The sequence below is a fragment of the Perognathus longimembris genome, chromosome 5, assembly GCF_023159225.1.
Source record: "Perognathus longimembris pacificus isolate PPM17 chromosome 5, ASM2315922v1, whole genome shotgun sequence".
Lineage (NCBI taxonomy): Eukaryota > Metazoa > Chordata > Mammalia > Rodentia > Heteromyidae > Perognathus > Perognathus longimembris.
In genome coordinates this window covers 3,789,497-3,933,309 of record NC_063165.1, presented here as the reverse complement: position 1 = coordinate 3,933,309, position 143,813 = coordinate 3,789,497, and the positions used below count along the sequence as shown (strand labels likewise).

General features: G+C 46.7%; 2 protein-coding genes and 1 long non-coding RNA gene across 6 annotated transcripts; 1 reads left to right on the top strand and 2 right to left on the bottom strand.

Moving 5' to 3' along the window:
- Positions 1 to 24,406: 24,406 nt before the first annotated feature.
- Positions 24,407 to 34,405, bottom strand: Psmg1 (proteasome assembly chaperone 1). 2 transcript variants are annotated; one of them, XM_048346224.1, is made up of 7 exons: positions 34,264 to 34,405; positions 33,658 to 33,764; positions 32,637 to 32,788; positions 32,019 to 32,081; positions 27,710 to 27,908; positions 26,394 to 26,476; positions 24,407 to 24,573 (listed from the first exon to the last, which is right to left on the bottom strand). In XM_048346224.1, exons 1-7 carry the CDS (start codon positions 34,398 to 34,400, stop codon positions 24,502 to 24,504), a joined length of 813 nt encoding a protein of 270 aa, XP_048202181.1. In that variant the 5' UTR covers positions 34,401 to 34,405; the 3' UTR covers positions 24,407 to 24,501. The 2 variants fall into 2 exon arrangements, with proteins under 2 accessions (XP_048202181.1, XP_048202180.1); XM_048346223.1 differs by having other exon boundaries at positions 24,408 to 24,573; positions 26,340 to 26,476.
- A 2,882-nt stretch (positions 34,406 to 37,287) lies between these two features.
- Brwd1 (bromodomain and WD repeat domain containing 1) lies at positions 37,288 to 132,458 on the bottom strand. 3 transcript variants are annotated; one of them, XM_048346220.1, is made up of 42 exons: positions 132,319 to 132,458; positions 132,150 to 132,208; positions 131,943 to 131,972; positions 131,745 to 131,804; positions 124,634 to 124,784; positions 122,453 to 122,551; positions 121,977 to 122,137; positions 121,218 to 121,439; positions 117,527 to 117,627; positions 115,751 to 115,821; positions 114,714 to 114,814; positions 112,853 to 112,893; positions 111,764 to 111,862; positions 107,067 to 107,217; positions 106,528 to 106,662; positions 104,502 to 104,630; positions 104,128 to 104,353; positions 99,681 to 99,866; positions 98,799 to 98,982; positions 95,084 to 95,177; positions 89,549 to 89,683; positions 86,364 to 86,458; positions 83,948 to 84,137; positions 82,530 to 82,655; positions 82,333 to 82,440; positions 72,029 to 72,153; positions 71,381 to 71,463; positions 69,628 to 69,739; positions 69,024 to 69,085; positions 63,883 to 64,038; positions 63,449 to 63,569; positions 62,420 to 62,545; positions 60,591 to 60,663; positions 59,085 to 59,126; positions 57,126 to 57,272; positions 56,252 to 56,404; positions 52,842 to 53,008; positions 51,536 to 51,765; positions 50,397 to 50,561; positions 48,992 to 49,873; positions 47,160 to 48,077; positions 37,288 to 37,764 (listed from the first exon to the last, which is right to left on the bottom strand). In XM_048346220.1, exons 1-42 carry the CDS (start codon positions 132,365 to 132,367, stop codon positions 37,370 to 37,372), a joined length of 6,960 nt encoding a protein of 2,319 aa, XP_048202177.1. In that variant the 5' UTR covers positions 132,368 to 132,458; the 3' UTR covers positions 37,288 to 37,369. The 3 variants fall into 3 exon arrangements, with proteins under 3 accessions (XP_048202177.1, XP_048202179.1, XP_048202178.1); XM_048346221.1 differs by lacking the exon at positions 37,288 to 37,764 and having other exon boundaries at positions 44,187 to 48,077; XM_048346222.1 differs by lacking the exons at positions 111,764 to 111,862; positions 112,853 to 112,893; positions 114,714 to 114,814; ... (8 more) ...; positions 132,150 to 132,208; positions 132,319 to 132,458 and having other exon boundaries at positions 106,528 to 106,595; positions 107,067 to 107,190.
- On the top strand, positions 121,674 to 135,001 carry LOC125351450. The gene is made up of 3 exons (XR_007210945.1): positions 121,674 to 121,721; positions 126,024 to 126,028; positions 134,148 to 135,001. It is a non-coding gene; the product is annotated as an uncharacterized LOC125351450 (long non-coding RNA).
- The last annotated feature ends 8,812 nt before the right edge of the window (positions 135,002 to 143,813 follow it).

Below are 143,813 nucleotides of genomic sequence, written 5' to 3'. Positions count from 1 at the left end.
CCGAGGCGCGCCCCGGCTCAACGGAACACCGGTGCAGACATTCGCAGCTCCCCAGCTGGGGCGCCCTCACTCAGAACCACCCCCACACACACCCCGACACAGGGGCGCCGGAATCTCAGGCTCGGGGGGTTGAGAGCTAGCCCGGCTGGCTTCTTTCCCGAAGACCTGTCCTGTGACAGACCCGAACGTGAGGGTCGCCGTGAAACCTCTTCACGTGATCCACGCATCCCTTCTAGAAAGAGAACAGCCGGTGGCGGCGGCTCACGCCCGCCCATCACCCCAGCTCCTCAGCCGGCTGAGATCGGAGGACTGCGGTCTGGAGCCAGCCTGAGTGGAGAAGTCCGTGAGACTCTCATCATCTCCAAATAAACAGCGCACGCACGCACGCACGCACACGCACGCACGCACGCACGCACGCACACACACACACACACACACCAGAAGTGGCGCTGTGGCTCAAGTGGCAGAGTGCTAGACTTGAGCAAAAAAAAAAAAAAAAAAGCTTCTCAGAGACAGTGAGGCCCTGAGTTCAAGCCCCAGGATGGTGGGGGCGGGCGGGGGGGGGGGGTGGAGAATCTCTGGAATGTAAAACAAGGCCTGGAGGCAGGGGTGGGCTCCGGGAAGAAGGGGGGTGACCAGACCGGGGTGCCAGTGGGTGAAGAGGGCCCACTTCACAAACCTGCTGAAGGCGTGAGCGAGAGCCAGCTCCAGCACAAACCGGATCGGGGAGCGTGCTGTAGATAGGGACCCCCCCCCCCCCCCGCCACCCCGTACCACGGATACATGCGAACAATACAAGGTGAAGCAAAGGAAGGCACAGGACGGGTCCCCGGGTCCGCAGCAGCCCCGGTGCTCGGCAGAGAGGCAGATGCTCAGGCCTCCGACGCTGCTGAGTCAGGAATTCGGGGGGTGGAGCCCCCACCCTTCAGGCGAGAGTTGGGGCCCTGGCCTGGCCTGGCCATCCCCGAACCTGAACTCGCCTGGAGTGTGGGGGTGCCGGGCACAGAGTGGGCCCCGAGCTCTCTCTGGCTCCCCGCTGGAGACCCCCCCTGTCTACGAGCTCACCGCCGCTCCCTAGCTTTCGGGGGGCCGGGGGGCCCGTGTGCCCGGGAGGCCGTGGGAAGGGCAGGGTGCGGGCTCTGGTGCCAGCCTCCGGGAGCAGGGGCAGCCTGGCTCTCGGCACGCCCCCCCCTCCCCCCCAGCCCGGGGCCTGCACCCCAGGAGAGCCGAGCCGGGGAGCCTGGGCCTTCCCCGGCCGACCGAGGATGCTCAAACCGCATCTCCCCACTTTCCCAGACCGCAGAAGCAGCACACGCTCAGCAGAAACCGTGCTTTGCCCCCGCAGCTGGGCAGGGCACCGCCGAGACTCGAACCCACAGTCCTAGCAGGGCCTGTCCTGTCTGCCGTCCTCATCCTGCCTTCAAGCCGCGTGGACCCCCCCGCCAGCCCACGTGCCCGGGGCTCTACCCAGGCTTCCAGCCCTGCCTCAGAATCCACCATGACCCAGAACCGCGGCCTGCGGAACCCAGCCCAATCGCCCTCCAGTCAAGAGCCTGAGTTCCCGGGGACCCGGCCCCAGGACAAGCAGCGGGGGTCTTGCGGTCGATGGGACCAGCAGCCCCAACTGGTCTACTCCCCACAAGAATGCCCCAGGAGGGGCTGACGGAAACCAGACCGGGCCTCCCCAGGCCCTGGGGCCTGCCGTCAGGAGGGTCTGTAATTAATTAAGACTGAGGGGGAGCTGAATAAGCCTTTTGTGGACCAGAGCTCCCTCCCAGCGCCTTAGGAGAAAACCCTCTAATCCACAGGCGGCTGGGAGGATGGAGAGGCCCTGCTTTGTCTCAAACCTCCAGCCAGCACCAGACGCTCAAGTTACAGGCAGGGCCCCGCGGAGGCCAGGGCTTCCAGGTGTGGAAAAGCCAGAAACAGCACCCTGGGGTGGAGCCAGGGCACCCAGGGCCAGGCTGCACCTTACAGCCTTGCTTTACTCAACCAAGACCCACCCACCCAGGGGCACCGGACCAGCCTAGGGAGTCCGCCCCAAGCCACGGAGAGAACCACGGAGCCTTCTCAGCAACGGAGAGGGGCAGGGACAGCGGCCACGTCTCGCGTTCAAGCCTTAGGAGGAGAAGGAGAGAAATGGAAGGAAGGAGACGAAGATGGAGATGAGGGAAGAGAAGATGACGAGGCTGACGATGACGAGGGCCCAACGTTAGCCTGAGCTCCCGTGAGGCCCTGGTTCCTGACCCAGCACCACCCAAACAAGACAAAACGAAGCAAGGCACGTTTGCTTTCACAGGGGAGTGGGTGGGCTGGGAATGTGGCCTCGTGGCAAGAGCGCTCGCCTCGCATGCATGAAGCCCTGGGTTCGATTCCCCAGCACCACACATACAGAAAATGGCCAGAAGTGGCGCTGTGGCTCAAGTTGGCAGAGTGCTAGCCTTGAGCAAGAAGAAGCCAGGGACAGTGCTCAGGCCCTGAGTCCAAGCCCAGGACTGGCCATAAAGGGGGGGGAGAGGGAATTGGGTTTTCTCTTCCTTTCATATCAGTATCTTCTCATTTCGTTGCACATTAGCGATTTTGAAGCATTTTTACCATTACCAAATGGAACAAATTATACACTGGTAATAAAGGAGGTGTTAAAAAACAAAAAACAAAAAAACTCCAGCTCAGAAAAGGCTCCACCATCCGCCTCACCGGTCACCTGTAAGGCAGGCGACACCTCCCTGTCCCTGGCTTTGGGACACAAAACGAAGTCCCTGAACGCCCAAGGATGCTAAGGCTATACCCAAGTTCTCGGCACGAAGGAGCCCCGCACCCTAGAACGTTCTGCACTGGGCACAGCACCCCACCTTTCTGAGGAAGTTGACTCATGAACCCCTTCTGGCTGGGTCCTGGGGCACAGATGGGGTTGGTACGTGTGGGCTGAATTAGGTCGCAAACGCTGCTACTCGGGCTGATCGCTCTGAGAGTCAACGCTTGACTCGAACGTCCGTGGGACGACGGGGCTAGCAGTTCCAGGAAGAGACGAAGGCCTGCTTTATAGATCGTCACGCAAACCCATCAACCTCCCCCGGGGGGGGGGGGCAACTACTGCCTCCCCCTACCCAGAAGAGCCTCCGCCTCCACAGCGGAAGGCCGCGCAGACGCGGCGGATGGACGTGTCTCCGGCCACAGGGCCGGGCTGAGGACTGTGTTGCGTTGACCCTTGCCGGTTCAAGCAGAAGATGGAGGCTGCTCTCCGTCGGGGCTGCTGAGCGGTCCCAGCCAGGCCGCGGGGTGGCTTTCCGCTATTTGCTTTTCCTGATAGACGCGCTTTGCCGCTTTCACGACGAAATTACTTCCTTTAAAGGAAATTAAAAAGAAAAGAAAAATCCTCCACCGCTCATCAGAGCACCCGCCCAGGGAGGGCTCTGCCTCTGAGGCTCCACCCTTGAGCCACAAGACACCCCAGCCTCACCCGACCGTACCCCGCTCCGAAGGAGAAGAAGGCGGTTCCCTAGGCGCCAGCTTCCATGTTCAGCCACTCCGGGTGTGCTCAGGCTGCTTCGCGGGGTGCTGGGGTAAGCTGGGGGGGCGGGGGACTTGCAGGCCAGGGTCATGGCGTCTTGATCTGGTGAGACGGTGAGGCCTGGGACGTCCTGACAGGTAGCAGGTGGTGAGACTTCGAGGGGGAACCGGGTGGGTGAGCATCTCCCTGCGCCCGCCCTCCCCCTTCCCCCCCCATGGAGGCGTGCCCCACGGCACCCAGCTTTGGGGCTCTGAAGAGGGGAGGCTGGTGGAGGTTAGGGCAGAGGGACATGCCTGGAACACAGTGTGGGGACCCCAGCCTGTCCCCCTCTCTATGATGCCAGCGCACGCCCCCCAATAATAGCCTTAATCCGTTCTAACGCAGAACATCCCAAGTCGGGGTACCATACAGTCACTGGCACCTCCACGTTCATCGCCACACTATTCACAATAGCCAAGGTAACGGAAGCGGCCCAGGTGCCCCACAATGGATGAGCAGGCCAACGGCTCGTGGTACCCACCCACCAGGGAGTTCTACTCATCCATTAGAAGGAATCACGTGAAGCCATTCGCGGGGGAATGGGTGAAGCCAGGACGGAATCATGTTGCGAGGACAGCCGAGCTCCGAGAGACGAGCGGCGCGTGTGTGCGCTCAGACGTGGACGCCAGATCTGAAGCAGAAGGAAACACGATCAGCCGTGCAGGGCTGCGCGCGTTTGCACACCGACAGGATGACCCGAGGAGGAGGAGGATTCAAAGGCACCGCCCCTCTAACATACCACGGACCAGAATAAATTCCAAGAAAGGGAAACACTTTTTTTTGTTGTTTGTTTGCTTCTCCTTTTGGGAGCGGGCAGGGGGATACGGATATGGAGGGAGGAAGGGTGAACAAATGCAGCCGTCGTGTTCGATGGCACGCTGTGTAAGAATGAATGCTGTGGCTCGTGGGTAGGACGAGGGGGGGGATGGGGGAAGGAGGAGGGAGGGGGGCATTGCACAGGAAGCGTTGCACTCACAACCCGACTTACAAAATCTTAACACCTTTGTACAACTCCTTAAAAGCCATCAAAAGTAAACCTAAAAGAAAATTTCATCAAGAACACACATGGGAAGCAAAACCAGGTCTGGGTTTCTTCCGTTTTCTTTTTAATTTAGGATTTTGCAACGGGCTCTGAGTTGTGTACACACTCGTTCACGCTGCCTGCAAATCTCTTCTCCGAGTCCAGAGACCGCTCCATCATTCTGCCGTGAGACACTGCAGCCTGGGCTCGCGCGCGTGGGATAAGCCCAGAGCGCCCGGTCCCCCCCAGACGGCTGGGAGAGCAGTCGCAGGGCTGGGAGGCTTTCCAGGGGACAGACGATTACAGGCAGCAGGGGGAAGTCACCGGCACAGCAAAGCAACTGGCTGCCGACGAAGCACCAGACCCTCCCACAAACGTCCAGTGGATTTCCAACGCTGAGTTAATGAGCCACACTTAACCACCCACGAGGCCTGTGCACTTTGTGTGGCGCTCTGGAAAACACCCTTCAATGTTATCGAGCCATTAGGACAATAAAGCCTTCCCGGGCCAGGCCTGCCCCTCGCCCTCCCGAGAGGCCCCCTGGGTACCCAGGTCCTGCAAGTCACCATGCCTCCTTTGCATCTGTTTTTCATCAGAGGCGGAAGTGCAGCCCTCTCCTACCGTGGCCAGCCGGTCATTCCGCGCGGGCACCGTGCCCTCCGGGACACCCGGAAATCACTCCCCCTACCTAATTAGGGTGTTTGTCCTAACGAAGGGCTCGGGGGCTGTCACTGGAGGAAACCTAAAAGCCACCGCGGGCGTCTGGAGCTCTTCCCCGTCACCCGAGCGGGGGCTGGGGCCTGGCGTGCCTCGGACACGTCTGTCTGTCTGTCCGTCCCGTCCACCCAGGCCCCCGCTTGCTGATTTGCGAAGTGATGATGATGGATCCCCAGCCCAAGGCCCCGTCTGCATCTGCGGCGGGGGGGGGGGGGGGGGAGATCAAAGGGACAGCAGAGGGTCTGGTCCCCCCCCCCCCCCCGCCGCCCAGGAAAGGGGCTTCCGGGGCCTTCGGGCTGGGGCGTTGTCCCCACAAAGCCACACTCCGGATCCGAGGTGACATGTCCGTGCACACACTTAGTAAGTCAGCCCTCAGACACCTGTGAGGCACCCAGCAGCCCGTCGCCCGTGGCCTCCCCCGGGGTCGGCACGGGGATCACCCCGGGAGCCGGCGAGGTCAAGGGTCATCCCCAGAGGAAGCCCGGCCTCCGCCCTGGGCCTCCGGTGGCTGCGTCTCCGGGAAGCTCCCAGCTCACGCCCCGTGACCCCGGCTCCGCGAACGCTCTGCTCCTCGTCAGCAACACCGGCGAGCAGGCGGAGCCGCTCGGCCCGGGCTCCGGGCTCCCTCCGGCCTCCGCCGGCATCTGACAAGCCGTTTCCCCTTCCTGATGACATCTTTACAGCTTGCCCCAAGAGACTGCCGTGAGAGGGGCAGCCGCCCCCCCCCCCCAGCTGCCCTTGACACTCTTTTTTAACTCTCTTTTAAGCTTTATCCCGGTTATCGTAGGGGACAGGGTCTCCGTGGCGCTCACCTGATCTTCTAGGACAGATTCATTGGCTGTCACAAAGGTTTCTAAATTAGACTAGAGGTTTCCGAAGCCCGCGACCCAGCAGAGTAAAGGAGGTGGGTCTGTCCCGCCTGCCGCCCCCCGCCCCCCCACCCAGGCCTCAGCCCTGGACACACTCGGTACACCAAGTGCCGTCGCTTCAATGGAAGAAGGAGCGGGGCTCCACTCTGTCCCCCCCTTCCCTGGGGGCTCGCCGGGCCAGGGCCTGTGCTGCGTGCCCACCCAGCAGCGGCCAGAGACAAAGCCCGGCCCTCACGTCTCAGCCACCCGTGACATCAGGCCTGAGAGCAGAGGGGAGTCGTGCCATCAGAAGAGGCAGAGAGAACGGGGCGGGGGGGGGGGGTGCCGAGGGTTCTTAGGGTGCCCAGAGAGAAACTCTGTGAGGTGACCAAGGAGCAGGGACTCCAGTGTCTGGGAAGAATATTTTACAAAAGGGAACTGCGGTCGTGCTCCGGAAGCCAGTCTGCTGTGTTCAAGACGCACCCTAGCAAGGGCCCCCCCCCTCCGGCGGCCTGGGGGTGCCTCCTGCCTGTGAACCCGGCCCTCAAGACACTGAGGTAGAAGGATCACCATTCAAGGCCAGCCTGGGCTACATGGGGGGGGGGGGCCCTTGCCTCAAAATAGGCGGGGAGAGGAGAGAGATGGAATTGTGAAGCAGACCCAGTGGGTCTCTGTCGGGGGTCATTGGGAATCGGGGTTTGATTTTTTTTGGTTTGTCTTTGGTGGTGCCCTGACTGATGTTTTACCTTCCAACTTTTTTGTTTTCCTGTGCGTTCTAGTTCTCTGCCAAGATTCTCAACTTCTACTCACCTTTTTATTATTATTATTATGTTCAGCATAAAATCTGTCATTTAGGGCTGGGAATGTGGCCTAGTGGTAGAGTGTCCACCTCGCATCCATGAAGCCCTGGGTTCGGTTCCTCAGCACCACATAGATAGAAAAAGCCAGAAGTGGCGCTGTGGCTCAAGTGGCAGGGTGCTAGCCTTGAGCAAAAAGAAGCCAGGGACAGTGCTCAGGCCCTGAGTTCAAGGCCCAGGACTGGAAAGAAAGGAAGGGAAAGGAAGGAAGGAAGGAAGGAAGGAAGGAAGGAAGGAAGGAAGGAAGGAAGGAAGGAAGGAAGGAAGGAAGGAAGGAAGATCTGTCATTTAGATTCCCTATTGACACACTTCTGTCTCTCTGTGTCTCTGTCTCTGCCTCTCGCACTCTCTCAGCTTTGTCTTTTCTCCTCGGATTCTGTTATTCTGATTGAGCGGCAGGCACTGTGTATGAAGCGCAGAGAAATCAGGACAGGTGTTCTGGCTCACCCCCGCCATCCCGCTGCTTGCAAGGTGATAAGTGGGAGGATAGAGGTTCAAAGCTGGCGGGGGGGGGGGAAGGGGGGGTTATCCGAAAATAATAACTCCAAACAAGAGGAGCGGGGCTGCATTGCCTAAGGAGTCTGAGCTCTGCATCTCGTCCCTGGAAGGCAGCACCCCGGGCTCTGCAGATACAGTGCGTGTCAGCGCCCCCCGGAGGGTGCAGAACCAAAGTCCCCCCCCCACCCGGGGGGGGGCCGGAGCCCCTGGATTGTGAAGGCAAGGACGTGAAGACCCGGTGATTCCAGGCGGCTGCCATCGAGCTGCCGGCCAAACGTAGGGGGGAGGAGACGGCGGCGGCGAGTCCGTGGGTCCCGAGCCCCTCGGGTCCCCGTCCACCCATCGGCGCTGGGCGCGCGAGGGCGGGCGCAGGGAAGGGGAGGCGGCCGCTGGGGGCGGCCCGGCCCGCGCCAGCCGCCAAGCCGTCGTGTGGGTTGAAATCTATTTTCTCCGGGTTTGCTGGATTAGTATAGCACCCGGCGCCTTCCAAGAAACGTCAGGCGAGTTTACCGCAGCAATTAAGCTGTCTGCCATCTGCGGGGGGCTGAGCCGAAGGTTCACGCGAGTCAAATGTGTTTCGGAAAGGGGGAGGAAAGTGAAAAACGATCGAGGCTCTCAGTGTTCTGCCTGTCCGTCAATCACAGCCACACGCGCCTGGGAGACCACGCGGAAATTCCAGAGCCCTCGGACCCCTCCAAGAATGAATTACTCAGCCAGGGTCTCCGTCCTCTCGATCGCACTGCGCATGTGTCTGGGAATGTTTGGGCCATCTTAATAACACGGTGGGTTTTCATTTTTCTTAAGGAAAAATATATGCATCTATATATGTGTGTGTGTGTATGTGTGTGTGAGTGTTTATGTGTGTGCGTGTATTTATGCGTGTGCATACACACTTTCTCCCCACCCCCACTCAGGAGCCACAAAGTCATCGCCGAGCGAGGGGAGAGAGACCAGGACGCTGCCCGGAGGAAGAGCCATCTTAACCTGTGCCATTTGCCGCTTCCTACGGCGCACCTGTCCCCACCAGGGCCAATCTCGAGCTGTCAGCACCTGAATAAGCAGGTGGTGAGATCCCTGAAGAGTCCCCGGGCATTTCCAGAAGCCGCAGGAGCCGGGCGGGGACCGTCACCAAGGCCGCCGCACGCCGCCCTCGTCCCCAGTGCGGGTGCCCGCGGGCACTGACGCCCACTCCACGGAAAGACAGAGCCCGCGGGTGAGGGCTCCTCCACCGGGCATCCTGGAACGGAATGACGGCCTCTGGCCCCGGCTGCTCACGAATCCAGCTGTGCTGTCAGTCTGGAATATTCTCCGCCCTTCTGGGCACGGGCTTTGAAGAAAGCATGGAAGGCAGGGTGACCGGGGGACGGGACAGACACGGGGACAGGAAAACGCTATGAGGCGCGAGGATCGCCGTTGGAAGATCTCCTCCTCCTCCTCCTCCTCCTCCTCCTCCTCCTCCTCCTCCTCCTCCTCCTCCTCCTCCTCCTCGGCCTGGGCGGCCCAGGGCCCAGGAAGCTGAATTCTGTTCAGCATAAGGGAATGGTTTCTAAAGCTAAGTTCTCAGAGAGAAAGATGTCACAACAACAGCTGCTGAAGGTCGTGCAGAGGTCAGCGGTCCCTCCGAGCTGGCCTGAACCCCGGCCATTTCCCACCCACCACTCGCACGCGTGCCCAAGTGCAGCCCCCCCCCCCCCGATCCCCCCCCCCGCAGCCGGGGGGAGCTGCCGCTCCCAATCTCAAGCCACGCGCCCGGGGGGGGGGGGACGACCCTCCATCTTGTGTCCACGGGCGAGCCCACCCGGAGGCCCCCACGGCGAAGTCACCACTTCGCTCGCTCTCCCTGCCCCCACCCCGCCCCGCCAGTCAGCAGCTCCGGGGGAGCTTGGTTTTGCCGTCCTCGTCCAGACGCGGTGTGCGTTGGTGCAGCTCACCCCGGAGCCTCCCTCCCTCCCCCCGCAACCCCATCAACAGGCCTGACTGTACACACGCTGTGTGCACCGGGCGTGCTACATACGGATGTGCCTTCCAGAGGGAGCACCTGCTCATCTGGTCCCCGTCAAGACTTGCTCCTCCATGTTTGTGTGTATGTAGTGTGTGTGTGTGTGTGTGTGTGTGTGTGTGATGTGTGTTCAATGCCTGTGTATTACCATTCCTTGGCACCCTGAAGTCTCCTTAACCCTTTCCTAGCCATCCTATAATGCACACGCACATAACTGTGTAAAGTGTGACAGGATCTGAGCGTTCGTATTCCTCACTGATACTATGTCGCCAGGGGCTCCAGGCGATCCAGTGAAATCGGCCGCACTTGGAAAACTGAAGGGGACGAATGGACGTCACTCGGGACATCACCGTGGCGAGGAGCACGGGTGGACCGGTGCTTCTGGGACGGCTGGCTCACACCTGCAGCTGGGGGTGGGGGGGTGGGGGAGGAACTCCCCGGGGAACCATGACTGCCTGTCCCCTACACACTGTGCTAGCACCACAGACACACGTGGGAATCCTCACACAGACAGGCGGGAGTCAGGGGCTACCGAGTGGGGGCGGATGAAAACTCCGCCCGTCGGGACGAGCCTTCACAGGTTGGCTGCCGTGCCCGCCCCCGTCGGTCCTGGGTCCTCGGGCCGGCGGGTCGTCACCGGCGGCCCAGGGGTTGGGATGCGGGAGACGGTGCTCGGTCCCCGGGTTGGATCCTCAGCCCGAGACAGCAAACGAAAACCAGACTCGAGCGGTCGAGCGCCAACCGCGAGCAAAACGGCTCTGGGACAGCAGCGCCCGGGCCCTGAGTTCAAGACCCAGGACTGGAAAAAAAAAAATGGGGCAGGGGCAGACATCAGAGAAATGGAAGGCTCCCAGAGCCAATCAATCAATCAATCATCAATCAAGAGGTCCCACCTCCGGGGCGGCCCGCTGGCTCGGGAACGACCTCCAGCCTCGGGCCGCAGCGCCCTCTGCAGGCCTCCTGCGGCACTGCGGCTGTGCGCGGTGGCCACGCCAGAGGACCGACTGACACCCAGAAGCCTGGCTGCACTCAGCTGTGTGAAGGATTCCCCCCTTCAGATACGAGGCCCTGCGCTCAAGGTTTGGAACGCGTGATTCTGTGAAGGGAGGCCGGCCCACCGACGCGATCGCGCAAGGGCCGCCGTGCTACGTGGGGAGTGGTAAAGAAGAGGCCACAGACCCTCCGGCCGCCCCTTCCCCGGCCACGGTGACCCCCGTGCCTTTGCAACGCAACAAGTAAAACCCAGGGCCTCACGCCCGCCGGGCAGGCGCTCTGCCACGGGGCTCCGCCCCAGCCCCCCCCCCCACACCCCCAAATCCACTGGATTCACACAGCGCCATTCAAAGAGGTAGAAAGTGCGTTCCCAGCCGGGCACCGGTGACCCACGCCTGTACCCTCGGCCTCTCCGGAGGCTGAGGTCGGAGGATCACAGTTTGGAGCCGGCGGGGGACAGAAGTCTGTGAGAGTCTCAGAAAGCACGCAGAAAAAGCTGGAAGGCAGTGAGCCCCGAGTGGCCGCGTGCTAGCCTTGAGCCAAAGCCGCTGGGGACAGAGCAAGGCCCCGAGCTCCAGCTCCACGACCGGCACGGTATTGTTTTAAATCCTATTTCTTCTCTTTTTTATCTTAAAGACAATGTCTTTTTTATTGTCCCCGCAAGCTGCTGAGGCGATCTTGTTCTTTCAACTGCAATTCATGACTGAACGGTGAACGCAGTTGAGAAGAACCGGCCGAGACGGACAGCGCGGGACCTCTGTGGACGCTGGCGGTGGAGCCGGGCGGTGCCCAGCACGGTTTTACTTCCCACTGCTTCATCACCGGAGGAAGTTCAAGGACGCCCCGGAACCACAGGACAAGCAGAAGACGCGGCGACAAGATCAGATTTTTCTTTTTGCCAAATACTTTGTAGATTGTTACTCTCTTTGTTGTTTTAGAAACACTGAAGGCTCTTATACCGTTTTATATATTAAATCAAGACATTCAAGCGTAACCCAACTAGAATTTAATTTTTCATTTTGGCTGTTTTGCTTTTGAAGAATTAAAATATTGCAACAGAGTATAAGTAATTGCAAGTCAGGCGCCGGGGGCTTATGCCTGCAATCCCAGCACTCAGAAGACTTGAGACCGCAGGGCAAAGCCAGCCCGGGCTGCAAAATCCATGATACTCTTCTCTCCAATAAACTACTCCGAAAAAAAAAGAAGCCAGAAGTGGCACTGTGGCTCAAGTGGTAGAATGAGAGCCTTGAACAGAGAAGCTCAGGGAGAGTACCCAGACCCTGAGTTCAAGCCCCAGGACACACACACACACACACACACACACACACACACACACACACTGACTGGCAGTGGGGGTCATGACTTGCAAGTGAAATCAAGAGTACCTGGTCAGTCACCGCCAATGACACCCGTGGCTAGGGGTCTGTTGCTGCTCGGGAAGTTCCCACAGTCCGGAGAAACCAACACAGGAAAGAATCGTCACCAAGGAATCAAACCCCGCAGGCCAAGCCAACCTAAGCGAAGGGCACCGGCGATTTAGAGAACCTGAAGGAGGAATGCAATCAACAGCTCACTAAACACATACATGCATGCATGCATGCATACGTGCATACGTGCACACGTGCATGCGTGCATACGTGCATACGTGCACACGTGCATACGTGCACACGTGCATACGTGCATACGTGCACACGTGCATACATGCATGCATAGTAAGACCCACCCGTCACAAAGCCAAACGCCCGCAGTGCTCTGGGGTCTGGGAAGCAGAGAGCAGAGCTGCCCACGGTGGACCGCCGCCTCTGCACGCTTTGCACACGACGGGCAGGCGTGTTCTCGTCGCTGTCCTCGCGCCGCCGACACACCGCAAGTCGCCTCCGTCGTCCCTTCCACGTCTTCGTGGTGGTAAGCTAGCTCTGACATGAAATTCACCATCGGGGCCATCTCCAGTGGGCAACGCCATCACATCGGCCCGGGGCTGCCTTCCTGCGGGGCGGACACGCCGCGCCATCGGCGGGGACCCCGGCACCCCGCCCGCCCTCCCTCCGTCACGCCGCCCGCCTCCACCAGTCTCTCCACCCTAGGTAGAACCCCGCGCTCTTTGTCTTTCGGCGACTGGCGTGCTCGCTCGGCCCCGCGTCCTTCCGTGGCGTCCACGCTGTGCTGCGCGCGTGGCAGGATTTCCTTCCCTTGCGTGGCTATTCCCCGGCGTGAGAACGCGTGCTGTGCGTGCCGTCCCCGGTGGACGCGCGGCTGGCTCCCGTCCTGCGCTGGAGTGAGCGGGGCTGTGCCCTCCGGTGCGCGGACGCCCCCCCCCCCCCGGCTTGGGAGCCGTTGGGTCACACGGTGAGTCTCTCTGTCCACTGTGTGGAGGAACAGCGGGATAGGTGTCTTCATTTTACACGCCCACCCACAACGCACAAGCTGTACCCACGCTTGTCCCCTCTTTCTCGTGTTTAACCTGGGGCGCCTACCTAATGGGCGTGAGGAACGCTTGCTCTCATCCCGGTCTTCATTTCCCTTAATAACTAACGGGATGCAGCCTCGCCTCACGCGCTCACTGCGCACGTCCTTCGGCAAAATGTCTGACACCTTCGCCTTTCCTTCCCCTTTAGTTTCACACTACTTTTCAGATAAGGGAACTCTTCCTCCCTCCCGCACTCCCTCCCCGCCCCTCCCCCAGGCTGGACTCAAACTCCAGTCCTCCCCACCTACACACACACACACACACACACACACACACACACACGCACACGCACACGCACACGCACACGCGAGCTGGAATTAGCGATGAGTCACCACGCCTGGCCCCTTTCCATACTTTGGAACTACTGTTTGGTTGTTTCTGAGTTTGGGAGTTGTCTATATATTCTGGATATTAATCCCTCAGAAGAGTGGAAGGTTTAGGCTCTGTTGATAGTGTCTTTTTTTTTTTTTTTTTTTGTCAGTCCTGGGGCTTGAACTCAGGGCCTGAGCACTGTCCCTGGCTTCTTTTTGCTCAAGGCTAGCACTCTGCCACTTGAGCTACAGCGCCACTTGTGGCCGTTTCCTATATATGTGGTGCTGGGGAATTGAACCCTGGGCTTCATGTATACGAGGCAAGCACTCTTGCCACTAGGCCATATCCCCAGCCCCTCTGTCTCTCTGTCTCTGTGTCTCTGTGTCTCTGTGTCTCTGTCTCTCTCTCTCTCTCTCTCTCTCTCTCCCTCTCTCTCTCTCTCTCTCCAGTCATAGGGCTTGAACTCAGGGCCTGGGTGCTGCCCCTGAGCTATTTTCAGCTCAAGACTAGCACGCTACTCCTTCGGGCCACAGCTTCTCCCTTCGGGTTTTCCGGCGAATACCTGGAAATGAGAGTCTCTTCGATCTGTGACCCTCGACCTCCGCCTCCTGAGGAGGTGGGGCTCCAGGCGGCGGTGGCGCCCAGCCCGTCGTCCTTCCTTGCTCCGGGTTCCCTTCCTGAGTGATGTCTTCCCTCTGACGGGCATCGGCTAAGCCAGCCGCTGTCACTCACGAGCAGCCTCCGCCGCCGCCGCGCGTCTTGAAGGGAGGGTCGCGCGTGTTCTGGGCTCGCACGCTGCGCGGGGGTGGCAGGTGCGCCTGGCCGCGCGCGCGGTCAGCTTCCACTCTGCGCAGACCCAACGGTGTGCTTCCTACACAGACTCGGCGCTGCAAATGGCTCCCTGATCCTCGGGCTGTGTTCACAGCACGGAAACGACACCAACTCCATCACCTCCCCCTGGTCGGCCAGAAGCACTGGCAGTGGGCAGGGGTATTTGGAACTGCGCCCGGTAGGTCATACCTGTCATCGCAGGTCGAGCTTAGGAGGATCTCGGTTCAAAGCCAGATTGGGCTCATGAGACCCCCCCGTCTAACAAATCAAGGCTGGGAACCGGGGCCTGCACCTGTCAGCAAGAAAGGCTGAATGCCCCACCAAGTGGAAAATAACAGAGGCTCCTCGAAAGCGAGGAGCAACACAAGGCAGGGCCCTGCACACTCTCAATACAGGAGAGAAACAAAGCCAGAAAACACAGGAGGGCTTCAAAAAGCAAAGAAGCCAAAACATGATTCTACACCTACACAGCCTTCAAGAGTTAGCCAAAACAAAAACAAAAACACGCTCCTAGATCTGATAAACATCTTCAGAAACTCAGCAGAATATCAAACTAACACTTCAAAATCAATTGTTTTTCTATCTAGCAATAATAAATATACTGAGAAAGATGTCAGGAAAACAATTCTATTTACAGTGAGCTTGAAAAAATAAAATCCCTGGGTATACATTTAACCAAGGATATGAAAGGCCACTATAATACAAACCACACAATCTTAAAAGAAAAAAAGTGGAAGAAGGTACTAGAAGATGGAAAAACATCCAATGCTCATGGAATACAAAACAAATATAATGAAAATGGCCTTGCTATCAAAAGCAACCTAGAGGTTCAAAGCAATACCCATCAAAGTCCCGATCTCATTCTTCACACAATGGAAGGCATACAAGACCCTAAATGGCAAGAAGACTCTAAGTTGTAAAAAGATCAATGTGGGAGGGGTCACAATACTAAACTTCAAATTATACTACATAGCCACAGTAACAAAAACCGAAAAAAATCAGCTTCGAGTAGGTCAAGATGTAAATGTAACACTTGAAACTCTGTAACGACCACAGAAAAACACAGAGGGAACTCCGGAAGATACAGGCACAGGTCATTTACCTTCCAAATAGAACTCCAATTGCCCAGAAAATAGGAGCAAGAATTGACAAATGGGACCACATCAAATCAAAAAGTGTCTGCACAGCGAAAGAAACAGTTATCAGAATAACAGACAATCTGTGCAGGGAGAGAACCAATTCTTCACCAGCTATTGAGTATACAATGGGTTCATATCCAGAACATACGAAATCCAAAAAAGTAGAAAAAGGACAGGGACTGGGAAGGTGGCTTATCAGAAGAGCGCTGGCCTAGCGCGCATGAAGCCCTGGGTTCAATTCCTCAGCACCACATAAAAAGAAAAAACCGGAAGTGGCGCTGTGGTTCAAGTGGCAGAGTGCTAGCCTTGAGCAAGAAGAAGCCAGGGACAGTGCTCAGGCCCTGAGTTCAAGCCCCAGGACTGGCCAAAAAAAAAAAAAAAAGTAAGTGAGTAAATGGGCAAGTGAGAAATGCAAGTAGCTAGAAAACACCAACACTTAGCCATGAAGGACATGCAAATCTAAACTACAGCAAAGGGGGAGGAGGAGAGGAAGTGGACTGGGGTAGGAAGAGCAGTTAAAGGCAGTGTAAATGTGTGGAGATGAGACAGTTAAATCCCCCTGTATGATTAATAAGCGAATTTTAAAAATCAATTGATTTTTTTTAAATAACAATAACTCACACTAAGATTCCTTCTCACCTCGGTCAGAATGATGGGGTGCATTGCAGTATGTACACAGAGGGGTCCCAGCTGATACACACTAATATAAAATCTCAATTACAAAACAAGGGCTGGAGGCGTGGCTCAGGAGGTGAAGCACCTGTGAGCTTGGGGCCCCGGGTTCGAACCACGGGACTGACAAGTCGACAGCAAACCCAAACCATCCCACTGTCCGCCTCTGTCCAGCCTCGCAGAACAGTAATGCTGTGGAAATGACCAACAGGGCAGGAGCTGGAGCCTTCGGGAAGAGCAGCTCGATGCAAGATCACTATCACCGTGTGTGTGTGTGTGTGTGTGTGTGTGTGCGCGTGCGCATATGCACATGCGTGAGAAGTGTGCACAGAGTCAAGCAGAGCTTGCTGGTTGGCTGGCCACGAGGGGCATGTCCCGCCCACAGTCGGGGGAGGGGACTGCAGTTCACCACGGTGGATTCTCAGGACCGGGGAGCCGTCGGCCTCCACCGCGGTACACGTTGCGACATACTTTTCTTGGCCGGGGAAAATTGCTAGGTTGGAGACTGGCTTCGTAGTTTAATTGGACGGTCATTCCGTGGTCGATGTTTTAAATTGGCTTACGTCGCTCCTAGCACGCGGAAGCTTCCGTTTGTGTCGCTTGTGAAAGGTCTCGCCAGGTCCCTTTCCGGTTCCGGGAGGGCGTCTCTGCTTTCAGCACTGTGGGGGAGACCTCCGTCCTCCCTCCAAGACCCTACAGTAGACGCCCCATGGCGAGCTGCCTGCCTCGGGTAACACCGCCCCGCCTGGCGCGGCCCCCGGCCTTCCCCGCACCGCCGGGGTAATTTAGATAAACTACTTGGCTGCTGACTGGCTGAAAAGCTATTTGTTCTCCATTTTTGCTAATCAGTGACTTTCTGGGGGGGGGGGGTGGTAGAAGTGAGACTTCAGCACATTGCACTCACCTTGAACAGGCGGCTCTCAGCACGGCTGTAAGGTAAGCAGTAACAGCGCACGGAAAGCTGACCTGGCCACCCATCCGGCAGCGCGCACGGGCTTCTGGAAGACTTCTCCGCGGCCGCCATGCCCGCCGTCGAAGGGCGCTCAGATGCGGGGACCCTGTCTTCATCCAAACAGGAAGCCACTGACTTGGCCACAAAGAGCCCCCCGTCCATGGTCACCCCCCCGCAAGCAAGAGTCAGCCCGCTGGGAACCCCAGAACAAGACTCAGTTTCCCCCGATCTGGGCAGGACACTCTACAAAGCAGGCGGCGGCCAGCAGGGCAGGCAAGACTCTGGAAAGGGACTCCAGGCCAGAAAAGGCCACCCCCACGCCGGTTCCCCTCCTGCGACAATGTTATTATGCTCCTGTACTAGGCCTTCCAAGACGGCCACCGAGAAGTCGCTGACTACAGCCCCATAACACACGGAGGGAAGAGGCTGCAAAAATAGATTTTTCAAAACAGCCAACAGGGCTGGGAATGTGGCCTAGTGGTAGAGCGCTCGCCTAGCACGTATTAAGCCCTGAGTTCAAGTCCTCAGCACCACATACACAGACAAAGCCGGAAGTGGCGCTGTGGCTCCAGTGGCAGAGTGCTAGCCTTGAGCAAAAAGAAGCCAGGGACAGTGCTCAGGCCCTGAGTTCAAGCCAGACATTTTAGACAAATCCTGCGATTCAGTAGACACTTTGTGGGAAATGACTTGGGGGCGGGGACAGGAGGGGGAAACAAGAGGAAAGCAAAAGAGGAGGTGACATTGTCCAGAAAAAACAATGTACTCATTGCCTGACCTGTGAAGTGGTAACCTCTCTGTACAGCACCATACCAGTAAAAAAAACAGCCAACAAACACTTCCAAACCTCTCATGCACACAGATTTCTCTGGTAGGTTTTTGGGTGTTTTTTGGGGGGGCCAGTCCTGGGGCTTGAACTCGGGGCCTGAGCACTGACTGTCCCTGGCTTCTTTTTGCTCAAGGCTAGCACTCTGCCACTTGAGCCACAGCGCCACTTCTGGCTTTTTCTATATATGTGGTGCTGGGGAATCGAACCCAGGGCTTCAGGTATACGAGGCAGGCGCTCTACCCCTAGGCCATATCCCCAGCCCCTCTGGTAGGTTTTCTAATGGCTCACAGGTCTCCGGCTTTCCTCGCTGAGATGAGCTCAGGGGACCGGCAGACACAGCACACACTGTTGGGCCGTACTGCCCCCTGGTGGCCAGGGTTCCAAGGTGATATACGACTTGTCTGGTTGGCACCCCTTTAACACCCCGGCTCGCCCGAAGGGAACAGGCGCCTGAAGCACCCCTTCTGAGTGTGGAGGACTATGATTTAGGACACTGTCGTCAAGGAGCTCGCAGTTAACACTGGAGAGACACCCCCGTGGGCCACAGCGGTGAAGACAGTGCCAGTCCGTTCCCCTTTCACACCATTCCCCACAGCCCGGGGAGCGACCACATCCAAGGGAACCGGAGGAAATTCCCCGCGGCCACACAACACAGCTGCCCGGTTCTTACAATAACAAGACGCCGGTGCTCAGCGCCCCCACGGATCCAAGAGGATCCTCATGGAAACGCTGGCGGCTCACGCCTGTCATCCTAGCCACTCAGGAGGCCGAGACCTGAGGATCCCGGTTCAAAGCCAGCCCGGGCAGGAAATCATGTGCGACTCTCATCTCCAAAAACGCCAGAAGTGAGGCTGTGGCTCGTGTGATAGAGTGCTAGCCTTGAGCAAAAAAGCTCAGAGAAGTTGAAGTTCCAGGACCGGCACACAGACACACACACACAGACACACACACACACACACACACACACGTAGAAATATTGTTGGGGTTATAAATAATACTTTTTTTAAATGTTACCTTAAAATGACTCATCTCTTACAAATTCAAATACTTCTGTGAAATTGCAGTTGAAGACTGCACACTGCACGCACACACACACACACACACACACACACACACACACACCCCTTCCAGCACCCGTTTCGAGCTAAAGCAGCTATGGGCATTCAGAAGTAAAGCGCTGCGTTTCCTCCTCTGGAGTCTGCCATGTTTCAGTGCCAGTTTCACAGTGTGTCTGCACAAATATCTGAGTCCCCTCAACGCTAAGAACCCGGGCCGATGGCCCCGTGAACCCTGAAGAAGGCGCCGGAGCCCACGGGCGTGCAGGGCCCCGGGCAGCTCTCCGACGGCCAGGTAGCAGGTGGCAGGGGGCTCACGTTAAGCCCCGGGCCCCACATTGGCCCTCGCGGAGGCGCCCCGGTTTCGCAGAGCTGACCACAGGATCGCAAAGCCCAGCCACGTCAGACACGGCCTGAGCCCCTGGTGCCCGCCTGGCCCGCGTCCGGCCCCGGGCAGCACCGGTGGGGGAGCCGGGCCGAGGCTGCAGACGGGGCGGGCCAGGCGGTGGGGCCTCTGCCCAGACCCCCGGTTTCCTGAGCTGTCTGCGAGAGCGGGGAGAGCAGCCTGAGTGCCAGGCCCCCCCACCCCGGGCGGGGAACGGCGTGGCTCGGGGACCCACGGCCAGGCCCAGCGGGTGAGGCCACCGGAGTCTCCCCAGTGTGGCTGGTGGACACGGCACCCCCCACGGCCGTACCCTGGCTCCCCAGAACCCCCGAGCCGGGCCTCTGGGGGCTGTCGGAGCCGTCTCCCCGGAGACCCGCTGTCTAACGCCTGGCTTTACCACCAGCTGTCGGACTCTGCTCTTCAGGAAACATCTGCCAACAGCCTGAGTCTAACCTGCAATGGAGCCACAGCCCGGGGGGGGGGGGGACCCTCAAATTCCCTTTCCAAGCCCCAAGCCTTGCTCCGCTGCGCTTCCCGCCCAGAGGTGGGAGTTAGCACCGAAGGATCAGGTTCTAGACGAAGACTTCTGAATCCAGACGAGGGGAAGGGGTGTCCGGCGAGCCACAGGCGGGGCTAAGAGCAGGAGCCTGCAGAGCCTGTCATCGGGTCAGTGGCCACGCCTGGGCCGCGCTGTGCAGGGGACCTGAGCTCCGGGCTGTTTCCCTCGCAGTGAGGCCAGTCCAAGTCCCCAGGGGCCCCGGGGCTTCCGAGGTCCCCAGCTTTGAGAACCACAGAACCCGGGTGCTCCTTGGACATGGGGGCCAGGGCAGACTCTGTGCACCCCGGTGCACCCCAAACTGCCGCGAGGAAGGCTCTGGGCAAGTCCAGTCCACCCGCCAGGCCTTGAGCTCCTTGCCGGCAGAGCGACAGCGCCGTACCCACCGTCCATGAGCCGTGGTGTCCCGAGGTGAACAACCGGCCTTGCTTCAAGAACGGCGCTGAAGGTGTAACACAACGTCCCACGCGGGACGCTTCGGCGTCAGGATAATTCTGACACCTAAAATACATACCTAAGGCTGGATGCCGGAGGTTCACCCGTGTAACTCTAGCCACTCAGGTAGCTGAGATCTGAGGATTGCGGTTCAAAGCCAGCGCAGACAGAAAAGTCCCTGTGAGACTCTTATCTCCAATTAACCACTCCACAACCCCCAAGCGGCGCTGTGGCTCAAGTGGTAGAGCGCTAGCCTTGAGCACAAAGAGCTCAGAGACAGCACCCAGGTCCCGAGTTCAAGGCCCATACCAATAAAAAAACAAAACAAAACATACCTATGTACACACACACACCAGGTACACGGGACACTCCTTTTCCTGTCTTATCCACTCATCACTTTTCTTCCTAAAAGCAGGGGGGAAACTGCATTGTGGAAGTTTCTCTCTGTACCAGGAGGGAAGAAAGTCTCTTTCCACGAGAGATGAGATGGGGAGGCCAAGGGGACTATGAAAAATGATCCCGTTAAAATAACCCTTACCCTCACGTTTGCTGTCCGTCCACTTTCCGTTATTGTAACAAATCGCTGAGATCGAAACAGCTTGCAAGGAGAAAAGGTTCGTGACCCCGGACCACAGTTCCAAGGGCCTCGTGGTCATCTGGCCTGTTACTTCTGGGCCTGCGGCGAGGTACAACAGACGGGGACACACGAGAGAAGAGAGCCACTCAGTCCAGGGACCCGGGAAGTAAGAAGAAACAGGAGAGGGCCAGAGCCCCAACATCCTCTCCAAAGCCACGCCCCAAAGACCCGACTCCCTCTCACTAGGCCCCACCTCCAAAAGATCCACCAACAGGGCCGCTGGCTGGTAACCAGCCTTAACACCTACACACCCGGGGCCCTTCCTCTGTTTTCTGTTCCTTGGTCACCACTGCCCCTCTGTTCTGCCCGGTGTCATAAGCATAAGCACCAGGGGGAAACTTCAAAGTTGCTACCGAAAAAGACAAATCGGCGCTTCCTAGGGCCGCCCCTTCTCAGGTGAGCACGGGAAACCTGCAGGGTGGAAACGTTCTAGACACGATGCCCGTCACCCCGCAGGCCTTGGCAAGTGTCAGCTCTCCTCTCGGCTTCCTCCTGAGAAGGGGCCAAGTACACCTACCCGTGGGGAGACGATGCAGGAGGAAGGGACAGGTGCATGATTTTTTTTTTTTTTGTCTCTGAAATTTTTCAAAGAAGCAAGGTGACATACCTGGCCTTTTGAGTTCTCACTTCTTCCACCGCATTAACAGCCGTGTACCTCAACTCTCCTGGTCTGTGAGGGAAAAAAAAAACCAGGGAGGTCACAGTGCAGATGACTTGGCTGTCTTTACAAGACGTGGTAACACCAAGCATCCTTCTCTTCTCTAGGGTGCCAACAGGGAGGGCCACGGCCCTGGGATTTCACTAAACAGCCTCCAAAACCCCTCGTGCTGACAAAGACGCGGTGTGCTCATTAACTGACATGGTAACGTGAAACCCCTGTGTACAACTATTTAAAAATCATTTATCTTTGCGGGGGGCAGAGGGGTACCAGTTCTGAACTTAGGGCCTGGGCACTGTCCCTAAACCTTTGTGCTCAAGGCTAATAATGCTCTACCACTTGAACCACAGCTCCACTTCAGGCTGGGTTGGTTGTGTTTTTTGTGTTGTTTTTTTTGGGGGGGGGGTTGCTCTTTTTTTTCTTTTTTGGTACTTAATTAGAGATAAGGAGTCTCATGGACTTTTCTGCCCAGACCAGCTTAAAACCATGATTCTCCGATCTCAGCCTCCTGGGCAGCTAGGTTAACAGGCTTGACTCAGCTACAAAAATAAAAATAAAAATAAAAATAAAAATAAAATGATGTAGTTAAATTAAAAGAGATTCTCTCCTTTTCTTCTCCGGGGTGCCAATAAGGACTGCCAACCCTGGAATCTCACTGAGGATAAAGTCCAATTTGTGCAGAGTGCTGAGCCCAGGCTTCTTTCTATTTATGGTTGAAGCAGCGCCAGAGCGCTCTTTGTTAACGAGGTCACCATCGAAGGGCGGCGTCATCCCCCTTCTTTGGAAGGGTGTGTGGTACCCCCGTTTCATGTGATGGGTTGCACCCCCACTCGGGGGACCGGCGCAGGCATTCTAGCATGGGGCAATTCCATGGAAGCCTGGCCCGGCGGGCGGCTCTCCGTTTGGAAGCCCCCCTTCCTCCCAGACGGCTGCCAGCGGGCTCCGCCCGTTCCTCGCCCGTCTCCTCCCCTGCACCCCCCTTTCCTCCGGATCCCCCGGGCACGGTGCCACTGTGCACGCAGAGGCCGGACTCAGGCCAAGAGACGGAAACCGATGATGCCTTGACCTCGAACTCGCAGCCCACGTGGGAGCAGGGGAAGCCCCGAGCTCCTTACTCCGGGGCATGAAGTGCGCCTGCGCCTAGAAGCATAGCAAACCCGCGGTATTCCTCGCACTGCTGCGTTGCACGCGCCTTCCAGCGGACAACAACACTACTCGGCGGCCACGGAAGGCCACTTCTTTGCACGTGGGCAAGACTTGTGAAGAAAAAGGAGGTCCCAGGAAAGAGCGGAGACCGCGAGCGCCGGCTCACCCCGTTGGCGCCTGGGACTGGCGGCGTTGGTGGCCCGGGGCCTGCTCTGCAGGTCTACTCGTCCCCGCCGCAGTGGGCTGCTCACCACCGACGGTACTCCAAGCTAAGGAGGGTCTCCCTTGGTTCTTCTTCCCGGTTTCTTATTTTGTGTTCTATTGCTAATAGCTTCCTTTCTTATTCTATGCTAATGAGGCCACACCACAGTCACAGGGCCGGCTGAGGGGAGTGACCGGGGAAAGGGGACCCCAGAAGGCTGCTCCACAGCGAGGCAGGGGTGACTGGCAGGAGCCTTCCCACTTCCCTTGGTGTTCCCATTCCCTTTCACACACACACACACACTTTATTCATTTATTTACTTTGGTGCCAGTCCTGGGGCTCGCCCTCAAGGGCTGGGCGGTCCCTGAGCTGCTCTTGCTCAAGGCTGGCGCCCGGTCACTTGAGCCACACTCCACCTCCGCTGCTCCCGTCGCCCATACCTCTGGTTGCTTCCGTCCATGTCCGTCCGTCCACCGCGGGGCCTGTGTTCCTTGCCGCTCTGCACAAATACGTGCGTGTTCCTTGCTGCTCTGCACACGTATGTGCGTGTTCCTTGCCGCTCTGCACACGTACATGCGTGTTCCTTGCTGCTGTGCACACGTACGTGCGTGTTCCTTGCTGCTGTGCACACGTACGTGCGTGTTCCTTGCTGCTCTGCACACGTACGTGCGTGTTCCTTGCCGCTGTGCACACGTATGTGCGTGTTCCTTGCCGCTGTGCACATGTATGTGAGTGTTCCTTGCTGCTCTGCACACGTATGTGCGTGTTCCTTGCTGCTGTGCACACGTACGTGCGTGTTCCTTGCTGCTGTGCACACGTATGTGCGTGTTCCTTGCTGCTGTGCACACGTACGTGCGTGTTCCTTGCTGCTCTGCACACGCACGTGCGTGTTCCTTGCTGCTCTGCACACGTATGTGCGTGTTCCTTGCTGCTCTGCACACGTATGTGCGTGTTCCTTGCTGCTCTGCACACGCACGTGCGTCTCTTGCCCCAGGAGAATGCTTGGCTTCCCCCCCGGCACGGAACACCGTGAGTTTTAAAAGCACCAAGAACATGTGGGTTCACCTCGGAGCACCAAGGTGTGCTCTTCAGTCCTGGGGACCCCACCTGGGGCCGTACAAACCACCTTGGCCCCTCAGCCTTCCGGAGGGGCTTTGAGGCCGAGGATCCGTGTCCAGAGGGCTCCCCGGGCTCCGCGATGCTGGAAGAGCTCGCGTGGCACTGGGTTTGGGGTTTCTCAGCCGGGGTCACGTTTCCAGCGAGTACGCGGGAGCTGGGGGGAGTGGGGGCGGGGCCGACCTCAGATGCGAAGGGCCCTCCCCCCCCCCCCCGTCCCCCCGTTCCCCCCCCCCCCCGGCACGTTCAGTGGCTTTGTTTCCAGTCCGGGGGTTGGAACTCAGGGCCGCTCTGCTTCCTCGGCAGGCCGGTCGGCGGTGGACCGCGTGGCCGCGCCTCTAGTGGGGAGAGGAGGCCGCTCGCGGCTGCCCCCGCGCTGCCCCTGCGTGCAGCTCGAGCTCCGTGAGGACCAGGGCGGCGCTCCCAGCCGGTGGGCGGAGGACCAGCGCGCCCGTCCCGCGGCGGCAGGGAGCAGCGCCATCAAGAAGCCGTGACAATTACGCCTTTTATTTTGCTTTATAATTATCGTTGTCCCCCCGCCCCCCCCCCCCCCCCCCCGTCCCCAACACACACAGCAGTTCCGGCTGCGCCCGAGGGCGGGGACGGAGGAGGCTGCGCTCGCTCGGGGGTCACGTGTAGATGTTACTCTGGGTCTGGCTTGAGGTCAGTCTCTTCAGAACCTCGGTGCTTTGGGGCACAGCCTGAAGGAGAGACAGAGCCGTGGGGGTTTCGGGGGGAGGCAGTGTGTGCTCCCTCCCACCACTTCAAGCAGCCAAGGCCGCCTTTCTCCTCGGGGGAAGTGGGGGAAGGACGCCCCACCTCACTGAAATCCCCGCGGACTGCCCACCTCTCACCGCCGCCCCCCGCCTCCCCCAGGACCCCACATTTTGCCCTCTGCAGGATGCTCAGCACCTCCCTGGCACTCCTCTTGGCTGTGGAACCAACTCAGCCCTGGGGTACCCCTGGGGTGACCATGGCAGAGGCTCAAAGACAACTTGATAGCAACAGTCCAGAAAACCCACTGTAATGCGACAGAAACCAGGCCCTGGGCCAGGCTGAGCGCCCCGGGTCCCCCCCCCCCCAGAGCCGGGCCAGGCTGAGCGCCCCGGGTCCCCCCCCCCCAGAGCCGGGCCAGGCTGAGCGCCCCGGGTCCCCCCTCCACAGAGCCGGGCCAGGCTGAGCGCCCCGGGTCCCCCCCCCCCCCAGAGCCGGGCCAGGCTGAGCGCCCCGGGTCCCCCCCACACACACACAGAGCCGGGCCAGGCTGAGCGCCCCGGGTCCCCCCCCCCCCCCACAGAGCCGGGCCAGGCTGAGCGCCCCGGGTCCCCCCCCCCCCACAGAGCCGGGCCAGGCTGAGCGCCCCGGGTCCCCCCCCCCCCCCAGAGCCGGGCCAGGCTGAGCGCCCCGGGTCCCCCCCCCCCCACAGAGCCGGGCCAGGCTGAGCGCCCCGGGTCGCCCCCCGACAGAGCCGGGCCAGGCTGAGCGCCCCCGGGTCCCCCCTCCACAGAGCCGGGCCAGGCTGAGCGCCCCGGGTCCCCCCCCTCCACAGAGCCGGGCCAGGCTGAGCGCCCCGGGTCCCCCCTCCACAGAGCCGGGCCAGGCTGAGCGCCCCGGGTCCCCCCTCCACAGAGCCAGGCCAGGCTGAGCGCCCCGGGTCCCCCCCACACACACACAGAGCCGGGCCAGGCTGAGCGCCCCGGGTCCCCCCCCCCCACACACAGAGCCGGGCCAGGCTGAGCGCCCCGGGTCCCCCCCCCCCCACAGAGCCGGGCCAGGCTGAGCGCCCCGGGTCCCCCACACACACACAGAGCCAGGCCAGGCTGAGCGCCCCGGGTCCCCCACACAGAGCCGGGCCAGGCTGAGCGCCCCGGGTCCCCCCCTCCACAGAGCCGGGCCAGGCTGAGCGCCCCGGGTCCCCCCTCCACAGAGCCGGGCCAGGCTGAGCACCCCGGGTCCCCCCCACACACACACAGAGCCGGGCCAGGCTGAGCGCCCCGGGTCCCCCCTCCACAGAGCCGGGCCAGGCTGAGCGCCCCGGGTCCCCCCTCCACAGAGCCGGGCCAGGCTGAGCGCCCCGGGTCCCCCCACACACACACAGAGCCGGGCCAGGCTGAGCGCCCCGGGTCGCCCCCCCCTCCACAGAGCCGGGCCAGGCTGAGCGCCCCGGGTCCCCCCTCCACAGAGCCGGGCCAGGCTGAGCGCCCCGGGTCGCCCCCCCTCCACAGAGCCGGGCCAGGCTGAGCGCCCCGGGTCCCCCCCCCCACAGAGCCGGGCCAGGCTGAGCGCCCCGGGTCGCCCCCCCCTCCACAGAGCCGGGCCAGGCTGAGCGCCCCGGGTCGCCCCCCCCTCCACAGAGCCGGGCCAGGCCCGGCGGGGCGCCCGCCATTCCAGCACTCGCCAGGCAGCAAGCCCCACGGCAACCTAACCACTCCCAGCAACCGCTAATCCAAGTGAACTCAAAGCGTACCGTGACCAGGCCTGTAAAGCTCACGGACGACAGGACGGGCTTGAAAGCTTCCACCGTAACCATGTCCAGATTCATCACATCCGTGTAACACAAGTACAGAACCGCAGGGATTCTCCACACCTGACCGTAACTCAGCACTAGAACACACGAGGAGAAGGTCACCGCCGTCATCCAGGGCATGTGCGACTTTCAAGTTAACACGCTAAGCGCTACAGGCTGCTTTAAAAGGGCATCTCTGTGGCCTCGTTGGACCAAGGCGTTTACGCCATGTTAAACTAATTATAGTGAATCTTATTTTCAAACAAACTTGTTTTCCTAATAAGCCTTTGCAAATACTTTTGTATTTCCTGAACAGACAATTCTACAAAAATCAAAGCGCAAAATCTTACTAACTACAGTAACTGAAGTAAATTAGACACAAATAACATATATAAATAAGCGTATGTTGGGGCTGGGGATATGGCCTAGTGGCAAGAGTGCTTGCCTCGTGTACATGAAGCCCTGGGTTCGATTCCCCAGCACCACGTATATAGACAATGGCCAGAAGAGGCGCTGTGGCTCAAGAGGTAGAGTGCTAGCCTTGAGCAAAAAAAAAAAAAGAAGCAGCAGCAGCCAGGGATGGTGCTCAGGCCATGAGTCCAAGCCCAGGACTAGCAAAAATAAATAAATAAGCAAATGTATGTTACAAGCTATTTGGTCACTTCTTGTTCCAATAAATTTGATGAGGAAAAAAATTTTAAATAAAACAACAAAACACCATTCTGGTGCAGGCGTGCAGAGTACAGCTATGACTTCAGCACTCAGGAAGCTCAGACAAGAGGGTCTTGAGTTCAAGGTCAGCCTGGGCTATATAGCAAGTCTCAGGCTAGCCTCAGCAACACACAAGAATCTGTCTCAGAAAACAAAAATGTTTTACCTTAAAACAATACAAATAACAAATAATGGTATATTATGAAATATAAACTACTGAAAATAACTGGTGATCTATTTCTGACATGATGGCATTATATAATTAGTGATACAGTAAAAAAATACTGAACGCTTTAAAAAATATTAAAGCAACTACCAAGCTCCAAGCTCCAAAAATTTCTATGTTGATAAATTAACTTTCATACACCAGCAATTTTATACGTATCACTGGCCTGCACTTTGAGTTGCCACAGACCAAAAGGAAGCAGAGCAAGTCTGAAGGAATTACGAGACCTGCGCTGCTCCTGCCAGACACCTTGTTCCAGAAAACCAAATTGTCTTGTACAACACAGAGGATGAACGGCAAGGTACTGGTGTCTGTGCCGACGCCCTTCAGGCAGTGACCGCGATGGGGGCCAGTCGGCAGCGACCCACAGGGAAAGCACAAAACTCAGTACCACCTGCGGCAGGGAGGCCGTGCGCGATATTTGGTTGTTCCAGCAGTGAGCAGCAAGCAGGGTCTTTGAAGTGCCGTGTTTTTAGGGCTCTCAAGAAAGGAGTAGGAAGGCTGCCGGCAGATTCTGCGGTTTTGTAGTCGGTGACGTGTCGACATGTGAGAATAGTTATCTGCATGTTCTTCCTTGGAGAAGAGCCAAAAACCTAACACAAAATTGATGTCAGATTATACACACGGAATCTGGAGGGCCAGCTACGTATCGGGGTAGGATTGAGAGGATCGGTGTTCAAGGCCAGCCCAGACAGAAGTTAGCAGGATCCTAACTGGAAAGCATGCTGGGCGCTGGACCCGGTGGCCCGCACGCGTCATTCCAGCCCCGTGACGGGCAGAGGAGGAGCAGAGGGTGACCTGAGCCAGGCCAGGCCACAGGTCAGCGCAACCCCGGCATGGCCAACAAGCAGACGGGTGGGGTGCACCGCCGTGGCCCCGACACGGACGGGAGGAACCAGGTCCCAAGTCAGGCCCCGGCAAGGCACGGAACGGGAGAACCTACCTGAGAAATCGCTAAAGGGAGGACGGGGGTTTGGCACGGCCCAAGCGGTGAAGCACCTGCCCAATTAACAAGAGGCCGGACGTTCAAGCCGCGCTACCACTAAAAATAAACAAATAAATAAAAACCTGAGGGCTCGGAGGTGCGGCTCAAGCAGTGGAGCGCCTGCCTAGCCAGCAAAAAGCCCCTGGACGCCACACTCCAGCAGGGGGCGGGGGAGACACGGGACAGGACCCCCCCACAGTCAAGACAAATCAAATGAAATACAAGTCACGCACGGTAACACATGCCTGTCATCCCGACTCCGCTACACGGGAGATTAAATGTCAAGGCCAGCCCCGGGCAGCCATGAAAAGGCAGCCCAGTGCCCGGGAGGAGGCGGCGGCAGAGCGCCGCCCAAGGCCCTGAGCTCGGACTCGGGCGCTGATAGAACACGGAAAGGAACAGCGGCAAATCAACCCGTCACGCCGCTCAGAACGGGGCGCCGTGTGCGCCCGAGAAGCGGCAGGCTTGGCCGCCCCTGACCTGGGGGACCACGGGGCGGGACGAGTCACTTTCTTGTCTGGGACCTAAGGACGGTGCTACTCAGACCTGGAAGGCACAGGAAGCGCGGCCGTGCCGCCCAGGGTCTGCCGCCGAGCTCGGCCGCGGGGCCGGAGTCCAGCGCGGAGGGGCCGCCCGCCGCCGTGCCCGCTCCCCCCCCCAGCGGAGTCCGGCGACTCCTGCCTAGTTGGCGTTGTCAAGGACCACGCCGCCCACACGTCCCGGTCAGCGGGCCTCAGCACTGCCCTCCAGGGCGTGAAGCGTGTGGCTCCCACGTGGCTCCAAAGCGCTCTGGTTTCGTCGGTGGTGAGGCCTCCACTCGGGTCCTGGCGCTGTCCCTGAGTGTTTCTGCTCAAGGCTAATAATACTCTACCAATTTGAGCCACAGCGCCACTTGCGGTTTTCTGGTGGCTAATTGGAAGATGAGAATCTCATGGACTTTCCTGCCCCAATAGCTTCAAACCCAAATCCTCAGACCTCAGCCGCCGGCGCCCAGCCCTCCTCCCTTTAACAACATCGGTGGGGATGTAAACAAAGCAAGTAGCCAGCTTTTACTTGTTTTTTTTTTTAGTGATAAAGAGGTCTGAACCAAAGGCCTTGCACTTCGCAGGCAGGCAGGTAGGTGCTCTACCACTTGAGTCATGCCTCCAGTCTGGAAAGAGATTTTAGGTGACAGCATTTGCTTGAAAAATATATTTTTGAAGGTAAGAAAATGGCTACTGTCAGTAATAACAATAGAAGTGAAGGTTTTCGGTGAATTCCTATAACTTATACAATTATTTCCATTATAGCACAGCTTTGTAAAGAAATAGAAAAAAAGTTCACATTTGCAAGTCTACTACCAGATATGACCCGCTGAGGAAAACACCGTTACTTGAAGGCCCAATCCACTGCCCCTACAATACATATAGTCTGACGCCACAGTACTGGCGTCCGTAGACTGGACGGGATCCTCGCGATGATTTGGCTGACATAACCAAAACAGCAGGAGATTCAAAACCGGCACTAAGGAGAACAAGCCTAGAAGAGGTGCTTGTTTGTTCTACAGTTCAAAAACAGTAAAATATTTTTTATTTTAATAAAGTATTCTTGACACAACAAATCACCCATATGATTTTTCTTTCTGGCTGGTCCTGGGGCTTGAACTCAGAGCCTGGGCGCTGTCTACCACTTGAGGCGGAGCGCCACTTCTGGCTTTTCCTGACTAGTTCACTGGAGCTAAGAATCTCGTGGACTTGGCTGGGGATATGGCCTAGTGGCAAGAGTGCTTGCCTTGTATACATGAGGCCCTGGGTTCGATTCCCCAGCACCACATATACAGAAAACGGCCAGAAGTGGCGCTGTGGCTCAAGTGGCAGAGTGCTAGCCTTGAGCAAAAAGGAAGCCAGGGACAGTGCTCAGGCCCTGAGTCCAAGGCCCAGGACTGGCCAAAAAAAAAAAAAAAAAGAATCCCGCGGACTCTGCGGCCCGGCTGGCTCTGAGCCGCACTCCTCGGGTCTCAGCCTCCGGAGTAGCTGGGAGCCCAGGCGTGAGCCACCGGCGCCGGGCTTACAGTGCAGAGTGAATCAGCCAGTTCCTAACACATTCTGACCTTCCCCAGAAAAATGCATGTACCTAACTTTAAACATAAGATCACATATGCTTACAAGATCACTCTTCATTACGAGAAATGCATTTTCTAACTTTCGATAAATGTGTCTTACAAAGCCAACTATTTAAAAAATGTATGCATCAAATTTCTAATGAGTTTCATGTTAATATCAATGTTAAACTATGCCTGCGATGGAAGCGAAGATGTGGTCAGGGAGCAAGAGGCCTTGGGGCCCATTTCATTAACCAACATGGCTGAACACAAACAGGATAAACGTGTGCAGTGAAGATTTGATCACGACATGCTGAATATGTGAACTGAGCAATCACACTGTACTCATAAGCAATTTTGTGACTATTAAGAATCAGATGATGTGACTTATGTATCTGCATCTTATATATGCATGTGTGCATAATAAACATACTCACACACAGACACACATGTAACCAAAAAAAAATCTGTAAGCTACAATCCAAGATCTGAAAGGTTCCCAAATCCAAAGCCTTTCTGAGTCTATATAATAACACAGCGGGAAATTCCTTCAAGGCATTTAACAAACTGTATATGAAACATTAATTTGTGCTTAAATCTAGTTCTTAAAAGTGTCATTACAGGGCTGGGAATGTGGCTTAGTGGTAGAGTGCTCACCTAGCATGTATGAAGCCCTGGGTTCGATTCCTCACCACCCATGAACAGAAAAAGCTGGAAGTGGTGCTGTGGCTCAAGTGGTAGAGTGCTAACCTTGTGCAAAAGAAAGTCAGGGACAGTGCTCAGGCCCTGAGTCCTAGCCTTAGCCCTGGCAGAAAAAAAAAAGAATAAAAAAATGTCATTACAGCCAGGTGTAGGTGGCTCACGCCTGTAATCCTTGCTACACAGAAGGCTAAGATCTAAGGATCACAGTTCAAAGCCAGCCTGGGCAGGAAAGTCTATGAGACTCTTACCTCCAGTTAACCACCAGAAAATGGGAAGTGGCACTGTGGCTCAAGAGGTTGAGCACTAGCTTTGAGCTGAAGAACTCAGGGACAGCACCCAGGCCCAGAGGGCAAACCCCACGACTGACCAAAAAAAACAGTATCATTACATACACACAAATATTCCAAAACTAGACAATTTGAAACCCAAAGCAGTCTGGCTGCCAGCATTTCAGAGAACAAAACCTCAGCCTGACGTACACAGCTGCCCGTCCGTGCTGCCCGCTGAAAACCCTGCTGAGTTCAATCCCTGACTCGGCCGTGTGCTTCGCGGGCTCCTACCGTGGAGCTCCAGTGCTGGCGCAGTGTTCCCTCCCGTGAATGGAGACTCAACACCAGCCGTCGCAGTCTGGGCGTGGGGTGAGTGGTGGTGAGGGCCAGCCCTCCGCCTCTCCGCCCCCCCCCCCCGCCTGTACCCACTGCCCATGCCCTTGGCAGTGCAGTGTTGGCCTTCGAGGACCCATAACAGTGTTAGGTGGGCCAAGTTCTTTTATTTCCTATAGTCTATACGTAATCTCTACACTTGCATTAAAAAACAAAACAACACAAAATTCTTTCCTATGTAGTACCTGCCTACACGGGCTAAAGGAAGAAGGTACTGACCGCTGAGACGCAGCGACTCCCTGAGGTCTAAGCAACACAGCTTTGGGTCTCTTACCTTTTCCAGCCACTGATACTGCTGATCTTCAGCAACGTAGCAACGACACTGGCAGATGAGAACCTGGGAAGTCAAATCCCAGCACCTTTGTAAGTAGAATACAACGCACATACACTCTCAACCACCACCACATAGGTACCGTGTCAACAGCAATGAGCACTGCTACAGTCGGGGTCTGGAATGCCCCCCAAAGGCCCTGGTGTTCCTTACGTGTCCACCCCCCGACCCCAAATGGTGCCAAGTGCCTTGAGGTGACTGGGGTGCGACATTTAAGACATCGTAGGGGCCCACCCCCCACCCCCACACACACGTCTTCCTCCTCCTCACTTTGCTTCCTGGCCACGAGGTGAGTGCTTTCACTACCCACAGACTCCTGCTGTAACGTGAGGATCCTACCAGAAGCCTGACAACAAGAACCTTGCCTATGTGTTACAGCGGCAGGAAGGTGACTAACACGCACACACGTGGACAACACTCACTTTCCCAACTGTCACTGGCCTATAGATCCTCCTCTGAAATCTAAGGTAAGCTCTCACCGGAAGTGACTGTCGGAATAAAGAACACACTGAGAACACCCAGGAGACCTGGTACCCAGGCAAGTCCTGAAGGCCCACGTACCGAGGGATCCGACTTCAGCTGATAGAACACACAGAAAGCATCGGTGGGGGACAGATGTTGAGTGTCAGCTGTTCTGCACCACTCATTCCAGAGCTTGGTACAACCAACTTCTTCCCAGACTCCTGAGTTCATAACAAATGACGACACAAATGCTGTGAAGAAAAAATTCAGATACATGAGTGCTCAGCTCCTAGGCAGCAAAGGTGCACCCCAGGGATGCTAGAATCTCAGAGCCGAAGCAGCCGCTGGAGGCCACCTATGAAGACAACTTTGAAGGACAGGAGACAGAGGGCGGTAAGGAGTGAATGGCCACCATGCAAGGAAGACGATGTCACACCAGCACCGGTCCAGCAGGCTTGAACACACACTTCCTACTCTCTGACCAATGTTAGGCCAGTACAAGTTCATGTAAATTAGGGAAACATTATCTATCACACACTAATTACACTGTGCAAATACTCAGGGAACCTTAACATGGCAAGGGATCTTGAGTGGGGTTCCTGAATGCTCTACTCAAGAGCCTGTGAACCCTCTGAAGTTACAAAGACCCATGGACATACGTGTCTGTGGACAACGCTCTAACCTCTATACTCTTCTGTCTTCACGTACCAACCCAGACTATACACACCAAGAGCGAAGGAGTCAAGTTTGCACAATATTTGCAGAGATATTTAAATAAACCTCGGCACACTAGAAATAGCTCCTTGAACTAAAATTCACCAGCAAACGATGGGAATCTGCCTGGTTCTCATAACTGTCTCTATGGCCCGCTGACCACCTTCCCCAGAGGACCCCTCCTGGAAATCTCCTCCCTGAAGGAGATGATCAGATCCCTATCCTTGAGCTACTCTCAGCAAAACCCCACCCCGAGCTCACCTTATCTGAAAGTGCACCCTATGCTACAGGTGTGGGGACATCATAAATCCAAAACAGTAGTCCGAAAACCACACCCTAAAACTCCCACACTCCCTGGCTCCTTGTTTCTCCCACTCTGCTCAGTGTTACCTGCATTTTACCTTACCGACTGCGTTATTTCCGATAGCGATGATAAACTTGGAGCAGGGATGCTGTTCTAGCAGAGGAGCGTCCAGCGTCGTTTCCGTCTGTCTCCCCAGAAGCCGCACCTCCCTGCACAAGGAAGAGGAAACTAGGATTGAGGCGCGGCTGCGATGACCCGCGGGGGCTGGAACTGCGGCCGGGCGCCAGGGGCTCGCTCGGGCAGGAGGCTGAAAGCAGAATGGAGGATCGAAGCCAGCCAGGGCAGGGAACACCCACGAGGCTCTGATCGCCAATGAACCACGAGCAGCAAAGCGCGATAATACAGAAAATAACAACAACAACAACAATAATAATAATAATCTCAGAGACGTTCAAGTCCCAGGCCCGGCACAAGGGGATCTTGCCGGCTCCGGCCTCAGGTGGTAACTGAGCCGAGCGTGGAAGAGGGGCCCCCCTGAACCCCCCCACAACGTGTCGGCCCGCGCCCCGAGTCCCGGCCAGGCCCGGGGGGACCCCGCGGGGCTGAGCCCTCGGCCCCCAGCTCCCGGCCCCGCCGGCCCCGCCGGCCCCCCGCCCCAGCTCGCGCGCCCCGGCGGGGTGGGTGGGCTTTCCCGGCCCGCGGCCCGACCTCTTCCGCGCCAGCTGCCGCCGGACCTCCGTGTCCTCCGGCGTCTCCCTCGCTTCCCCGTCCTCCTCCTCCTCCTCGTCCTCCGTCCCGGCTCGGCAAGGAGCGCGAACCACCTCTCCAAAGAACGTGGCCGCCATGACCACCTCGGCACTGCGCGTGCGCCGCGACGCTCGGCCACGCCCCCTGCGCGGCCCGGCGCCTGGCCACGCCCCCGCGCGGACGCCTCCGGCGCCTGGCCACGCCCCCCAACACGCACACGCCGTCCCCGGGGGCGTGGCCACGCTCCGGTGCCACCCTGCCCCTCCGCCGCTCCGTCCTCGTGCCCCGGATCCCCAGCCTGACTGGGGGGGGGGGGAGGCGGACGGGGCCTCCACCCCTCCCCAGGCTCAGCGCACCCCGCAGGCCCAGCTGCACGCCCTGACCGCCCGCCCGCCCGCCCGCCGGGTGTGTCACACGAGAGCGGGAAGAAACACAGTGCTGCGCCGAGTTGTAAACATGGGAGCTTTACTGTCGCACAGGACCTCACATCTCAAAAGCTGACGATTGTCGAGCTGAGCTGAACTCATTTCCATGAGAATGCAAAAATAGGCTTTTTTTTCTTTAAACCTGGCCACTTATATAATACAAAAATGTGTTCCAAATAACCTTTCATGGATAATTATGTGATTCTTTTTTTCTTTCCAATCTAGAGGAGGACAACTGTAATGTCACTTAACTGAAACCAACTATCCAATGTGGCAACGAGAAATAAGGACCATATCCGAGTCCTAACTGTACTGTTCTGGAAAGGATAGCGTTGCTACTTCCTGGAGCCATTGATCACAGAACTAAGTAAGTACTGGGGCCGGAGGGAGCCTCTTGTGAGATTAACAAACTACAAAAATACACCTCGAAATTGCTAAGAGCGTCATGTTTTAAGGTATAATGGGCAAACTGGTTCCCCCCCCTTCTCCAGCAACGAAAGTATTAAACACATTTAAATAAAACCACATTGGGTAGCCAGAAAGAGCTAACGGTAAACTTTGGGGTCTTGCTAACAGTAAGAATGACCTACAAGATTACCAACATGGCATTTTAGAACATGGGGGTTCCAGATTAATTGGCCTAACGGGCCAAGTGAAATGCAGAACAACGTTTGAGCATCCCTTAGTCTTTGTCCTTTTGTCAAGTGATGTTCAGTTTGATTTCCCCACTGAATTATGAAACATCTTTTCTGAAAACGACTAAAATTACTGTAGAGTAGTGGGGATGACGCACGTGCCAATGTTGTACATGCTGCATACATTTCAGAGAACAGTTCGACAAGAATGTTAAGTTTTAAACAAATGCTTGTTTCGTGCAGTTACAACAAATTCAGGCCACGCATTTTTAGAAAGCAAACATGTTAAAACTAAACACCAAACCATAAAAAGGGATCCCAGTATAGAAGGCTGACAATAAAATCTCAGACTGTGACAGAAATTAGCCCTGACATTACAAATTATAAATTCTAAGCTTAAATTCATCACACTAAAATCATAGAAGTTTTTTCAAAAGCCTTCATTGAGACTTAAATATTTTCATTTTATGGTATTTGAGCATCCTCAAACACATTATAACTTACATGTCCAATTAGGAATTTTTGTGAAATTTGAGACTGGAAATAAATTTAAGCATTCCATTAATGCTCAAAAATTCAGCCCCAAGCACCTAAAAATAATAGCAGTTTATTAGGATTTCCCTCCCTCATCTTTACTAATAACAAAGTTGGACAGCAGTACTTAGAGTTAAAGTATACTCCATAAAGAGCAAAGAAGATACACTGTAGGTTAGAATATTGTTTGCCCTTAAAAACAAAAGCAAAAGGCTTTTTAGACAGACATGCAACAAAAAAATGAATTTCTCAAGTAGTCTAGACATTTTGGTCCATTTGTATAGCCAAAAATATTGCATTACTCTTAGTGAAAGAAAAATAGAAACCCCTAGATTTCTATATTTTACTGGTTCTGATTTTACACATGCAAATAATAATACTCACAGATATTTTTTAATGGGAAAACAACTTGCTTGAGACAATTTTTCCAGTAGCATCTTACGTTAAAAATGATTTGACAGTACATTCACAGATCACACTCGGTGATCTTAATTTTAACAAAAAAACTATTAACAACAAATTAAACCCCATTCCTAATCCTATCAAAGGTCACAATGAAAGAGGCATGGACATGCTGCCATGGCTGTTTGTTGTGATAAGACCATAATACATTTGCTCAGAGTTCTAACCTTTAAGGTGCTGCAGAGCTACATAATAGGATTACAGGTTATCACCTAAAAATAGGACTGTTTTGATCTGGTTATATTTTTATTTTGACTAAGACTAATTAAGCCTGTCTTAATTTTTGCTGCTACATGAAAGGAAGTGGAACAATCACATTCATAGCTCTCGTAGAAAAATATATTCCCTGAATTCCACATACCAAATGGACATTCAATGTGAATCTCAATGTTAGGAACAAAATAAGCCATTACGTGGCGCAATCAAACTCTTGTCTGCTGTGAAACTGAGTCACACCCCCAAGCAGCCACTACCCCGGGTGCTTTTCACTTGCTTCTGACCTTTGGGATATGAATTACAGCCTGGCAGCACCACAGAGGTTCCTGGGACCCCCTGGAAATGTGCCTAATTCTATGTCCCTTTAACTTCAGCAATGACACCAGTCACAGTGGTCAGAATGTGTAGACTCCAAAGAAAGCCCTTAAAATGAGCATCAGACTGAGATTTTGACGTTTTTCCCCCAGTCTTGGAAAGCTGTCTTTCCTACACACCCTGTACATTTCACATTTCCTTCCTCTGAAGAAAGCAAGCATCGGGAGATTTCCTCCAGGTCTGTCAAAGTAAAGCAGTCCTGTGAGAGACAGGCCTCTGCCTGCTTTTTCCTCCACATTCCGCTTCCCTCCTCAGAACTCCCTGCACTTCCATCTGCCCCGGGCTGACTGTGACCCCCCCCAGAATGGGTGTTGGAAAGTTCCTCAGAAGACCTCCTGGGGGATGGACCTCGGGCTGCCAGCAGAACACTGCGGGTTTCCTTGAGGCTCCATCACCGAAAGCATTTCAGCATTCTCACAGTCACGATTGTGCTTGTTCTTTCCAGGATCTGAACCGCCTAAAATAAAGCATTTTGCTACTAATGTCTTCTAGCTCTTTTTCACTCTCGGAATGTATGGTTGTATCATCCTCTTTATAAACATTCAGTAATTTCCTCTTAGCGGCAGCAGAAGCGTTTCGCTGGGGCCGTTTTCTGCTACTCTTCCTAATCCAGACATTTTCTGCTCCTGAAATGGTCTCTCTTAGGTTACTCATTATCCTTATCTTATTTGCAGCAACAGCAGCGCATCTGCGGGGAACTCTCCCAGGCAGCACATTGGCTTTCAGAGTCTCACTAGGTTTTTGCACTACATCCGTCAGGTGATGCGGACATGTTCTCATGTTTGTATGGGGTTCTCTGTCTCTAGGAACAGATTCTGAAAAATGAGTGAAAGGTCACGTAAATGCAAAAATCTTGTAACGCAAGATTTTCCTCAACAACACTTTACAGTCCAGTTAAAAACAAATGCTAGGGGCTGGAAGATGGCCAAGTGGCAAGAGTGCTTATCTCGTATACATGAAGCCCTGGGTTCGATTCCCCAGCACCACATATATAGGAAACGGCCAGAAGTGGCGCTGTGGCTCAAGTGGCAGAGTGCTAGCCTTGAGCAAAAAGAAGCCAGGGACAGTGCTCAGGCCCTGAGTCCAAAGCCCAGGACTGGGCAAAAAAGAAAAAAAAATGCTAATGTCGTTTTGACACTTAGCTTTTGGTTTCCTTCCCTGCTGCCTGAGATTTGCTGCCACTTAACACAGTAACAGACTTTACACCAGAAAGACTCTCACCTAACAAGTATTTGAAAAAAAAAACAAAACTCCTTTTTAAAAACAAGACCATGTATGTTTTAAACTTTTGGTGTAAATTCTAGTCTACCTTCAAACTACTCTGAAACACTGTCAGTGAGCTGCGATCTTCCTAGAAGGAAGATTATGCGTGACTGCAATGACAGCACACCTGTTCTGAGAGATACTAAAGTCATCACATACAAGACTAGCATTTCCTTTATTCGAAAAATTAGCAACTAATTGATTCTATACATTATCAATTTTTTTTTCCAACAGTGGAACACCTTTTTGCTCAAAGCAACATTCCTCCAGCTTCAAGTCTCGAGCTAAAAAGTATTTCTTTGGCACTTTTAAGCACCTAATATCTATTAATGAGGTACACACTACTCTGGATGGAAATGTGACCACAGGATCTATCCAATTCATTCGTTGGACTTCCTCTAACATACAAAAGACTTCTCCCACAACTGCTTGCGCCCCTTCCCTGCCATCCCCTCTGCTGGCCCGTGTGGCTCCCGGGCTTTTTGGGGGGTATCTAAGGATCCTGGAGGCGGCGCCCAGCTGAGCTTCACGACACAGCTCCACGGAGCGACTGCTCGCCTCCTTGCAAGAGGACAAGGGCTTTGAGCGCAGCATTTTACCTCTCACAGTAGTTCTTAGCCATTTTAATTTTGTGAATTGTGTTGAGAAAATCAACCCCATGTCCAAAATGTACACATCAACTTGATGCTGGATAAACATTGTCAATAGGATCCAAAAGTGACATTTTAAAGTAACAGAGCACAATTAGGGTGAAGGGTTGGTTACAAGGGCATCCTGGTTCTGTCAGCTGCGTCCAGCAGTGCATTAGCGAGAATCACAGCTGACTTAAGGCTTCAGACCCACAATACCCTATCTAGTTGGATAGTACAGTATTGCTAAAGCCCTGTTGTTACCAAGTGGCAAGTCACAGCAGGTCTTTACGTGAGCGATGACTGAGGTGTGGTAACTATACTGACCACTTAAGGAATAAATGAAAAATAGGTTTAAATTTTTTTTTAAGGAAACCTTAAAGAGCTATGTCCAGAGGAAAAATGTGAGAGAACTATTTTGTATACGGCAACTCCAACTTGATAAAATCACTAAGTTCTGAGAGGATTAACCTGGGAATCTCACAGCCGATGTCTTAAAAGCCAACTGAGAGATGTAACCATGTGGGGATTTTAAAAAAAAATCAATTTATACTGAGTTCTTGAGCCAGTACTGGAGGTTTAACTCAGGGCCTCGTAGTCTCGCGTGGCTTTTTAACATGAAGCTACCACATTACCGATTGGGCCATACTTCCACTTCCAGCTTTCTGAGTCGCAGGGACTCTTCTGCCCCAGGCTGGCCCTGAACCACAATCTTCACATCTCAACATCCTGGGTGGCTAGGATTACAGATATGAGCCACCAGCACCTGGTAAGGCAATGTTTTGTGAGTTATGGGTTTTTTTGGGGGGGGGAGGGGAGGTTGGTTATAGGACTTGAACTCTAGGCCCGGGTGCTGTCCCTGGGCTCTTCAGCTCAAGACTAGTGCTCTACCACTTGAGCCACAGCACCACTTCTGGTTTTCTGGTGGTTAATTGGGACATAACTGTCTCATGGCCTTTCCTGCCGGGGCTGGCTTTGAACCGTGATCCTCAACTCTCAGCCTCCTGAGTAGCTAGGATTACAGGCGTGAGCCACCTGTGCCTGACAGGCGATGTTCTTAAATGCATATTTGTGTTAATTGTTACAGAACCTGATCAACTATAAAGTGCTTTGCTATCCTTGAGAAAGGTGCAATTTTAAAAAAGACACAGAGAAGTTGAATGTGTGGACAAGGTTAAGGACCCTGGGGGCCGTTGCTCTATTAATACATGCGTGATGTTCACTGCTTCAGTGTGACTCCCCAAGTCCTACTGTTCACCTAGGGTCTTCGATCAGACCTGTCCTGGAGTCCCATCTTTTGGAGGAATAGAGGCCCTGATACTCTCTTGAAACTGGCTCCCCACGTGGGCCAAGACACAGCAGTAAGCAGAACAGGTTCCCACTGAAGCAGTAAGGCAGGCTTGTCCCTGGGTGACATTAAATTATAACTCATCCCTGTGTGCGCTCTCAGTGGTCTATGAACAACGTTCACCGCGGACAATACTAACCTACAATGCAGTTGCCTCGTTTCCACATTTTATGGATCTTAAAAAAATATTCTAAATGTAACCATTCCAAAGTCAATAACACATCATCACATTATAAAAATTTAACCTAGTCAGCAGCTTTCCGGTGATGCATTTAAAATGAATCAAGTGGGGAGAAAGTGCCTACCTTAGAGTGAAAATACCTTTGACTATTCTGTGAGCCACTGTGAGTACTGACATGACTGGCCAGCGTGACTGGTGGATAAAACCCACTTCCTCCCTCAGCGTCCTCCAGAGGCGGCGGGGTCGCCCTCTGCCTCACAAAGCAGCTTGCGCTCCGTTACCGGTGACTCTGCCCTTCGCAGGCCAGGATCCCGCAGGCAGAAGAGGCCCTGGAGAAGCCGGCGGAAGGCTGTGTGGTGCAGAAGCTGAGCACTGCAGCCTCACCGCAAGACCACAGGCTTACTTCTGACACTTTATCTGGCCAACATTTTGTCATGCTGAAATGGTCCCTATTTTTGTTGGTCCTGGGGCTTGAACTCAGGGCCTGGGCACTGTCTCTGCACGTCTTTGACTCAAGGCTAGCGCTCTACCCCTTGAGCCACCGCGCCACTTCCAGCTTTTTCTGTAATTGGAAGTAACAGTCTCATGGATTGTCCTGCCTGAGCTGGCTCTGAACTGCGATCCTCAGATCTCAGCCTCCTGAGTAGTTAGGATGACAGGTAGGAGTTAGAAGTCTCTCAGCACACTATTGGCAGACAATTCACACGCCCTTTTTACAGCTTTGCAAACCTTTAGTCTGCGTGCCAGGGGGGAGAACTCACCACCAAAACAGAGCCAGGGAACTACTCAGGACAGAAGACAGAAGCCAACAAAAAGAAGAGTAACCATACACCCCACACACCCATCTATCTGTCCCATTTATCTTTTGTCTTTTGCTTAAGATGACAGCTACATGTATTAACTGGAACTGGCTTCTGAACGAGTTAGAACATTAGAAACCTCAACTGCCTAGCGTTCAAGGGGCTGGGTTCCACCCATAGCTCTGCAGAATGTAACCAACAATGCTTTTTAAAATCCTACAGAGGTGGGGGGGGGGGGGCAGCCACAGGAGTTCACAGCTGCAAGTTGGGAGGCAGAGATGCAGAGGACTGTGATTCCAGACCAAACCCAGAAAAGAAAGTTGCTGAAGCCATCTCAACCAGCAAGTAGGGCATGGTGGCACGTGCCTGTGACCCAATGACACAGAAGGCTGTGAACAGCAGGATCACAGTCTAAGGCTCATAGCAGGGAGAGGGAGAGAGAGGGAGGGAGAGAGACAGAGATGGGGGGGGGGGTGCAACCTGAGAAGTAACTAAACAAAAAATGGGCTGCAAGCTTGGCTCAAATGGTAGAGCATTTTGCCTAATAAGTTGAAAGCTCTGTTAATACACCGGCAAAAGAAAGCGGGGGGGGGGGAGGGGGACGGGACGGGACTTCATGTTGAAGTGGAAAAAGAATCATTTTGCCTTTCTGGATGGGACCCTATAAAAGATACTGCTAGGATCCTGCATGTGAACTAAATGAGGGGGTACAGCCTATGGTCTGGCCCATATGTTAAAAACTAAACATTGCTTTAGCTTTTCTTTTCTTTTTCTTTTGCCAGTCCTGGGCCTGAGCACTGTCCCTGAGCTGCTTTTGCTCAAGGCTAGCACTCAACCACTTGAGCCCCAGCGCCACTTCTGGCTTTTTCTGTGTATGTGGTGCTGAGCAATCCCACCCAGGGCTTCATGCATGCTAGGTGAGCACTCTACCACCAAGCCACATTCCCAGCCCCAAGATTCCTTCAACTTTTAACCACATTTTAATCAAAACAAGTAATGGGAAGCCTGCTGGAGTCCATATAGCCTGGAGCTGATCTCGTTTGTCAATTACCTTCTCCTGAGCATCCCAAACTCTCACTATAACAAATGGAAAACACTTACCTTAAAATTGACTTAAAAGTTAAAATATAACCAGAAGTACACTGAAGCACTGGCAATTAAATCCAATGACTCTATCGGCCTTGCCATCGTTGGGAGGGATAGTCTGCTGTCATTTACATTCAGCCAGAGATGATGACTGAAGATTTGTAGGGTCCAAATATAGCGAGACCCCCACCCCCACCCTCTGACATCAAGCCCAGAAAGGCAACAGCGAGAGGACCCCAATTCAAACTTGATATACTCCTACTACATCTATGTATCAGAGAACAGCTCTGCAGATTAGAGATTTAATTTTTTTTTAAAAAATCTCAATTTAAGACTGCCCAGGTATCCCCTTAGACAGCCTTCTACTTTAAGAGCTTTCAAAAGTTGCTTAAAATGTAAGGAAACAGTCCCCAGCATGCCAGTCTTTACTGCCCCATCCTTTCCATTAATTCACAATTTGGCTACAAATGAGATTAACATTTGCTGGTTGCATTCTGGTTTTCCCCATGCTGTCCCACGTTCTCCCTTGTTTGGACCAGTTTTGATTTTTGTCTTTATGGTTCCAAATATCAGGATATATTGTCAAGCTATAAATCTCATAGTGTTTCTCCTTTATCATGTCCTGGTACCTAGGAGCAAGAGTTGCGAGGGCCATGACTGAATAGCAACACTCAGTGAAAAGCACTTCACAATGTTCTGTTGGAATAATGAACTAAAATTTCTCTAAAATGGGATGGCTGTGAGGCACCTGATAAAAGTACACATCGTGACTTTCTACTAATGACAAGATTGGAGCTGTTTATTTCAGCTATAAAAGGACAAAACACAAAGACCAGTGTCTAGCAGTTCAAGTTATTTTAAAGAACCAACATGAGAGTGGAAAACAAAAAACACTGCATGCCCCCGTGACCAATGCTTTTGCATTCTGCTGACACAAACCTTTCAGTTCCTTCAGCTGACATAATCATTCAACTTGTACTGATAGAAGACTCAAATCACTTTTTTTTTTGGGGGGGGGGGGAGGTTTGGGGGCCAGCCCTAGGGGCTTGAACTGAGGGACTGGGCACTGACCCTGAGCTTTTTCACTTAAGTCTAGCTCTCTACCTCTCGAGCCACAGTTCCACTTCCAGTTCTTTTTAGTGGTTAATTGGAGATAAAAATGTCACTGACTTTCCTACCCAGGCTGGCTTTGAACCAAAACCTTCAAATCTCAGCTCCTGAGTAGCTAGGACTATAGGCGTGAGCCACTGATAATTTTGTAACGGCGCATAATAAAGACAAAAAAATTCTGTGTTGATTGTTCTATGGTGGGCGGGGGGGGGAAGGCTAATAAGAGGTACTAGGAGGGGCTGGGGATATAGCCTAGTGGCAAGAGTGCCTGCCTCGGATACACGAGGCCCTAGGTTCGATTCCCCAGCACCACATATACAGAAAACGGCCCGAAGCGGCGCTGTGGCTCAAGTGGCAGAGTGCTAGCCTTGAGCGGGAAGAAGCCAGGGACAGTGCTCAGGCCCTGAGTCCAAGGCCCAGGACTGGCCAAAAAAAAAAAAAAAAAAAGAGGTACTAGGAGTGAATGCAATGTATACCCAGTTTCCTCATAAAGAACTTTTAGATCTGGTTATCTTATCTATTCATACAAAGAACTCTGGAAAGTGATACTCTCAGTATTCTTTATGGGTTGGGTGAATAAGCCTCCTTTTCCCATTTGCACTTCTGGGTTTTGAAATGCCTTTTCTTAAAGCACTCTCTTTCATTTGCTTACTGAAAACCAATTTCCTCTTCAGGCACAACTCTACTACGTGGAAGAAAACTTTGTGTTGTACTTAGAAGATGAGCCTAACAGCTGCTTCCATTCCTTCAAGTATTACATGAGAAATGATGTGATCAGAGATTCTTCCACTTTAAGAAACAGAATGACCACCCTAGGAAATATCTGAAAATGGGACAAATGTTCCTTTTATTCAGACAGAAGTCACTACACATTGTCAGAACACTCTGTTAAATAAGAAAGATGTGGGGTAAAGATACTTTTCAAACCTCATCTTTTAAATGGTCAAAATCTTTTTCTGAATATGCTTGGTAAAGTTAATCTTTCAAAGGAAGTAAACATCACATCTGAATACTTCAAAACCTTTAAAAAAAAAAACAAATGAATAAAATCATAGACTTTGGACATACAGCCAGAATGGAAAATAAGTCATTTTTCATAAATACCATTAAAAGACTTCAAGTGCAACAGAAAGCAATAGCACTTATTTCTGGACCAGTTCACATTCACTTTGTTAACCCTTTGTCTTTTTCTCGAGAAAAACCCACACTGATCCTAAACATTAAAGTGCATTTGTGCACGAAGTCCCTGCGTATCTCAAGTCAGTAGAATTAAGTCAATCGTGCTAGTGCTCAATGTAAACATTTCAACTAGTATTTATTAATTGTCCTAAATGGTACTTAGGAGTGTGTCACATCTTCAAACTGAACGTCAGGAATAGCACCATAACAAAACAAAAAACAAAATGCTTTTCTCCATAAGCACTTAGCTTTACTTCTCAAGCTGAGAGGCCACCTCGGCCGACCACACTTTTAAAGTCACCAGACCCATTCTTGCTTTCTGATGAAACCAAAACACTGCTTCGATACACAAAGGTCCAACCACTTTGGACAAAAAGAAATATCAGTAACTGATTGAGCAGCCAACCAGCTAACTCCATCCAAAGACTGAACAGTTCTGCGGGTGAAGCCCAAACTGTCCAGAGTTTATAAAAAGAATTTATCTACTAACGGATGAGTGTACTTTGTATTTACTTATGGGTTTTTTGGTACTTTTTGTAGATGATGGTAAACATGGAGTTATAACCCTGAGAACAGATATAAGACAGAGGGAGCTTAAGAAGAGCTTAAATAAATTAATGGCTCTGATAACTAAACTATGTAAGTAGTTAAAATAAGGGATATGGAAGGCATGCTATGAAATTTTTAGGTCAACAAAGACAATTCTCCTGAACCAGTCTGTCTACTAGATACTCAAACAGGAGCTCAAGGAAGAAAAAGCATCAGAGCCTTGACTGTGGTGGGACAGAGCTCTCTAAACCACCAGATGAGAGGCAGGTACTTAGCTGATCTCCGTTGGCAACATCCAAACACCTGCCCACTTCCCTTGCATTGGCACAGAAGGACAGAGACCCTGCTACCACGTCAAGTGGAGTAGATAACTATGTAGGACAATTAAGAGCACTCTCTCACACTAACACCAGAGATTCTGCTTGTCTGCCACCCCAAGGAAACACAAGAGCAAAGGATTAATGCTGTCTAAAACCAAGCACAGGTGAAGTCCAACAAATAACTTAAAGGTATAGATAATGTAACATAGCCTTTATCTACCAAATATGTAAACCATTCAGGGACAAATGGTAGGAATGGCCACTTAAACTGTTTGGAGTTGGATAACCCATCAAGTGAAAATGTCTGGCTCAGAAATAGGTGTGCTATGGTTCATGGGACGATGTGATAAAATTTCACTTCAAATGGATACGTGTCTTATTTGGAAGGGCGAGCATGAATAAAGAAGCATTTCGTCAGCTAAGCAAAGGTCGCTTAGAATTGCACCTGGCAGCAATGAAGCTCAAAGAGACCAAAAAAAAAGACATTTAACTCTTTTCCTATCTAGGTAAGATTTGAAATTGCACTCTTTAACAAAACTCCACTCTACAAGTTTAATACAAAGGGAGAAATCTATATATAACTTAAATAACTTTAGCCCTGTACACTCTATTAAAGAACATACTCTCTAAATCTAAGGCACACAAACTCCTCTATTTCAGAGTAAAATTATGGAAGAGCAAGATTTTGGTTAGACCCCTTACAATGGAAACTAGGAGATCTTTAACAAAAGAAAAATTACGTAACATTTTGTTAGTGTACAATCTAAAAGAAAATGCTGACTATCCCCTGGCCTTAGAGGTATAAAATATGCACTCAAAACATTAAAATAATTTACCGGCACTTTATAAATTCAAGTTTATAAAATAAAAGTGATCATATGTCCCTTATAAAAGAAAAAAAAAAGCCAACAGCATTTGGAAAGAAACTGAGAAACCACTTCGATGGAAATAACCAAATCTAGTATAATGGATGCTACTCAAGTAGACAAGGAAAGGGGTAAAAAAGTAGTAGGTATCTGGCCTATCAATCATGGCTGCACTTCCATGATTACTATGTCAGTATACACACGTGTATGAGGAATTTGTAAACATGTTACATGGAGCTGTTCACCTACTGTATAGGATGGGGGTTAGAAGCTACTAGCTCTGCAATAACTCAGGAAAAAAAATGGCAGGACACTCGCTACCATGACGTAATGCTTTCTGGTCTTGATGGCCAAGATGTCTAGTGTTTAACATGTTTTGAACTCTTCCTATATGTAGTCAAATACTGTCAAAGGAGATCTGCCCCCAAAACGAAGCCTATTTTGGCACCTGTACTGAATGCTGCTACAAAAACCAGCAAGTGCAAATAAAAATAACAGTCATGATTTAGTCACATTCATAACTTTTCATAGAAAAATATAAATATATTCCCTGAATTGTAAGACAAACTAATCTTGTCAGCCAGCTTTCGCCACACGCTCCAGTCCATTTCCTCTTAAATGGACTGGCGTTCCCTCAAGGTCATAAGGTGCGCTCCTTCAGCTCTAGCACGTTCTCTAAGCTTCTGTCATCATCCCCATCGTGGTACCTCACGGTCCGTCTACCCTGGTTCCTCGTTTTTATTTTTGAGCGACGAAGCGCTCCCTTGGACTTTGCACAGTCCAGGTCCTCCCAGTCGTCGTCATCCACGCCCAGCCTGGGGTGCTTGCCTTGTCTTGGCCGTCTCACAGCTTTAGACCTGTGACTGGTAAAACTTTTACCTTTTCTAACTACTTTTGCTTTTCGTTTTGTTTTCCTCCTTTTGGTTTTCGTGTTATCTGTGCAGTCAGTATCTGAGTCGACCACAGAATCCACATCGTCGTCAGATGACTTGGGGCTGCTGTGGGGTCCACACTTGGAACTCGCAGTCTGTTTAGATGCACTCACGTTTTCTAACTCCGAATGCAATCTTTTTCTTTTGACTTCCCCTTCGGCAGCTGCTGCCTGTGGACTGTGGACTGCGTTCGTCCTACTCAAAGAAGCCTTTCCATAGGTCCTGAGTCTTCTGCCATTCCACCGGCGGAGTCCATAGTTCAGTTCTTCTTCAAAGTTATTCTCTACAGGAGCTTTTGTCGTCTCAGGAGGAAAGCTACTACTGCTCTCACTCCCTGAAGCATGGCTTTTGGAATCTACTTCTGAAAACCCAACAGCAGAATCTTTTGTTTTAGAATGGACATTTGTGTTGTGAGTATTGGCATGCCTGCCTTTGGGCGCTGACGTCAGAACACCTTCCGAATCAGAGTCCCCATTTACAGACTGTCTAACACTCTTTGCACTGCCCTCGGAGTCAGGCTCCGGGTGCTGACTGTCACACGCAGACTGTTCGTGTTCACTGGGCATTTCACAGTCCACCGCTTTCTCACCATCACTCGGTGCCTTCGTAGCTGCCGTACAAGCAAAGCGGAGGGGCTTTTTCCTTGTTCTTCTAGGGTACACACTGTCTAGGCCAGCACCTTTGGTGCTGCCCACAGGCTGCCCCTTGCTGGCAGCCACAGTGGGGCTGCCTGGCACAATCCTTAGAGAACCTGCTTTGGCTTTGGCGGATTTCTTGGTCGTTTTTGAACCGCTCTCCGAACCCCTGGGGCAGGTTCTTTTCCTGGAAACCTTTCTGCTTTGTCCATCATCTTGTGGTGTAGAATCTGAAAATTAATGAGTATTATTTTAAATGTTGGTAATACAGTAATGACTTCTAGAACTGTTCAATCTTTGAAATGATTAAATAAATGCAGAAGTCTACACCACTCCCTCTGTAAGGTGAGTTTCCCCATCTCTTAAGCTACTGCCACAGCAACGCCCATGCTCATGAAGCTATTCACACACACAGATAAAACGTCTCCCACTGTGCTAAGGAATATCAACCCATTCCCAACTCTCCATCTCCACCACACTTTTAACACCACAGATTCAAATCACACTGCTTTCTTCTTCAATTTTCACTGCTTTCTTGCTTTTTGAAGCCAATCCCCATTATCAGTAGCAAGACCTTAACTCAGCCACTGTTTCACTACTGTTCTCTGGAGTTAAGAGACAGCCTCATAAACAATACAAAGTATTTAGAATCTTCCTGTAAACAGCTGCTGGCAGCCAGATGACAGTAGCTCATACATGTCATCTTAGCTACTTGGGAGGCTGAGATCTGAAGATTGCAGTTCTCAGCCAGCCCAGGCAGGAAAATCTATGAGACTCTTATCTCCAATTAACTACTCAACAGCCAGAAGCAGAGCCTGCAGTTTCAATAGTAGAGTTCTAGCCTTGAGCAAAAAAGATCAGGGATAGTACCAAGGCCTTAACTGAGTTTAAGCACCAGGACTGGCACACACACAAAAAGAAAAAAAAAGGCTACTGTGATGCCCTTCTTCCTTACATTCAACCAGTCTATCTTCCTAGGAGCTGTCACTGGTGGCTAGAATAAGTGCTTGTCTTCTGCTGTCTGTCAGCCCATCCCTTCTGCCAAAGCTACTGAGTGATGTAGTTTGGGATGGGAAAAAACACGGATGTGAGCAACAGAGAGAGAATAGTGTATTAGTGAACCAAGGAAGGTATTTTGAATTACCTTTCTTAAAACTATGGGGTTTCTCTTTTGTTTTGCCGTCATCTGACTCTAAATCAGTAGTTTCAGATACATGATCCAAGAAAGACTGAGGCACAGTGGCAGTCTTATCCTTTGAGTTCCCTGAAACTGGGTTCATCTCCATTTTGTGACATCTAGCATCTTCACCATGTTGTTCTTCTGAGTCTTCTGAATCACTCAAGATTTTTGCCTTCTTAAAGAAATTCACATTCTTGCGCAACACACTGTCCCCTGGCTCTGACTCGGCTTCCTCTGAGAGGCCCTTTGTCTGTGCCTTCTGTTCTGATGTTGAAGGACCAGCAACTCTGTTGTGTCCACTGTCTGAATCAGGACTACTAGTGTCTTCCTCAGAAGACTCTATTTCAGGAAATTTTGTTTTACAGGTTGCCTGAGTATGGGACTTAGAGCCATTAGCATGCCAATTTCTCCTGGCTACCCGTAGATCACTTTCTGACTCTGAATCTCCGTTTTCAGATTCACTGGCAATATTCTGGGTGGCATGAGAACTGGACACCAGCAATGACTGGTTTTCATCTTTTTGATCTTCTTCATCAATTTCCGACCTTAGGCTCTGATCGTCTTCAGAATTGTAGAGCAACTTCTTCCGAGCTACTGCAGAAGCATTTCGATGAGGAAGCTTACGTCCAGAGCATGAATTTTCGGAGCTGGAATTTTCTTCGACATCACTCATTAGCTTTATCTTACTGGCAGCCACAGCAGCACACTTCCGTAGGACTTTGCGGTTATTTCCGGCTCTGGCTTTTAGAATTCCACCGGTCCCCAATGAATTGTCATCAGAATCACTTGAATAGACTCTTTTTCGAGTAGCTTTTCTGCCACATCCATTTTCTAAAGAAATGGAGCCTAGAAAAAAAATAACAATAAATTAGACAGGTTTTCTTTTTTTCTTTGCCGGTCCTGGGACTTGAACTCTGGGCCTGGACAGTATCCCTGAGCTTCTTTTGCTCAAGGCTAGTGTGCTACCACTTGAGTCGCAGTGCCACTTTTGGCTCCCCCCCCCCCCCCCAATAGTTCAATGGACATGAGTCTCACGAACTTCCCTACCCAGGCTGGCTTTGAACCGTAGTCTTGACATCTCAGCCTCCTGAGTAGCTAGGATTAAGGCATGACCCACTGGTCCCCAGCTTAGGTTTTCATTTCAACTTTTTTTCCCTTAAGATAGCGCCATTCTCCAAAGCTGGACTCGAACTCCCAGGCACACCCTCCCCTCAGCCATTAGACATTTCCTGAATGACTTTATTTTTTTTTTAATGATTTTCCTTACTTTTTAATGCCACAATCAAGTTCCTTTCCAAATTTGGTCTAACTGGCATTTGGTCGCATGTAGATGTTAAATGGCCTGCCCACTGGTAGCCGAGTCTCTTACCAGTTTTTCTTTGAGCAGCTCTGGTTCTGGTCACCCTGAAGTTGCTGCCTCTTGACAGCCCACTGCGCAGAGAGTCGTGAGCTCTGAAACTCACTTTGCTCTCCTCGGAACTGTTAGAAGCTGAGGAGGATGAGGAGGTAGCTACACAATCTTCTGTTTCACTTTCTAGGAAAAAAATAAAATGAAGACAATTCCATTTTCCTATCTGTACACCAAACTGTATTTCTTACTTGGAGACTGACTGCTCCTATCCACTCCACACCTGCCTTCATCCAGACTCTTCCCTCCCCTCACGCATCACTAACCAATAACCTTCCTAAAAGAGACACTCACTCGACAAGGGACCCTGTATTAAGTAATCATTTGCAACAAGCCTTGGCAAGGCTCTGGACTGTGGGTGCAAGCTCCACCTGTTAACCCACACTTTCTCATGTTCCCCAAAAGAAGTCTTCCCATGGGCGTCGTTTCAGTCCATGCTTCTTCTCCCTGCTTACCTAACCCAGGTCCCAATTTCAACCACTCTGCCACAAATATTTGGACATGTTACTCTATAAGGCCCAGAGTCCTATCAGTTTGTCTGACCACCTCTACAGCATGTTCCCATAACTCACTCCGTTCCAATTTTTATTTGTACATGTATTTTTCAGTACCACTTTGTGAAATATCGGAGAGACATACAACAGGCATTAAGTTAGAACAGTAAGCAATAATCCCAAGTCACTAAAAACCACTCCAAGCAAGGCAGACCTACACAAGCACCACAGCCTCATTTACATGGGTTGATAAAGGGTTAGCTTCAACTAGTTACCCACTACAACTACAACTGGGTCAACACTTTTTAGAATTTACAAACCTGAAACTTAACATGACTATCAACATTCTTTTTATTTAAGATGATATGCAAGGTGCAACAAATATTAACATAGCAATATTTTAAATGCTGGAGGATTTAAATTTGCATGAAACGTAGTTACACCATTTGCCAAACACAGTTCTTATCAAACATAGTTCTAATGGCTTTGTGTTCCTTTTTTTTAATCTCTGTGAAGTTCTACGTTTTCACTTTGTTTCCTATCCCCACAGTAACTGCACTACTGCAGTGTGTTTTCAACAGCTAAATACAACATTCTGGAGCTCACCAGAGAGCACAGAGCCACTTCTTAGGGTAACAGGTCGATTTCTTCTTATTCGCTCCGATGATGCTGCAGAGTCGGAGGAGTCACCAGAAGACATGGCTCCCGAAGACATTCCAGCGGTTGCCTCGCGGCTTCCAAAATGAGCTGCCCTGCTCGAGGTCAACCGGGGAGGAGAATCTGCCAACTCAGGAATTACTTTTGTCTGAGATTTTAACCGCTTCTGCTTGATATTTCTAAGTAAGGTATGAATAAAAAAGTAGTAGTATTTATTAAAACAAGCAAAACTGGTTCAGAGAATAAGCAGATAAAAGGGTATTTTTCTCACTAATCTAAGGATAATTTTATGATCAAGATATTAAGACATTTATATTGTTAATATCATCCTCTAATATGGATTACTATCTTTCCTTTTCCCTTATTTTGGCAAACTTCTACTCAAATTTAGAGTAATGAATGAATGATCCAAGTACCAGATATGTGTTGAGTACTTGAGGATCATAGACAGGGATATAGCAAGACTTCACCTCAAAAATAACCACTGCAAAAAAGTGCTGAAGAAGTGGCTCAAGATAACCGGCCTAGCAAATCTAAGACCCAAGTTCAATCCCAAGTGTTCCATCTAACCTCCTCTGCCCCAAAGAAAACACTTCTTATGGAAAACTACAGAGCTAGGAACATGGCTCAAATGGTAGATACCTTATCTGCCTAGCAAGAGCAAGTTCCTAAATTCAATCACCACAAGTACTGTAAAATAAATAGAGAAAGAAGGGGAATGGGGAGAGTAAGAAGAAGGGTGAAAGAGACAGGAGGGGAGGGTACTCAAACCTAGGAAGAGCCGTGCCAAACACACACACACACAAACACAGTTTACTGGCAAGTATAAACACAAAATTACTAATAAATGGAATGTCCTGTTCATTTCATATTTCTTCCTTAGGACTAATCCTCACTTATATAAGGTATATTACAGCTAATAAGCACTTGCCCTCCCAGAGTTATATGCTCAAAAGACCACAGAGTAATTGTTTTACTCTGTATGAAAAAGCCATTTTTTATGCAAAAGACAAATATTTTATTAAATCTATGATTTTTCATTAAAGGGCTAAACATTTATATAATTTACAAGTTAGTCTAACTGCTCTATATTGGAAGAACTGCTTTCAAACTTTAAGAACATGTTACTAACTTTTTCTTTTTAATGTATAGTGTTCTAAAAACATCAAGAACATCTAGCATAATCAAATCCAGGAAGTATCATGACCTTAAATTTAAAAAGGACTGCCTAGGAAGCAAGCCGTAACCAATATACCTGACACGTTTGTTTGCCTGTATGACACCATTATAACTTTGCCTTTGATTGAATCTCTGGCTCCGTCGAAGTTTTTCATTGAATTTTTGACCAATTTTAAAATCAGAGGAGATCTTCTTCATTTTTTCCTCAAATAAGGCAGACAATCGCAAGGTCATACTATAGATCTGCATAGATATAGGAGCAAAACAAAAATTAAAGAAGATCTTTCAGTGCTTTTACAGTCACTGAGACTATTTGCAGAATATCCTATCACCACTTTCATATTTCCAGCCTTTTCCTTCAATGACATCTGTTAAGAAATAGAACATTTCAAACACATAGCTTTCTGATGATAAAGAAAGCAATTTTAGGTCAAGTAGCTCTACAAGATCTAGAATCCAGGACTTGGATCTTAACTCTCTCTTCTACTTTCTCCTATCTGCATGTCCAAGCCAAAGAACACATGTCTTCTAAAGATCTTCCGGAAGTTGCTTAGTTTTAAAGCTGTAATTTGGCAGCAAAAGAGCAGCAATTGCTTGGGCCAGGGGAACAAAAGCACATTTCTACCATCTGTGCTTTGTAACTTGACTGTGCTGCCAAATATAACTAAGCCTCTCCATGTGAGCTACAGAGATGCCACACATCCAATCTAAGAAAATACACCCCACTCCTGGCACCTTTTCCTCAAGGAATCAGCAACAGAGTGTGATAGAGGGAGTGAGAATGACTGGAATACAGTGTAGTATTAACTCTTTAAATCATGTAAGTTACTATTACACTACCTTCTGGTACATCTGTATAACTGGTAGGGGGTAGCCTGTATTCATCCCTGTTCCTGTATTCATCCCCGTTCATTCCTTAAAGTGCAGCTAATGTTGTGGCTAATGTAGCTAAGTGTAGCTAATGTCTTGTGCACGGCAGTGGGTGGAAAGTCTAATACTATGTGAGATACATGACTTGTATACATTTCTGATGCGATGTATATATGCCATCAAAACATGAGTCTATAAAGTATTTGACAATTATGTCCAAAGCATGCTGGAATTATAAAAATACTCACACTAGCCATTCCTGAACTGCCCTACACTGAGTACCCCTCCTCTGTGTTTTGACTAAGCATTCCCCTTCCTGGCGCTCTGCAGAGTATCGCCCTGACTCCTGCTTCTAGGGATCTGTGAGTATAAAAATTCCTCCCTCAAGACAGTGACTAAAATCTGTTAGAGGATTTTCTTCATCTGGAAGTCTTATTTCATAATTAAAACAAACCCAGGCATAATTATAACACACTACATCACTGAAAGATCAAAACCCCAATAAGGTAACACTTCACACACCTATGGGATGGCCACATTAACAGAAAACTCCCAAAAAACAGTGTTGAAAGAACATGGAAATAGGAGAATTCTTCCACTGCTAGAAAAACATAAACCAGTGCTGCCATTACATTACGGAAAGCCGTTTCATACCTTCCCGATACCGACCTGTGACTATCACTTCCTTGACCTATCCAGTTTACTTTCAGGTTTACATACAACAGAATTGAAAGCAATGGCTCAAACTAAAATTTATTCCAAAATTGTACAGTAACAAATAGAAAAAAAAATTATTCATCAACAGATGGATCTCTAACATGACTAAACTCATATAATGGAATCTTATGGGACCACACGAAGGAATGTAGTTCTGATACACGTTAAAATACATGGATATGTTTTTAAGAGATTGTGCTATGAAATAAGCCAAAAGAAAAGGACAACTATGCTATAAAGGAATATTTTCCATCAACCTTTATTATTTATTTGTACTCATTCTGAGGCTTCAACTTGGGGCCTAAACACTATCTTTTAACTTTTTAGCTCAAGGCCAGTCCATTAACACTTGAGCCATAAGTCTACTTTCAACCCTTTTTTTATTCGGTCTGTCACGAGTTTTCTCACTGAAGGCTAGAGCTCTACCACTCTGATCCACAGCCCCACTTCCCATTTGTTCTCTGTTGGTTAATCTCATGGATTTTCCCACATGAGCCGGCTTCAAACTGAGATCTCAGATCTCAGCCTCCTAAATTGCTAGGATCAACCTCTGTATTAGCAAAATTCACAGAAACAGAAAGCACATGAAAGGCTACCAGCAGATAAAGAAAGGAGATAGAGAACTATTACTTAATGGTGACATTTTATGTAATTATTGTCACTGAATCATATACTTAAAAATGATTAAGCCAGGGCTGGGAATATGGCCTAGTGGTAAAGTGCTCGCCTCGTACACATGGAGCCCTGGGTTCGAGTCCTCAGCACCACATATATAGAAAAAGCCAGAAGTGGCGCAGTGGCTCAAGTGGCAGAGTGCTAGCCTTGAGGAAAAAGAAGCCAGGGACAGTGCTCAGGCCCTGAGTCCAAGCCCCAGGACTGGCAACAAAAACAAAAATTAAGCCAAAGCCTAGTTAACTAGTTACTGACATTACATAATGAAACCAAATGAACTTAGGGCAAAATTATTCATCAGCAGAGAGACACTGACTGAAGTGACTGAAGACACTATCAAATAAGAATTTAACATAGATTGTTGTTTTAATCATGCAGCAAAAACACTGGCTTTAAGGCTGTGTTGATTGTGAAAACTGAGGATATACTATTTTTAATTTTGTTAATTATTTATCACACACACTAAAAATTATTCAGCATATAGTGTTTAATAAAAATTGACGAATATGCTGTCGTAATTTTTTTTTGATTTGTGGTACCAGAAACAACTCAAGAGCTTCACACTAGGCAAGCACTCTACCACTTAAGCGATTTCCACGGACCTTGTTTTTGGATTTTGGTCTTGAGATAAAAGCTCACTTTCTGGGGGCTAGCTTGAGACTGAAATTCCTGCCTTGACCTCCGAAGGAGGCACGGTTACAGGCTGTGACATTATACTAGGTGTTTAAAGATAGCTCCTGTCACATTTTCAGATGTAAAACACCGTGTGAATGTCAGTACTCCCAATTTCCCACTAGATTTTTTTATTTTACTTTTAATGTTCTTCCAGACTCTACCAGACTCCTGTATCTCATTCTATGTATCACACATGTTGTTTTCCCATTGCAGGTACTGTTATTTCAACTCAGGGCCTTACACTTGCTAAGCTGGTATTCTACCACTTAAGCCACAAACTGCAGTTAGCATTTCACAAGTAATTTTTTCCAAAATAGGAATATCTTATGCTAAGTATCAATTATTGTAAGACAAACTACTGGGTGGCTGCAACTCTATCAGCCATTTCCATGATTCATAGCCTCTAACAGCAAGTGGCAAATACACAGATCATGCACACTTCTTAAACCACTTGAAAAATTACCTTCAAAATTAATCAAGACACACTATGTTTATTAGCTACTTTGTTGAATGGGCAACTCCTTGAAGATAATGAAAATATTTTTAAATTACCTTTGATCTCTTGTTTGGTGTATATGCCTTTGCATTGCTAAATACCAAGCGGACATCTTTGCAAAACTCCGAAGGGTTGTCATAATTTCCCGCTTCTAGAGTTTCCCTTACTGTGCCAAAATCCATTGGAGTATCTATAATATCTCGGTAGTCCTAGGTTTTAAAAATAATTCATAGATGAACTTCTTGCTTTTAAAATCACAAATACATAAGATCTTCAAAATGACAAAAGAGAAAAGAGAGATCTTAGGAGTTAATAATGATTAAAAATACTCAGATACAAAAGCAAAGTAGAAAGACTATTATTTCAAAATATTAATCCTGCTTCATACTCTTCAGTGATTCCCAAACTTTCTATGGTAAACTGTGCTATCATTTCTCTTTTTTCTTTATTTGTTGGGGGAAGTCAAGATAGGGAATTGAAGATAATGTTCCAGTTACTTTATATGAGTGAAACTGTCCCAGTTTCTTCTTTTCCTAGTGCTGAGCCTACACAGTGTTGAGAAGACATAACTATTTATAAACCACTGTTATGAAATACCACTTAACTAAGTCTAAAATTTTAAACAAGTAACAAAAGTACTCGCTTATTTACTACAGCTAAGTTAGTCAGTGGTGGGAGATAAAACTAACATAAAACCTAACACAGATCCAGATATAAAGGCAAGGTACAAAGGAGTATTTCATTGTTAATGTCTCTTGGTAATAGAACATGGAAGATTTTTGTATTTCCTGCTTTATACTATTCAGCTACTTCCAGGCTTCTTTACAATCTATGCATCGTTATAGTCTCTACTCTCTAAGGCTTCATTTAAATACCTCTGCCCTCATTTGCTCTTCACAAAACAAGCAAATTCAAACAATGGAAACTTACTGGATATTCAACCAAATCAACAGGTTGTCTAAATGGCTCAGAATCTTCACACTGAAAAATTAAGCTCACTAGCTCCTTACACTGTTTCTCCCAGCTGCTTTCAATATAGTTGGTAGCTTTGCCGCTCCTTTTTTTCCAGTCATGGACCTAAAAATACATTCATAATATTAGAAGTTTTGCAGGACAAAAACACATAGACACTATGGTTAAACAGCAACTGAACCATCTTTACTGTGTTCTGCAACTGTGTCTTTAAGAATTGTGGCTACTTTACAATGGCTGTCATGCCACATGCTCATCTAACCACATTTCCTCAAGAATGAAATTTGTCCATATAACTTGTCCGAGAAAAGCTACGTGATTATCTATGAAAAGCACACTCCAAACAGGACACAACGCCTACTCAAGGACTACTTCACCAACTCTCCCATAATCTGGTTTTCTATAATGTGACAGGCAAAGTAACAGCCCCACTGAAGATGTCAATACCACAATCCTTGGTCTAGTGGCAAGAGTGCTTGCCTCGTATACATGAGGGCCTGGGTTCAATTCCCCAGCACCACATATACAGATAAAAGCCAGAAGTGGCGCTGTGGCTCAAGTGACAGAGTGCTAGCCTTGAGCAAAAAGAAGCCAGGGACAGTGCTCAGGCCCTGAGTTCAAGTCCCAGGACTGGCAAAAAAAAAAAACCCCACAATCCTTGGCACATCATCAGTAGATGGAATTAAGGATATGGACTTGAAGGTGAGAACATTGTGCTACATGGGACCACTATTGTAACAGGATCTTTGTAAGAGGGAGACAGGGGGTTATGTCAGAGACATCACCCTGCAGCTTCACTACTAAAGAAGACAAAGAGCGCCCACAAAAGCTTCTAGTCAAGCCAACACCATGACCTGCAGCCCAGCAAGGCCCCTATCAGACTTCTGATCTACAGATCTATAGGGTAGTTGATTTTGTAATTGTTTAAGCAACTAAGTTTGTCGTTTCTTACAACAGATATATATAGGAAGGATAACACATCTGAGTTTAGAAATTAAGTTATATGAAAATGACAAACCAGATAATACACAAGCCTTGGTGTTACTCAATGTTAGTCAGGGCAAGCATAGTGAAAGGAAACTGGCATTTGATTTTTTAAAATAAGCTCAAACTCAAGGAGCATTGCATAAAATTTAAAATTCTTAAGTGTGTTTTACTGTTTTGTGAAAGACCTTTTAATTACATTAGAAACTGGGCTAAAGGCACTCCAATTTACTCGTTTTCTAACCTTATTTTCCATTATTCCTCAAATCTTACCTTCCCACAGACCTTCATTTTTACAGAAGATTTAGTCATCAAATCCTAGTTAATTGTCTCCTTAAAACGATCTCGTTTTCCCATCTGCTCACGCCAAGCACTGCCCAAGCCATGGGGCATTCACAATCAAATGTCACTCATCCTTCTTTCCGTCAACATCCTTTGGATTCTACTCCCCTACTATGGCCAAGAAGCTGGTCCCCTATCAAAGTCTAAATGGCATCCCTCAATTTCAGTCCGGTAACAACCAGAAACAAGTCACTTTGCTCACAGGATCTGGCTCCTGCACACCAGCCAGACTGGCATCCTGACCAGCCTAGGGTCACTCCCCAATGTCCTTGTCCCAGCATCCTGTCACCCTATGCCCTCGCCACGGCACTTGTCTCAGAGACCAGTGTCCTAGCCAGTCTTCGGCCACCCCCCCCCCCACTGTCTTCATCTCACACCGTCTCACTCTGACAATTCAAGTCAAATCTTCCTTAAACATTACTAATTACCACTTTTAGTAGTAATTCCTTTTTTCTATATAATAATCAACACACACATATTCAACTTTTCAAGGACAAAGCCCAAATCTAAAACCAAAGGTTTGGTTTTTAAAACAACAACAACAAAAAAAGAAAAATAGAGCATAAAAGTCAGTCATACAGAGTAACTTACTCTCCTTCTCCCAGATGATGTTTTAGGAAGATCACTATCATCCTAGGAATAAAACAAAACATCTTATGATTACGATTAAGACTCTTATTAGAAAATGAAAGATCATACTACATCACCTGGCTTGCTAAGGTTTTTTAACCCAAGATCTTGCCCTTGCTCAGCTTGCTGCTAGGCTGGGTGCGCTCTACCACTTGAGCCTAGTATTTTGCTGACTAATTGGAGATGGAGTCTCAAATATTTTTCTACTCAGATAGGCTTCAAACTCCCATCTTCTACATCTCAGCCTCAGAAGTGGTTAGGACTACAGGCGGAAGGCACCATCATCCATCTTAATCATTCTTAACCTTTCTCCCATTCCTTGATTCCAAACTTGAAAAATATAGCCACTCACCAGCTACTCATGCAACATCCCAAGCTTCCTAATTACAGCTGCTCACCAGCAGGTGCCGGTGAGCTCAATCCTTGCTACTCAAGAGGCTGAAATCTGAGGATCATGGTTTGAAGCCAGATGGGGAAGGAAATCCCTTGAGATTCTTATCTCTGACCACCCAAAAGCTGGTGGAAGGAAGTGGAGCAGTGGCTCAAGTGGTGCACCTTGAGCCACGGAGTTCAGGGACAGTGTGCAGGCCCTAAATCCAAGCCCCGAACTAGCACAAAAAACAAAAAACAAAACAAACAAAAAAAAACACTGCTACAATTAGAAACATAAAACTGTGAAGTTGTTTTACCCATTTGTTTTGTTTTTTTTGTTTTGTTCTGTTTTTTGTTTTTGCCTGTCCTGGGGCTTGGATTCAGGGCCTGAGCACTGTCCCTGGCTTCTTTATGCTCAAGGCTAGCACTCTACCACTTGAGCCACAGCACCACTTCGGGCCGTTTTTTTCTATATATGTGGTGCTGAGGAATCGAACCCAGGGCTTCATGTATACAAGGCAAGCACTTTACCACTAGGCCATATTCCCAGCCCTCTTTTACCCATTTCTTAAATCCTAAAAAGCACTGTTTACATTTTATTCTCTATCCATAACACCTACAGAAATCTAGTCTCCTAACTTTCTAGATTTGGGATTCTGTATATTTTCCCATTCTCTAATTACTTACCAGTGAATAGGCATTTATTCCCATCTATCTTGGCAAAATAAAATCAGTAAACCAGAGTAAGAGTTTGTGTAGGAATTAACATTATATTGTCTGTACAGAAAAGCCTTCTTATGACTCCACTCACCGCCTAATTTTGTGAAATGAAATCACACAACTCTGTCAGTTGTCCATGTGCTTACACATTAGGACAATCCCCCCCCCCATACAAAAAATTGTTTGCATACTCTGGACAGTCATTTTTTTCTTTTCTGTTGGTGGTTCTTGGTTTTGAAGCCAAGGCCTTGCCTCCTACTTGCTAGGCAAGTGCTCTATCATCACGTGGACCAAGCTCTCAACCCAACAGTTGTTATTTAGCAAAAACTGTTAAGCATTTAACAAAAGTAATGATATAACTGACAAGCTTCATACCAAATCATCAGCATTTTGTTCATCATTTTCAGATGTGTTAGACAGTTCTGAAATATTTGTACAGTCTTGGTTCCTAAAAAAAGCAAAAATTTACATTAACAGTATATAAATGTGGTCACTATTGCCAAGAATTCAAGCTGCATATTAAAATATAAACAGTTCCCTGAAGTTCATATTCTTAAAGAATTATACCAAATTTTGTCCCAGCTCTCCACAGAGACCATCTGAAAATCCTCATCTAGAATACTGCTGGGTTTTTGTTGTGTTTTATTTTAGGTGATATGGGTTTTAATTCAGAGCCTTTTCCTTACAAGGCAAGGACTCTTCCATTTAACCCATAACACTAGTCCCTCTCTGCTTTTTAGTTATTTGTTTAAATAAGGTCTTGAATTTTTATCCAGGGGTAGCCTCATGTAGAGATTCTCCTACTTCCGGCCTCTTGACTAGCTAGAAGATAGCATGACCCACCATACCCAGGTTGCTTGTTGAGATGGTATCTAACTACTTTTTTGCCTGGAATGGCCTTGAACCGCAATCCTCCCCATCTCCACCTCCTGAGTAGCTAGGATTACAGACACGAGAAATGCCAACTACCCTACCATGACTACTTAAGTACATAAAAAAACTAAGCTGTCACCAGTGCTGGTGGCTCGTGCCTATAATCCTACCTACTCATGAGGCTGAGACGTGAGGACTGTGGCTCAAAGCCAGCCTGGGCAGAAGTCTATGAGACTCTTATCTCCAGTTAACCACACAGAAAGCCAGAAGTGGAGCTGGGCTCAAAGAAGTTGCTAGCACTTTGTGACAGCACCTAAGCCCAGAGTTCAAGGCCCAGAACTGGAAGAAAAAAATTTAAGTTGTCACTCCAAAAACAAAAGCCCTATGAATGGTATCACTTCAAGGAATCCCTGCATGGGTTCTCTTTTACAAAGAGTAAAGTACTGGAGACAGGAAGCAAAGGAGGAAGTAGACATTAAAGTGAAGATCAGCCTGATCCTCACTGAACATTCACACAGAAGAGTGGATGAGAAAAATGGGTTTCCTGAAGTACAAAAGATGACTCTGGGAAGAGGTTACCAAGTCTGAGTCCTGAAGAGAGGACACAATTAACTCAGGGCAGCTGTTTTCCAGTTTGGGCCTAAGTGTAAAAAAGGAGGGCATCATCTACAAATTATTCTCTATTTAGCATATCATTCTGGACATAATGACACTGAAAACTGATTTATCTGTATAACGTTCCCAAGACCACTCACTGAAACCATTCTACAACTCAAGTCACAATTGCCATCTACGCCTTCATTCTATTCCAAAATGATTTCCCAATGCAAGAAACTATGGGGAAATATTTTCCTAGAATCACCGGAAAATACTACAAAGTCACAAATAAAGTGCCCTCTGCAAAGTAAGAGACTAACTCTACAGAAAACACCAAGGAGCGGTAAAGAACAGAGAAAAGATGACAGAAAATGCAACTGGATCTTTAGAAACACAAAAGGAATATTGATATAAAAATTATCAAAGTCCCAGAAAACTCTACAACTTGCTCATCACCAGTTTGCAGAGGCTAACCCACACATTTCACAGGTGTACTATATGATGACACACATGGCACTCTACAAGAACAAAATCACCTCAACATTTTAAAGTAGAAAACGTGAATCCGTTTCTCCTTTTACTAAAATTATAATTCAGCACATAAAGAAATATCACTAAAGTAAAATTTAAATGGGCATAACTCAGGAAGTAAAAGAATTTTTAAAAGTAGACAATTCTACGAACACGATATGCAGTCAACTTTTATGCAACATAAATAATTCGAAATGACTTACTTAATAAATTTTAAAAGTTGGTCAGTTATCTTTTTAGCTGATCTTGCGATTACGCTTTCCGGTTCATTAAATGTTCGGGCATTATGTTCTATGTATCGGACTTCCCAAATTAATGCAGATAGCCTCCTTCAAAAGCAAGTAAACAATTTAGGGCTTAGACTAAAAAGACAGAAAGCACACCAAAGGGCGTGCATGTTAATTAAATAAATGAGCAGCACATGATCTAGAACCATGGATGTGGAACAAACAGTGAACCACCTTCCACGCCATCCACTCAATTGCAGGCACGAGCTGTGATAACCAAAGTGACATAAAACTGCAGAAAGCAGTTGAACATACCAATTACACACACACACAACCTTTCCTATGACAGAACACTTACACACACATTCACACACTCTTTTCCAGCATGCCCGTTCTACCTTATAGTCACTGTACTACAGTCAGTGTAGTTGTAAACTGCCAAAGTGGTTTCTCATTCACATGTACAGTCCAGTGTATAATGACAGAGATATAAAGGAAAACAACTGACATCTCAAGAAGACGTCTGTATAATGGTTAAGTTCTTACAATAACGCAGGTGTATAAAAGTAATCAACCGCTATAATAATCACTATAGAACATTTGAGACTAGCTGGTACTCCACAAGCCAAAGAGGAAAGAAAAGCCAATGCCTCCGTCAAGTAACCTTTCTGGGTCATAGTCACACCACTATCACACCCTTATCCCACTAAATCAAGAGTTAAGTAGAAATTTGAACATACAAATAAGAAACAGTATCTAACTACATAATATAATCTAACAAAAACAGGACTAAAACTGAGGACAGAGCAAGGCGTTTTACCTTACAGCTTGCTCTCTCCAAACTCACCCAAAACCACCTAAGGAGAACGTCTTATTCCGAAAGAATGGAACACAATCAAGAAAGGCTAATCTGACTACCTGTTCTCCATTTACTATAACTGATACAGCCAAGGAGTTTTTTGGTTTGTTTTTTTTTTTACACTATTTGGAAAGTTTTCTACTAACCTGTAAAATCGATTACTAAGTCTCATTCGAATGGTGTAGAGATCAGTTGGGTAAGCCACCACAGTGCAATACTTTGGATATGTGGACAGATCCACTGGGCCTGCAAATGCTGCCGCTATATCTGTTAGGGAAGACAGGAGAGAGATGTCAATAATCCATCACCACCTTTAGGTGACAGAGCAATGTGACATGTCAAATCAGAAGGCAACAAATAAGCTGCCATTAAGAACCTCAATTATGCCATTTGAAAATACTTCTGTAAAAGGGGCTGAGTGTGGGTCTCGGGTGGCTATGGTAGAAGGCCACCATAGCAAGGGCAAGGCCCCGAGCTCCAGCTATGATACTAACAAAAATAAACACACAGATATAGGCATATAACAAAATACTTGTATAGAAAAGCTGAAAATGAAACTTTTCACCCTAGAAAAACTTACCAAGATTCAAAAGTTGGTCTATACCACTGATAATGCGATCACATTCTTCATCTCGTGATTTCTGGCCCCATTCACCTTCCTGTGGCTTGTAGAGCAATTTCTCCAGCTCATCTGAAGTGACAGAAACACTGGCTCCCAATTCTTCAGGCGGATCAACTATTAATTCAAGTGAAAAAAAGAACAAAGAGAGGTGGGGAGAAATCAACCCAAAGGGCTGCGTCTTATACCAACCAAAATTCAGTTTTCAAACACCACAAACTACATTACATCTATAATTAAATTACAAGTCAGCCAGGTCCCAATGGCTTACACCTTTTACCCTAACTTAGGAGGCTGGGATCTGAGGATTACAGTTCAAAGTCAGTCTAGGCAGGGAAAGTCCATGAAACTCTTATATTCAATAAAACTCCAAAAAGCCAGAAGTAGAGCGATGCCTCAAGTAGTAGAGCACTAGTCATGAGCACAAGGCTCAGGAACAGCAAAGAGGCCCAGAGTAGATAGAAGCCCAAGCCTGGCAAGAAATAACAAAATTTAAATAGAAGTTCAGATTTGTCCAAATTTTTTCCTATGAGCAGTACAGGGGTTTGAATTCAGGGCTCTGTGTTTGTGAGGCAAGCACCAACAAAGCACACCTCCAGCCCTCTTCCCTTCTTTTCCAGACAAGGTAGCCTGCTTTTTGACCAGGCAGGCCTTGGACCATCTCCTCCTACCTCTGCGCCTGGGGTGGCCAGGACTGGTGACATGGACTAGCCTTCCTAGCTTGTTTGTTGAGATGAGAGTCTCACTTTTTGCCTGGAATAGCCTGAAATCACAATCTTGTTAATCTCTGCCTCTGGAGTAGCTACAATTACTGTTTGAGCCACTGAACTTGGCCCTATGTTTGCAACTTTTTTAAGATTATCCCTTGAGATTACCAAATTGCTACAATTCAGGTACAAACACAATCTACCTACCCTAATAAAACTTAAAGGAGTATCACCATCATATTCTCAGCCATTTTTACTTCAATAAGGTCAATTTAAAACTCCAAGTAACACAAACTCAATCTAATTTAAAGTTTTACAACATGTTCAAGGGCTGGGAATATGGCCTAGTGGAAAGAGTACTCGCCTCTTATACTTGAAGCCCTCCCTAGGTTCGATTCCTCAGCACCACATATATAGGAAAGGCCAGAAGTGGCGCTGTGTGGCTCAAGTGGTAGAGTGCTTAGTAGCCTTGAGCAAAAAGAAGCCAAGGACAGTGCTCAGGCCCTGAGTTTAAACCCATGACAGGCAATAAATAAATAAGTAAAATAAAGTTACTAATATTAAAAAAAACATGTTCAAAACTCATTTAAAGACCTAAGGCAACATAGGCAAATTAATCTTAACAGGAGGGATGAAGGAGTATAGATGAAATAGACAATTTCTTTTAACTCCTAGTGGGGAAAGTGCATCGCTCAGGTATGAGTTCTGACAGACAGCGAAAGATGTCATCATCCACTGTGGCAACTAGTGTTTTCAGGGCACTTTCCATGGGGACACCCCCCACCCCCACACAACAGTGCCTCTAGGACAGCTGCTTTCTAGCAGCTTTTAAACTAAAGTATGGGCAAAATGCTTATGGGAACTTTCCTGACAAAAATATAAGCAGTTAAAAATTCTATGACCATGCTCTATGCACCATGGACTGCTTAGCTTTTTGAGCTCTGGGCCTCATGCACTCACTTGGCTCTTTGCTCAAGGTGAAGCAAGGAGGTCAGATCTGGCCAGCATCATCATTGGCCACGTGGTGAGTTGTAGGGTCTGGCATCTTGTCTCCATGGGTGTGCCTGAATTGCTAGAGGAAGGGAAGGCCCACCCCCCGGGTGATGAGTGTTCCTGAATCCCTGGAGGCAGGGTGGGCACTTGGCCTACAGGTTACCGAACCTATCAGTCCAGTGCCTGGGACTGGGAGCTCCCTGTGATCCTATTTAGGGTCAGACCAGCCCAGGTGCCATTGTGCCATGCCACGTGTCTCCTGACTCATCTCCGGTCGCCATGGCAACCCACTTCGGCTCTCCATTGGAGCTGAATTGGTTTGTGGGTATTATTTTTGTTCTTTCTTTCCTCTCTCGCCTGTCTCCTTACAGTGTTAAGGGTATCTACAGGATGCAGGCCTTTGTAACAACTGCCTGCCTGAAGACTGCTAGCATTCTAATAAAGACTCCAAGAGTCAATCCTTCAAACTGTGGCTTCTCTGATAATTTACCTTACAACACAGGCTAGAACTCTACCACTTGCAGCACACCTCCGCTCTGGCTTTTCAATGGCTAATTGGTGGTAAGAATCTTGGATTTGTTTGCCTAGGCTGGCTTTAACTGAGAACCTAGATCTAGGCTTCCTGAGTAGCTAGAATTACGGGTAGGAAACACCAGTGCCTGGCTCTTTGTGAATGATCTTAACGTCAAGGCTCTGACACATTAGGATAAAATATTAAATGCTCCTACTATTAGATATAGGATGCACAATTTTAAGTATGAGTGGTAATTATGACTGTAAACATTTAAGCCATGTTCTTGAAAAACAAAAAAATGACTTCAATTTTATTTTCTGCAGAAACATAAGAAATTGAGGAGAAAAGACATCCATCACTCAAGCCAAAATTCTCCTTTTTACAGTCCATTTCACAGTAATTACTTCTACCTAATCAAAAGGAAAGGCAGTTAAGGTAGATGGGAGAAGTGGGATGTCTGCACTTCCAGGTCTCAGGAAGAAAGCTGACTCCAGTCAGGTTAGGCAACACACAAGTCAAGGCAACCTTGAGCCATATTCTGTCTCAAAATACCAAGGGCTGGAGATATAGCTGAGCTGCAGAGCGCCTGCCAAACAGGAACAAGGTCCTGGGACCAATCCCAATCCCTCAACCAAAAGAAGGGGGGGCGGGGGGAGATAGAGGAAAGCTGTATGAGCAGTCGATATAACAAGACATCCTTTTCTGGGGGGGAAGGGGCGGTCCTGGGGCTTGAACTCAGGGCCTGAGCACTGTCCCTGGCTTCTTTTTGCTCAAGGCTAGCACTCTGCCACTTGAGCCACAGCATCACTTCTGGTCTTTTCTATGTATGTGGTGCTGAGGAATTGGACCCAGGCCTCATGTATATGAGGCAAGCACTCTTGCCACTGGGCCATATTCCCAGCCCCACAAAAGACATTCTTTTACCAAAGAATCTGAAACAAAATTGCAGAATCTTGAAATGTATCATACTAACACCATGGACCCTAAACAAAGTTTGTTTATAATTAGGGTCTCATTAAGTACACCAGGTTGTTGCCCTACTCCTCTGGGACTTCACCTTGTTGGGCTCTTCCTTTGCATTTTTAACCTGTGTCTCAATCTACCCACCTGCTAACAAGGACAATAAGAAGTTTCTACTTGAGCTGGGAGCTGATGCCTGTAATCCTAGGTACTCAGGAGGCTGAGATCTGAGAATCGCCATTCAAAGCCAGCACAGACAGGGAAGTCCATGAGATTCATCTCCACTTAACCAACAGAAAACCAGAAGTGATACTGTGGCTCAAAGTAGCAGAGTGCTAGCCTTGAGCAAAAAGAGCTCAGGAACAGGCACCCAGGCCCCAAGTCTGAGCTCCAGGACCAATCTCCCAAAGCAAAAAACAAAGGTGAAGCCCTGGGACTAGAGCAGCCTACCGAGGAAAAGAAATCAGGCCACCTGTGAGGAGGCAGAGCCAGAATCAAAGGATCAGCTGGGGTCTGAAGACAGAACTTGAAAGAGTTCAGGGAGAACAAGGAAGAACAGACCACTGGAGAGGAGAGAACCACAAAGTACTTTCTGTTAAGTATACTGTTTAATACTCATGGTGGGGGGGGAGGGGGGAGCAAATGGCAGAACTAAAGAGACAGCAAGGCAGTTGGGCCATGTTGGCTTACACCTGTCATCCTAGCTACTCAGGAGAGGCTAAGAGCTGAGGATTGTAGTTCAGAGCCAGCCAAGACAAGGAAATCTGTGAGTTTTTTTTTTTTTTTATCTCCAATTAGCCAGCAAAAAGGCCCAAAGAGGAGCTGACTCAAATGGTTGAGCATGAGCCTTGAGCACTAAAGTAACTTCAATCTAGACATGTGACTTTAGTCAAGTTAAACTTTCTGAGCCTTAGTTTCTTCATCTGTAAAATAATCAATTACCAACCTCAGCATAAGGCTGAGTGAGTTGATACATAGAAAAATTCTTAGTAGACAGTGTTTAAGAAAACAAGTGGGGTATTACTATCTATTAAGTGCTTTATATATTGCAAATTACCTTCATACATATAGGTACTACTGGTAAGTAAGTGAAAAAAAAATCTAACAGTCATCAATGACTCCTAATAGTGCTGGTATAAAATTCTGAAGGTCAATATTTCCACAAAAGTCTTTAATTCCAGAATAAAACTGGGACAATGGTTGATGGTGATGTAACAACAGAACACATGGAAGGCAGCTTGGGACCTGCCTGCCTCTGTCTACCAGTGCCAGGATTACAGTCCTGCACCACAGCGCCAGCTAGAACAAGTTCTGTTAGGCTGGGCAAACACTAATGGCGGCCGACAGTTTGGCAGTAAAAAAAAAAAATAAGGCAGAGAGATAGGTAAAGCATCCTTTCAAATACTGACCAAGGTAAACAAGAAGGAAATGATGTCTCAGCTAAAATCAATAAACCCAAATGAAAATGAGAGAGAGAATCAAACCTGACCAGAGAAAAGAAAAAGAGTACTGGAGGAAAGGAGAACTGGTTCAGGAGAAGCCATGGGGCAGCAGGGCTGCAGCAGTGCCTGGCTTCCAAAATAGAGCAGACAGTCCATGGGAAGGAAGAACACAGTAGCACAGTAGCACAACAAGGATGAAGGAAAGCAAGTAGGTCTACATGCCGACGTCTATGAGAGTTTAGAGCAGGGTTCTGGGGCAGGTAACAAACAGGTTCCTAACTTCTGGAATAAGGCTAGAATCTGAGGTCAGGAGCAAATAAGACATACATGGAGTTCTGTCATCTTTTTGCATACATAAAGTTCTCAGTTCCTCAATTTGAAAACAATTATGGAAGAACACTGGTGTGTCTCTAGTGTGCATTGGCAAGACAAAAAATATAAAACAATGTAAAGATTAAATATTTTCATGATTTGGTGAACATATACCATTTTCAGGAATTGGTTCCATGTCCCATGGGCTCAGTTTTTCAATTTCAGTATTGTCCCACCTGTTTACAAAAACAACAAAACTCTGTTAGCCTTTCAGAAGAACAAATCATGCACAGCAGAGAAAGGAAACAAAAGAACCTCAACTATGAAATGAACACACAGCAGCAAGAGAAGGTTAAACAATAACTTCAATCCTTTAAAAAGGTTCAGTAGTAACAGAAAGTATAAAGTGTTCTGGGAGGCTAAGGAGAAAGTAGTCCTTCCGGATAACCTGGACCCAGATCAAGTGAAGAAGTAAAGACAGTATGAAGGCATCACACAGCAGCCCAGGCTGTGTAGTCAATGAGAAGAAGACGAATGATCTAATAGTAACATTTACTCCTGAACTCTCATTATGACAATGTAAAAAGTTAGGAAGCTACAGACATACTCCCAGAGAAGCAAGCAAAATGTGAACCAGCTGCAGAATCGTTAAGAGGAAATAAACAGGATGTCACACTGGGTTCCTGACAGGTGAAATTCTATCGAATCTCAAACGTCTGCTTCAGTGACTTATCATTCTAAACAAATGACAAGTGATTATTTTCACCAGCATACAAACCTCACAATATAACACTGGAAATGACTATCTGGATACTGTGGCTGATATGGTTCTTGACTGAGCACCGTTCCAAACCACCAAGCATCATCAATAATAGACCGAAATCTGTCACCTAGGGAAAAAAAAAGGACCAAGAAGATTGAGGCTTTGTTAACATTTGTCAGCCATTTTATCTATAAAATACCAAAACACATATGGCTATCTGTAATTCTAGCTACTCAGGAAGCGGAGATCCAAAGATCACCATTCAAAGCCAGCTCAGGTAGGAAAAACCTTGAAGTGAAGGCGTGGCTAAGTGGTAGAGTGCCACCGTTGAGCAAAAAAAAAAAAAAAAAAATCACACAAGCCCTAAATTCAAGTACACACACAATCAAAGAAAAGAAATTAACATGAATTATTTTGAAAGCTAATTTTCCTGTACTCTTCAACAAGTTTCAGTGATACCAAATGTAAGAACAGTATTACTTCACCAACACATAGTCAACAGCCATACAACATAATAGAGAAAAATGGCTTGTAAGTGAAGTCTCATTGTTCAATGTACTCAAAAGACCATCCCAGTGGGTTGGGAATGTGGCCTACTGGTAGAGTGCTTGCCTCATATACATGAAGCCCTGGGTTCAATTCCTCAGCACCACATATACAGAAAAAGCCAGAAGTGGTGCTGTGGCTCAAGTGGTACAGTGCTAGCCTTGAGCAAAAGGAAGCCAGGGACAGTGCTCAGGCCCTGAGTTCAAGCCCCAGGACTGGCAAAAAGCAAAACAAGACCATCAGTTGTACTACAGTTTACAAACTGAAACAAGGAATAAAGGTAAGAAAATCTAAAAATGTCTTACTATATTAATGCTATCAATATATAATTGTTAGTATAGTTATTAAGTATAGGGTGTATACAAAACTTCCTGCAAAATCAATCAAAATTTTAACAGTAAACATGGTTATAGTTCATGATTATTAAAGTTATTATTATATAAACTATCTTGTTTTTTAGATCACAGGAGAGTAGTACAAATTTGATCATTATTATATAAAGATAACCATACATGACATGGTGTGGTAAGATCTAAAAGTCTTAGTCCAAATTCAATGGGTCAAAATAATGTTTTCCAAATCAACAAACCACAGAACAGAAGAAAAATTATTGGCTAACAAAGTACCCTATAATTTGGGCCAAGCCCTAAGTAAAATATTCACCATAACTCAAGTTTCATCCTCAAAAGTTTACATAAATCACAATCAAGAGTGTTACAACCAGCTGAGGATGGGGCTTAGTGGTAGAGTGCTTGCCTAGCATGCATGAAACTCTCGGTTCCATTCCTCAGTACCATATACACAGGAAAAGCCATAAGTGGATCTGTAGCTCAAGAGGTAGAGTGCTACCCTTGAGCAAAAGAAGCTCAAGGACAGTGCCCCAGCTCTGAGCTCAAGTATCAGAACTGGCAAAAAAAAAAAAAAAGTGTTACAACCAAAACATAGATAAAATGAGAGCCTGGCAGCTGAGAATGTGGCTTAGTGGCAGAGAATTTGCCTAGCATGCATGAAGCCCTATGTTCAATTTCTCAGCACCACATAAACAGAAAACGGCCAGAAGTGGCGCTGTGGCTCAAGTGGTAGAGTGCTAGTCTTGAGGAAAAGAAGCTCAGGGACAGTGCCCAGGCCCTGAGTTCAAGCCCCAAGACTAGTGCAAAAAAAAGCCCACAAAAGACAGAGACTATTAAGACTATATAAAATTCAATAGGACAGATAGACTTACAAGACTGCCAATTCCTCTGTCTTGCTTCATCATAAAACTGACGCAACACAAGAAAATCAATAACATCTGGCATATCATGATATCTAAAAAAATAAAAATAAGAGTTAAAAAATTTACACTGCTCATTCAAGTTCTAGTAGAAAACAGCACCTGCCCAAAAGAAATGCAAAAGGAACTACCTAAGTTTGTAACTAGCCATATTTTTAAAGGTAAAAAGAAATATGTTAATAGTATATTTAACCCAGTATGCCTTCAGTGTTATCTCAATAAGAAATCTTTTGTTTTATTTCTCCTCATTCCAAGTCTTCCACGTGGGAAGTGAGCGCGCTACCAGTACAATGGGATCAGCCACATCGCAGGACGGTGTGCAGCGGCCGCATGGACAGCACAGGGGCAGCAACTTACTCTGAAATGCTCTTCACCAAGGCAGGAACCACTCTAGCATGTCCAGTACTCTGCCTACCCAAGAGGCATCAAAGCCCTATGAAACGGACAGTCCCTGCCTCAGTGCTTCTTGACAAAGCGCCAGCCCGCTAACGAGTTCTAGTCATCTGCAGCTCAACTCCTATCTCTGGCTGTCCACCAGGCATCTGCAGCTGACATGGAAGGCAAGCTCAAGAGCGAGAAGGGGGAGTAAGCAACACCTACCTAATGGAGAACGATTTATCAGTAAGTCTTCCACTTGCTGGGTCGAGGAACGCTAGTTTGAGGCAACAGAGGGTAGGGGGCCCCACCTCATAACGGATTCCAACTATTTTGACCAATTCTTGATCCTTTAACATAAAATGGTTAAAATAAAGCAATTTAGAACTCCAACTCTCAACACATTGCTGAATTAAGCAAATTCCTAACTTAGACCACCCAATCAGCAGTGTTAATTTACAACATCAATTACTTTGGAAATCTCCATAGCAGATAGTTTAGTTTCTAATATAAGAAATGTACTCACTTAAGACAGTACACTCACATCACCAAATGTATACCACAAAGTAATACAAATAAAAACACAGATCAGGGCTGGGAATATGGCCTAGTGGCACGAACACTTGCCTCGTATACATGAAGCCCTGGGTTCAATCCGCCAGCACCACATATACAGAAAACGGCCAGAAGTGGCGCTGTGGCTCAAGTGGCAGAATGTTAGCCTTGAGCAAAAAGAAGCCAGGGACAGTGCTCAGGCCCTGAGTCCCAGCCTCAGGACTGGTAAAAACAAAACAAAACAAACAAACAAACAAAAAACTCACACAGATCAATCAGTTCAATATTAAAAGACAACTGTTAAGCAAAGTAATACATTTTCTTGTCTTCTCTTTGTACACACATTTTTACATATGGAATTGTGCATAAGCACTTTGATTACTCATATATATTCTTCATGCACACTTGGCATTAAATTTCTGCCTAACGTACTCAATGAACTCTGTTGTTTTATGGTCCACTGCATGCAATGGGGGCAGCACAGTGACAGAGCAAAGTTCCCTTCTACCTAAATAGAATAATAACCTTCAAGTACTAGGAGTACCGAAGATCACCAAACACTCATTAAACTAATCTAATGTTCTATGTAATTACTCAAGAGTAGTAATCCTATTTACAATCTAGGGAGAGAAAATAAAATGCCTAAAAATAAATTTAGATAAAGGTAAAAGAATTCTACAATAAAAATAATAAAACACTGATGAATGAAACTGAGGTGAGCACAAAATATAAAGATATCCCATGTTTACAAATTGGAAACAGGAGTGGTGTTAAAAGGCAATCCACATAAAAAAGAAGCCAGGGACAGTGCTCAGGCCCTGAGTCCAAGGCCCAGGACTGGCAAAAAAAAAAAAAAAATTTTTTTAAGAATGAAGTAGGGAGTGGAGAAACGCAGGAAAACAAAAAGGAGCAAAAAAGAAGAACCGAAAACCTACACGGAGCCGGAGATTCACCGGGGCACCCTCCCCCCACCAGCCGACCCTGGCCCAAACAGGGCCAGGCTGGGAAAGGGGAACCCGGCGATCGGCAGACAGGTTGCCAGGAGCGCAGAATCCATATAGCGGGAGACCCCACGGACACAAGGCAGGGGGCGGACCAAGACACACACTTGCAGCGACGAGAAGTTCGGGTCCACACCGGATTCGGACAAGGGAACCCAGTGCGGCAGAAAGAGGGAACGGGGGAGCCACCAAGACACTTCGCCAACCCCTGAAGGGCCAACGGCTGCGCGGGACACACACACAAAGCAGCAAAAGTGAGTCCCCCATAATCCCTTCCCCCAACGGGAGACCCAAGCCCGACAAAGAAGCTAGATCTCCCACCCTCCCCCTCCCCACTCCCGTGGGAACAAAGAACCCTCAAATCAGGCGGGAAGCTCCCATCAGGCGCTGGGAAGCCAGTCTAGCAGGGGAAGGGCGGAGCAGCCCCAAGCCCCCAAAGGTTCCTGAACTGGCAGAACCGGCCCCGTCCCCTTCCCAACAGGGGCCGGGGGACGGCCAGCAGGGCAAGCCCCACCCGAGGCGCCTGGACCTTGCCGACTCTTACAACTAAAATCACAGGCGCTGGTGGGCAATACCAGCCCAGCAGGGTCACCTGAGCCTGATCACGTCCCCCCCCCCCCTCGCAGCGGAGGCGAGGTCTGAGGGTTCCAAGCCACACCGGACAGTCGATCCCACTGGGCCCCACACATACTGCCTCCCCCCCCCCCCCAACGGACTCGCGGGAGGGCGCAAGCACAACCCAACAACCCAGGGCTCGCTCTGGGAGGCTGACCCCGCTAAAGTGCCTGTTGTAGGGGACTCACAGTGCACAGGAGGGCCCGCTCTGGTAGGCGTGCCCTGCACTGGTGGGCGGGGCCACAGCGACAGCATCTGCTGCCATAGACACGCCTACACAGAAGGGAGGGAAGACCTACACACACCTCCAGATGCGCAAATCACAAAGAAACATAACTCAGTTCATCAAAGGACAAGCCAACTCGCCAGCTCCAAAAAGCAGCACGACTGAAGAGGAGATGGAGAATAAAAAAGCAAATGAGGCCATGTTAACAGGAATGATCGAAAGCGTCAGAAATGAAATCAGAAAACAATTCCAGGAGTTTAGAGCGGAAATCTGGAAGGACACCCAGGAAGCCAAGAAAGAAATGGAAGCAAAACTGGATACAATGCAAGCCTCGTTTAAAGAAATGGAAGCAAAAATGGATACAATGCAAGCCGCCTTTAAAGAAAATCTCCACACCCTGAGAATTGAAATGCATGAAAAAATAGATTTAAAATACAACTCTTTAAAGGAAGAAATTTCCACGATCAGAGCTGATATGACAACCATGAATAGCTCTCTGACATCCATAAACTCCGCAATTGAAACCATAACACAAAGAGTTGACCATATGGAATCCAGAATCTCTCGCCTGGACGATGAAGCAGCTGACAACAACCAGAAAATGACCACACTCCAAGAAAAGGTGAAGCTTCAGGGAAGATTAATCCAGGAACTAATGGACAAAGACAAGAGATATAATCTGCGCATAATTGGAATAGAAGAAGGAGCCGAATATCAGAGCAGAGGGCTTAATCATGTTCTCAATAAAGTTATTGCAGAAAACTTCCCCAATCTCACAGAGGACCCCATCCAGGTAACAGAAGCCTATAGGACACCTGGCAGGCCAGACCCCAGGAAAACCACCCCAAGGCACATAATATTCAAGACTACAGACCTCAAGATTAAAGAGCAAATTCTGAATTCAGCCAAAGCGAAGAAGGAAACTTTTTTCAATGGGAAGAGGATTCGAATAACATCCGACTTATCCACACAAACTTACCAAGCTCGAAGTGAGTGGAAGAACACTATCCAAGTACTTCAGAATAACAATTTACGACCTCGGATCAAATATCCAGCGAAACTGGAGTTCACATTCGAAGGGAGAACCAGATCTTTCCACACCAAAGAGGAGCTAAAGGAGTATGTGAATAAAAAAACCAGCCCTACAGCGAATATTAAGAGGGGAAGCCCACCCAACAGAGATCGTAAAAGACACACAGACAGAATCAGAAAGAAACTTCAACAGCCAAAGTCCAGCAGAAAGACCAGCTCACTAAAGACAAGAAGAAAAAAAAAAAAAAAAAACAGGAAAAAACAGCCCAACAAGAAAATGGAAGGAGAAAAAACACCCTTATCCTTGATGTCTTTAAATATAAATGGCTTAAACTCCCCGATTAAGAGGAGCAGACTGGCAGAATGGATCCGCAAACAAAAAGTGGACATCTGCTGTCTACAAGAGACCCACCTTACAGCAAGGGACAAAAACAGGCTTCGAATGAAAGGATGGAGCAAGATCTACCAAGCAAATGCACCCACCAAAACGGCAGGTGTAGCCATTCTGATCTCAGACAAGCTGGACTTCTCTTTAAAGTCCACTCAAAAAGACAAAGAAGGACACTACATATTAATACAAGGAAAAATCCAGAATCAAGACATCACGGTGATAAATGTATACTCACCGAACAAAAGAGGCCCGACATATGTCAAGCAAATTCTCACAGAATTACAGAGCAAGATAGATGCAAACACAATCATAGTGGGTGACTTTAATACTCCTCTCTCTCCAAGAGACAGATCCAACACCCAGAGGATTAGTAAGGGAGCTGAGGACCTAAATAACACCATTTCCCAAATGGATCTAACAGACCTATATAGAACCTTCCACCCTACAGAGACCCAATACACCTTCTTTTCAGCAGCCCATGGATCATATTCCAAAATAGACCACGTCATAGCCCACACAAAGAACCTCAGCAAATACAAAAGTATTGACATCATCCCATGTATTATATCTGATCACAGTGGATTAAAGGTAACCCTCAACAACAAAGGATTACCACAGAGCCTATACACACTCTTGGAGGCTAAACCCCACGCTGCTATCCAACACTTGGGCCACAGATCAAATTAAAGATGAAATCAAGGAATTCATAAGCCAAAATGACAAAGAAAACACATCACAAAGAAACCTATGGGACACAGCTAAGGCAGTACTGAGGGGCAAGATCATTGCACTCAGTACCCACATTAAAAGAATGGAAGCAGAGCAGGTGAATACCCTCACGATGAAACTAAAACAACTGGAGAAACAAGAAATGACAGAATCTAAAACGACTAGGAGGGGAGAGATTACAAAGATTAAAGAAGAGATAAATCTGATTGAAAATAGACCATTCAACAAATAAATAAGACTAAAAGCTGGTTCTTTGAGAAAATAAACAAAATTGACAGACCCCTTGCAAGACTCACAAAAAAAAGAAGAGAAGAGACTCATATTCATAAAATCAGGGACTCCACAGGAAAAATTACGACAAGTACACACGATATTCAAACAATCATAAGGAGCTATTTCCAAAACCTCTACTCAGCAAAAAACAATAATTTTACAGAAATGGATCAATTCTTAGAGAAGTACAAACTGCCCAAACTGAACCAAGAAGAAATAAATCAACTAAATAAACCAATAACTTACAGTGAGATACAAGAGGTAATCAAGAACCTCCCTACTAAGAAAAGCCCAGGCCCAGATGGATTCACCAACGAATTCTACAAAACCTTTATTTAGTGAGGAGCTAATTCCAATACTCCTCAAACTCTTCCGCGAAATAGAAACGGAGGGAGAAATCCCAAACTCATTCTATGAAGCTAATATCATACTCATCCCCAAACCAGGCAAAGATCCAACAAAAAAAGAGAACTACAGACCAATATCACTAATGAACACAGATGCAAAGCTTCTCAATAAAATATTAGCTAACAGGATCCGGAAACTGATCAAGAATATCATACATCATGACCAAGTAGGCTTCATCCCTCAGTCACAAGGATGGTTCAACATCCGTAAATCAATCAATGTAATTCACCACATAAACAGAACTAAAATCAAGAATCACATTGTTATCTCAGTCGATGCCCAAAAAGCCTTCGACAAAATACAACATCCATACCTATTAAAAGCTTTGGAGAGAACAGGAATAGATGGAACATTCCTCAAAACAATAAAAGCCATATACAACAGACCAACTGCTAATATCATATTAAATGGAGAGAAACTTAAATCATTCCCCCTAAACACAGGAACAAGACAAGGATGCCCACTCTCCCCACTTCTGTTCAACATAGTGCTGGAATCCCTAGCCATAGCAATAAGGCAAGAGGAGGACATCAAAGGGATCCACGTCGGCAAGGAAGAAATCAAGTTATCCCTATTCGCAGACGACATGATCTTATATCTCAAGGACCCAAAAAACTCAGTACCCAAACTCCTACATCTAATAAACCAATTTGGCAAAGTAGCAGGATACAAAATCAATCCACAAAAGTCAGCAGCTTTTCTGTACACCAGCAATAGACAAACAGAAAAGGAAATTATGGAAACAATTCCATTTACAGTAGCCAAAAAAAGAATAAAGTACCTAGGGATCAACTTAACCAAGGACGTGACGGACCTATTCAATGAAAACTACAAAAATCTAATAAGGGAAATCAAAGAAGACACAAGGAGATGGAAAGACCTCCCATGCTCATGGGTAGGCAGAATCAATATAGTGAAAATGGCCATATTGCCCAAATTGTTATACAAATTCAATGCAATACCTATCAAAATCCCAGCCACATTCTTCACTGAAATAGAGAAACCAGTCCATAAATTCATATGGAACAGCAAAAAACCTAGAATAGCCAAAGCAATTCTAGGCAAAAAACATAGTGCAGGAGGTATCACCATACCAGACTTCAAGCTCTACTACAAGGCCATCATAACAAAAACAGCATGGTATTGGTATAAAAACAGATCGGAAGACCAGTGGATTAGAATTGAAGACCCAGAAATAAAACCGCACTCTTACAGCCAACTGATATTCGACAAAGGAGCTAAAGACATACAATGGAATAAACATAGCCTCTTCAACTACTGGTGCTGGGAGAACTGGGCAGCCATATGCAGAAAACTCAAAGTAGACCCAAGCCTATCACCATGCACCAAGATCAACTCAAAATGGATCAAGGACCTCAACATCAGACCTGAATCCTTGAAACTACTGAAGGACAGAGTAGGAAAGACACTAGAACTTATAGGCACAGGAAGGAACTTCCTGAATAGAGTCCCAGGGGCACAACAAATAGGGGAAAGACTCAATAAATGGGACTACTACAAATTAAAAAGTTTCTGCACAGCTAAGGACATAGCCACCAAAATAGAAAGACAGCCAACGATATGGGAAAGGATATTTACCAGCACAGCAACAGACAAAGGCCTGATATCGGTCATCTACAGAGAACTCAAAAAACTAAGCCCCTCCAAGCCCAATACACCTATTAGGAAATGGGCAAAAGACCTAAAGAGAGACTTCACAAGAGAAGATATAAAAATGGCAAAGAAACACATGAGGAAATGCTCAACATCCCTGCTAGTAAAGGAAATGCAAATAAAAACAACCCTGAGATACCACCTCACCCCAGTTAGAATGGCCTATACTCTGAACTCAGGAAACAACAAATGCTGGAGGGGCTGTGGGGAAAGAGGAACCCTTCTCCATTGTTGGTGGGAGTGCAAATTAGTACAACCACTTTGGAGAACAGTATGGAGGTTTCTCAAAAAGCTCAATATAGTCCTACCCTATGACCCAGCCATACCATTCCTAGGCATCTATCCTAAACAGCAAAACCCAAGATATCAAAAGGACATTTGTACTTCCATGTTTATTGCGGCACAATTCACAATAGCCAAAATATGGAAACAACCCAGATGCCCCTCCACAGATGAATGGATCCAAAAAATATGGTACTTATACACAATGGAATACTACATAGCGATTAGGAATGGTGAAATATTGTTATTCGCAGGGAAATGGTCAGAACTCGAACAAATAATGTTGAGCGAGACAAGCCTAGAACACAGAAAACAAAGGGGCATGATCTCCCTGATATATGACTGTTAACAAAGGGAGATGGAGAGACAGTAGAGACCAAGTCTGTGAACACTGTATATGTGCTTGATACATTGTATATTGCATATGGGTCTACCTGACCTAGACAAGGGATGGAAAAACAGGTTGTAAGATATCACAAGAAATGTACACACTGCCCTACTATGTAACTGCACCCTCTTTGCACAACACCTTGTAAAAAAATTTTTTTGTTCAATTAATAATAAAAAAAAAATTAAAAAAAAAAGGCAATCCACAGATTCAATGCAATTAAATCCAAGTACCAAGAACTCTTCACTAAGACAGAAAAGCACTCCTGATGTCCATATGGAACACAAAACACCAAGACCCAAAGCAATCTTCCTCTTCCTTTCAAGTAGCCCATAAAAGCCTGGAAGTGAAACTCAAGTAGTAGATTGCTTGCTAGTAAGCACGAGGCCTTGGATTCCAACTCCAATACTGGGGGATGAGGGGAGAGCTACAAAGCTGTAGCAATCAAAACAGCAAGCTACTGTCATAAAAACAGACTCAAAGACATAGAACATAATGCCTAATTGTTGTCATCCTAGCTACTTGGGAGCCTAAGGCAAAAATTAGAAAGATTCTATTGTAATAGGGAGGTCAGATCTGGCCAGTGCCATCATTAGCTGTGGAGGAACTTCAGGTTGACTGCAGCTCAGATTAGAGCAGAAGCCGACTCCATCTTCACTAAGATCTCCCCCACCCTATCCAGGGAAGCTCCCCTTCGCTGTGATAAGACTGTGTAAACTGCTTGACCACCTGAAGCATGGAAAGTTCAAGGAACGTTTAAGGTTAAACCTGTGCCCTCCTATGAGTAGGCGAATCCACCTGCATCATGTGAGCCCCGCCAAATCCATGCGCCAATTCTAACCAGAATGATAGGTTGGTTCAAACAGATACTATGAGACAGACTGTAACTCCATTGGCCACCTGTGTGTGGCCTGGCATGCTCTGTAAGTGTTGTATCCTCATTGGCCGCCTGCGTGTGGCAAGTTTGACTGTGATGTTTGCCTTATAACCAGGCTGGAAGGCCACACACAGATACGCCGTTCCTGCTCCTGAGTCTGGGCCCTGACCCTGCACACGTGGCCGGCAGTTTCGGCTCCCAAGTCTGGGCTGCGACCAAGGCCAGTCGGTTCACTTTTTGTTCACTTTTTACTTCCCCAATAAATCTGTCTTTTTGTTATCTTGTAGCTGAAGACTGTGTGGTGGACTCTTGGGGGACCAGGAATCCCCTCCCTTGGGGGGGACCCCGTTTCATTGTAGCGAACCCCCATTCTACTTCACTATCACAAAAGAGAAGGGAGGGAGGGACTAGGAATGTGGCTTAGTGGTAGAGTGCTTATCTAGCCCACATGAAGCCCTAGGTTCCATTCCTCCGCACCACATAAACAGAAAAAGCTCAGAACAGGGCATAGTGGGGCATATCTGTCATCTTAGCTGAAGGAACACAGTCCAGGCTAGCCAGAGCAAAAAAGCAGGACCATATTTCAAAATACCCAGAGCAGCCAGGCACCAGAGGCTCACACCTATAGTCCTGGCTACCAAAGAGGTCTAGACCTGGAGGATCAAAGTTCAAAGACAACAAAGGCAGAAAAGTCTATAGACTGCCATCTCCAAACAGCAGAAAGCCAGGGTGGATGCAGGGCTTTAGCCAAGTAGAGAGCCAGCACGCAAGCCAAGTGAGCTTTAGGACCTTGATTTCAAACCCTGGCACGAGAAAAAGTAATAAACAGAATGAAAAGTGCTGGAGGTATGGCAACATCCACAAACCAACAGAGCTAGAAAGTAAAGGTAAAAAGCACACATCTATAGCCAACTGATGTTTGATAAAGGCACTACAAACATGTATTGTAGAATGGATAATCTCTTCAAAAACCCATGCTGTAGAGCTGCATAACAGTAGTCCATGCCTATAACCCCAGTCAGTACTCAACAACTGGAGGCTAAGGAAAGAGAATCATGACTTCTGACATCTTACTTCACAAAATTAAAAGCAAAAACAAAATGTGAGAGAAAAAAACTGCTGCTGAGGAAAATGCATATGCATATGAATTAATTTTAAGATACCCCAATCTTTGCATATATGAGATTCAACAAGGAGATTCAACAAGGGCAAAGAACAAGGGTTGGCAGAAGCAAGGTGTAGAAGATAAGTAAAAGCTGACACTACAGTTAGAAGAAGAAATAATCTTTGGTGTCCTCCTACAGATGATGAAGATGCACTGCACATCTCAAACGGGCTAAAAGCAGCTTGAACATGGGAACACACATCTGTAATTCCAGCACTCAGGAGACAAAGGTAGGATCACAAGTTCAAGGCCATTCTGACCTTTAAAACAAGTACATAGCTGGGTACCAGTGGCTCATGCCTGTAACCCTAGATACTGAGGACGCTGAAAACTGAGGATCACAACTGGGGCCGGAAAGTTCGTGAAACCCTTATCTCCAATAAACTACCATAAAGCCAGGAGTGGAGCTCGGGCTTAGGTGGTAGGAACACTAGTTTTGGGCAAAACAAGGTCAGGGATATAGCACTCTGGCCCTGAGTTCAAGCCCAAGAACCAACACAAAATAAAAAAGAATCTACCTAAAAAAAAAAATTAATAATACACATTGCCACACAGTGTTTCTGAGGGACTATGCTTTGTCCTTAACATTGAATCTATTCATGGAAAATCAGCAATATGGATTTCCTCAACTTAGCCTTCTCACTGGATCTTAAGGCCTGATATGTAAAAGCAGAAAATTGTAGCAGAGGGCTGGGAAGGTGCCTTAGTGGTAGAGTGCTTGCCTAGCATGCATGAAACCCTGGGTTCAATTCCTCAGTACCACATAAACAGAAAAGGCTAGAAGTGGAAGAAAATCAGGGACAGTGCCCAGGCAATGAGTTCAAGACCCGGGACTAGCAAAAAAAAAAGACACCAGAAAGGATAACACATTCGTGAATAGTTAATATAATATCTGGTAATATCACAAACCTACCCTAAGGTCTATTTTCCTCCATGGCTCTTTACTAGGGTTTAATTCATAAATGTTATTTCTTCTGACAGCTTCAATATAAGCTTCATGACCCTGGCGAAAATAGATTACCTAGAAAGGAAAGTATAGAAGTTAACAGAAAGATAGAGAGCATTTAAATTCTGTTTCCTTACTCATGTTTTGAACCTGATTACTCTCACCTCATCACCCATTTGAGGAACAAAGGGAGACTTGCGCAGTGCGGTATCTGTGATCCACACAGGAGGGTGGAATTCATACAGGTGCTCCGAGTCTGCAAGCTCTGCAGGGGTCATCCTCCCCAAACTCTGCCAAAGGGAAGGGCACAAAGCTTGAGAGAAGAAGGGTAAGGCTACTACTCTCCCTAGAGATGATCCACTTTCGGTCTCTTGAAATTGTAATTGAAATTCCTAATAAACATTGCTATCACTTTTGAGGGGAGGGCAGGGCAGGGCAGGGCAGGGCAGGGCAGAGGGAATGGTGTGTAACTTGGAAGACTGAGTCAGAAAAGCACTAGGCTTGCCCCTTGCTCACTGGCAGAACACTAAGGAAAGTCAAGTACCATGTCACGAGCACATCCAAACAACAAGCTGTAAGGAAACACCTGTGGCAAGGCACTTACATAGCAGCCAAAGGGCACTTGGGTGCATTTGGGAAAAACATATCCAGCCTGTCAACCCTCAGATAACTGTGCTTTGCCACATGCTTACAACCTCATAAGCCAAAGTCTTCCAGGCAATGAGCTTTTAAATTCATGACTTATTAACACAGGAAATGACAGCTGTTTGTTCTTATAAACAACTAAGTTTTAGAGTTTTTGTCACATAGTAACAAAGATTTAAATCTTGCAACAGAACTACCTGCATGACATGAGCACCTACTATGTACTATTATAAAGGAATAGCAATGTTATTACAATCAGAGAAAAACAGAAAGAACATTTAATATAAAAATGGTAAACATAGCAATAACAGATTTGGTCGTAGTAATCTCAACTATCTGGGAGACAGAGATAAGGGAGAGCTCAGGTTGAGGGAAGTCTGGGCAAAATGTCAGTCAAGATCTCATCTCAAAAAAAAAAGAAAAAAAAAAAAACCAGGAGTAATCCTAGCTACTTAGAAAGCTGAAATCTGAGAGTCCTGGTTTAACGCCAGTCCAGGAAGGAAAGTCCATCATCAGACTCCAATTAACCAAAGGAAAAAATTTTTCATATACACACATATGTACACCCGTGTGTGTGCATGTGCATGCACTCCAGAAGTGGAGCTGTAGTTCAAACTGTAGAGTGCTAGCCGTGAGCAAAAAGAAGCCAGGGACAGAGTTCAGGTCCCGAGTTCAAGCCCCAGGACTGGCAAAAAAAAAAAAAAAAAAAGAAAAAGAAACAAGGGCTGAGATGGAGCTCAGGGCTTACCTAGCATGCACACTACAAATTAATTTATTCATCAATTATTTAAAAATACACATACAGAGAGACAGAAGGAAAAAAAAAAACAAAAAACAAAAAAAGTTCCAACTTCTCAAAGATTTCTGGTTACTAGGTATATAAAATATCACAGCAACAGGATGTATGTACTGTATTTTTAAAAAACACATTTCTTACCTCATTTCTAGGCTTACTTTCTTTCTTTCTCTTCCGTCTTCTCTTTGGAGGAGATAAATTCTCAGTAGACAGTTCATCCTCTGAACTACTACAAAATCGAGTGATTCGTCTACGACATGACATTCTTAAAGGAGGCTGCAAATTGATTCCTGCATCAGCTGTCCAATCTGAATATCTAGATGAAGAGTCACTGGAAGAGGAGAATGTTTTAAATTGCATAGGACCAGGATCAAAGCACTAATAGCAAGTTAATCATATAATCCTGAGGGGAGATAGGAGAGAGAACACAGAAAGAGGGAAAGTGAGATCCCAATGAGATATAACTCAAATATCCTGACCACAGGATAGAGTACACCAAAAACCATGGCATAGGGGAAGAAAAGGTCTTCACTGATGCTGGACATCACCAAAGAATATAAGCTTGAGTGAGAAATCTCTCAAGAACACTACAGATGAGAGCTGGTGGAATACGATGCTACTGCTCCTCAGAAAACAAAGCACTTTGGACAACAAAGGTCATACAGAACTCTAAGAGGAGCTACACTACACGTGCTCCAGGATTGGGCAAGAGATTTTCACTGGGATCCTAAGTCTTCAGTGGTTCCACTGAGAAACCCAAGGCAAGCACACACAGAAAGCTGTTAAGTGGTCAGTTTCTTCCTAAGTGAGGCTTGCTCTGATGTGACAGAAATCGAAGAATGGGCTTCAGCTTCAATATATGCTAGAGGACAAGCAGAGTCAAAAGAAGCTAGAAACAGAAAACTACCTTGTGGCCCACAATTACTTCCATCAGCCCCAAGACAGGATGACAGATTTTACTAGAGCCATCTTTGGTTGGCCCAGTCTACCATAACCCCCTCAATATCTGTTAAACTTAACTCTCAACAGGGCGCCAGTGATTCACACCTGTAATCCTAGCTACTCAAGAGGGTCAGATATGAGGATCATGGCTTGAAGCCAGGCCGGGCAGGAAAGTCTAGGAGACTAATCACTAAAAGGCCAGAAGTGGAGCTGTGGGTCATAGTAGAGCACTAGCCGGCCTTGAGCAAAAAAGCTCTGAGATAGTACCCAAGCCTTGAGTTCAAGCCCCAAGACCCATGCAAAAAGAAACAAACAAAAAACAAAACCCTCAGAAATGTAGCTTTATATAAACAAGAAATATTGACGTGAAAAACAATGTAATGTAGGCCCAGAATGATGGTTATCAGGGGATGGGGGAAAGGTAGACTGAGGCATTATTTAATGGATATAGAGTTTTATATCTACAAGACAAAAAGGATTCTGGAGGCAGTTGCATAAAAAAGTGAATTAATACTGAAATTCTCACTCAACACACCCACCTATGTTCAAGACACTACATCAGCCACCAATCATATTGAAGGAGGAGAAGACAAAAAAAGGGAGCAGAGTACATGACTGGATTGACTCATGACAAAATAAAAAAGGAAACCAACAAAAGTAAGATAATTTTGAGTGACCTGTAAGTAGCAGAATTTCCTGGATAAGGTTATGAATAGTTTGAATAGACAGAAGATTAATGTCAAGATTCCTGGCTTGAGTGACTTTTATCAAGTTGACAAACACAGCCTGACATGCTAATCATACCAAAAAAAAACCCATATACAATAATAAGCATATTTATACACTAGTGGTTTCATCATATATACTTCCAAAGCTTGTCTTTCAAAAATGTTGTGCCAGACTAAGATAGTATTTTTTTTTTGAGCGCCAGTCCTGGGCTTGACCTCGGGGCCTAGGCACTGTCCCTGAGCCTTTTGTGCTCAAGGCCAGCACTCCACTGGAGCCACAGCTCCCCTTCCAACACTGTGGAAGTTTATTGGAGCTAAGAGTCTTACAGACTTTCCTGCTTCACCTGGCTACAAACCATGATCCTCAGATCTCAGCCTCCTGAGGAGCTAGGATTACAGATGTGAGCCTCAACCTCCAGCTGAAGTATTTTTGTTTTGCTTTGGTTAGTAATAGGGCTTGAACTCAGGAAATGGGCTCTATCCCTGGGCTCTTTTTGCTCAAGGCTAGAACTCTACCACTTTGAGTCACAGCACCACTTGCAGTATCCAGGTGGTTAATAAGAGTCTTATGGACTTTCTTGCCAGGGCTGGCTTTGAACTGCAATCCTCAAATCTCAGCCTCCTGAGTAGCTATGATTACAAGCGTCAGCCACTGGCCACCTAGCTTAAAGTAGAATTTTTAATAAGTATTTTTTCCCAATGATAATTCAAATGTTTACACTAAAGATCTTCAGAATTGTTTTATAGAAAGTTAATCCAGTATCGTTCTTCTTTTAAATGTATTTAGAAGTCAGTGTTAATTGTTCTGTACTTGTAACTCTGTATTTGCTATACAAATACAGCATCCATCCAAGGCTACAACAATTAAAAACAGTAAAAACAGGTACCTTGAACTTTCACTGTAACTTTCACTTTTTCTATCACTTTTCCATTCGTCATCGTCTGAAGAATGAGAACCTTCACTCTGATCACAGGAAGTCTCCTAAGTATTGAGGGGAGAGAGAAATCTTGACTGCTTAAACTAGGTAACATGTCATAAAAAACAAGTAATACCAAGATTAAAATGTGAGCCAGGTGGAGGTGGCTCATGCCTGTAACCATAACTACTTAGGAGGCTGAGATCTAAGGATCATAATTCCAAGTCAGCCGTCAGCCCAGGCAGGAAAGTCCACAGGACTTTTATCTCCAATTAACCACCAAAAAGCCAGAAGTGGAGCTGTGGCTCAAGTTAAGTATAGTGCCAGCCTTGAGAGAGAGAAAAAAATCTCAGAAACAGCATTGAGTCCCTCAGCTAAGCTCCAGGATCATTACAAAAAAAAAAAAGACTAAAATGTGTAGGAACTATGACAACTAGTTAACAAAAAAACCATTGGATAAACTTAAAATAAAAGGCAAATGTCTTTACTAAATCCCCATTCTTATCAAGACATTGGTCAAATGAATAAATTGTGAGATTTAACCCTGACACTAACAGGAAGGAAAGTGATACAACAGGCCATTTTCTGGGTGGACCACGTGGATGTGTCCAGGCTTCCCTCTGAAAGGTGTGCACGGGTATGTGGCTGCGTTTCACTTCCCAGTCCTGGCACGATGGTGTGTTCTTGTCTGCCATCTGTGTATCTTTGCTGATGGGGTTAAATCATTTGCCCATTTGAAACTGAGTTGTCTTCCATAAGCTGAGTTCTAAGAGTATATTTTAAAAATTAGAGTACACAGTTCAATAAAATGTAATTTTTTGTATTTATCAAATGAGTTTTACAAATATTTACCCAGTTTTGTCTTTTTGCTCTCTTAACAGTATTTTTCATACTAGATTTTCATTTTTATGTAGCCCAAATGATCAATTTTAGTTTAATGATTGATTTTAGTTGACCTAAGAAGCCATTACCAAGACAAGGCACTAAACAAGAAAGCCTCTGATATCCCAACTACAGTACAAGGCATCTATGAGCTCTCATTAAGACATCTCAGACAATTCAGTTAGTACAACTGAGGTCAGACCAGTGCACTGTCTGTCCCTGGTATAAAACATGGAGAGCCCCCTGACCTCCTTAGTCCTATCATTCCTGATAAACGCTCTCAGAAGGGTCTTGTTCTGACATGGTACTTTCCAAAGTTCCTCACTGGCGTCAACCTGCTATTCTCGGGGTCTCTGTAGCATGACTCCTCCGCCGCCTCAAATGCCACTGTAGCTGGTTATGTCACCAAGCCTCCAGGCTCATCCATGACCTGGAACCCCCACTGTGCCCATTGAGAGCAAGGGCAACAGACTCCAGATCTTGGTCTATTCCCCATAACTGAAAAAAAAAGCCATACTAACGTCAACCTCTCATTCCCTAAGAGCACTCAGAGTCTTGAGACCTTGAGGGGGGAGGATAGGTAGCAGTTAGCCATAAATCTTTGTAATTAAACTTTCCAACCAGCCTATGTGGCTGACCAACAAAGGTCTTGGAATGTCACTAAGATTGGTTTTTTGAGTACCCTGTGTCCATCTATGGGTTCACGAAAGGCTTCATTCCAGATTCTTCTCAACCATTATCTGGGCATCATGGCTCACACCTGTATTTACAGAGATAGAAGGTTGCAATGGGGAAGACAAAGGTTCCAGGTCAGCCCAGGCAGGAGAAATCTGCAAGACTACAACTCAACGTAAGATGTCAGGTATGATGGTGAACACCTATCATCCCAAATAAAATTGGAGCTAAAATATGTAGATTAAAGTGTGGCCATGTGCCAAGGCAAGAAGATTGAAACTCAAAAATAACTAGCCAGGGCTGGGAATATGGCCTAGTGGTAGAGTGCCTGCCTCGCATACATGAAAGTCCTGGGTTCAATTCCTCAGCACCACATACACAGAAAAAGCCAGAAATGGCGTTGTGGTTCAAGTGGTAGAGTGTTAACCTCATATACATAAAGCCCTGGGTTCGATTCCTCAGTACCACATACATAGAAAAGGCCAAAAGGGGTGCTGTGGCTCAAGTGGTAGAATGCTAGCCTTGAGCAAAAAAGAAGCCAGGGATAGTGCTCAGGCCCTGAGTTCAAACCCCAAATAACTAGTCAAAAACAACAACAATAATAATGGCTAGAGGCAGAACTCAGCAGCAGAGATCCTGCCTAGAAAATTAAAGACCAAGATCAAACCCCAGTAGTAGTAGTTGTAGTAACAACAACTTAAAAACCTGGCCAAATCTAATTTTTATATTAATATTACTTTTACAAGAGGGAAGAATGACATTTACTTACACATATACAAAGTATCTCAATCAATCCCCAACACTCCCTCTTATTCCCTCTTCCCACAAAATTCTAAGTGAGAAAGGCCAAGCAAAATATCTACAGTATATTTTGTGTAACAGAAGTAGTAATATATAAATATAAATATGTAAACTAGAGGAATGTGCTACTGAGAGAGGACATGTGGGAAGGGAATAAGAAAGGGATGGGAAGGTGCAATGAGAAAAAGCAGGGAAGGGAGCAATGAGCAAGAAGTGATAGGAGAGACGGCCTCTTTTCCAAATATTATCCCTCTGGCCCTGGAATAAAAAATGTTGGCAATTTGCAAAGGAAAGGAGAGATAGGATGAGCAACCAGCATCCAGCTTCAAGTTTAACTTTTGAGCGAGTATTTGGACTAACTACTCTGCATAACAACAAAAAGAAACCACATATAACCAATCTCGGGATGGTAGGGTTTTTACCACAGATATGTAGCTAAGTAGATCTGAAACGACTTTCTATGCTAGAATTGGTTAGATTCGTATTGCATGGCTAACAGAATGTGCTTCTCCAGGAGGAGGAAGAGGGGGGTGGCACCAAGCCTAATGGCACAGACCTGTAATCCTAGCACCAGGGCATCTGAGAAAGGGTCATGAGGTTCAACACCAGCCTAGGCAGAGAGACACTGTCACACAAGAGGCATGGGGCCTATAAACTCAACTCCAGGCTACCTACTCAACATCATTCTGTGAAATTCTACTTTCTTATTCTCAAGTAAATTTGTGGTAGATTTAAAGGAAATAAGACAAATTCATTAAAAATGACTGCATATAATACTTTAAGTTTATTCTACTCACATGTCTTACAGAGCTTGAAGATTCGTTTCCAGAAGAGAACTCACGTCGGCCAGCATTTTTTCTTCCATAATTAGTAGGATATTTACGCCTACATGTCCTCTGTCGAGATTGTGACACTGAAACCAATGACTCTGACTAAAACACAAAGAAATATGGAGATGAAAACTAACAAGTTAAGGACAACATCAACAAAAGGAGCATTCTATCAAGTTTTCCCTAAAGCAAGACAGTAAAGGCTTAAGAATGTTTTCTGAAATACACATTATGTTTGCCATACACTATTAACTCCAATTGGTACTTTTTAAATTTTAAAGGAGAGTCAGAAGAAAAGAGAAAAGGTCTAATAGCTCAACATTTTTTAAACTTTCTTATACATTAACTGGCTTATCAGAAATGAGCATTTTCAAAAAAAAAAACAAGGGCTAAGCAGCAGAGTCGTGCAAAGCCTCAGCAACGAGAGAGAGAGAGAGAGAGAGAGAGAGAGAGAGAGAGAGAGAGAGAGAGAGAGAGAGAGAGAGCTGGAAGTGGCACTGTGTCAAGTGGTAGAGTGCTAGCCTTGAGCAAAAAGAAGCCAGGGGACAGTGCTCGGGCTCTGAGTCCAAGCTCCAGGACTAGGGGGGGGGGGAGAAAAAAAGAAAAAAAAGTGGGCTGGGGATATGGCCAAGGGGCAAGAGTGCTTGCCTAGCATGCATGAAGCCCTGGGTTCAGGTTCAATTCCTCAGTACCACATATATAGAAAAAAGCCGGAAGTGGTGCTGTGGCTCAAGTGGTAGAGTGCTAGCCTTGAGCAAAAAAAAGCCAGGGACAGTGCTCAGGCCCTGAGTCCAAGCCCCAGGACTGGCCATAAAAAGAAAAGAAAAAAAGAAAGAAAAAGAAATGAGTATTTTTTTAATACATTAATTGGCTTATCAGAAATGAGCTAAAATGCTAACTCAAGAAAAGGTGCCAAAACTCCAAGTACCAGCCAGGCTGTGAGATCACGTAGATCACGGTACAAGGTCAGCTCAGGAAGTAGATGATTTCACGAGAACAGTCAAAACAGATTGTTTGCAACCATAAAAATAGAACAATGTAATCTGTTCAAATTGTTCTGGAAAGAGGAAACGAGAAGGGGGAATGATAGAGGGCCGAAGATTGATCAGAATATATACAAACTTGACAATAGGAGCTGGGGATATGGCCTAGTGGCAAGAGTGCTTGCCTTGTATACATGAGGCCCTGGGTTCGATTCCCCAGTACCACATATACAGAAAACGGCCAGAAGTGGCGCTGTGGCTCAAGTGGCAGAGTGCTAGCCTTGCGCAAAAAGAAGCCAGGGACAGTGCTCAGGCCCTGAGTCCAAGCCCCAGGACTGGCCAAAAAGAATAAAAATAAAACAAAAAAAATAAACTTGACAATATTACAATGAAATCACCCTCAATATAACTAATATAAGCTACTTGGGGAGGGGGGGTGTTGTTTTTTTAAAGAAAAAATAGCAGCAGGGAATGTAGCTTTAGTAGTAGAGTCTTGCCAAGCAAGCATAAAGCTCTGGGGTTTGATTCCTCAGTACTATATAAACAGAAAAAGCTGAAAATGGTGCTCTGGCTCAAGTGGTAGAGTGCTAGCCTTGAGCAAAAGAAGCTCAGAGACAGTGCACAGGCCCTGAGTTGAAGCCCCAGGACTTTTTTTTTTTTTTTAAATAGCCTGTCCCCCATTGGCCCAGGCCTGTAATAATCCTACTGCTCAAGAGACTGAGATCTGGGGCTGGGGATATAGCCTAGTGGCAAGAGTGCCTGCCTCGGATACGCGAGGCCCTAGGTTCGATTCCCCAGCACCACATATACAGAAAACGGCCAGAAGCGGCGCTGTGGCTCAAGTGGCAGAGTGCTAGCCTTGAGCGGGAAGAAGCCAGGGACAGTGCTCAGGCCCTGAGTCCAAGGCCCAGGACTGGCAAAAAAAAAAAAAAAAGAGACTGAGATCTGAGGACTGTGGTTCAAAGCTAGCCAGGGCAAGAAAGTCCATGAGACTATTATCTCTAATTAATCACAGAAACAGATGGAAGTGGTTACTGTGGCTCAGGTGGTAGAGTGCTAGCCTTGAGCAAGGAAGAGCTCAGGGACAGCACCCAGGCCTAAAGTAAAAACAAAGTCAGTCAAGGTAGACAAACTCATGAAACTATTATCTTCAATTAGCCAGAAAAAAAGCTAGAAGTGGAATGTGCCATAAGTGATGGACCATCAGCCGTAAGATGATTTAGGTTCATTGAACTAATTAGGACTTCTGCCTTTAAGACTACAAAGTTTGGGCTTTGGGTTGGCAACCAGCAAGCCAACCCGGGCAGGAAAGTCCAGAAGACTCTATCTTCAATTAACCACCAGAAGTGGCGCTGTGGTAGAGTAGTAGCCCTGAGCTCAGGGACCATGCCCTCGCTGACTTCAAGCCCTACACGGACAAAAAAGAGAGCAAAACAAAAAGAGAAAAAGATGTGGTATGGGTGGGGGGGAGGGTTGTTTGTAATTAGTCCCTTTCAGATGAAAAATGTTCTTCCAGGCTACTTAAAACCTGGCCTACCTTGTTTTTTCCTAACCAAATCACTGTGATGACAACTGTGTAGCTGCGATGCTAAGTGCTGCCTGCTCCTTTGTATGTGGTATGTATTTACGTTCCCCAAATACATTAGCTTTCTAGAATGCAAAGAAAGGAAAAACCAGCCAGGCTGGCACCCACTAACACTAGCCCTTTTACAGGCTTCTGTAAGAGTGAGAGCTGATAGTGCTGGCACGGTGCCCATGACTATCCTGAAACGCTGTACACAATCAAAATAACTAGACTATTTTCCCAACTGCTAACCTGTTTTTCAAAATTTTAACCACAGCTATTGTGAGCCGTTCCATCCGCTCCCACCTGGCATGCATACTTTGATCCTTCTTTCTAAATAAGGCATTTGAAATGAAAGTCAAGGAAAATGGCTCCATAAGTACTTATCAGTCAACCAAGCTAGCTTTTGAAATACTTGCTTTGTTTTCCTTTAGAACTTTTTTTTTTTTTTTTTTTTTTTTTTTTGGCCAGTCCTGGGCTTTGGACTCAGGGCCTGAGCACTGTCCCTGGCTTCCTTTTGCTCAAGGCTAGCACTCTGCCACTTGAGCCACAGTGCCGCTTCTGGCCGTTTTCTGTATATGTGGTGCTGGGGAATCGAACCTAGGGCCTCGTGTATCCGAGGCAGGCACTCTTGCCACTAGGCTATATCCCCAGCCCTCCTTTAGAACTTTTTAACAATTCTGTTTACATTCTGAGCAACATTTCTGAGATGGTAGGACATCAGTTACAGGGCAGACAGAATTAAACTTAATAATGTGCACCAAGTGAGCCTGCCCAAGAACCTTTAAGATCTTTTACATGCTTGAATCAGGCCAAAAGGGTCTTCCTGGCACTGATCCAACTGTTGCTTCCTATCTGAACTGGGATGCGATCAGACCACGTTGGAACAAGCTCATCCTGGAGACAAGAAGCCATTAGGCACATCACCAGTGGATTACTCAACACTGACCTCCACGAAAAAAAAAAATTAGGAGACAATTTAGTTCAGAGCTAGTTTGGAGGAAAAAATTCAACAGGAAAAACTGCACTATCCAAATGGAGTCACTCATTCCAACCCTTAGGGAGCATGGGTTCATTAGCTGCACCACTGTACACTGAAGCCGGCCTTTCCAAGATCCTCTGGTATAAGGCCAACTCCTAGTTCTGGCAAAGGCATTCTCTTTAAGTAGAGACAAAAATAACTATTTCTACTAGCTCCTGCCATGTTCAGAGGTTCAAACTCTTGAAAATAAATTCAAAAATGGTATCTTCTGAACAATTTGTGTTTTCTGACTTTTACCACCACTTATATTCTGCTTTGTAAAGAACAATTGGTCCTTTTAACTAGTATGCTCTCGCTATTACAATTTGTCCGCCTTTCCTATACCAAATTACTATAGGCTAAGAAACTTACAAACCAGACTAGGTGGCATTCTTAACTTCCTCAACACAAAGAAATTTTCAAATAAATGGGGAAAACGGCAACACAGGCTTAAGTAGGTTTTTCTTGAGAGGCACTGACCTCTTACTTGGATCTATGAGTTATCAAGCAAGGGAAACACCCGGCATCACAGCACATTTATTTGGAATCTACGTCCTTGGCCCTATAGCTAGTGATCTTATACCCACCTAGAACCCGGAAGGACAGGACAAATAAGGTATTTACAAGACAGGAACGGGAAACTGCACGTGAGAAAGAAAACAAGCTGGGAACACGGCTTAGTGGTAGAGTGCTTGTCTATCATGCATGAAGACCTGGGTTTGATTCCTCAGCATCACGTAAATAGAAAAGGCTGGAAGTGGCGCTGTGGTTCAAGTGCTAAGAGTGCTGGCTTTGAGCCAAAGTAGCTCAATGCCTAGGCCCTGAGTTCAAACCCCAGTTGAAAAAGGAAAGAAAGAAAACAGCAGGAGCTCCGCAGAAAAGACCACTCTACTCACCAGACAACAGTAACTCCTTTACCCTAATGACAACTCCTGCAGAACCCTTTCGAGGTCAGCCCACCAGGCCACACCAGTGACTCACAGTGTATGCAGACCTTTTGCCTCCTACTGGATTCCTAAAGCTCAGTATTTATTCATAGATGGCTAAAGACCTACTGAAGCACTTACTTCACCTCTCAGATGCCATGTCATTATTAAATCTTTTTCTACCCTTCAAAACACACAGCCACACACACAAAAGGACAGAAGGAATGGAAAGAACAGAGGAAAGGGAGAGAAGAAAAAGCAAGGGGGAGGAAGACAGGAAAGGGGAGGGAGGGAAGAACAGGAGAAAAGGCGAGGGGAAATGAGAAAAAGAGGGGCCAAAGAGGAGATGAGAGAGAGGGAGGGAGGAGGGAGGGAGGGACCCTTGGAACAGCCAAAAAAAAAAAAAGAGCTCAAGAAACAAAAAGGAAGCAACAGAAAACATCTTACATTTAATTCGAGAGAAGATAAAAGTAAAAACATACCAGTAAGCACCAACCAAAGAAAACTAATATAGCTATATTAACTATAGAAGGTCATAACAAAAGAGCATTAAGGTAGAGAATGACAATTCACAATAACGTTAGACAATCCTTTTCAATCATTTAACACTATTAAGCACTAAGCAACTTTGCTCAAGTTTTAAGTCTATTGTTTGAAAATCCAAGTAAGAAAACCTTAAAGTGTATAGTATCAGAAAGTTACTAGTATGTAATGAATCAAAAGGGATACTCCAAATTCCAACTTAATTTCAAATCTACTTTTTCCTAACAGACTTTAAGCCAGGCGCTGGTGGCTCACAACTGAAATCTTAGCTACTCAGAGGAGGCTGAGATCTAAGGATTGTGGTGCAAAGCGAGCCCAGGCAAGAAGAAAGGCCAGCCACCAGAAAACTGGAAGTAGCATTGTGGCTTAAAGTGGTAGTGCGCTAGCCTTGAGCAAAGAAACTCAGGGATAGTGCCCAGGCCCCATGATTGAACAAGAAAGAAAGAAAGAAAAATTTAAAGTTACCTTTTGTGAGAGCTGAAGAGTCTTCCTTTTTCTTCCTTGTATATAGAGATCTCTTTCTGCCTCACCTTTCTCCATCCGAAAGGCTTCTAACTTCCTAAAAAATTTAACCAGTTACAATGGTTATGGAACTGTTATCAAAAAATAAAAATTAAACTGGGTGCTGGTAGCTCCTAGCTACTCAGGAGGCTGAGATCTGAGGCTCACGGTCCAAAACCAGCCCCACAGCAAACTCCATGAGACTCTTAATCTCCAATTAACCACCAGAAAGCCACAAGTGGTTGAGCAGAAGAGCTCAGGGACAGCCCAGGCCCAGACTTCAAGCCCCATGACCAACAAGAACAAAAATAAATAAATAAAAATTAATCTCTATTAATCCGTAAGTGTTAAGTTTATTATTACTGGGTGTTTTTTTTTTTTCTTTTTCGTCTGGCTAGAACTCAGGGAACTTGAGCTTGATTGCTGTTACTCGATCAACTGAGTCACACATCCTGTCTTTTTTTTTTTTTAAATAGGTAATGGGATGTTGAGCCTTTCAGATTTTTTTTTTTTTTTACACAGGCTGACCTCATATCTTGATATTCTGATCTCTGCTTGCTAACGGCAATACACACGTGAGCCCACTGGTGCTCAGCAAGCTTTACATTTAAATTAACACAGAAAATTTTCTAAGTTAAACTAGTTTAAAACTAGTTTAAAAATTCATACAGGGGGGCTGGGGATATGGCCTAGTGGCAAGAGTGCTTGCCTCATATACATAAGGCCCTGGGTTCGATTCCCCAGTACCACATATACAGAAAATGGCCAGAAGTGGCGCTGTGGCTCAAGTGGCAGAGTGCTAGCCTTGAGCAAAAAGAAGCCAGGGACAGTGCTCAGGCCCTGAGTCCAAGCCCCAGGACTGGCAAAAAAAAAAATTCATACAGGGGGGCTGGGAATGTGGCTTAGTGGCAGAGTGCTCGCCTGGCATGCATGATGCCGTAGGTTCAATTCCTCAGTACCACATAAACAGAAAAAGTCTCTAGTGCTAGCCTTGAGCAAAAGAAGCTTAGGGCCCAGGCACTAAGTTCAAGCCGTAGGACTAGCAAAAGAGTAAAAAGCTAAGGATGCTGCAACCTCCAGGAGGACCATCTTCAACTATGAACACTTCTAATGAGGTGGTCAGCTAGAACAGGTGTCTTAGATCGTGAATATATGCGCAATTCATTCACTGTATAGGATTTCTATTACTGCTGGGTGAAGACAAATACAAAAACAAATAGAATGTTTTCTACTGAAAGCAATATAATGAATGTATGTACACACCTTTATCTTCTACCTCCATGTATAACAATGCATACCTACTTTTATAGTTAGAAAACTTTTTTTCGGGGCTGGGAATGTGGCCTAGTCGTAGAGTGCTTGCCTAGCATGCATGAAGCCCTGAGTTCAATTCCTCAGTACCACATATATAGAAAAGGCCAGAAGTGGCGCTGTGGCTCAAGTGGTAGAGTGCTAGCCTTGAGCAAAAAGAAGCCAGGGACAGTGCTCAGGCCCGGAGTCCAAGGCCCAGGACTGGAAAAAAAAAACAACAAAAAACACCTTTTTTTCAACTCTCTTAATTAATCCTTATCAAATGAAGCTAACAGAAAGTTACACAAAATTCACCACTGCTCCCATGAAGGTGAACGGTACCAAAGACCACTATTATCTCACTGACCATCTTTATAAAATGCCAAAGGATCTTCATGTTTTAATATAATACTTCACAAGAACTATGTATTTTTGGAGAACATCCTACTGAATCAAACAGTAAATTAACTCACAGTAACCTATTCTCTTCTTCTTTAGAAAGAGAATCCTGGGCTGGGAAGATAGCGTAGCGGCAAGAGCACTTGCCTCATATACATGAAGCCCTGGGTTCGATTCCCCAGCACCACATATATAAAAATGGCCAGAAACGGCACTGTAGCTCAAGTGGCAGAGTGCTAGCCTTGAGCAAAAAGAAGCCAAGGACAGTGCTCAGGCCCTGAGTCCAAGCCCCAGGACTGGCAAAAAAAGAAAGAAAAGAAAGAGAACCTCAAATTTTAGCCAGATTCTTTGCAGCCCCAAGTAGAAATTGTATTACTTAGGTTCATCAAGAGCTTACTATAGCCAGTAAAACTCTGTTCATTAAGTTATAAGCAGAAATGCCATGTGTCTGATTCAAAAAAGTTCCTTAAACTAGAAATGTCCTTTTTGACTTCTACTCATCTTCCTTCTTTTCATCTAAATCTTAACCTCGTCCCAGAAACTGACATATGATGGAAGAGCATCCCAGAAACTGGTAACTGATAAATGACGGTAGAACTTCAACAGCAGACTTCGACTAAGTGCTTGGAACATGAGCTCAAAAAACGAGATCAGAAACACAGATGCTTGAGACACTAATTAGGTAGGGAACTGGGGTTCCAATCATAAGTTCCTTCCAGTTTTCCTTTCAAGAAGAGAATGCTGGGCTGGTAATGTGGCTTAGTGGTAGAGTTATTGCCTGGCATGCATGAAGCCCTGGGTTCCATTCCTCAGCACCACACACACAGAAAAAGCTGGAAGTGGGCAATGTGGCTCAAGAGGTAGAGAGCGGCTAGCCTTGAGCGAAAAGAAGCCAGGGACAGTGCTCAGGCCCTGAGTCGAAGCCCTAGGACTGGCAAGAGAGAGAGAGAGAGAGAGAGAGAGAGAGAGAGAGAGAGAGAGAGAGAGAGAGAGAGAGATGCTTCTGTGTTTAAGGAACTATATTCTTCAGATCTTGATACCTGATACCATTTGCCCTTTTTTGTTTTAACAATGAAAAAAGTCCCCCAATGCTACTTTTGTTCTGGTAATGATGAGATGCAGACCCTAATTTAAGACTTGATCACACAGTGTGTGTACATGACAGTGATACACACAATGTACTTTGGCAGGAGGATCCTTGAGACCCGGGGGTGGAGGTGGGAGAGAGACACACATGACAGAGAGATGAAAGGGAGTGGGGAGGAAGAGAAAAAGAGGAAAGAGGTAGAGGGTAGCAGGAAGGAAGGAAAGGAACTAACAAGATAAACTATAACATCTTTCCCATGGCCAATAGAACAAGGATGCTATGAAAGACGACTACAGAAGAGACCTCAGTGGACCAAGCATGCTGGCCAATACAAGCCCAGCTAAGGCAAAAAATTACCAATCTATCCCTACCTCTCATCTCAAAAAACAAGCCGGGAAGCCCAGCTATGTGGGTCGAGCATACATATAATATGTACACTTAGGCGGGGCACCAGTGGCTCAGAGATCTAAAGGCTGAGATCTGAAGAAGCTCAGGGATAGGGCCCAGGCCCAGATTTCAAGCTCCAGGATGGGCACAAAATAGTAATAAAAGGGGAAAAAATGGAGGTCTACAGATGAGACAAAATTGACAATGAAAAAATTTTCCAGAGTGAAAAACTCAATAATTTTGACCTTTTCTACCACAATAAAAATATTACAAAAATATATATATTACCACAAAAGGCGGCATGACATTATATTAAAAAAATGCACTCATTAACTGACTCACAAAATGGTAAATAACCCCTCTGTACAACACCTTAAAAATAGTAAAAAAATTTTAACATATTGCCATTCAGTAAATCTCCACAATTATTTATACAACTAATCAAATGAAGAATATTCTTCACATGACAGTATTCTTATAGACACAAACAATGTAAATAGATATCCTAAAACAAACCTAAATATGCCTAGTGGTACCTCAGGCACAACCACTCTACGTTTCCAAGCCTGCAGATCACGTTCTGTAGCAATCTGGCTCCGTGGAGCATTCTGATGCATTTGACGAACACCTTCAACTTGCCCACTACGGCGCAGACCAATGTTTGGAGGAGACTGCATCTCTACGCTTTGTCTTCTAAAACCTAGGAAAAATTATTCAAAAAGTGAGTCCAAAGTAACTCAGTATGTAGCAAGCCTGTATTCCACCTAATTCAACATATACCAAAAGCAAATAAAAGCACTTACTGACAAAACTTTCTAAGAAAAATCTTATGTAACAATGAGCAAAAATGTAAAATACTGATAAGTAACTGTTAAAACTCAATTTCAACTGTATTACCTTCCTGAAATTATAAAGTATGTTTTTCCTTGTATTTGCGTGCGTGTGTGTGGTGTGTGTGCGCACTGGGTCTAGGGGCTTGAACTCGGTTCTGGGTGGTATCCCTTAGCTTTCTGGCTCAAGGCTGATACTCTACCACTCAAGCCAAACCTCTACCTCTAACTGCTGGCTAAATGGAGATCAAAATCCCTCAGATTTGTCTGCTCAGGTTAGCTCTGAACCATGCTCCTCAGATCTCAACCTCCTGAGGAGCTAGGATTAGAAGTAGGAGCTGTGTCTAGCTTATGTATGTCGTTATATATACTATTTTGTTTTTACAAAGATCAAAACAGAGGCTTTCAGATAAATTAGCACTGACAACAAGAGTCCTCACATCTAGGTGGATTTATAACATTCACCTTGACATTCTGAGCCACCAACCAGGCAGCAAATGTTTCACTTTCTCTTTAATCTCAATATAGTCATGTTAAGGTAAAATATTTCCCACACATGTGTTACTACCTCTTCGAGGAGTTCCTTCTCCATTGGGAAGTCCATTCGGAATAGAAGCCTGAGCCACTCCCAACCTTTGGTCTTGCTGCTGCTGCAACTGACGTATCACTCCATCAAGAAGGCTGGGCTCTGGGCTTCCTTCACCATTATCATGGGCTTCTAGACTGATAATCTGTTCTATTACTTCTCCATCACCTAAAATTCAGTACACAATTAGGTAATCACAATCTCAACCAGGGAAGAAACTAAAAAGGCTCAGCAGACCAGGATTAAAAATACAATAGTAAAGCACTTTAGCGTAGAGAGGCCCTGGGTTCCAATCCCAATACAGCAAAAACCAACAAAAGCTAACAATTGTCACAAGTCTTGTGTTGTTAAAAATGTAACCTGTTAGAAGGCAGGCACCAGTGGCTGTATCTTAGCTACTCAGAAAACTGAGGCCTGAAGGAGAGAGGTTCAGATAGCACAAGCCAAAAAGTTTTCTTTGGTAGCAACTCTGGGGCTTGATCTAGGCCTGAACGCTCTCTCTGAGCTCTTTTGTTCAAAGACTGCACTCCACCATGTTGAACTACAGCACCACTTCCAGTTTTCTGGAAAGAGTCTCAAGGTCTTTCCTGCCCAAGCTGGCTTTGAACCTTGATCCTCAGATGTCAGCCTCCTGAGTAGCTGGGATTATAGGCGAGAGCCACTGGTGCTCAGCCCCCAAAGTCTTAAGACTACTATAATTAACCAGCAAAACGGCTGGGCGGGAGGCATGTCTAAGTCATAGGACAATAACCATGAACAAGCCAAACACACACAAAACGTTAACCTATGAGAAAGACATATACACATTCATAATGAATTCAAAATAAAAATTCAAGAATAGTAAATGGGGGGGCTGGGGATATGGCCTAGTGGCAAGAGTGCTTGCCTCCCATACATGAAGCCCTAAGGTTCGATTCCCCAGCACCACGTATACAGAAAAAGCCAGAAGTGGCGCTGTGGCTCAAGTGGCAGAGTGCTAGCCTTGAGCAAAAAGAAGCCAGGGACAGGGCTCAGGGCCCTGAGTCCAAGGCCCAGGACCGGCCAAAAAAAAAAAAAAAAAAGACTAGTAAATGGGGCTGGGAACGTGGCCTAGTGGTAGAGTGCTTGCCTGGTATACATGAAGTCCTGGGTTCGATTCCTCAGCACCACATATATAGAAAAGGCCAGAAGCAGCACTGTGGCTCAAGTGGTAGAGTGCTAGCCTTGAGCAAAAAGAAGCCAGGGACAGGGCTCAGGGCCCTGAGTTCAAGCTCCAGGACAGAAAAAAAAAAAAAAAAAAAAAGGAATAAATGCCACCAAAACAACAACAAAAAACACACACCAGCCTCTGAAATTCTGGGAGCAGGAGCAAGAAATTTTAACTCTTACAATCCTATAAATTATCGTTATGCTAATCCCCCATTATGCTATTCATTTATACACAACATACTTCACTAAAACTTACTAAAGGAGGGTGTCTGGTTGGGTAATTTCTGACTTAGAAACAAGTAAGGATATTTAACTTCTTCTCCACTGCCTCAAAGTTTAAAAAAAAAATGGAGGTGGGTGAGGACCTTTAAAATCCTCAAAAGACAATAGCAAGTGGTACTCACTAGACACTATGTTGAAAATGAACTTGTGGGTGGGGATGGGAGGGAAAATCTGGGAAAGATCAAGGGAAGTGGTGGCAACTGGCCTGACTTACATAACTCTAACCCCTCTGTATATCACCTTTATAATAACATTTTTTTTTAATATTAATGACAGGAAAGATAGAAGATGGCAGATCAGAAGACTCTGGCAATATAGAAGAGTACCAAGGTGCCCAATAACTGATGAAGTGACACATACTTGGTACATATATGACATGCAGTATTGCTCATCTATGAAGAAAAATGAAACTTCATGGAAATGGATGAAAAGTTGAAGATTATCATGGTGATCAAGGTAAATTCAGAAAGTCAACTACTAAATGTTTTTGCTCACTTGGGGAATTTAAAGACATACATATTTTTGATACAGAAATACAGATATAGATATATAGATATACATAGAACTTGACTGAAATTGTAAGACTGTTTAGAGGGATGAGGAGAGTAGAGGAGGGAAGGACAGTGATAGATGATACCAAAATATAGTGGGCTTCTCTATGAAATAAATAAAATTACTTCCCCCAGAGAGGAAAAAGATTTATAGTCTTCACCCTTTTCCATGGGGGGGGGGGGGGGGGGACACGGACGGGACACGACCGATCTCTAACACTTTTTTGGACACAGCACACACAACACTTTAGATGTAAACTCCTTAAATATCAGAGTAATTGTTAGTATTTGGTATAGTTGAACAATATTAAATCAGGGTTCAACTCATAAAGATTTAAGTACTCCTGAAAGTACCTTACCACCAAAAGCAAAGCACTGGAAAACAAGGACTTTCAAACATTAGACAAGGGGCAAGGAAGACAGGACTATAACAGCCAAAAGAAAGAAAACAAAGTAGACAAACCCATTAACTTCTCTGGGTTATTACCCAGAAGTGGCTTGTAGGACCATGGTTGGAAGCTAGCCCAGACAGCCAAAGTCCATGAGATTGTTATCTCCAAACACCCACCAAAAAGCTGGCAGTGGGAGCTGTGGCTCCAGTAGTAGAACACCAGTCTTAAGCAACAAAGCAAAAAAGGAGAATGCTCAGGCCCTGAATTCAAGCTCCAGGACGGGGGGGGGGGGGGGGGGGGGGGGGAATATCCACACAATACTTACACTCCTATCTCATTGGACAAGATAGAGGTCAGATGGTGAGAAGACAGGAAATAATCAACAGAGTGAACTGCCTTGACCAGAGATATACAGTGGAACTCACTGCATTCTTTGGTTAAATATTGATCCTATTAAACTGGGAATAAAAGAGCAGTGTGCTCCCAAACTCCCATGGCTCTCAGAGCTGGAGTTCAAATCCCTACCTAGTAGAATAGGACTCCACGTTACAAAGCACTACTGCTATATACATACTTCAAAATTTAACATGTGAATACTTAGACTCAAGGACAAGCCAGTAAAGTACAAAACAAAGTAAAAGCTACCCGGGCTTTGATCTGGACAGGTTCCACCTGTGCTTCTCCATAATCAACACAAATGTCACACTGTAAAAACATAATCCTCAGTACTGACCTAAGGGAAGACAGCTGTGACCGTGTATATACCTTAAAATGTTGTTGACAAACACAGTGACCAACTCTACCCTAGAACACCTTTAATGCTGTTTTTGCTTATTACTAAAGCTAAAACTCAGGGCGCTAAGTTGCTAAGCAAGTGCTCTACCACATGCCTAGAGCCCTTTTTGCTTATTTTTCTATTTGTTTTTTGGTCTGCAATAGGGCTTGAACTCAGGGCCTGGTCACTGTCCATGAGCTCTTTTGCTCAAAGCTAGTGCTCCACATCAATTTGAGCCATAGAACCACTTTTGGTTTTCTGGTGGTTAGTTGAAGGTTTTAAAATAAAATTTAAAAAAAAAATCTCATAGACTTTCCTGCCAGGGCCAGCTTTGATCTGCAATCCTCAGATCTGAACCTCCTAAGTAGCTAAAATTACAGACATGAGCCACCAGTGCCTGGTCTCGTGGTTCTTTTGTTGTTGTTGTTGTTGTTTTTTGCCAGTCCTAAGGCTTGAACTCAGGGCTTGCGCACTGTCCCTGGCTTCTTTTGTTCAAGCTAGCACTCTACCACTTGAGCCATGGTGCCATTTCCAGCTTATTCTGTTTATGTAGTGCTGCCAAGAATTGAATGCACGGTTTCATGTATGTTAGGCAAGCACCGTACCACTAAGGCCACATTCCCAACCCCCCTGGTCTTGTTTTTTTTAAAAATAGGATCTTGCATTTATGCCAGGCCACATAATCCATAATCCTTCCAAGCTTTCTACATAGTTGGGATGACAAAGGGGTACCACCACACACTCAACTGTTAATTGCTTGAGATAGTCTAGAAAAACTTTCTTCCCAAGTTGGTCTCAACACAGTAAAATTTCGCACCCCTATATAATTTATGTTAGCTAGTAAAAAACAGCTTGAAAAGGTTTCTCAGAGTGACATGTACAGAAGTACTAGCAATACAAATTATAACCCGCTGGACAACCCAAAAGCCCATCCCCAAAGCATAAGGAAGCACATCAATGAACAGCCATTAGATGTGATGCCATGACAATGAAATCAGAAAATAACAGAGTATTAAATACCTCAACTGTGCTAATTATCAGTGCTTCTGAAAGAGAACACACCATTCTTAGAAAACATAAAATACATATAAATAGGCATGAGGTATTCATAACTTAATTTATAAACAGTTTGTATACTTAAAGAAGGAACAAGTATCACAAACTGTTAATGATTGCTGAGCTTTCATATGGCACTTTTTTGATAAATTTTATGTGAGAAAACAATACAACTTTGAACTTACTTGTGGCCACATATCCTAGCTGTGGAACCAAATGTTCATCTGCAGAATTTTCTCGACCTGGTACTAATCTCTGATATTTAGTTGGATGAGGATTTCCATCTACATCTACTAAGAACGGTGGAGGCATAAGATGAGGAGCCTGCTGAGTTTGCTCATCCAAGACATAATTATTAGAATCTCTAATCAATGGTCGATAGTCAGTATGGAAGAACATCTGATCAGGAATCTAAAAAATTGAAGTTGACAGGATGACACTATGAGGTTTATATGTGAAAGAAAGCAAATCTTAAACAGTTAATTCAAATTAAAAGTACATCAACTTTTGCCAAATTAATTATTTATTTTATATGGTACAAGAAAATATTAAAAATGACCTTTTCGTATGGTTTGCTGCATCCAAAACCAAATATTAGAAGATGTCCATGAGAATCTGTACAGGCAAAATGCTGTCCATCCTGTGAAAACTTACAATCAAATACAGCTCCATGTCCCTGCCCTTCGATCTAGAAAAACCAAAGAGAAAAATGTTAGGCCCAACCTTTTGCCAAGTGCTTTTGCTATGTAAACTTTCCAACATGGGATAATTTAAGTTATTTTCACCCTTGTTCTTTTTTGTGTGTGTGCTGACAAACAGAGCTTGAACTCAGGGCTTGGCACTAATTCCTTAGATTTTGGTTGTTCTTTTGTTGGTCCGTCATTGAACTCTGGGCATGGGCGCTGTCCCTGAGCAATTCAGCTCAAGGATAGCACTCTACCACTTGAGCCACCATGCCACTTCCGGCTTTCTGGTGGTTAACTAGAGATAAGAGTCTCATGGACTTTCCTGCCCAGGCTGGCTTTGCACCATAATCCTCAGATCTCAGCCTCCTGAGTACCTGGCATTACAGATATGAGCCATTGTTGCCGGGCTTGTCCCTTAGCTTTTTTTGTTCAAGGCTAACACTCTACCACTTGAGACACAGTTTCATTTTCAGCTTTTCAGTGTTTAGCTGGAGATAAGAGTCAAACTGTGTGCAATAAACCCACAACCAAGTGCACTGGATTTCTTGTACTTTCCTTCTGCTATTCTGTACATGAATTGCCATCTATTAGAACTCATAAAATCTGAATCATATTTTGAGTATGCGAGAGAAACTCTAAAAACACAATAGAGTGTTTTGTTGTCAAAAATATATAAAGGGCTGGGAATGTGGCTTAGCGGGAGAGTGCTTGCCTAGCATACACGAAGCCTTGGGTTCAATTCCTTAGCACCACATAAACAGAAATGGCCAGAAGTGGTGCTATGGCTGAAGTGGTAGAATGTTTGCCTTGAGCAAAAAGAAGCCAGGGACAGTGCTCAGGCCCTGAGTTCAAGGCCCAGAACTGGCAAAAAAAATTATGTGTGTGTATATGTGTATATATATATATGTGTGTGTGTGTGTATATATATGTATACACACACACATTGATTCCTAGCTATCATCTAGGGATATACGACAAATATTAGTTGCCATATAGTATTTTTACTGATAATTATTTTTATAGGTTTAATAAAATATTTCAATAATTTAAATTGGTAAGATTGCATAATTACCATAAATTTACCAAGTTAGCCATTGGCAGACACACAGTGACACACAAAAAGTTATTTAGCTAACTTCAGAAAATGTTTCTCTTGGGACTGGGGATATGGCCTAGTGGCAAGAGTGCTTGCCTCGCATACATGAGGCCCTGGGTTCAATTCCCCAGCACCACATATACAGAAAATGGCCAGAAGTGGCACTGTGGCTCAAGTGGCAGAGTGCTAGCCTTGAGCAAAAAGAAGCCAGGGACAGTGCTCAGGCCCTGAGTGCATGCCCCAGGATTGGCCAAAAGAAAATGTTTCTCTTAGGCCTACAGCAGGGCTTGGTGTTACAGGTCCTGTGTAGTAAGCATGAGGCCGTAACTTCAAAGCCCAGTACTGCAGAAGAGTCGTGTGTGTGTGTGTGTGTGTGTGTGTGTGTGTGTGTGTCTGTCTGTCTGTCTGTCTCTCTCATCCTCCTTCCTTCTCTTCTCTTTTTCTAAGTCCTAGGGCTTGAACTCAGGGCCTACTCACTCTCCCTGAGCTTCTTTTGCTCAAGGCTAGCACACTCTACCACTTGAGCCACAGGGCAATTCCTGGCTTTTTCTTTTTATGTGGTACAAGCAAGCACTCTACCATCAAGCCACATTCCCAGCCCAGAGAAACATCTTTCTCAAAAATCAACTACACAGAATTTTATGTGAATACACACACATGGCTGCCAGATACTGATTAGGCTTTGAGTAGCCTGCCTACTACAAAACTGCTAAATCACACGAATACATTTCTGGGTGAGTCTAACAGTTCAAGTACCCTGCATAAATGCCAGCACGGCACAAAGACACCCCAACTGGACTCACCATATTAAAATAATGTTTCATCTTGACACCTTTAGTTATGTCCCATATAAATATGTTGCCATCATGTCCTGCAGATAACATAATTCTGGAATCAAAGGGATGGGTCTCCAAAACAAATACTTCATCAGCATGTCCCTTTATTTAATAAAGTCATAACATTAAGAGTTTGCAAGTTTTAAATTAAAAAATAAACAAAAAACAAAAGAATACATTTTCATATGATTTAAGAGCTATAAAAATGTACTAGTGACAATATTAGATACATTATTATATATTATTTATTAAAATTCCTACTCAACTGATTATTTAAATGAAATGCCAGTCCACTAATATTATGATTCCAGAAATAAAGAGTTCAAAAATTTTTCTATCCTGTCTAGGAGCTGGGGAGGAATGGGAAAGAAGGTAGAGGGTGACAGATGGAAGGAGTGACTATGATCAACATGAACTATACAAATAAATGATATGCTAAACTTAATCCCCTTTGTATGACTACTTGAAAACAGTAAGTATACATAAATGTAACAGAAATTACCCACCAGTAAGTTATGAAGCAGCTGTCCAGTATAAGAGTCCCACACTTTAAGGACATGATCATTAACAGCTGTGACAACAATGCTGTCATCTTGATTCCAAGCTATCATTGTTACTTTGGGTTTCATAAATCTTTCCTCTTCTGAAGACAGGTCCCTAACCAAAATAAGCACACAATATATAAAATCATATGGATGGTAGGCTACAAAGAAATATAACCCATAACCCATGAAAATTAAAAGTAACTAAAGAAATCACTTCATGTGTCCATTGAACCAGCCCTATGGAGGTTGACTCATAATTTCCTAGAAACAGATTAGGGTAAGCCAGGGGGACAGGGAGTAATTTAGCAGCAATTCTGTGCACTAAATGAGATTTTGAAACATTTCTGTTGCTGCTGTGGAAAGGATTCATTTTTCTCGTTAACATTTTTTTTTTGGGGGGGGGGCAGTCCTGGGCCTTGGACTCATGGCCTGAGCACTCACTGTCCCTGGCTTCCTTTTGCTCAAGGCTAGCACTCTGCCACTTGAGCCACAGTGCCACTTCTGGCCGTTTTCTGTATATGTGGTGCTGGGGAATTGAACCCAGGGCCTCATGTATACGAGGCGAGCACTCTTGCCACTAGGCCATATCCCCAGCCCATCGTTAACATTTTCAATTATTCCCTTCTCAATACAGTAAGTATAACACTAACACTTCAACTATTTCTCCAGAAGACATGAAATTTTGGTAGAACAGAAAAGTAATCTTTGGGGCTGGGAATGTGGCTTAGTGATAAAGTACTTGCCTAGAATGCATGAAACCCTGGGTTCAATTCCTCAGTAACACATGAACAGAAAAGGCTAAAAGTGGTGCTGTGGCTCAAGTGGTAAGAGTGCTAGCCTTGAGCACAGAAAAGCTCAGGGACAGAGCCCAGTCCCTGAGTTCAAGCACCAGGACAAGAAAAGAAAGAAAGAAAGAAAGAAAGAAAAATAATCTTTGGGGCTGGGGATATGGCCTAGTGGCAAGAGTGCCTGCCTCATATACATGAGGCCCTGGGTTCGATTCCCCAGCACCACATATACAGAAAATGGCCAGAAGTGGCGCTGTGGCTCAAGTGGCAGAGTGCTAGCCTTGAGCAAAAAAAGAAGCCAGGGACAGTGCTCAGGCCCTGAGTCTAAGCCCCAGGACTGGCAAAAAAAAAAAAAGAAAAGAAAAATAATCTTTGTATCCCCACAGTCTAGAAAAATACCTGACACACACTCAAATGGTGTAACTATAAATGTGTATTTCACTATTCCTCTGGATCTCTAGGCAAAAGAGAAAGAACTGGACCTGAATCTACAAGGTTTTACAGTCTTTACAAAAGTGGTAAAGGGTGGGGGTGGGGGGGAACCTTTGTAAAATAGGGGAATCAGTACTAAACTGGGGAGCAGGGCATTAATTGGTGCTAAAATCATACAACATAATCTAAAAATTATAAGCATCTAGAATATTTTCCTTAATGAAGAAAAAGCTGTAAGAATACAGAATGTGTGCGTGTGACAGCTACTTAGGCAAGCACCATAGCAACCGAAGAAAAGCTTAAGTCTACTGAAACTGGCCATGGGATCAGAACAACACAAGAGATCAAACCAAAGATTCAAGACTTTCCTTTCACTTTAAAGCCTTTCCAAAAATGTTGCTCTTCTCACATAAATTGCTCAAAATTACCACTGACACAAAATTCATCATTCTAGGGACTGGGGATGTGGCTTAGCGGTACAGTGCTTGCCTAGCATGCATGAAGCCCTGGGTTTGATTCCTCAGCACCACATAAACAGAAAAAGCCAGAAGGGGCACTGTGGCTCAAGAGCTAAAGTGCTAGCCTTGAGCAAAAAGAAGCCAGGGACAGAGCTCAGGACCTGAGTTCAAGCCCCAAGACTGGCAAAAAAAAAAAAAAACAGCAAAAAGAAAATCTTCATTCTACAAAACTCTATTGTTACAGATGATTCAACAGAAATGGCAACTTTAAAAAAAAGTGCGCAACCATCAATGAAAGGTCTATTAAGAAAACTGTACTCCATTTACACTTTACATGGACTATGGTATCAAGAAAACCAGACAGATTTCAGTGTTGTTTTAAAGTTATAGTCAAGTTTTGGCAATGATTTTCTTATTTAGCTTAATAAAATAATCATTTATTTACAGGGAAGTATGATTTCATATTATCTTCATCCCCATTCCCTTTCATTATTTAACCAAGAACAGGCAGGGCGTACTTTCATATTGAGATGCCTTTGGAATATTCAGATGGTGTTAATAACTTGCGTAACATAGTATTCTATCTCTTCTGCCCACTTCTCTCCTCCCCTGAGTATTCTTTCTGCCCTGCTTCTTCTCCCTGCTCCAGGATGAGAACTGCTTGGTCACAATGGACAGAAACCTTTAAAAGACCACAAAGCACTGTGTGTGGTTTTATTGAAAGTAGTAACTGCAGGCTTCATCCTCAGGAGGCCCAGCAAGGACTGAAGGAGGGCATCAGCCCAACTCTTCCCTTGAGGAGGAGAGGAGGTGGAGGTCAATTTAAAAATGTTCTGTGGGGGACTGGGAAGATGGCCTAGTGGCAAAGAGTGCTTGCCTCCTATACATGAAGCCCTGGGTTCGATTCCCCAGCACCACGTATATAGAAGATGGCCAGAAGTGGCGCTGTGGTTCAAGAGGCAGAGTGCTAGCCTTGAGCAAAAAGAAGCCAAGAGGGCTGGGAATATGGCCTAGTAGCAAGAGTGCTTGCCTCCCATACATGAAGCCCTGGGTTCGATTCCCCAGCACCACATATACAGAAAACGGCCAGAAGTGGCACTGTGGCTCAAGTGGTAGAGTGCTAGCCTTGAGCAAAAAGAAGCCAGGGACAGTGCTCAGGCCCCGAGTCCAAAGCCCAGGACTGGCAAAAAAAAAAAAAATGTTCTGTAGGGCTGAGGTTTGGCTCAGCAGTTAATAGCACCTGCCCAGCAAGTTGTACTTCAACTCAAGAAGACTGCATGTGTGCATACACGCGTGCACACACACACAGTGTTCTGTAAATACACAAGTTCAAGAGATACTTATGCCACTGGGACCTGGACCAAGTGGTTCAACCTGTCACTGTCACTCTAGTTGACCAGCCCAGATAAAGCATGCTCTCAATAGCACTGATTCAGAAGTCCACAGAAAGTTGACACTGATAAAGAAGTGGCAGCAGCTTTCAGACCAACTGGACCAGTGGAGAGGAGCTCATGATGGACATGTTCCCACACGCCCTGACTCAAGACCATGTCCAAGACAGCCAGCACTTGTCAAGTGAAATCTGCTGGGAGATCTATCTGGGGGAAGACAATCTCAGTGTCACAGGGAGAGAGAAGCGTAGGCCCAGCAACGGCCAACACTCCCAACCTTACAAAGCAGTTAGCAAGTAGGTACCAATTAAGTAGCACAACATTCCAACTTTTGTCTGCACATTTCTCATTGCCTCTTCCCTGGCAATAGTCATAAATTCGATTTCTCAGTATCACATAAACAGAAAAAGTGTCTGAAAGTTTCATAGGACTGTAGATTGAAAAAGTTTCCTTCAAAAACCATTTTAGAGCTCAAAATTTGGGCATGCAAAATATGTCATTATTTTATCACCATCCTCAGCTCTAAGCTAGTTTTTCACCAGGGGCTCACACCTGTAATCTAAGGTATTCAGGAAGCTGAAATCTAAAGATTGCAGTTCAAAGCCAGTTGGGCAGGAAAAGTCTATGAAGACTCAACATTCTGATCTCTAATTAACCAGCAAAAAGTCTCAAGTGGAGGTGTGGCATAGTAGAAGAGCACTAGCCTTGAGAAAAACAGCTGACAGTGAGTGCACTAGCCCTAATACCAGGATACATGTGTATACACACTCACACAACACATACTCCCGCCCAAATCCTATCATAAAGGAGTAAAATTGTCACACTTGTCAAACTTACTTTTCCATTTTGTTTTCTAACAAAAGGTTTTGTTTGCTTTTGCCAATCCTAGGACTTGAACCCTGGGCCTGGGTGCTGTCCCTGAGCTCCTTTTGCTCAAGGCTAGCACTCTGTCACTTAACCACTTCCAGTTTTGTCTGTGGTTAATTGAAGGTAAAGAGCCTCGTGGACTTTCCTGCCTGGGCTGGTTTTGAACAGTTATCCTCTTATCTCAGGCTCCTGAGTAGCTAGGATTACAGGTGTAAACCACCAGTACCAGGCTGTCAAGGAAGTTTTAAATGCAAAGCCTAAGAAAGAGGTCAACCTAGTAATGAAAATTCATTTTACACTTCCCAACATGAGTTTGGATATATAGGACAGACACTCAGTACATAGTAATTCACTTAGACCGTGGATCTTGTATGTGTGTATGTGTGTGTGTGTGTGTGTGTGTGTGTGTGTGCGCGCGCGCACCACTCCTGAGCACTGCCCCTTGGCTTCTTTTTCTCAAGGCAGGCACTCTACCACTTGAGCTACAGTGCCACTTTCGGCTTTTCCTGAGTAACTACTATTGGAGTACTACTCTTAGAAAGAAGGTACTGGCTTTGAACCGCCATCGTCAGATCTCAGCCTCCCGAGCAGCTAGGGTGACCTGCGTGAGCCACCAGTGCTCGGCCCCACGGCTTTTTATACTAGGTTAACCCCCTCAACAAATAACCAGCGCCTGCAGGAAGGACACTATGCCATACATACTTGTGACAATTCCAGCTTACCCTGAAATTCTGGTAGCCATATCCAACAAAATGCTTCTCCACTCCAACTGCTCAAATCTCCAAATCCGTGCTGTTCCATCTCTGCTACCACTCAGGAACCTTAAAATATTAAGAAAAAGATAAGTCTGCTCATACTTGCCAACATAGTCTATCATTAAAATCACCAGTACTGAGGAGGGGCCCATGTGATACATTGTCTGCCTTACTAGCACAGGCCCTGAGTTCAAACCCTTGTACTATCACCAGCAGAGTGCTGGCCTTGAGCAAAAAGAAGCCAGGGAAAGTGCTCAGGCCCTGAGTCCAAGCCCCAGGATTGGCCAAAAAAAAAATAAATAAATAAGAAGAAGAAGAAGAGATTCTTAACTTTTTTCCAGTAAAGTAGTTGATTTAGCCTAACAAATACCTTTGGTCATATAAACAACAAACATGACAATTCTTTTTTTTTTTTTTTTTGGCCAGTCCTGGGCCTTGGACTCAGGGCCTGAGCACTGTCCCGGGCTTCTTCCCGTTCAAGGCTAGCACTCTGCCACTTGAGCCACAGCGCCGCTTCTGGCCGTTTTCTGTATATGTGGTGCTGGGGACTCGAACCTAGGGCCTCGTGTATCCGAGGCAGGCACTCTTGCCACTAGGCTATATCCCCAGCCCCAAACATGACAATTCTAAAATCTTAAATCTTAGGTAGTTTCTCCCACTTCAGACACTCTTTATTCAATTCCTATATTTACTGCTAAGTGCTTGAAATATACAAAGTAATAGGACTACAGTTAAGAAGATTTATGTGATCTAGAGGTGTGACTCAGCAGTAAAAAGTCTTCTTAACCAAGTGTGGTGAATTTCAGAATTGCTACAGATAAACTTGAAAAGGTCTTGTAGAAAACGTAAAGCGATGGGTATGTTAACTAGCTTGAATTCCTCATTCTTCAATGTAAGCACATTATCAAAATATACTGTACCCTATAAATATATACTATTATCTGCCAATTAAATAACATAACATAAAGGAGAGAAAGCAAAGTGATGTATTAGGTTCCACACGTGTGCACTGTATTCTATGTGCTTGTAAACACGCAAATACCAAAACAAACTTACCGGTCACCGTTATTACAAAATTGTATACTATCCACTTTATCCTAAAGGGGGAAAAAAATACAAGAATGGTTACCTACATAGCTTACAAATTTAATTTTAAGTGTTAGAAGCAACTGATTTAACAAGAGATTTACAACTGTTCTACATGCATTGTGCTCTTAAGTGCAATGACTTAAGTATCTAACAAGACTATTAAAACATTGTAGAAAAGAAATGGAATAACATGTGAACAAGGATAAAATACTAACTTTGAAGAAACAAAGTATCACTTTGATTACTTATATACAAAAAAATGTTTTCTTTTACAGTGGCTTGAGTCTGTGTGTATCATATAGCTTCTGGATATACCTGGCTTCTTCCTTACAACTTCTTAGGGAAAAAGATGAGCAGATCCTCACCTGTATCCTAGAATGCTACCATTTATCCATCTATCTTGCTGCTCATTCAAAAAGCAGCATTCTGACTATATACACTTTCCTAGGTCACAGGCGACTAGAAACTAACCCAGTTGAATTGCTATGATCAGGTTTTTCAGTGAATAACTGCTGTAACATGAGACCATTCTCAACCTGTTACTCTGAGTGCCAATGACACCTCTGTCATTTAAAGCATTTCTATATGCTTGTTGAGAACAGAATTCAAAAAACCATCTTGTACCTTCATTTTCATTTTACAAATATGAAATAAAATTTAAAAGCTGGGCACTGGTAGTTCACGCCTATGATCCTAGCTACTCAGGAGGCTGAGATCTGAAGACTGCAGTTCAAAGCCAGCCATACAAGCTCCAGAGACTTTCATCTCCAATTAACAACTCAAAAACCTGAAGTGGAACCTGTGGCTCAAAGAGATAAAGCACTAGCCTTGAGCAAAAGAGCTCCAAGGCAGCACTCAGTCTTGACTTCAAGTCCTGGGACCAAACAAATGGAAACAAAAAACTCTACCACTTGGACCAACAGCTCCACTTCCAGTTTTTGAGTAGTTAATTGGAGATAAGAGTCTCTCAGGAACTATTAGTCCTCAGCTGACATAGAACAAAGATTCTCAGATCTCAGCCTCCAGAGTATCTAGGATTACAGGCCTGAGCCACAGGCACCCAGCTTCAAAGTTTTAATTAGTATTTTAATTGCTGAATATCCTTCAGCAAAAATTTAGAATAAAGCCAGCACAGGTGGCTCATGCTTGTAATCATAGCTACACAGGAAGCGGAGATCTGAGGATCACAGTACCAGCCTGAGCAGGAAAGTCTGGGAAGTCCAGGAGACTCTCTATCTCCAATTAACTACCAGAAAACCAGAAGTGGCACTGTGGCTCAAGTGGTAGAGCCCAGCCTTGAGCTGAAGAACTCAGGGATAGCACCCAGGCCCAGAGTTCAAGCCCCACAACTGACGAAAAAAAAAAAAATCAGAATACCACCACAATCAGGGCTGGGATAGCTCAGTGGTACAGTGCTTGACCAGCACGCCTGAGACTTGGGTTCAATCTTCAGCACAGTGAGAAAAAAATGAATATCATAACAAGTGACTCATCTTGGAAGTACAACTATGATTTAATATCATAAATCTAACAAGGTAGCCACAAATAATTTAAAAATAAGCCAGACATGGTAACAAATGCCTGCAAACCCAATACTCAGAAGGTTGAGTCAGGAGGATCTCAAGTTCCTGGTAAGTTTGTACTACATTAAGAAGATCCTGCCTCAAAAATTAAAAAAAAAAAAAAAAAAAACTACCCTCATTAAAACAAAATTAACTTGCTACGCAGAAACAAATCTGAACTACAATAAACAAATCAGAATAATAACCTTAGCAATAACAGTACTATTAGTAATTAATCTACAAAATTTTAAAATATGAATGCTTACAGTGTGGCTTTCAAGTTCTGCGATTTTTTCGGGTGCTTCAAAACCCAAAAAATACATTCTGATAACATGATCAGTACTACCTGTAGCCAAAAACATACCACCTGAAATAAAAATATTAAGGTTAAACATTCAGACTGTAACAAAATATTTGAATGAATTTCTTTACTGAAACACAGAAATACTCAATTTATCTCAACAGATCCATTTTATAGCTCATTATATAGTTTCACAGCTATATTTGTGGCTTTGTTAAGAAAGTGAATGCCATCAGGAAATGTTCAGTCTCATTGTGCTATATTAAGTGCAATGAGGTATCACTTAACTGCCAAGAGTTCTAAGATAACAGGAAAAGGGAGATTCTGATTTCCAAACAATTTTACACATTTATATCTTGCTTTAGAATACACAGATCACTAGCATTTCAAATTTCCTCCTGTTAAAAAGAACACCACAAAAGTTTGCTGTACAAGAAAAGAAAAATGGTGCCAGGGGCCAGTGGCTCACACCTATGTGGTTCCAACCGAGCTGAGGAAGTCCATAAGACTCTTATCTCCAATTAATTACTAAAAAAAGCTGCAAGTACAGATGTGACTCAAGTGGTAGAGCAACAACCTTGCGAGAAAAAGGAAGAGCACCCAGGCCCTGAGTCTAAGCCCCAGTACTGGCAAAAAAAAAAAAAAAAAAAAAGAGAAAAAGAAATAATGTCACCAAAGTTGGTATGGAAAACAAATTTAAATGTACAAAAATAAGTATAAAAAAAACCCACAGATTTTACAATATCCCACACAGGACCATGACAGAGCCGATTAAGTGATTATGTGGACACCTCGAGCTTCACTTTTACTGTTGTCACTAACTTCTAGAAACCAGACAAAATGTGAATGAGGTAGAAGACAAGAAAAAGGCTAACTCATATATTAAATCTAATGAAATGAAGATCTGAAGTCATCTATAGCATCTTTCTGATAAAGGTTCTTAGCAGTAATGTGGTTATTTAATAAAGGCTAAAATAAAGTTAAGAAATAAAGTTACCTTACCAACACTAAAAGAAGAACAAAGCATTTGAACACCTGGCCTAGGTTTTTCAGTGAACTTCAAGGGACGTGGACTTTAAAAGAAGAACATGTTTTGAAATCCATTAGTTTAACACATTAACACACTTACAATATGATTCCAATCTAGCATACTTAAATACTATAAGCTTATCCCCCTACTACCCATCACACACACAGCTCGACCTATGCCATTACATCTTCATGGACTTTGAACATGAAGTCCCATCGCAACCCTCAAGCAAACACAAAGCCATTTCTAAAGTGAAGTGAATAAAGCTCAGGGTCCTAGCAAAGCTATCAAGCAGGGAATACACAACCTGTGCCCTGTACCAGGGTATAGCACTGTAAGTCACTTGGTCACACTTCTGAAAAAAAAAAAGGGGGTAGGGAGCCAGAGATACTGCTCAGTATTGTCTACTATGCATGAGGCCCAGGGTTGAATTCCCAGCAAGGCAAAAATAGTAAAACTTTGTTTCACTCAGTGGTAAAAATCTCTAATCCTAGCTACTCATGACACTGTGGTGATATGAGTCTCAAGTTCAAGGCTAGTGTAAGCAATATAGTGAGAATCTACTGCAAGAACGAAATAAAGGGGGGGGGTGGATACATTTTATCTAGCCAAATACCCGAAACAAAGTTTCAACATATCAATATTAGTATAATTTTAATGGTACTTTAGATTATTTCATAATAAATTCCTGACACCTTCTAGTATGAATATAACACTGTAATGAGACCACTCAATTTCCATAAAAAATACTTTATCATGGACAGGGGGCATGGCTTAGTTGTAAAAGGTAGAGTTACCTGCCTTGCAATACCAAGTATGAAACCTTGAGTTCAAATCTCTATACTGCAAAAGAATATATAAATATTTGACCTGTCAAGACACAGTGACTCACACTTGTAATCCCAGTTACTCGAGGAAACAAAGATAGGAGGATCACTATTTAAGGCCAGCCCAGACAAAAAGTTGCCAACATCCATTTCTCAATCTATGAGCAGGATGTGGTAGCGTGCATCCGTGGGTCCCACTAAGTAGGAAGCTGCAGGTAAGAAGATCAAGGTCCAAGATGCGCCTGGGTCAAAAATGTGAGACCCTACCTGAAGAATAACCAAAGCAAAAAGCTGGCTGTAGAGCTGGCTGCTCAGGTGGAGTGTGCCTGTCTACCAAGCACAAAGCCCCGACTTCAAAGCCCCAGTGGCCTCTACGACTGGGAATACAAATACAGTTCAGACATAAAGGGCTGGCTGGGCATGCACAGGGTCTAGAGTGATCCCCAGCACCAGAGAAGAAATGCTTGAAATGTATGCCCAAAAACTCACAGACTCTAATTGTTTGAAACATACTCACACAAGTCTTCTAACAACTGACCCAAGTATCAAGTCTGAAGTCTAAACATACTTTAGTTTCTCAAATCCTAGCAGCTGCAAGGGAGGGGCTCAGCAGGTGCCAGACTGGCCCCCAGCGGCACTGCTGGTTAGCTATGTACATTTCCAACTTTTTAAAAAATGTTTCACATACGTACTATTTCACTTTGCTTACGTACAAATGTGATCACTAAGACACAAAATTTTGCTTTTTTTTTCATTTCCAACTATCTAAATAACTGCAGAGAAGTAAAGGTTCATGTTACACCTTTTCTGTAGCACAGTGAAAAGTTAAGTTCATAGTAAAAAGGGTACCATAATTCCTCATCGCCTTTTGTAATCAAATTAAATTTCATTGAAAAGAAATTGTCAAATAAAGTCACTTACTTGAATTTTAGGGATTCTAAATCCCACTGCCAAAAGCAAACTGTTCCATCTGCACCAGTGGAAACCATGTATCTTTGGGAGCCTTTGGCCATAGGGCTAAACTAAAAATCAGTAATATAAACATATAATTCAGTTACTAGGGAGTTTCTACTCGTTACACATTTTACAATTTTCCAAAGCTAACTTCAGCTGACATGCTAAGGCAATAAAACACAAATATAAAATATACTCAACACTTTACTGAAAAAAATCTAACCATTAATTTATACCTAATGTGGCCAAAAAAAGACAAAACTAAAAAAACAAGAATAAGAAGAAGCTTCACTGTGGATAGTATACTAAAACATGTAGGACCCTCATGTAAAAGCAGGTGCCAGAGGCTTACATCTGTAATCCTAGAGCCTGGGGTCTGGAAGACTACAGTATGCAGCCAGGTAAGGCAGCAAAATCTAAGAGACTTGTCTCCAACTAGCAGAGAAGAACATGGAGCTGGAAGTGCAACTCAAGTAGTGAAGCACCAGCCATGAGCATAAAAGCCTAGAGGGAGAAACCTTGAGTTCAAGTACCAGTACCAGAAAAAAAAAAAAAAAAACCTACAACAAAGGACTTGCATGACAGAGAACAGGGAAAATGTTCAAACAACAAGCTTAGTAAGACAATGACAAAAAAAAAAAAAGACTAATGAAATAAAGGACATATGTACAAGCAGCAATTCACAGAAGAACCAAACAACTAGAGAATCCAAATAGCCAAATGAAATAAAGAAAACAATCTAGGATACAAGAAAAATTCAATGAACGTATAGAAATCTTAGAAAACAAACTGAAATCCTGTAAATGAGGAATACTCAATCAAAAGTCTAACTTACAGAACAGAACAAACTGGAAAGAAGGTATAAAGAATTAAAGATAAAGCAGAGGAATTAGAGCTAATAACCAAAAATACTGAAAAAGCCCTTAAAAATATGAATTAAAGTTACAAGGCCATTCAGACTCCATTGAAAGATCAAACCTCCAATCATAGATATAGAAAGAAATACAAACCTAAGACACTGAGAAACTATTTAATAAAATGTTAACAGAACATGTCTCTAATCTCAAGGAAGGAGGATTACAGACATCAAACAGCCAGGATCAAGAAAAAAGAACGCTGAAAGCTACAAAGTAGATGTGGGTGGCATTCAGTGGCAGATTTCTCAACACAAGCTCTCAATTCAAGGAGGTAATGGAAGGACATAACTCAAGCTCTAGAAGAAAACAACTGAGCCAGTCCCTGACTCACACCTGTCATCCTAGCTACACTGGAAGCTGAGAGATGAACATCATGGCTCAAAGCCAAGAACAGGCAGGAGAGTCCTTGAAATTCTCATCTCCAGTTAACCTCCAGAAAACCAGAAGTGGCGCTGTGGCTCAAGGTGGTAGAGCGCTAGATTTGAGCTTTTTTAAAAAAACTCAGGGACAGCGCCCATGCCGAGTTCAAGCCCCACAATCAACAAAGAATGAAAACATAGGTTAGTATACTCAGCTAAGCTATTCTTCACAGTTGAAGGATAAATAAAACACATTCCACAATAAAGAAAAGCCAGAAACTCATGACTCTTCAGCCAGCTTTTAAAGGAATCCTACCTAGAGAAAAAAAATTAAATATTAAAAAAATGCAGGAAAAAACAAACCCTGCTAGATGAATAGATTAGCTGAGGAAGTAAGAAACAATTACCATAAAATCAGCAAAAGGACAGAAAATGACATATCTTAGAATATTAAACTGAATGTTAATGGTCTTAATTCTGCAATCAAAAGATTAAAAGGCAAGAGACCCACCCATGTGATACCTACAAGAAACACATCTCACTGACAAAAGACAAATAAAGGCTGACAGTGAAAGGGCAGAAAAAGATCTGCTAAACAAATGGACCTCAAGAGCAGACAGAAGTAGCTATACCTCTATATGGTAACATAGACTTGAAACTAAACCAGTCAGAAGAGACAAAGGTCACTTGACATTTTAAAAAAGGGAATGATCTGCTGGGCACTGGTGGCTCATCGCTGTAATCCTGACTAATAATCAGGAGGCTGAGATCTGAGAATCTTGTTTCAAAGCCACCAAAAAGCTGCAAGTGGATCTGTGGCTCAAGTGACAAGAGAGCTAGCCTTGAGCAAAAAGTTCAGGAACAGGCATTCACAATGGGCACCCAAGGAAAAAAAAAAGTCTCATCAATACATGTATTATCCAAACAAAAAACAACAAAAAAGCCAGGCCTCAGTGGCTCACACCTGTAATCATAGCTCCTCAGAAGGTTGACATCTAAGGATTGTGGTTCAAAGCCGAGCAAGAAAATCCCTAAGACTGTTACCTCCAATTAACTACCAAAAATACAGAAGTGGAGCTGTCACTCAAGTGTTACAGCACTAGCCTAAAGAGAGAAAGCTATTGAGACAACTCCAAGGCCCCTAGTTCAAACCTAGTACTGGTACCAAAAAAAAAAAAAGAAAAGAAAGAAAGAATAAAAAGGGCTGGGGATATGGCCTAGTGGCAAGAGCGCTTGCCTCGTATACTTGAAGCCCGCCCTGGGTTTGGTTCCCCAGCACCACATATACAGAAAATGGCCAGAAGTGGCGCTGTGACTCAAGTGGCAGAGTGCTGGCCTTGAGCAAAAAGAAGCCAAGGGACAGTGCTCAGGCCCTGAGTCCAAGCCCCAGGACTGGCAAAAAAAAAAAGAAAAGAAAGAATAAAAAAACCCAAAACTAAGTAACACCCTAATAAACCAATTGGAACCACACACAATACACATTCTTCTCAGTACCCCATGGAATTTTCTCCAATATGCATTTCTTTTTTAAGAACAAACCAAGTCTTAGCAAAGACTTTGTATGGTGCATTCTATCAGACCATAATGGAACTGAACTAGACTTCACCAGGAAAAGATACCACGGAAAAGACATGGAGACTAACCACATTGTTGAAAGACAAGTGCAACACTGAAGTAAAAGTAAAAATCAAGCTGAGCGCTGTTGGCTTATGCCTATTAATACTAGCTATTCAGGAGACTGAGATCTGAGAATCACAGTTCAAAACTAGCCTGGACAGCAAAGTCCGAGAGACTCTCCAAATAACCACCAGAAAACTAGAAGTGGTACTGTGGCTCAAAGTGGTAGAGTGCTAGCTTTGAGCAAAAAAGCTCAGGCACAATATTCAGGCCCTGAGTTAAAGCCCCATGATAGACAAGAAAAACAAACAAAAAAAACCCCAAACCACTATAAATCAAAACGTTCCAGACATTAGTGGCTCACGTCTGTAATCCTAACTGCTCAGAAGAATCCCAGCATGAAGCCAACCCAGGCAAAAAGAGACTCTGAGACCAAAAATCCAGAAGTGGAATTGTGGCTCAAGTGGTAGATAAGTCAACCGTGAGAGAAAAGGCAAAAAGACACACACAGGCCCTGAGTCCAAGCCTCAAAAGCAGCACAAAAAAAAAACCTTAGAAAGTAAAATAAAAGGCTATGCATCACCTTTGAAGACCACATGCTGTTACTACATTAGTAGTGATTTGTGTAAAGTATCAGTGATCACATGTTCTCCATTACCTCAATTCACTGTGTAATTACTAGACATTTTTCTATTCCTCAACTCAAAGAGAAGGTTTCAAAGGGAGAGGCAAGGACACACGGATGTGTCCACTTGGCCAATTTACCTGTAAAGACGTGATTGATCCCGTGTGTCCTTGCAGCACAGCCACTGGGGCGCAAGTCCTCAAGCACCACACGCGAATGATTTTATCACAGCTCCCTGCCGCAATCATGGTGTTCTCATAGTTTACTGCCATATCGGAAATTTCTGCAGAATGACCTCTTAATGTGGACAGCAGGCGGCCATTATGTGTTGACCAAATCTTTACCAAACAGTCATCTGAACCCTAAGAAAAAATACACCCAAGTGTAAATATGAGAATAGCAATTCTTATAAAATTATTTTAAAGAATACCTTTTTGGGGCTGGGAATGTGACTTAGTGGTAGGGTGCTTGCCTAGCATGTATGAAGCCCTGGGTTTGATTCCTTAGCACCACATAAACAGAAAAAGCTGGAAGTGGCATTGTGGCTCAAGAGGTAGAGTGCTAGCCTTGAGCAAAAAGAAGCCAGGGACAGTGCTCAGGCCCTGAGTTCAAGCCCCCAGGACTGGCAAAAGAAAAAAAAAAAAGTGGGAGAACCGATTTTCTGCCAACAGCCACTTTTGTATGTACATCACTGGAGGACCATACAAAATTGTCAATACAGGAAGAGGGTTGTGGGCAGTGGACAAGAAGCTTAAGAGAAGCTACTTGTCTGTCCTGTCATGTACAAATGATTCTGAAAGCTGAAAAGGGCTGGACATTCCCCAGCCCTGTCCTAGATGATCCTGAAGCATACCTAAGTGCCGAAGGGACACCATATCGAGGCCAAAAAGTTAACTCACTGTAAAGATTCTATGTCCTGTCCTATCAAATGCTACACAGTAAACAGCAGACAGATGTCCAAGAATCCTCCTGTGCATTTTTATATGCTGATACAGAGTTCCTGGAAATGCTGTGCTAAAAGTGGAGCACCCTGTGAGTTGTTTTGCTCGATGGATCTCCACTAGGAAATAAAAACAATGACAAGGGTTAAGGGAAGGTAATGAAGACACTAAGAAAAATTCCAAAACAATTCCTAGACTATAAATTATGTCTGAGAAATCCTAAGGAAACCGTTTCTTACCAATTCTAGCCTACTAGAATCAAAACAACTGCTTTCCTTTATGTCTAATTTTGTTAAGAAAACCATTTACAATATGACACTTATTACTAAACAACACTAGTATGAGTACTTCCTTTTCAACTTTAAGGCCACATGTGCAAATTCTGTCAACAGTTAAAAGCACAGTTTCGGAGGTCTCAAAGCCTCGTCACTTACCAAGATTTGGCGGGGAACCATAATGCACCGGCATTTCGGGAGGCCTTCCTCTGTGAAGAGCAGCAAAGGCAGAGCCCTTCCAGACTGTGTGCCTGCAGTCTTTAAAACGAATTTTAGATACACATAAAACCTTGAAAGTTAACCCCAAGAAAGATTTTATAGAATACTTACGTAAATTGTAATAAACTGTTTTATTCAAAGTGTTACCAGCTAATATATGTTAACAGAAAAGCCCTGGATGTTTATTAGACTATTTCTGAAGGAAAAAGAAAACTGGAGACATCTCAGATACAGCAGCAACAACAACTAACATTTGAATAGCACTTTACAATTCACAAAGTGCTTTCTACATACAGTATCTCATTGAGTCCTCACAACAACCCTGTGAGGTAGGTATTTTCACGAGTGTACAAGTGAGGTAACTGAGGCTCAAAGGTTCCAGGACCTTTAAGGAGATCCACTGCAAATGGCTACTAAAGATGGGCTGGCCAAAAGACCAGATCTTTTTCTTCAAGTCCCAATGAATGCCATGTGTTTATTTTTCAATGCAGAATTATACCATCCAATATGAAGATGAACAGCCTTAATCACAACTGATCCAATGTTTCAAAAATAGAAACTTTATAGGAAATGCATTCTTGGATTTATATAAAGATCCTTGACTTCACTTGTTTAGTTTTGAAATTTAGACAGTACTAACCATGACTTTTATCTCCTTAGAAAGTATTGGCAACTTAAAGTTAGTAGCTTTCCCTTTGTTTTAGAATCACAGATAATCTTTTCCAGAAAAACACACAGATACAGAGACCTGAGAGTCTGAACACTAATTCGAAAGCCCATCCTTCCTTGAACTACAAGTGCACCAAGGCGAAAATGCCTACCCCCTCTTTAGGAGCTAGCAGCAGAACACAGGTCATGAGCAGACCTCACGCCCTTGCTGTGCTAGAAATTAAAATTAGCTTCTTCACAAGTGAAAGAGAAAGGGAGGGAAGACATCAACTAAATCTCCACTGAGCCTCGGGCGCGCCAAACTAACAGGCATGTTAGGTTTTTACATGAATGGATTCATCACCACTATCGTGACCAAAGAGTAGTGATAAGGCATCCTCTCACTGTACTGGTACAAAACAAATACAGAAATATGGCCTACCCTATGGCACCTGGCTAGTTTCTTCTAAGGCCTGCCAGTTAGTTCTAAAGCAGTGCTCATCACAAAACGACATTGAGCTTGACACAAGGAAAAACAAAGCAAAACAGGCTGCCCAAGCAACTACTATATAACAACCTCCAGTTAGGATAGTTACACAGTAAGGACGCAGAAAAAGGAGGATACGAAGTTTCCTGATTGGAGCCCCAGTGCAGCACGGCTACAGAGCACTGAGAACTCAAGCTGACAAACCAGCCTGGCATGGAACCAAGAGGGAGGGTTGTTCTTTCTCGGTCAAGCTTTATACTGGCGGTGCATATAGAGGTAGCATCACAGCAACACAGCTCTTAACAAAAAATAATCACCTGGTAAACTTGAAGTATGCTAAGGATCACAAGAACCAACCATCTTGCCCATTAGCAGTTTAGCCACATGTATACATAGATCATAGCACATACACATACTTAGTCTAAGTCATATATACCAAGCTAACAGGAAAAGTGTAGCGATTCCAAACATTTTGCTAGCACATAACTTTGCAAAAAATTAAATCAGTGGCAAAAAAAAAAGGACCATGCAAGTTTACATTTTTTGTGCTACTTTCAAACTGCTACTAACTTGAGAAAGTCACTTTCTCTTATAACAAAGGACTTTTTGGATCTAAATACCAAAGGAAATATTTCTAGCATTTAAAGAGTTTATTAGACACATACAATTACATTCCATGAGGTTATGAGTAAGCTACAAAAATGGAAAATTAAAACTCACATGGATAAAACCTCAAACACATCTCAGAATTCAAGCTTTTTAGCTTAACATCTATATCTTTATCAACTTTTAAACGCAGGACCCATTAAACACTTATGCAATAAAATTCATTGTTCTATGCTAAATGCGGAGAATTTTATAGTCCACAGCATGATTTATAGTTACATTATCACCTTTCTTCCACAATGCTTACATTACTTCACAATTAGAATAAGAATTCTTAAGCTACATAATACATAGCAGAACACTTCTTCAAATTAAGGTACCTTTTGCTGTACGTAGCAAAGACTGCCTTCCTGCACCAAGTAAAGAAGTGACTCTTGAAATACTGGGCGGGATTTCTTTATCCAGCATCGGCCCGATGCGCTGGCAGATTTGCAAGAGATGATCAGGAGCCACATGTTTATTGGACAAGACCTGGTTGGAGAGTTAGGTTTTAATGACATTGTCGTTCACAGCCATCTGAAAAACCTCTCCATCATTTAGGGATAAGTCTGATGAAAACATGTAACACTGAAAATTACAAACTATTTCGGATAACTGAAATAGTAAGTTACTCTATGGATTCAAACTCATTTCAATCAGAATTCCAGGATTTTTTTTTTCTAGAAGCTGACAATTCTATCCTAAAATTTATATGCAAATCTAAGGCTGAGGGCACAGCTGACAGAGCACTTGCCTACCACGCACAAGGTATAACTCCGACTACTACATACATACATTACATTGACTGATGCGCAAACAATGTAGAAGAGCCAAAGCAGCTTTGAAATGAACAACGACTTGGGTGCCCGTGGTTCATGCCTGTAATCCTAACCAGGAGGTTGAGATCTGAGTACTGCGATTCAAGGCCATACCAGGCAAAAAGTCCCTGAGATCACTAGAAAGCCAGAAGTAGAGGTGTAGTTTTGCCTTAAGTGAAAACCTATAGTGTTTGGCCCTGAGCTCAAGCCCCAGTACCAGCATAAAAAAAAAAAAAAAAAAAGACTGATAATACTTGATGTCAAGACTTGTTACAAAGGGCTGGGGATATGGCCTAGTGACAAGAGTGCCTGCCTCATATACATGAGGCCCTGGGTTCGATTCCCGAGCACCACATATACAGAAAATGGCCAGAAGTGGCGCTGTGGCTCAAGTGGCAGAGTGCTAGCCTTGAGCAAAAAGAAGTCAGGGACAGTGCTCAGGCCCTGAGTCCAAGCCCCAGGACTGGAAAAAAAAAAAAAAAAAAAAGACTTGTTACAAGGTGTTAATTTACAGCACCATATTGGTATATAAAGAGATCAATAGAACATTAAGTCAGAAGGTGATCTACAAATACTTCAACCTCCCACTTTTGTCAAAGATGCAAAGACTAGGTATCTATCTACCAAAAATATAAAATAATGAATTAATCTATAGGTCACAACATAAAATGATTTCAGGGTATCTTATGATAGCCAAAAAAAAAAAAAATCAGAGAAAAAATTTTATGACCTGGAGTCAGGATAAGATTTATAATGTGATATGAAAGGCACAACCCACAAAAAGAACAGACTGATGGAGGACATAAAACAATTCTTTTCAGGCTGCAAATGTGGCTTAGCAGTAAAGTGCTTGCCTAGCATGCACAAAGCCCTGGGTTCAATTCCTCAGCACCACACAAACAGAAAAGGCCAGAAGTGGTGCTGTGGCTCAACAGAGAGCAAAAAGAAGCTAGGGACAGTGCTCAGGACCTGAGTCCAAGCCCCAGGACTGGCTTAAAATAAAAATTTTTTTCTTTACAAACATTGTGGTTCAAGTGATAGAGCACTAGTAGCCTTGAGCACAAAAGCTCAGGGACAGCACCAAGGCCCTGAGTTCAAGCCCCAGGACTGGCATGGGTGTGTGCCCATGCACACGCGCGCACACAGAGATAACATAAATAATGTGTCCTATGGTATAGCTTAATAAAGGATCTCGGGGCTGTGGATATGGCCTAGTGACAAGAGTGCTTGCCTCGTATACATGAGGCCCTGGGTTCGATTCCCCAGCACCACATATACAGAAAACGGCCAGAAGTGGCGCTGTGGCTCAAGTGGCAGAGTGCTAGCCTTGAGCGGGAAGAAGCCAGGGGCAGTGCTCAGGCCCTGAGTCCAAGCCCCAGGACTAGCCGGAAAAAAAAAAAAAGAATAAAGGATCTCACTTCTGTACCTGTCAGCTCAACATGAAGCATACATAGCATCCCTGCCTCCCTCCACCAATGTCTGAAGGACTTGCCAAAATACGGGGACACCAGCAATACTCCACGTCCACGCATTCAGAACTCTGAGAAAGAATAATGAGCTGAACACAACCAGAGAATGCATCATAAAGCTAAGGTCCTTTTAACTTTTTCAATCAAGACCAGTGCTCACTTGGGCACAGCGCTACCTCTAGCATTTTGATGGCCAACTGAAGAACCCCATGGACTCGTCTGCCCAGACTGACTTCAAACTGAGACTCTCAGATCTCAGAAAGAGTAGGCTAAGATTACAGGTGTGCACTACCAGAACCCTATCAAACTTCTAATACGAACATAAAAATATTAAAAGGACAGAATGCACTGGGCCAGCACTGTGCTTATAACAGGATGAAGGGGAGGCATTTCCTAAACTTAGTCAATTCAATACGAAGATTAACAAATGCTATGTATGCATCAAATAAATTCTATATTTGTACCTAGTAAACAAATTTCATGGGAGATTTTAACAAATGTTCTCAAACTAATACCAGAAGCTGGTATGAATCCATCAGGATGTAGATAATCTGGAAGGAACAAAGTCAAAGAACTTTTTTCTGCCAGTCCTAGGGCTCGAACTCAGAGCTTAAGCACTCACTGCCCGAGCTTCTTTTGCTCAAGGCCAGCACTCTACCACTGGAGCCACAGTGCCACTTCCAGCTTTTCCTGCTTATGTGGTACTGAGGAATAGAACACAGGACTTCATGAGGATGCTAGGCAAGCGCTCTACCACTAAGCCACACTTCCAGTCCAAGTCTAAAAACCTTTAATCCCTTAGATAAAATGCTGCCATTGGGTGAGCCCTGTGGAAACGACTCTCTCATGGCTCACTTCTACCACCATTGTCCAGCACTGAGCTACAGGAACTGCCCTTCTATCAGTACCGCTATTCACTCAGCCCTAGTGTGCATGAAACAGATTAGGACTCCACAAATGGAAATTAAGTGAAAGAAATCTACACAATTATACGTGCTATCAGGGATGTTACCAACAGTGTAATTACTACTGCACATGTACTGGAAAACCACTTCTTTCCATATCAATAGTAACTTGTCGAGCTAGTTATTATCGACCCAGTTCTGCACATAAGAGAACTGGGGGAGAGTATCAAAGATTAAAAACAACAAGCACAACAGTCAGGATTACAAGGCAGCCAGCACCAAAAGCCAAGCTTCTATTCTATACCGTGTCATCATACATGGGTCCAGTGTCTGCAAGTTATCAATGACATGCCTACAGAATCACAGATGTCTACAACCAACTACAAAGAAAATGCAGACTCCATAGAAGAAACCAAAACAGTAGAAGACAAAGAAGTTTGTTTTCACTATATAAAAAAAAAAGATAGGGAGGCAAGAAGGGAGTGTGTACAAAGTGCTGAGATTGCTTGGAACATCTTGTAAACATGTGAAAATGTAACAATAAAATCTCCCTTTGTATTACTAATGCAAAAACTAGTCATTTCTTGCTCATTTAACTTTTCTTTTGTCCTTTAAGATAAAATTCTCTTCACTGGACCATTGATGAAAGTGAACTATGCACCTTGAGGGTAGAGTTGGGAGGGAGGGGATGGGAGAGGAAGAGGAACAGATGACACTGTACAAAAGGAAGTGTCCTTATTGCCTGACGTATGTAAACGCAATCCTGTTGTATAATCATCTGTAAAATAGTAAATTATAAATAAAAGTCTCTTGTGATTACTTCCAAAAAAATTTTAGAGGCTCAGACCAAGATTTAAGTAGAGTCCTATCTGGCAATGCACTCCATTCCAATCTTGGAATTCCTCAATCCTGTAGTGTTCAAGAAGGTCCTACTGGGGCTGGGGATATGGCCTAGTGGCAAGAGTGCTTGCCTCGTATACATGAAGCCCTGGGTTCAATTCCCCAGCACCACATATATAGAAAACGGCCAGAAGTGGCGCTGTGGCTCAAGTGGCAGAGTGCTAGCCTTGAGCAAAAGGAAGCCAGGGACAGTGCTCAGGCCGAGTCCAAGGCCCAGGACTGGCAAAAAAAAAAAAATAAGGTCCTACTGTTCTCTGTTCAGGGAATTACTTCACAAATCAAGCAAGTATACAAATAAGCAAAAATGGAAGAAAAAAAGAAACTGTAGACTTATGTTATATTTATTTACATTTATTCTGATACAGTGGCAAGTTTTTCCATTACTTTTATTTTTGTTTGATATGGTAAAAAGAATTTACAAAGTAAATTCAGTTATTTTTATAAAAGTGAAATCCTAGCACGCACGACGATGCATACCTTTCAACTCAACTATTCCACAGGCAGAAGAATTTGAGTTCAAAAACAGTCAGAACAAAAGCTAACAGCAAAAGTGACGGAGACATGGCACGAGTCATAAATACCTGAGTTACAGCTACCATGCCCATGCTGCAGCATCCCCACCCCCCCAAAAAAAGGAAAAGTTCAATCTTCAGAAAGACCATAAGTATCTTTTCACAGAGATGGCTAAACATATCAGATACTTGCTCACAAAAATTGAACTAAATGTCTAAGTGGTGTCAAATATTTTCAGATTAGGTTATTCCCCACACTTAAAAAAAAAAAAAAAAAAAAAAACACCTTACTCAGGAAGTGGCACTGTGGCTCATGTGGTAGAACGCTAGCCTTGAGCTGAGGAGCTCAGGTACAGTGCCTACACCGAGTTCAAGCTCCATGACCAACCAAAAAAAAAAAAAGCAGCACTATCTTAGACTGGGAATATGGCTTAGCTTAGTGGTAGAATGCTTGCCTAGCATGCATGAAGTCCTGGGTTCAATTCTTTAGCACCACATAAACAGAAAAGGCCGGAAGTGGTGCTGCAGCTCAAGTGGTTAGCCTTGAGCAAAAAGAAGCCAGGGACAGTGCTCAGGCCCTGAGTTCAAGCCATGGGACAGGCAAAAAGAAAAAAAAAAAAATATATATATATATATATATATATATCTTAAGCTGGGCATAAGTGGCTCATGCCTACAATCCTAGCTACTCAAGAAGTGGGTATCTGAGGATTGTGGTTCAAAGCCAGCAGGAGAAGGAAAGTGTCTGTGAGTCTTCTCTGTAACTATCCCTTTCAAAAAAATAAATAAAAGCCAGAAATGGAGCTGTGGCTCAAAGTGGCAGAGCACTAGCCTTGAGCCCAGAGCTGAGACCCTGTTCCCAGGCCCTGAGTTCAAGCCTCAAGGCTGGCAGACACACAAAAACTTACTCAAACCTAGGTGACTACAGTAAGGATGGATTATTCTGATTAGGGTATATGAGTGTTTGATACACAACCATGCCTTGGTATCTTGTACCATGGTACAGAGTTAAAACAGGCTGTAATGAGGAAGAGATAGAAGCAGGATGGAGAGAATCAAAAAGGGGAGAGACTATGTTCAGAATACTTTATTGTACGTGTGTGAATAATCACAAGTGGGAAGGGAGAAGGGGGTGTGGGTGTCAAACAGGCCAAAGTGAAATCTTCCTGTGTAACTAAATGAGGCTAATGAAGTTTAAAAAAGAAAAATTTAATGCCAACCTAACTACATTATACAAACTGCTTTGGGGATAGAGGAGTATTAAGGAAAACACTGGTCTTTTACAAACCTAAATCGTGTTAGTCAACTAAGAATCAATCTCACTGAGCACGCTGGTAGCTCATACATGTAATTCATTCTAGCAACACAGGTGGCTGAGATCTGAGGATCTCAGTTTGAAGTTAGCCTGGGCAGGAAAGTCCTTGAGACGCTTAAACAATTAAACACCAAAAGCCAAAAGTGGAGCTATGGCTCAAGTGGTAGGGCACTGGCCCGGAGCCAAAGTGCTCAGGGACAGTGCCCAAATCCTGAGTTCATGCCCCACAACAACAACAAAAATCTCAAAAAAAAAAAATCAAATCTCAATCCCCAAAACCACAAAGAAAGTTTGATCACACATAGCCAGACATCATGGTGCAAATTCTCTAATTCCAGCCTTCAGCAAGATGTAGCACCAATACTGCATGTTCCAAGGCAACCACCCTGGGTTGCATAGTGAGATCCAGTCTCCAAAAGACTAGCTAATATTTCACTGAAGGTTTGGCTGTTTTAAAACCATGAGAAAAGTCCACTCCACAGACTCTGCCTTTTTCAACTGCTCCTCTAACAATATGAACACCCTTTATTCCTGCTATAAACACTATCAAAAAAATAAAGAAAAGTGGGCGCCAGCAGCTCACGCCTGTCATCCTAGCTATTTAGGAGGCTGGGATCTGAGGATCCCACTTGGAAGCCAGCGTCTGTAAGCCTCTTATCTATCTAATCTCCAATTAAATACCTAAAATAATCCGAAAGTGGAGCTGTTCACAAAAGGGGTAAGAAGCACTCGCGTTGAACTAAAGCATCTCAGGACCTGAGTCCTACACCAAGTACTTAACTGTGAGAGAAAACAAAGTGAGTAATGGAGAATGGGCAAACAAGGCGTAAGGACCGACCAACCAACGGTATTCCACGTTAACCCTACTAGATAAGTAAACAGATAATAAAACTAGTCTACTTCAAAAGCACAACACTAGGCTATACAGAGCAGGACCAAGTGTAGAAATCCATCAGAAATCCAATCACTGCGCTCAACAGATACCGGCACGGCTCAGAGCATAGATCCACGGACATATTCACGGGGCAGCAAGAGTTATTTTTACTTCGCTGCCCAAGGGGAGGAATTAAAACGCAAATAAATTAAAGAGCTCCACACGGAGGTTGGAAAACCCTCGTCCACCTCGGTAGACGAAATGACCCGGCATGTTCCTAAGGAAACAAGTGGTCGGAGGACGTGGGCGGGGCGGAGGAGGTGGGCCAATCAGAGCGCCACTTGCAAGCCCCACCCAGACGGACAGAGCGATGAGAGCGCGCCGCTGAGTGGCCGGCGGGTGTGCTCCGCCCCCCCCCGCCCGCGCCCCGCCCCGCGGCGGGCGGCCGCACCTGGAGGCCCACCCCGGCCTCGCACGGGGGGGGGGTCCCCACCCCTCCCCCGGGCCGGGACGACACCCCCCCCCACCCGGACTCTTTCCCGCCAAAACAAACCCCCGAGCGGGGGGTCGAGCCCCCGCCGTGCCCCCACCCCCCCCCCAGCGCGGCACCCGGGGGGCGGGCGGGCGGGCGGGCGCGGGGCGGCGTGTCCGGTGCTCACCAATTCCTCGTAGCTCCTGCTGTGCTCGTTGCCTTCCCAGTCCAACCTCTTCGGCAACAGCTGGAAAGAGACACGCGAGAGGCGCCCGGTGACCTCGGCTCGCGCGCGGCGGGCGGGCGGGCGGTGGGCGCGCGGGCCGGGGTCGGGCGGGGCCGGGCGGGGCGGGGCGGGGGACGCGCGGGGACCGCGGGCACCGACCTGGTACTGCTCCAGCTCCTGCACCAGCACCTGCGGAGGAGACGCCCGTCAGCGCCCGGGGTCCCTCGGCCCGGCGCGCCGGCCGCACCCCCCCACCCCCGCCCCGCCCCGTCCCGTCCCCGCCAGGGTCCGCGATTCCCCCCCCCCCACCGCTTCCCCCGGGGCGGCGGGGCCTCCGAGCCCGCCCGCCCGCCCGCCCGCACTCACCTGGGCGGCTCGGCGACACGGGCCGGCCGATAGGTACCGGGCGATGAGGAAGTACAGCTCTGCGGGGAGGAGAGGACGAGAGTGCGGTCAGGACCCCGGCGGGAGGGCGGGCGCGGGGCGGGGGGGGGGAGGAGCGGGAGGGGGGACGGCGCGGCGCCTCGCCTCTTACCCGACTCGATGAGAGGCACCGGGCGTCGGGCGGGCGAGGACTCGGCCATGGCCGGAGCGCGGGGCGCGGAGCGAGCGGGCGAAGCGTGTAGGCCGCGCCGAGGCCTGACTGGGCCGGCGTCCCTCCGCTCAGGCGCGCGCCCCCTCCATGCTGCGCGCGCCGCCGACGCCGCCGCCTGCGTCCGACGCCTCCGCCGCCGCCGACGGGAAGTAGTCCCTCCGCGGAGGGGCGGCAAAAGCAGTCCCCGCCCCCGCGGAGCCCCAGCGGGCGCGCGCCCCTCGCGGGGAAGCCGCCCTCGGTCTCCGGGTCTCCGCGACGGTAACGCGGGGGGAGGAGGAGTGAGGGTGGAGGCGGGGCCGCGGCGTGGGGGGGGGGTAGCCCGCGGCCCGGATCCCTGCGCGTGGTGAGGCGGCCGCCGGCCTTTGTGCGCCGGCTCGGCGGCGGCGGCGGGGGGCGGAGTCGGGGGGGGTCGGCGGCGGCGAGGGGCGGGGTCGGCGGCGGGGGGGCGGGGTCGGCGGCGGGGGGCGGGGTCGGCGGCGGGGGGGGCGGGGTCGGCGGCGGCGGGCCGGACCCGGAGGAGCGCGGCACGCGCGGGAAGCTCCGGAGAGGCTGCGGGACGCCGGGGGGGGGGGGGCGGGCAGGGGGGCGCGGGCCAGCCGGGGCGGCGACCCGGACCGGTGAGATCGTAGCTGGGCTCGCGCCCCCGGGCGGCGCCGGGAAGCCGGGGAGGCTTCCGGGAGAGGCGGACCGGGGCCCGAAGCCGTCCTCAGCTGCCACGCTCGGACCTCCCCGGGGCCTCGTGCCTTGGGCGTGTCCGGTGTAAGTGCCGCGGTGAGCCGGTGCCCGCCCTCCCGCACCGCCCCGCACCGCGCACGGCCGCCCGCCCGCCCGCCGCCTGGGTGACCTTCACCGGGTCGCGTCACCTCTGAGCTTGGCCTCTTGCTCACCTGCAGGCCGCAGCGACACCTCCCTGCCCGGGCTCACCCCCTCCCGGGCTGGTGAGTGAGCGTGTCCCGGGCACGCACGCGGTGAGCACCGCGGATGATCCGCTGTGGCGGCGATTGAAGGTGCCACCGGCCTTGGCTGCCCGGGCTAACTTCAATCTGTGCTCCTCAGCGCTCTCGGCGTCCAGAGCCCGTGGGGGGTGGGGGGGGGGGGACGACAGGCGTGAGCCACAAATGCCTGCCACACTTTATTATTACCGGGTCCTGAGGGAACCCGATCTGAACGGATGGTATAAGGTTCGGGGCGCCCGCCAGTGGAATCGAGCACCGAGGATGTAGTCAAGTAGGCGCTGGAAAAGGTGTGTCCAAAAAAACAACAACACCAAAAAGCCAAGACCAAAACGTTACCTCCACTTTAAAGAACTCAGTCCAGTGTGGCTATCAAGGGTGACTCGGAGGGAAAACAGGACCAGAAGTTAAATCGGAAGCGACTGGAGACGCAAGGCAGACACATCATTATAGACACGAAACACACGTTCATTAGATCGGTTACTGACCATAGATAGGGTGGAGAGAAGATAGGTCTGGGTGAAATAAGTCAGTCTCCGGTGGAGTTCAGTGGGTCAGAGTTGTGCCCACCCCACCCCCAGACAAGCACACAAACTTTCCCCAAGTTTAAGATAGGTTACTGGATCTGGGAATGTGGCTTAGTGGTAGAGTGCTTGCTTAGCATGCATGAAGCCCTGGGTTCGATTCCTCATACCACATACATAGAAAAAAAAAAAACAGGAAGTGGCGCTGTGACTCCAGTGGTAGAGTGCTAGCCTTGAGTAAAAGGAGCTCAAGGATGGTGCTCAAGCCCCTAGGACTGGCAAAAAAAAAAAGGGGGGGGGTCTACTAAGCTCAGGACTGTAATCCTAGCTACTCAGGAGGTTGAGATCTGAGGATTGCAGATCAAAGCACACCTGAGTAGGAAAAGTCAGACTCTTATCTCCGATTAACCACAAAAAGCCAGAAGTAGAGCTCTGGCTCAAGTAGTAGAGTACTAGCCTTGAGCAAAACTATCTCAGGGAAAAAAGAAATATCTCAGGGACAGCACCTGGGCTCTGAGTTCAAGTCCCAGGACCAGCACAATAAAGGGGGGAAATGGTATATCTTCCTTTGCAGACGTCCAGGTAGTTTGTCCATCTGCAACTTGTTAGCAGGTTCCTACCATAGGTCATCTCAATCAGGGCTAGAATCACACATACGTCCCTCACACAGCTGAACATACACTTGGGCTTTGTTTAGGAATAGTGTAGAAATCAATTATATGGGGACTAAATTATCAAGATTGCCTGATGAGCAAGGATGGAAAAACCTTTTAGCAGCTAGTAGTGGTGTGCTCTCACTGGCCTAGCCCCACCCCGGGGAGAAATCCTGCCGGGAGCTATGAAGATTTAGCCCTTAGCAAGCAACCCTTCCTAAATAAATACGACAGCCGTTGGTCAGGTTCCCTCAGTGTGCCTACTTCACCAGCGAGAAAGAAACTCAGATGGGTGGAATCCCAGGGGTACACAGACAGTAACTGCCTCACACTGAAAGCAATCCACCTGTGCCTTTCTCCCTTTGCCACACTTTACAAAGGAGGCAAGCAGGGCTGAAAAACAAGATTTGAGCAAGACTTGCCCAGCCATTGCATTAGAGCTAACATTCGAAAGCTGGGTGATGGAGGGTGTTTCACAAGTGACTCTCAGATCCAGTCATTCCTACTTGAAGATATTAAATTCTTAAATTTGTTTGACCTCAGATACATCCTAAGGGGCTTACATACATCTCCAGTTGCTTCCAATTCACCTTCTTTCTGGTCATGTCCACTTCCGGTCACCCACGTAGTCACACTAAATTGAATTCTTTATTTGTTTTGTTTTTCTTGCCAATCCTGGGGCTTGGACTCAGGGCCTGAGCACTGTCCCTGGCTTCTTTTTGCTCAAGGCTAGCACTCTACCTCTTGAGCCACAGCTCCACTTCCGGCTTTTTTCTATATATGTGGTGCTGAGGAATCGAACCCAGGGCTTCATGTATATGAGGCAAGCACTCTACCACTAGGCCATATTCCCAGCCCCACTAAATTGAATTCTTTAAAGTGGAGATAACTTTTTTTTTTTTTGGATTGGTTGTTGGGCTAGAACTCGGCCTGGGCACTATCCTAGAGCTCTTCAGCTCAAGGCTAGTGCTCTGCCACTTGAGCGACTGCACCACTTCCAGTTTTCTGGAGGCTAATTGGAGATAAGAGTCTCATCCTCAGCTCTCAGCCGCCAGTGTAGCTAGAATTACAGGCATGAGTCATCGGTGCTTGGCTGGAGACCACATTTTCGTCTTGGTTTTCGCCAGTTCTGGGCCTTGAACTCAGGGCTGTCCCTGGCTTCTTTTTGCTCAAGGCTAGCACTCTGCCACCTGAGCCACAGCGCCACTTCTGGCCATTTCCTATATATGTGGTGCTGAGGAATTGAACCCAGGGCTCTGTGTATACAAGGCAAGAATTATTGCCACTAGGCCATATTCCCAGCCCTGGAGATAACATTTTTGTCTTGGCTTTTTGTTTTTAACATGACTTTTTTTTTTTTGACATGCCTACTTTAGAAAATTTGGAGAGTTTTTCTGATGCTGGTAGCTCATGCCTGTAATCCTAACTACTAAGGATACTTAGATCTGAAGATAATGGTCCAAATCTAGCCCAGGCAGAAAAGTGTGAAACAGGGACTGAGGAATATGGTCTAATGGCAAGAGTACTTCCCTTGTATACATGAAGCCTTGAGTTCGATTCCCCAGCAACACATATATAGAAAATGGCCAGAAGTGGTGCTGTAGCTCAAGTGGCAGAGTGCTAGCCTTGCGCAAAAAAGAAGCCAGGGACAGTGCTCAGGTCCTGAGTCCAAGCCCCAGGACTGGCAAAAAAAAAAAAAGAAAGAAAGAAAAGTGTGAAACAGCAAAAAGCCAGAAGTAGAGATGTGGCTCAAACACCAGCTGGAGCTCAAGTTTCAGTAATAGTGTGTGGGGGGCGGGGGGGCCCCAAAACATTAGTATAAAAAAATTAAACTGGGGCTGGGAATGTGGCTTAGTGGTAGAGTGCTTGCCTAGCATGCATGAAGCCCTGGGTTCGATTCCTCAGCACCACATATACAGAAAATGGCCTGAAGCGGCACTGTGGCTCAAGTGGCAGAGTGCTAGCCTTGAGCACAAAGAAGCCCCACGACTGGCAGAAAACACCAACAGCCAAAAAATCAAACTGGAAACTGGTGCGCCTCAGAGAGTACTCAAAGAGACAGGCTGGGGTGTGGCTTAGTGGGGGAGCACTGGCCTTGCAAGTACGGACTCCCTAAATTTGATCCCTAGCACCAAGAAAGAAAGAAGAAGGAAAAAGTGGATTCGGGGCTGGGCATGGTGGCACATCTCGGCTGAGGCTGAACACCTAGAGGTGCAGAGCAGCCTAGGCTGCATACCTAGGCTCTGACACACCCCTCCCCCCCCAAAAAAAAAAAACATCAACTTTGCAAGGCTAGAAAATGAGATGAGGACATCTGTGAGCAGCGGAGCATGCAAAGAAAATGAGAACCGCAAGGCAAAGCCGAATAATGTGTTGGTGCAAATCGTACGTTAACTCTGCACAGGCCTGGGTGACTTTCATCTCTCCCAAGGCCCTTCCTCCCCTCCCGGCCGCTGTCCACTCCAGGCTACTTGTCCCTGCCTCCCTTAGCAAATTGTTTCCACATTTATCTTCTCTCTCCAGCTTCTGCCTCCCTCGGCACTGGCTTCTCCTGATTGTTCCCAGCTTGCAGGCCCTGGCCCCGGATCTGTGTCTCCAGCTCCTACCAGTTCTGACTTTGCAATGTTCCTGGAGCTAGAACAAGCCAAGACCTAGGGAGCTAGATCCAGAACATGTCTGTGTTGGAATGTCAGCGTTGAACAACCTCCCAGGTACTAGTAGCTTGTTTGTTCCGTCTTTACCAACGCTTATTAAACGTACCCATCTCTGGATGTGGCCAACCTGTATCTCAGTATGTAGCTACAACACACAGGTTGCGAGCATGCCCAGAAGGTAGACGAGCAGACTCCACAAAGCCTCGCTCTCAACACCATGTTGAACTCCAGTTCCGCTCTGACCCCAGCCTCCATCTCCAAGGTCTCCGTGACTTCCCACCCGACCCTGACCCTGTCCTGAAGTTGTCACAACAGCTTCGCCTGTGACTTCTCTATCACTTCAAACCCAAGCTCCTTGGCTTTGCTTTTAACACTGCACAGGAAATCTTGCACCTCACTGGATCCTGTCAGGAATGCTAGGCTTACACCGTGGCCACGGACTTGAGAGTCCTCTGGATTCCAGAACCATCCAAGAGGAGCCGGAAGCCTGAGTGGAGAGAGAGGCTGCGGTTTCCTGTCCCACTTCTTGTCCAACTGCAGTCAAGTGGGACATGACTCTCTTCCCCAGAGTTTCTGGGCTGCTTTGTTTTGTTTGGTGCCAGCCCTTGGGCTTTGAACTTGGCCTGGGCACAGTCCCTGAGCTTTTTCACTCAAGGCTAGCACTCTAGCACTTGAGCCACACTGCACTTCCAGCTCTTTGGTGGTTAATTGGAGAACAGTCTCATGGACTTTCTGGCCTCAAACCTCCATCCTCAGATGTCAGCCTCCTGAGTAGCTAGAATCACAGGCCAGGGCCACTGGGCACCTGGCTGGCAAGTCCCCCGACCCTTAGAGGCTCTGGCTTTGCTCCTGGCTCAGCTGGGAGGCTGGGGAGGGAGCTAGGGGAGGGTGTGTACCAGGTCCTCCCTCACTACCTCCCCCCACACACACACACTGATTAGGCCTTTGTTCTTCCAGAACTGATGAGGGACTGCAGGTCTCTAAAAGAAGCCAGCACTGAGTGCTAAGGCAGGCTGTGCCTTGTGTGCAAACCTCTTAGGCCTCCTGCTTCCAAGGAGCCCCCTAGATCCCTGAGCTGCTTCCTTCATGCTGTCGCCTTCCCCAAGTCCTTTCTCCCACCTCACACGCATCAGCAAGGCGTGTAGAAGCCGGTGTTCAGAGTCCAGGACCTCCCCCAGAAGGGCGGGAAGATTCCCGAAGGTCACCTGCGGGCAGCTGCAGGAATCTGGCTCCAACCTAAGTTCCTTCTGCCCTTCCCCAAAAGGCGCTCCAGCGCTCTCCCCAACTGTTCACGCCTGGCTCCCCGCCACGCCCGCCTGGCCAGAGCAAAGCTCCAAATGAAATGCATGGTCCTGTCCCCTCCAGGTCTCGGCACAGTTGTTACAAGGTGGGTGAGACCTCCTGTAGTTTCCCTACACAGAATTGAGGCTCGGGCTCTCTACGTCTCCCACACCCCTCTCCCCCCGGGCCACTTTCCCTCTGCAGCTCTCTACACCCCACCTACAGTGATGTTGGCTCGTCCATCCTGAGTATCGTTTCCATCCTTGGGCCGGGGTCCTTTTCTCCACCAAATAAAGACGTATGAGGCAGGGAAAGCAGGAGGAGAGGCCCAGCTCACTTGAAAGTAAGATGTCAGGGGACACTGAGGAAAAGCCTCTTAGCTATTGGCAGGTTGGTATGAACTCTCCACCCAGACCTGGAAGTGCCACCTTATGCCACATGAGATCTTTGTCCGCTTACTTCCCAGATGAGGAGGAGGAGGAGGAACTCTCATGGTCCAATAGGGGCAGTGGGGCCCAGAAATCCTCCCTGTAGGATTGTGGCATCCCCCTCAGTCCGTTGGATGAGTCTTGGCTGCTGTGGCATCTGCTTGTGTCACGAGCCACCTCACACCATGGGCAGAGACTGCCTGTCCCCCACACAGGTCTGCTCCAGGGTTGTCAAGGTCAAGCTGTCATCTGGACTTTCCCGGAGGAGGGGGTCCAGCCGCACAGGCCGTCTCCCACTTTGCCCAGCGTCTCCAGAACGAGGAGCTGCGTCACCTCCTCCAGGTCTCTGGCTCTGTCTGCCTAACGTTGTCCTGTTTCTCTCTCTCTCTCAGTATCACCCATCAGTTCTGTGATGGAGGCAGAGACGTCTGCCTGTTTTGCTCACCAGGGCACCGGGGAGAACTATCCCAAAGTCAGACCCACAGTAGGTGTATGGCAAATGCACACTTCCTATCTGGTGATAACTAGCTCTGTGGGACAGCCCCTCCCAGGCGAGATGCACACCTCTTCAGCTTGGATCCTGACACCTCAGGCCCAGGTGGTAGCCAAGCCCAGAAGATGGCCACCAAAACCACTTGCTAGGCATCAGGGCTCACACCTGTAATCCTAGCTACTCAGGAGGCTTAAGACCCAAGGTTTGCCATTAGAAGCCAGTCCAGCAGCAAAGTCCCAGAAACTCCAGTTAACCACAAAATGACAAGCAAAGCTGTGGCTCAAATAATAGAGCACTAGCCTTGGGCAAGAGTTCAGCAATAGGGGCTGGGAATATAGCCTGGTGGTAGAGTGCTTGCCTTGCATACATGAAGCCCTGGGTTCGATCCCTCAGCACCACATATATAGAAAGAGCCAGAGGGACGCTGTGGCTCAAGTGGTAGAGTGCTAGCCTTGCGCAGAAAGAATCCAGGGACAGTGCTCAGGCCCTGAGTTCAAGCCCCAGGACTGGCAAAAAAAAGTGCAGCAATAGTTCCCAAGACCCAAGTTCAGCCATGGTACCGGCGCACAAAACACAAACAGATAAAACCCCTTGGCCTCTGACACACCAGAGGCCCTGGCCCTGCCCAGGCCCAGTGCTGGCGGGAGCAGCAGAGAGCCCGCTTGTGGAAGAGGATGCCCCGGAGAGAGGGGTAAGGATGCTCTTCCCAGAGGCCGTGTGGGGCCTACGCCAACTTTCTGGACGTGGAGTACCACTCCTGGCAGCCTGTTTCACACACACAGCCGCCAGCCGCCTTTCTCAGGCCTCCATCCTCCCGAACCCTGAAGAGAACCCACGCCACTGACTCCACCCTGGCCTTACTCAGCCCCACCCACGCACCGCGTCCTCCGGCTCCCTGGGACCTCCCCAATCCTCATGTTCAAAGCCAGCCTGGACTGGAAAGCCCTCGAAAATCATATCGCCAAGTAACCAGTAAAGAGCTAGACATAGGTGTGGCTCAAGTAGCAGAGCACCAAGCCTTGAAGAAAAAGAAGGAAAGGAGAACCTAAGTGGAGTCTAGGCCTAGCCTGCCTGCCCACAAAGCAAACGTTTGGAGCCAGAGGCTAAGAGGGGGCGAAGCTGAGGAACCCAGGGGCCCCAGGCAGAGCCAAAGAGGGCAGAGCCCGGAAGAAGGGAAGTGCTGAAAGGGAAGGCTGGGGAGAAGCAAGCCACCGAGTCCCAGCCTTGGGATACTTCCCCAGTGGGAATTGATGGCCACAGCCCAGGGCACACCTCAGGACCTCAGGGCCTTCTGCTATAGCGACAACCCCCACAGGAAGAAAGCTTCTAGGTCCTTCCTTTTACTTAAGCGACAGTTCTGCCCCAGGGTAGAGAAACTCACAAACAAAACTATCCTACTATTTAAAAAAAAAAAAAAAAAGCCAAGCCACAAAGCCAGGCACAAGTGGCTCATACCTCTAAGTCTGGCTACTCAGGAGACTTAGATCTGAGGATCATGGTTCAGAGCCAGCCAGGACAGGAAAGTCTGTGAAATACTCATCTCCAGTTACCAACCAAAAAAAAACCAGAGGTGAGCCGGACACCACTGGCTCACGTCTATAGCGCTAGCTCCTCAGCAGGCTGAGATTGGAGAATTGTGGTTCAAAGGCGGCCCAGGCAGGAAAGTTTATCTCCAGTTAACAACCAGAAGTGGCGCTGTGGCTCAAGTGGTAGAGTGGCAGCCTTGAGCAAAAGGAGCTCAGGGACAGTTCCTAGGCCTCAATACCCATGACTGAAACACACACACACACACACACACGCAGCTGCGGCTCAAGTGGTAGAGTGCCAGCCTTCAGTGAAAAAGCTAGGCAACAGTGCTTAAGTCCTGAGGTCAAGCCCAGTACCGGCAGACGGGCACACCAAGCCGTCAAAGGCTTAAGATATGAATATTGGGGGCTGGGAATATGGCCTAGTGGCAAGAGTGCTTGTCTCATATACATGAAGCCCTGGGTTCGATTCCCCAGCACCACATATATAGAAAACGGCCACAAGTGGCGCTGTGGCTCAAGTGGCAGAGTGCTAGCCTTGAGCAAAAGGAAGCCAGGGACAGTGCTCAGGCCCTGGGTCCAAGGCCCAGGACTGGAGAAGAAAAAAAAAAGATACGAACATTGGCTTGAATGAAGTGAGGCTTGAGAATTGAGAATTTCTTGTCCTCATCCACCTACTTCTTCCCCAAAACCGTGCAATCAAAACTAGGACCTGGGCTGCAAGAAGTCCTCCATCACTGGCCGGGCCGTTTCCTGGTGACCTAAGCGCCCAGCATGAAGTATAGGTGCTGGCAGTCTCCGGGACCCACGGCAACCCCAAAGTGGCAACGCAGAGCCGGGGCCCAGCCTACACACAGGCAGCAGGCACGCACAGCAAGGCACGGAGAGCCACTCCTCCGTCCTCCCCAAGACGTGGAACTTGTGGGACCGTGGGAGGCAGCCAATTGCCTTCCAGCCCTTTAGACACCAGAGTCCAGCGCCTGGAACAGCTGTGCCTACTGAAAAAGGACTGTATTCATTTTCAAATAGATTACGAGAACAAATTACATGCACTCCTAGATACGCTTATCACGGAGTGGGTGTGTCCACTCTCAAGTAGATTGATTTTGCGTAAAAATAACTAAAAGACACATTGTCTATACCAAGTCTACAAGGAGTCAGAAACTCTCCCAGTGAGGACACCGCCCACAGCAAGTTCCAATAGGAGAACACTGTGTTCTTCACACCAAGTAAACAATTCAGAAACCGCTTCAACTAGAATATACCTTTTTCTTTTTTTGTGTGTGCAAGTACTGGGGCTTGAACTCGGTACCTGAGTGCTATCCCTTTGCTTTTTCTGCTCAGGGCTGGATTTCCTGCTGGGTGCCAGTGGCTCATACCTGTAATCCTAATTACTCAGGAGGCTGTGATCTGAGGACCATGGTTCAAAGCCAGCCTGGGCAGGGAATTCCATGAGACTCATCTCCAATTAACCACCAGAAAACCAGAAGTACAACTGTGGCTCAAAGTGGTAGAATGCTAGCCTTGAGCAAAAGAGCTCATAGACAGTACGCAGGCCCCAAGTTCAGGCCCCATGACCAAAAAAAAAAAAAAAGGAAAGAAATGAGTTAAATGAACTGCTATGCCCTCTCCACCGTACCTCGGATCCAAAGCATGCACATTTTTGTTGGATTAGTTGATCTCTTTACTAAATGAGTTGTTCAGAGAGAATGAGCTTTTGGGTTAAACTCATAAAGACCATTGTAAAAGAAAAAAACCCTCTGTGAAATGTTAAGAATTATTACATGCGGAGACTTCCTGGACGAGGAGATGGGAGAAGTCAGTCATACAAAGAATTTCACAAGGAGAACAGCCAGGGCAAAGGCCAGAGGTGAAGGATCACAGCACTGTTGAGAAATACCCCATGGTTTCTGTGGGGGCCAGGGACCACGCCAGGAAGGGCCCGTGGACACAGAGGAGAATCAAGAACTACAAATGACCGTCCCTGCCAACAGCTCACCAGATCAAGTGCCGTCGGCCATCCCAGCTGCCCCTGCGGCGACCGAGAGGCCTCGCGGAGGCCCCGTGTGTGCACGTGCCCCTGGGCCTGGGGTTCAGTCCTGTGCCAGGGCGTTTCCTGGGAAGATCTGGACCCACCCACCTGTCCTCAGTCCTCTCGGCTTCTCCTAGGCGGCTAACCCTGTTGTGCCAAGTCGCGAGACGACCACCAAGAAGGCCACTGAGACTCAGACATTCCGAAATGCAAAAGCAAGGCAAGGCTTTATTCAAGCGAGCTGCAACTCGGGCCTCGTCCTACCCACCGACACAGCGGAGGTTAGGAGGGAGCCCCAAGCTGTGATTACATAGGGCTTATAAAGGCAAAGAACAAAGTTACAGCAATCAGGTGTTCAAGCAAGCAAGATTAGGACACAGGTACAAATCTGATTGGCTCAGGGCTCGAGGCATTCTGGGGGCGGTTAGAGTTAAGCATTCCCAGCGGTTAGAGTTCTTGACCCGCTGGGCCATAATGGGCTTGTCCTGGGTCTGCTCACAGGGCCTGCTTATCTCAGGTTCACGTGGTAAAGTGGGGTTCACGTGGTAAAGTGGGGCCTGACTTCAAAGTCTGGCACTTCATTTCCCCCTTTTTCTTTTTGGTACCTTGGGAGCCAATCATGGCTCCATTCTGTCCATTTCAATGGCTTGCATGTCTAGGGGATGATATAGAGGTAAGGCATGGGCCAGTAGGGCCCAAAGTAGTATCCGAAAATAACTCTGGTCCCTTGGTTTTAAGGGGGCTGATGGGTGAAGATCATCCATCTTCTGTAACTTCTTCAGGCTGACTCAGGGGCGTTGACCTTACCTAGCCAGGAGCCTATAACCTTAGTCTACTTTACCAAGGGACTGCACACATCACACTGGACAGGACTCCTGCTCATCACACTTG

What these genes read in the sequence shown, in the direction of transcription:
- Brwd1 (XM_048346220.1), bottom strand. Translation starts at nt 132,367, where the DNA reads ATGGCCGAGTCCTCGCCCGCCCGACGCCCGGTGCCTCTCATCGAGTCG. An exon ending in TGAAACATTATTTTAATATG is followed by an intron (nt 104,631 to 106,527) that starts GTGAGTCCAGTT and finishes TGGTTTTTCTAG; the next exon opens with ATCGAAGGGCAGGGACATGG. An exon ending in GGAGGAAAATAGACCTTAGG is followed by an intron (nt 72,154 to 82,332) that starts GTAGGTTTGTGA and finishes TTTATGTTAAAG; the next exon opens with GATCAAGAATTGGTCAAAAT.
- Psmg1 (XM_048346223.1), bottom strand. Translation starts at nt 34,400, where the DNA reads ATGGCGGCCACGTTCTTTGGAGAGGTGGTTCGCGCTCCTTGCCGAGCC. An exon ending in GCACGGCCTCCCTGCCGCAG is followed by an intron (nt 26,477 to 27,709) that starts GTGGTACTGAGT and finishes CGTGTGTTCTAG; the next exon opens with TGCTGAGTTACGGTCAGGTG. An exon ending in GCTTTACAGGCCTGGTCACG is followed by an intron (nt 24,574 to 26,339) that starts GTACGCTTTGAG and finishes TCTCTCCTTCAG; the next exon opens with GCTGTGCCCCAAAGCACCGA.